At 35.1% G+C, this 144,179-nt stretch overlaps 3 protein-coding genes and 1 long non-coding RNA gene across 4 annotated transcripts; 1 reads left to right on the forward strand and 3 right to left on the reverse strand.

Annotated features, from left to right (window-relative positions):
• Nucleotides 1-6,519: 6,519 nt before the first annotated feature.
• LOC128202791 (putative nuclease HARBI1) lies at nt 6,520-8,667 on the reverse strand. Its single transcript, XM_052903925.1, has 4 exons — nt 8,589-8,667; nt 7,645-7,757; nt 7,032-7,143; nt 6,520-6,644 (listed from the first exon to the last, which is right to left on the reverse strand). The coding sequence occupies exons 1-4, from the start codon at nt 8,665-8,667 to the stop codon at nt 6,520-6,522; spliced, it is 429 nt and encodes a 142-aa protein (XP_052759885.1).
• A 17,346-nt stretch (nt 8,668-26,013) lies between these two features.
• On the reverse strand, nt 26,014-29,395 carry LOC128202793 (inner ear-specific collagen-like). The gene is made up of 4 exons (XM_052903929.1): nt 29,233-29,395; nt 27,674-27,802; nt 26,583-26,671; nt 26,014-26,196 (listed from the first exon to the last, which is right to left on the reverse strand). Exons 1-4 carry the CDS (start codon nt 29,393-29,395, stop codon nt 26,014-26,016), a joined length of 564 nt encoding a protein of 187 aa, XP_052759889.1.
• A 12,468-nt stretch (nt 29,396-41,863) lies between these two features.
• Nucleotides 41,864-102,096, reverse strand: LOC128245468 (guanylate-binding protein 1-like). The gene is made up of 12 exons (XM_052963644.1): nt 102,024-102,096; nt 99,135-99,240; nt 76,763-76,811; nt 76,592-76,643; nt 68,339-68,541; nt 67,864-67,991; nt 65,956-66,065; nt 62,648-63,069; nt 55,440-55,714; nt 53,158-53,385; nt 48,102-48,198; nt 41,864-46,483 (listed from the first exon to the last, which is right to left on the reverse strand). The coding sequence occupies exons 2-12, from the start codon at nt 99,231-99,233 to the stop codon at nt 46,452-46,454; spliced, it is 1,695 nt and encodes a 564-aa protein (XP_052819604.1). The 5' UTR covers nt 99,234-99,240; nt 102,024-102,096; the 3' UTR covers nt 41,864-46,451.
• On the forward strand, nt 78,027-94,595 carry LOC128245469 (uncharacterized). Its single transcript, XR_008263154.1, has 3 exons — nt 78,027-78,148; nt 91,746-92,145; nt 94,344-94,595. It is a non-coding gene; the product is annotated as an uncharacterized LOC128245469 (long non-coding RNA).
• Nucleotides 102,097-144,179: the final 42,083 nt, after the last annotated feature.

Consider the following 144,179-nt stretch of genomic DNA (forward strand, 5'->3'; position numbering starts at 1 on the left):
TTTTCGCGACTTTCGTGCACTTTGCAATTGATAACGTCACAAATATGACGGTCGTATAGCAAAAAAATGCTTTTAAAAACAAAAGAACATTTTCTCACTAGTAACACAGTACATATGAACTGAATAAACTCATCATTTCTGAATTTTTCACTTTTCTACTACGTATATTGAATAATTATGATCATACATGTAATTCGTAATATCATATATATCCAACAAACATATTTTCAATACGACTTACCCTCTGCACAAGGATTTAATCCATGCTTTATACGGCCTATTCAGTAAACACGGACTGCTGCATACCGCCCGGTACGACCTCAAATTTAACAATCAATTGAATCGATGTGAACGGATCGGTTCCCCAAAGCTGAATGCCTTTACATTCATATTCGCACGAATTCCTCGTGCTAATCAATCGCCACCTGGCGGTTATTACACTATAAACAAGGGAAATTAATTTACTTCTAATTCGTTTTACTCAAACGTGGGAAATTATATTTCCAATATAAAGCCTAATAAAATAAATAAATAAAAAAAAGACAAATACCCTACCTATTTTTTAAAAGGATGTAACCCTAATTAAACAATTATTTTTTTTAGGCCTTATTGCCCACCAAAGGAAGCAACACTTTCAAATAATTCAGTTCTTTTCCAAGAACTCATAAAAGCTATTACAGGTCAAGATCGCTTTATTGGGAGGTTTCAATTATGATCAAAATGAAAGGGCTTCTATTGCACACTTATATCATACCATTTTAAATCTACGCCAGTTAATAGATTCAGTTACCACTGATTATGGCTCATATTAATACCATATATACACAAACTTGGATTCAACTTGTTAAAGATCTTACGGCAATCTAGAATCATACTTCTATGATTACATACCATTGTACCTGTACTGAAAGTAGACTAAATTTTAGTTAAATGCTATAATATGATTGACAGTAAGTTACGAACTATGCTTCTTTGACTGAAAAAGTGCTCACAAAAGTAACAATGCACCTGCCTGACTAATATAATAACTAGGTGTTAACACAATACCACATTAAGAAGTCAGGGATGCGATTTGTCCGCGGATTCGCGGAATTCCGCGGATCTTATGGCCCCAGAGACCCCCCCCCCAAAAAAAAAAATGTAAATAAATAAAAAAAAAAATACCCGGAAAAAAAACATTTGATAGCTTTCAGTTGTTTAAGTTAATATTCAAGTTTGCTTCAAATTTAAAGTCAGGAGAGCCCTCAAAAGAGCTTCTAAAAAGCCATTTTTTCTTCTACAGCAGTGCGCTTTTGACCCAAAGAGCGCCCCATAAACCCATGGCCAAAATGTTTCAGCCCTCCGGCTGCCAGGTCAATCACATCCCTGAGAAGTCTGTTTGAATATTTAACACCCCTGACATTAAACGTTCCTCCTTTAAACATGACTAATAAATAGAGTAATATTTTCTTCTTATCAAAACTGATATTGTGCAAAACAATGTTATATGTTCTTGTGTATCAATGACTAGGTAAAGCCCTCACTGGGGGCTGTATTTATTAAGCAACTTTGATTGAAGCCATTGGTCGAAATTAGCACCAGCCCACAAGCCCTGTACTCGTAAAATGACTTCCGGGCTTGCTCAAATTCTGAATTTTATATAGCACGGCTTGTTCAAAAATATGATTCCATGCAATAGCATAAGAATTCGGGCTTGTTCATCCAAAAGTCTAATTTCGATGACAAGGATAAGGCTAAGATCAATACTGAATACTGGCCCTGGTCTCAACATTTATCATTGTATAGTAACACTATTAATTCAACCGTTATTTTATCATTTTGAATTATTGATTGGAGTTGTTTTAATTTTTTCCAGCATCTGTAGAACAGTATTGACGCACTACAAATGAACCTTTTTCTTCAATTTCCATATAAAAAAATCATTAAGCTGATCAATTGATAAAATAGACATCGCTATTTTAAAATGAAACATATGTATTTGCAGATGAATTCCGTCAATGAAGCCTTTGAAAAAAGAGGGCCATACCCTAGTCTTTGCCTGTGGGAATGTGGTGTACCACAGGAGGTCAGATGGCATTCCATGATCGAATAACATTTCTTACCAAATTCAGCAGGTCAAAAGTGCTCTTTACCATCCACAGACAGTATTTTGCAGACTAGGAACAAGAAATTCCACTTCATGTAATAGCGGTTTGGTTGTGCATGAACAGCAAATGCATCCGGTGCTGGTTTGTTAACATGCAGGAGCTGTCACTGTCTTCCTTTAGGATAACAAGGATGTCAGTTTCCAGCAAAATAATCCAGGTATGGAATCTTTCATATATCATACATTTTTTCAATCCATTTTACCTTCAAATATAAATTTAACTACTGAAAAATATCTAACTATCAACTTGCTGATATATCAGTTTCTAAGTTTGCCCTAAACTCTTTCACACAGCCACCACTTACATGTATATAACTTTGCTTTTGTATAGTGCTAGTACATATTTTTTTGTGTTTCTCTGTTAATGTAAATCACTGAGTTTATTAAGCATTTTCTTCTTGTCTTGTAATGCAGGAAAAACCCCAGGTCTTACTGTTCAAGACGCAATGAGGTTGTGACCATCAGGCTCAAAGCTGTGAAGAAAGATGTCTGGCCGGGAGACATACTGATGTTATTCTTTACTGATGTTGTTGCCAACACCTACAAAGCATTCACTACAACTACCACAACGAACAATGTACTGATAATGCAGGTGAATATAATTTTAGAATAACCATCAGATATCTAGAAAATTTAAGCTGAGTGTCATTTATTTGTTCCAAAAGCCTATGATATTTTGTCAGATCAATAATCATACTTAAAACAACAAGCATCAATGCTGTTTGAAAACTTTTTTTTCATTTTTGTTTCATTCAGCTTTAGATTTGTGTTTGTCTAGATGATACATCATACATTTTAAAGAAAAAAACAACACTCGTTGCCAAATACAATACATTCTTTATTTTGTCCTTAATTTCAGCTGTATTTCTTATTGATTGTTTAAAATATGTTAGTTGATAGGTATTTTGAAGTATTCAAGGTTAGAATTTATAATTAGCATATGTGAACATTTGCAGAAAATCTGAGCTACCTTTGTGAAAGAGGCCAATAGAGGATTGGATGGTAGAGTTTCAGATGACACAATGCTGACTGTTTCCACCCAGCTGATTTTGCTTCCTACAGGCAACAGAAGGAAGTCTTCACTTTTATTTTAAACAATTCAGTTTTAATGCCACCAATTTGTCAAGATAACATGTAACTGAACAGATTGAAATTACACCAACTTCCTTCATTAACACAAACTATCTGTGTACCTGGACCATCAGCTTGAACAGTATACTACTTCAACTACCATTTCCTCATATTCAAACATTACTAGAAAGGTCTGAAAGGCAATCATACTAAATGAAGATTGATAAACTCCTGTGTTATAAATTCTGCTGCAACTTTAGATGACCAGTATGTACAGACAGTGCCAAATTTATTGCATTTATTACTTGGGCCGATTTCTCGAAAAAGATGATCCCGGGATTAGCGGCTGATCGCGATCAAAAACGGGATTAAGATGATCTTGTTAATATTCCGGATTATCCGGATCATCTAATGAGCTTAATCCCGTTATTTTTATCCTAATAATTAATAGGATTAAATCTCGGATAAGCGATTTAAAAATGGCCGACTTTCATAGAAGATTGCAGCGTCTGCGTGAGAGAGCGGCCGGAATTACTATTCCGCGCCTGTTTTGGGACAGATTAAATCCGTTGGAGGTGCTATCCCAGAGTAGGTGTTTCAGCGCTACCGATTTAGGCCGGAGAGTATTATTACGCTGGTGACACTGGGGCCGATTTCTTGAAAAGATTAACTGATCGGATTAAAAACGGGATTAAATTCGTTAAACGATTTAGCTGATCCACTTGTTTTAATCCGATTTCACGAAGCTGTGATTAGTTGATCGATATTATCTTTCCGTTGATTCGCTTAAAAGGCATGAATACTCTTCAAAAGGAGAATGACCAGTAGTATATGTCATAACATTGGACCGTCTGCATAGACCGATTATGGCTGCCAAAAAACGCTCGACCAATTGGTCTGAGGAAGAAAAGAGCACAGCTCTTGAGCTGATTTCATCCAAAGGGCAAAAGCTATTTGGATCCTTTAGAGGAGCTTTGCTTGGGGGGAAGGAGAAGAAGGAGTTGTGGGAGTCTATCACACAACAATTGAATGCGTAAGTTTTCAACAGCGCATTTAATGCAGACACTTGTTTTCCTTCGATTTTCTTCTTAAGATCCAGTGTTGTTGTTTTGGGAGAAATTTACTGCCTTCTAAGCTCCCCTTTCTAAAATCAGTTCATTTTCCCAAAACTATTGTTGTATATGTTTTTGGAATTTGAAAGTCGTTCTTTCTGGGTCACTTTCATTATACTGGATATTTAATTATCAAAGCTTGCGGAACTTGTTCATCTTATATTATATTTACATTGTACCTTATCAATGCTGAGCTCACCCATGGTTTTGGTAAAAACATAAATATTGATTGATTTGGGCTGATGTTGATGATTGGACATAAAATTATGTAACTGGGGTGAAGTAATCATGTTATAATATCCAGGCTTTTCCTCCTTGTGATTGAGTATGTAGACTTGGCTCCAACCACAGGTAGTGCTCTTCTTTTTTTGTCTACATCCTAAAATCTATAAGTAAAGAAATTTAACATCTCTGCTATTTCAGATCGAGTGTCTGTTGTCCATATAGGACATTGGAAGAGGTCAAGATAATGTACAAAAACTCGAAGGCAGCTGGTAAGCTTAATTATATCTTTTTTAAAAGTGAAATCTAGTACATGTATGTTAATTTTGATTTAAAACTTCACATTATGATTTCTTTACATTGTTCAGAAGATTTCAGTATGTTCAGAAGATTTCAGTAAACTGTTCAGCCATGCCAATGTTTTGTAGCTTAAATGTCTATATTTAAAAGAAAAATAGTAATAATGATATAAATCTCAAGTAATTCTGCTGCAGATTAAATGGTACATAATTGATTTTTTGAGAATAACAGAAACAACTTTTGTTATTGTAGATACCTTTTTCAGAAAATATGATTAGTTTTATATTTCATAACCGATTGCATAAATATACAGGTTTTGACACAAATAAATAAACAATAGCTGTCACAGAGACAGCGCGCTCGACTATTCCGCCGCATTTCAGTGTAAGGATTGAAAAGTTTTGGCAATACATGCATGGATCACTGTTCGATTAGATTTCAATGCAATACACTATGTGCTGAGATATTAACATAAATGTGGTTACATGCAAAATTTTAACCAGATTTTTTAAGTGTAATAATAAAGGGCCAATATTTGCAAAATACAGTTATCTAACTTAGTTATTCAATTAGGTTGAGTTGTTGAATACCATTGTATAAAGTCTCAATGCAATACATCAAGTTTTTGCTGAGATATTATCCTATGTGTGCTAACATGCAAGGCCATTAACCAGAATTTCTAAGTCGCATAATAAAGGGGTAAAAATTATATAATATGAAAGATAGAGTTATCTTACTTGATTAGATAAGAAGGTGAAATGGTTGGGAGACTGTGTGTAAAGTTTCAATGCAATACATGATGTATACGCTGAGGTATTGACTTAAAAGTGGTTACATGCAAAACCTTAACCAGAATTTCTAATTTTAATAATAAAGGGCAATTATTTTGCATTAAATGCAAACAAGAGTTATCTAAGTTGATTAATTTAGTAGGTTGGATCATTGAGTACCATTGTATAAAGTCTCAATGCAATACCTCAAGTAGTTGCCGAGATATTAACCTATGTGTGCTTGCACGCAAAACCTTAACCAGAATTTCTAAGTCAAATAATAAAGGCCTATTATTTGCATTAAATGCAAAGTATTGTTATCTAACTTGGTTAATAAGGTAGGTTGGACGGTTGAGTAACATTGTATCAAGTCTCAATGCAATACCTCAAGTAGTTGCCGAGATATTAACCTATGTGTGCTTGCACGCAAAACCTTAACCAGAATTTCTAAGTCAAATAATAAAGGCCTATTATTTGCATTAAATGCAAACTATTGTTATCTAACTTGGTAAATAAGGTAGGTTGGCTGGTTGAGTAACATTGTATCAAGTCTCAATGCAATACCTCAAGTAGTTGCTGAGAAATTAATCTATGTATGCTTGCACGCAAAACCTTAACCAGAATTTCTAAGTCAAATAATAAAGGCCTATTATTTGCATTACTAGTAAATGCAAACTAGAGTTATCTAACTTGGTTAATTAAGTAGGTTGGATGGTTGAGTACCATTGTATAAAGTCTCAATGCAATACCTCAAGTAGTTGCTGAGATATTTACCTATGTGTGCTTGCACCAAAAACCTTAACCAAGGGGTGACGCCGACGCAGACGCCGAAGATTGGGTGAGTAGTATAGCTCTCCTTATTCTTTGAATAGTCGAGCTAAACATAAGCATCTATAATCTACATAAAAGTAGTGTATGTGAAGTACCTTTCTTGAGGTCCTGTTCTAGGATTCAGGTATGATGTGAGAAGGTATGGCTTACAGCCATACCCACTGTCTCCCAGTATGTACCCATTATGTTGGCCTACAATACAACATCAAGCAAATTATAACAAATGGTCAGTGTTCTTTTTCCAAGATTGATTTTAAAATATTGCAAATTAATACTGTTATTTCATAATCTATAAATCCACCGTTCGTGTGTGTGTGTATATATGTGTGTGTGTGTCTTTAGACCTTGCGTTATGAGGCAGCCAGGGATCGAACAAATGACCTCCCGCTCCATAGGCGGATGTATAACCACTAGGCCACGGAGACAGTTAATCAAGATTGGATAAAAGAAAATTTTCTTAGACAAAATAAAAAAATATTGACCAGACATTTTAATAAACGGCCTAAGTTTATCATATAACATCATAATACCTCTTGGAAAGGTTAGAAAGTTAAACAAAACAAAAATCACTCCAGGTACCTTGCTCTAATTCTGAAGCAAGGCGTGACTTTTTGAATATTCTGGAGTCGTGGACACTTCCTGGCCACTTGGCAACAACATTCATAAAACGAAGCTTTGCATCACAAACCATCTGAAATAGTGCACATACAACAGTAGTAAAACTTGTCTTCAAAGCTGCACCCTCACAAATTGATCTTTTGGTAAACCGTCTTCAAATCTTATAGAGAAAAAAATATAATTTGAGGTCAAATATGTAATGCTATGGACAGGTGCCTTACCCTAATGGAAGAAATTTATGAATAATACATGAACGACCTTAGTACAATAAAACACACTTCGGTTGTCCGGTTTGTAACTTGCTTCTCATCTGGTCAACCCTGGCTCGATTTCCCAGCTTGGGTGCATGACTGCATCATGCCAGTGCATCAGTGTGAGATAGATTAGTGGATACCAAGTAAGACAATTGTATTCTCCAGGTACTCCGGACTCCCAAACAACATAAGACCACACTCTCTCATAAAATTCTGCCAGCGAGAATGAATAATATAATGCTTATTAATTAGTTTTAAAATCATGTTAAAATGAATAAGTTTAAACTATAACAAACTCATCACAACTTCCTTCCATGTACCTGCACATTGATCGAATGATACCCTTTCCTGTTTACATAATCGGCTTCAAACTCATGAGGCGCTCGTACACGTACTTGAGTACCGTCTATCAAACAAATGATATTTGGAAATCCTGAAATTTTATTAGGTTATTTAGAACAACATTATATTTACATCATTTTTATTAATACTTAATAGTTACTGTACATGGTGTGTTTGCGGGATAAGAACCAGCTACCTGTTACACTCTGCTGATTTAGTAAAGAGTCATACTAATGTTTATTCAGTTGTGGATTTGAGTGCATTTTTCCTCCCATGTTTCTTTATACTAGAAAAAACCAGGGAGTGAGCAGTCTGCAAGGTGTGGAGCTCTGATCATAGCAACAATATCAGCAAACCCGTCAGTTGGTTCTTACCCACATACATGCATCACTTTGATAAATACTAATGTACACATCCTTTAGAATTTTTCAGAGTGCTGTCAAAAATGTGGATGGAATAGTTAACAAGTTATTTACTTACACCAATTCCGGGGATAGAACATTTACAATAGCATATCAATCTCATTTACTTTCATCTTTCATCACAGCAATGTGTTCCAATACAATTAGAAAAGAATAGCATCTAATTGCTAGAAACATGATTGGTTTGTCAGAATAATCGAAATCAAATTGAAAAAAATCATCACTTTTGCAATCATCACTGGCTAAGTTTTTTTTAGATGTATACAGTACACTTCACATGATATTATTGTGTTTTACAGTTAGCTAAATCGACTAATAAATGATGGAAAAATACTTCCTTAGGTATAAAAGGTTAAAAATCGTTCGACAATGTTTGACAGCTGCTTCACTTCCGCCACTTCCGGTCCGGTGGTTACAGGAACTACCGAATTTTATATTCACAGGAAGGAAATACATCGATAATGTTATAATATATAAATAAGTATATAATTCTTACCTACCCGCAAGTGCATAAAATTCCGCCTTGCACACACCGACATCTCTCCGAAATGACACGACCCTCTTGGCAAGCCTAGCCATAATTATGATAACCCTACGCACTGCGCGACACACAGATGAAGTCGAAAGTCCATGAACATCGCCGATTACGGTGTAATGGGAACTACTGGCCACAAAGTGGAGTGTTACTAATACACTCAGAAGAGGGGGTAGGGGACAAGAACGCTGAGTTGCCCTCTCAGTAAATCATACAATGAAGATATGAATTTCATAAACTTATGACATGCGGTTGACCAGTTCAGAAATCGCTATGGCTGAGCGAGATATTGTCACTGAAAAGATGGATGGGGTGTACCGTCTGTGAACCTCAACAATGGATGAGTAAGATGTTTTGACTGAGATCAAAGGATGGGAACACCTTTCAATTACCAACACGCTGGTTGAGAGATTGAAACTAAAATATATATACAGGAATTGTGTGACAGGTGAACTCTTGTGCCATGCAACACCACTTTTTTGTAAATTAAGAAGTTGGGCGGGGAGGGTGCGGGAGGGGTATCCCCTCCTGCCAAGTGAGACCATGGCGGAGCGCAAGATTATGACTGAAAAGATCAATGGACGGTTGTGGTCCGACACCATGTGAATGATAAAGATTGTATGTAACATTAAAATATTTAATATGTAAAAATATACGACCAAAAGTGGATTATTTGTTTATAATATGTATCATAGAGTACACAGTGACAAACACATTTTCTATAATTCTCAGACGAAGAGCTCATCCAAGGGACCGAATCGCCCCAATCAGATAACTCGACTGGCCACAACTGCAGTCCAAATACCAGGTAACTGAAATGCAGCACCACTTTTTTGTGACAGATGTTATTAAATCAGGAAGATGGAAGGGGAGGGTGCGGGAGGGGTTTCCCCTCCTGCCAAAAAAAACCCCATGGCGGAGCGCAAGATTATGACTGAAAAGATAATTGGACGGTTGCGGTCCAACACCATGGCTTTGTGAGCTATTGTGACTGTAAAGATGAATGGTTTTGCTTTGATCCACAGATTGTGTGAAAGATTGCAAATAAATAGTGCCGAGTGAGCCCTCGTGCCAAGCAAAACTATGGGAGATTAGAGATTGTGACTGAATATGTTGAGAGGAAGGCTGACACCATAAGAGTGCAAGATTGTGATTGAAAGACAAATCGGCAAATGCGGGTTGATGGTTTTGCTGTGGGCCACAGATCGTGTGAAATATTGTAACTAAATAGTCAGTCCAGGGTGTGGAGAAGGCGAACCATCCTGCCAATCAACCTCCATGACTGAGTGAGAGTTGCCATACCCTTACAATGAAACAACATGGCTTTGTGAGAGAATCATCAATGTTACTAAAATACACTTACTTTACAGGTGCACCTGTATGTTATCAAGCTGTGCAATTCTTTATTCATACGTTCTATATGTTCTATATATATTTTAAAACTTTAAAAAGGAGGTGCACCTCTTACATAAATACAACTGCACCTCTATATTTAAGATGGAGGTGCACATCTTTAATATACAACTTCACCTCTATATTTAGACCGTCATGCCTTTTCTTAGACCTGCACCTTAAAAAATTAGGTGCAACTCCATTTTTTCAATTTACATCGCCGTTTAGTAATTTTTCCACCCAAATGGTAAGTCAAACTGTACTGGCTTGCTCACACTCAATTTCATGGTCAAGTTTGTTATAAAATTGCCATTGTGTCAAAATTTCTGCTTGTTAATAAGTAAAACAGTCCTAAAGAAGTTTGTGTTGTTGACAGTAAATACTGTAAACACTCTCTGCGATTCACTCAAGTCTGCATGCGATAATGCACCAGTCAAGTGTACCCCCCCCCCCCCCCCCCAGGGCGGGGAATAGTGGGGACTTTGACATTTGGTACAGCCAACCCTGGCTAAAATCCCCGCCCTGTGTGGACGAACAGATGGTAAGATCCCTGCCAAATGCCCCTGCACCCCAGGGACCCTAGGTAAGGCCCATTACCCGTTATACTTAAAGCGAAGACAAAACCACCGCATTCACCCGGCACTGAGGGCCACCTGAAAAGTAAACAGTTTGACTGTTAACACTCTAGAGGTCACAGTTTGGGCAATATCTTAATGAAACTTGGTCAGAATGTTACTCTCAATAAAATCTTGGACGAGTTCGATATTGGGTCAGCTGGGGTTAAAAACTAGGTCACCCGGTCAAATTAAAGGAAAAGCTTGTTAACACTATAGCATTCACATTTATGACTGTATCTTCAGGAAACTTGGTCAGAATGTTAATATTGATAATCTCTAGGTCAAGTTCGAATCTGGGTCAAGTGTGGTCAAAAACTCGGTCACCTGGACACATTGAAGGAAAAGCTTGTTAATACTCTAGGCCCCAATTTCTCGAAACTTCTTAAGATTAATACGCTTAAGTAGCTTTTAATATTTCAATTACTCAAAATACATACTTGAATGGAATTTTGATAAATGAAAAATGGTTTAATGTAACTAACATATAGATAATTCCTATCTTAAGTATAAAAACTCTTAAAGAAGTAAATATTATCCAAATTATTGAAAACCAAAAATAGTGAGTTTAGCTTAATCCGGTTATAAGGGACTTAAGAAGTTTTGAGAAATTGAGGCCTGAGGTCTCATTTTCGACTGTATCTTCCTGAAAGTTGGTCAGAATGTTTATATTGATTAGCTCTAGGCCAAGTTCGATCTTGGTCATGTGCAGTCAAAAACTAGGTCACCAAGTCAAGTAATAGAAAAAGCATGTTAACACTCTAGAGGTCACATTTATGACCATATGTTCATGGAACTTGATCAGATTGTTATTCTTGATGATCTGTATTGGATTAGATGAGCGATACAGGGCCTTCAGGGCCCTCTTGTTTTTTTAACTGTTATAGATGTATAATTCAGTTTAAAGACTCATACTTTAAATAATTAAATATTTTCATACTTTCTGCATACATCGTTATATTCAATGATGGAATGGTGCTAACAACATCAACTACAGGGAATTTATATTCATTTCAAACTGCTGAGGTGGTCACACCATTTTTCCAGGTTATTTGCAGAACCTTAAAAATCTAAAATATACACAATGCTGTTTAATATATTAAAATAGTTTAGTACAGGTTAATTGTCAGATAACCCTAATAATCAGTTTTAAGTAAACTCAATCTGATTCGTTTACCTTCTTATGTTTAAAGTAGGAATTATTTATTTGTACTGTAAATGCTTGTATGATATTCAGTATTAGGTAAATTAATATACTTGTGTTTGTTATTATGAGTTTTTTCAAACAATAAAATATTAAATTTGCTTTGCATTGCCTTAACCTTACTTGTTATGCACCTTAATAATCTAATTGGTGTAGTCAAAGTCATAGTATGTCATATAAAATGAATTTTGCCTTTGACACTTGTTTACCTAAGAAGAAATGTACTGCATTAGCAGTTTCTGCAGTTGATAACATACCTAGAGCCCGTCCAGGGCAGTGCCTTATTTCATATTATATAATAACATTATCGATGTATTTCCTTCCTGTGAATATAAAATTCGGTAGTTCCTGTAACAACCGGACCGGAAGTGGCGGAAGTGAAGCAGCTGTCAAACATTGTCGAACGATTTTTAAAATTTTATACCTAAGGAAGTATTTTTCCATCATTTATTAGTCGATTTAGCTAACTGTAAAACACAATAATATCATGTGAAGTGTACTGTATACATCTAAAAAAAACTTAGCCAGTGATAATTGCAAAATTGATGATTTTTTTCAATTTGATTTCGATTATTCTGACAAACCAATCATGTTTCTAGCATTTAGATGCTATTCTTTTCTAATTGTATTGGAACAAATTGCTCAAGATGAAAGTGAATGAGATTGATATGCCATTGTAAATGTTCGATCCCCGGAATTGGTGTAAGTAAATAACTTGTTAACTATTCCATCCACATTTTTTGACAGTACTCTGAAAAATTCTAAAGGATGTGTACATTAGTATTTATCAAAGTGATGCTTGTATGTGGGTAAGAACCAACTGACGGGTTTGCTTATATTGTTGCTATGATCAGAGCTCCACACCAAGTAGACTGCTCACTCCCTGGTTACTTCTAGTATAAAGAAACATGGGAGGAAAAATGCACTCAAAGTGGGGCTCAAATCCACAACTGAATAAACATTAGCATGACTCTTTATTAAATCAGCAGCGTGTAACAGGTAGCTGGTTCGTATCCCGCAAACACACCATGTACAGTACTTATTAATTATTAATGAAAATGATGTAAATATAATGTTATTCTAAATAACCTACTAAAATTTCAGGATTTCCAAATGTCATTGGTTTGATAGACGGTACTCAAGTACGTGTACGAGCCCCTCATGAGTTTGAAGCCGATTATGTAAACAGGAAAGGGTATCATTCGATCAATGTGCAGGTACATGGAAGGAAGTTGTGATGAGTTTGTTATAGTTTAAACTTATTCATTTTACAATGATTGTAAAACTAATTATTAAGCATTATATTATTCATTCTCGCTGGCAGGATTTTATGAGAGAGTGTGGTCTTATGTTGTTTGGGAGTCCGGAGTACCTGGAGAATACAATTGTCTTACTTGGTATCCACTAATCTATCTCACACTGATGCACTGGCATGATACAGTCATGCACCTAAGCTGGGAAATCGAGCCAGGGTTGACCAGATGAGAAGCAAGTCGCATACCGGACAACCAAAGTGTGTTTTATCGTACTAAGGTCTTTCATGTATTATTCATAAATTTCTTCCATACGGGTAAGGCACCTGTCCATAGCATTACATATTTGACCTCAAATTTGTGAGGGTGCAGCTTTGAAGACAAGTTTTACTACTGTTGTGTGTGCACTATTTCAGATGGTTTGTGATGCAAAGCTTCGTTTTATGAATGTTGTTGCCAAGTGGCCAGGAAGTGTCCACGACTCCAGAATATTCAAAGAGTCACGCCTTGCTTCAAAATTAGAGCAAGGTACCTGGAGTGATTTTTGTTTTGTTTAACTTTCTAACCTTTTCAAGAGGTATTATGATGTTATATGATAAACTTAGGCCGTTCATTAAAATGTCAGGTCAATATTTTTTTTATTTTGTCTAAGAAAATTTTCTTTTATCCAATCTTGATTAACTGTCTCCGTGGCCTTATGGTTATGCATCCGCCTATGGAGCGGGAGGTCATTGGTTCGATCCCTGGCTGCCTCATAACGCAAGGTCTAACGACACACACACACACACATATATACACACACACATGAAAGGTGGATTTATAGATTATGAAATAACAGTATTAATTTGCAATATTTTAAAATCAATCTTGGAAACAGAACACTGACCATTTGTTATAATTTGCTTGATGTTATATTGTAGGCCAACATAATGGGTACATACTGGGAGACAGTGGATATGGCTGTAAGCCATACCTTCTCACACCATATCTGAATCCAAGAACAGGACCTCAAGAAAGGTACTTCACATACACTACTTTTATGTAGATTATAGATGCTTATTTTTAGCTCGACTAATCGAAGAATAAGGAGAGCTATACTACTCACCCAATCTTCTGCGTCGGCGTCACCCCTTGGTTAAGGTTTATGGTGCAAGCACACATAGGTAAATATCTCAGCAACTACTTGAGGTATTGCATTGGGACTTTATACAATGGTACTCAACCATCCAACCTACTTAATTAACCAAGTTAGATAACTCTAGTTTGCATTTAATGCAAAAAATAGGCCTTTATTATTTGACTTAGAAATTCTGGTAAAGGTTTTGCGTGCAAGCACATATATATTAATATCTCAGCAACTACTTGAGGTATTGCGTTGAGACTTGATACAATGTTACTCAACCGTCCAACCTACCTTATTAACCAAGTTAGATAACAATACTTTGCATTTAATGCAAATAATAGGCCTTTATTTATTATTTGACTTAGAAATTCTGGTTAAGGTTTTGCGTGCAAGCACACATAGGTTAATATCTCAGCAACTACTTGAGGTATTGCATTGAGACTTTATACAATGGTACTCAATGATCCAACCTACTAAATTAATCAACTTAGATAACTCTAGTTTGCATTTAATGCAAAATAATTGCCCTTTATTATTAAAATTAGAAATTCTGGTTAAGGTTTTGCATGTAACCACTTTTAAGTCAATACCTCAGCGAATACATCATGTTTTGCCATGAAACTTTACACACAGGCTTCAAACATTTAACATTCTTATTTAATCAAGTAAGATAACTCTATCTTTCATATTATATAATTTTTACCCCTTTATTATGCGACTTAGAAATTCTGGTTAAGGTCTTGCATGTTAGCACACATAGGATAATATCTAAGCAACAACTTGATGTATTGCATTGAGACTTTATACAATGGTATTCAACTACCCAACCTAATTGAATAACCAAGTTAGATAACTGTATTTTGCAAATAATGGTCCTTTATTATTACACTTAAAAAATCTGGTTAAAATTTTGCATGTAACCACATTTATGTTAATATCTCAGCACATAGTGTATTGCATTGAAATCTAATCGAACAGTGATCCATGCATGTTTTGCCAAAACTTTTCAATCCTTACACTGAAAAGCGCCGGAATAGTCGTGCGCGCTGTCTCTGTGACAGCTATTGTTTATTTATTTGTGTCAAAACCTGTATATTTATGCAATCGGTTATGAAATATAAAACTAATCATATTTTCTGAAAAAGGTATCTACAATTACAAAAGTTTTTTTCTGTTTTTCTCAAAAAATCAATTATGTACCATTTAATCTGCAGCAGAATTACTTGAGATTTATATCTTTATTACGAAAAAACATAGAAGTATATGAAAAAATAAATAAGTGTGTTATTTATAGCGGTCAAACTTCCAGTTTAAGGCAGTTTAATGTTTTCAGGTATAATCAAGCACTGGTTAGAACAAGGGTAACAGTGGAGAGGTCTTTTGGAGTGCTGAAAAGACGATTCCCATGCTTGTCGTATGGTCTTCGTTTGGAACCAGAGATGGCATGCCAAGTGATCATAGTGTTTTTCTTCATAACTATGACATTGAACGTAGAGACATCATGGCAAACATGCACGATGCTACAGACATTAACCAGCCTCAGGCAGATGTTATCCCAGCAAACGAAAATGAACTTCGATATAGAGACATTGTGGCCCAATGTTATTTTTAAAAACCTGTATGGTTTTATATTGTTTGCATTAATGCAAACTGGTAAACATCAAGCACCTTCAAAATTATTCTTACTAGTGATTTTATATTATTAGTCGATTTTTATATTTTATGCCCCCCCTTCGAAGAAGAGGAGTATATTGCTTTGCACATGTCAGTCAGTCCGTCAATTACTTGAAGTATGGTCATCAAACTTGACATAAATATATTGGCTGACCAGTAGATGATCCCTATTGATTTAGGGGCCCTTCGGTCAATGTCACAGTGGCAATAATTTTAAGGATTTTAAAGCTTGTCCGAGTGATTTATCAACAATGCCTAGACCTATGGCCATCACACTTGTCATGGAGGCTGGGCCTGACCAGTACAATATTTATATCGATTTGAGGGGTCATCATGACAAAGGTCATAATGTTTGACAAACATCTCTTGTTCAGTTAAAGCTTGTCTCTGTAGATATGGAAATGTTATCATTCTCACGCTGGTGCCAATAGCACTATTTTCTCATCTAATTCTTGATGTATTACATTGAAACTTTAAAGCTGCACTCCCACAGAATGAACAAGCAAATTTGGGGAAAAACAGTTATATAACACTGCTGACAAAGAGTTTGATTGAAGATTTTTATATTTAAGTTAAAAAATAAATCTTTTATGCATTTGTCTTGAACCATTACTTAAATCCTGTCTCTGCCACATATGGAGTGAAAACTGTATTCATTATTAAACATGTGCAAAAATAAAATGATATCATGAATATTTTACCTCTTGAGTATTAAACTCATGTAACATGGTGCAAGTCATAAATGTAGTTGTAATAGCCTTAAAAAAAACTATTTTAGTCTGTGTAAAATTTGACCTATGAATAGAAGGTACAGGTTGATAGATGACACATTCTGTAGTCTTTCAATAAGTTTTAATATGTTAATCCTTTTATAGTTTAAGACAATTTTAAATAGCCATTCTGAAATGAAATGGGACTTAAAAAAACATGGTAACTCTTCATACATTTTTAACTTCTATTTGAGATGGATTTTTATTTATTACTTATTCAAGGAATACGGAATGCATTGCTGAATGGTATATGAGTAGAAATAAAAACAAAACAACATCTGTAAAAAGACTTATGTATATACATATCATATATTTGACAGTATTTAGTATCACAGAATAAGATATCACAAATTTGCATGAAAGTTGTTATATATGCAATTCCTCCCTCTGATATGAATGAAATTGTAAAGAAAGCTTTGAAGTAATATCAACAAACTGTAGAAACATATACATAGATCAGTTTATCATGGCCAACAATTGATATAATTTTTTAAACTGTTTTAAACAATAAACAATTTCACAAAAGCGATTTGAACACAGCATGAATTTCTAGATGAGTTATTTTAAAGAACTGTCATCTGTCAGACTTTGGTAAATGAAGTCAGGTAATTTTTGAAGTAAATGTTAAGTAAGAACAAGTGTAACAACTTGGTATGGCCTATTGCAGCAAATAATTGCACAACCTCAACAACTATTATGAAGTGTGCCTATGTACATGTAAAACTAGTAACAACAATAAAACAAGATCATAGGCAAAATGTATATACTTCATCAAATTTACATCAAAATGAGTAGGCTTCATGATGTATTACATACCCATAAATATTCTCTGTGAAATTTTGTATGCAGCAAATAATTGCACAACCTCAACAACTATTATGAAGTGTGCCTATGTACATGTAAAACTAGTAACAACAATAAAACAAGATCATAGGCAAAATGTATATACTTCATCAAATTTACATCAAAATGAGTAGGCTTCATGATGTATTACATACCCATAAATATTCTCTGTGAAATTTTGATCCAATTATCTTATAGGAGTGACTCACATACTTGAAATTCACGAAAGGTATCTTTACATACTTCAGAGCGAGTAGCAATGGAAATTCTTTGTGCTTATCTAGTTCTTATTTCAAAATATATGTTATGACGACTAACTTGTTTTAAGCAAGAAGTAAAACACAATTATACTTAGTAGATTACTAGATTATAGTAGATTATTAACGTAAGTAGTTGATTTTAGGAATATCATTGTATGACACTGCAAGAAACCTAAATGAACCTTAATGAAAATTGCTCATGAATATAAAATCCCATTCAACATTCAAATTTAACAGAGCTCAGGAAAAAAGAGGATGCAATTAGAGGATGAAATTTTCTTTCCATTTTTTTAAAAAGAAAGCATAGTTATTTAATAAGTATTCAAAACAAGTTACATATTTTGTAAATTATTTAAATACATTGCAGTTATAAAAGTGGTCGAAATTAACACAAGCCCATAAGCCCTGCAGTTGTAAAACAGTTTTTTTTGGCTTGCTCAAATTCAGAAATTTATATAGCAGGGCTTGTTACAAAATTTGATGCCAAACAAAAGTATAAGAATTCGTGCTTGTTTATCCGAAAGTCTAACTTCAATGACTGTTATAAGCAGAGGTAAATAAACAAGTATTACAACAGTACCAACAGACTAACATATCTTTCCAAATAACATGATTGTAACCATGTATCTTATAAATAGCAGAAAGCACTGTTTTAAATGATCGTTGAGTGCTAAAAGATTCACTTAGGACTGCTATTGTATCATAAGGTACAAATACCACTTTCTTATTCTCATTCTTTCAAATACAACCCTATTTCCTTTATAATAACCGTTGGTTTTGATATTTAATTATCCTTTTTGTAATATTAAAGTGACACTCTTATTCAAAATCAGTACATACTTATATTTAACAAACAAAATCTTTGAATGAGAAACCATTAACTATTTACTTTATCATGCATTATGGAAAATATTAAAAACTGATTACAACATTTTAACTATGTATTTGATAGCAGCTCATTATTTTAAAAATGAATAGTGAATGCTTAAATATATATATTGTGATCTACTATAGTCTCATAAGGTAAAAATAGTATGTTTTATGCTCATTTCTTTCAAATTAAACTTGGTATCCTTCTTTAGAACCAATGTTTGACATTTATTCATCCTTTTTGTAATATCTAAACAATATCATTAACCGTGGTTTATCTTTAAAACAATATTAAATGTGGTAAATCTTATTTTGGAGAAAGAGTGCTTTAGTATTTTTAGAATTTGGATGAATTTATACATCTGATTTATTTTAAATTATTGAAATTTCTTAAGTTGATGTTTGCGAAGATTTAGTGTAACAAGATGCAACTCCTCCTCCCGTCTGTTCTTCTCTCTCCAATAGTAATCTTGGGCAGAAAATGCTGCCGTCTCTGCTGTTAACCTCTTTTCTTCAAGCTGAAACAGCTGGTCCCCAGCATCACGTTTTCTCTTTCGTCTCGACATTTTACCTGATCGCGAACAACAAACATTTTACAAGTATACTGGAGGATATCTATTATTTAAATGAAGTCATTGCTAAAGTATGAGTTTAATAAACAGGGTTTCTTGGAAATTATAATTATTTTTGTTGATACAAATGTTGTACAAGATTGTAATATTGACGATGTCAAATTATCATTATTTAACATTAAAGATTAATGTAAAATGCAGACTTGTCCTATTTAACACCGGTTTTAAAGATTTTTATATCAAGTATTCACAAGAAACAACATCTGCACTCAGAGAGAACAAATGGATGCATAGAAGGTAGTAGTGGAAGTAGTAGTCAGTGCATATTTAAAGAACATAATTATAAAGGATCATACACATAAAAGTTACAATTAAGTTACAGTACTCACTTCATAACTCCTTAGGCATTAAGAGTTTAGTTTCTAAGTTATACAAGTACTCGCACAAATTACTTTGTATGAAAAAGTAGATAACACAACTTTCCTTCTTAAATTTTTTGTACTGCAATATAAACCCATACCTTTGGAGGGCACGAAACCAGATGTGCTCGGCACATCGCAATCACCCACTGCATCCTCTAATGGGGCATTTGCTTTGCGGATATCAGCTTCACTTAGATGATAGTCAATGACATTTCGAATGCTGAAAAATATTAATTTCCAAACTTTATTTCAAACATTGTAACATGGTTTATATATAAATATATATATGATACCTAGTGCTTTAAGCATTTGCAACAGCAACATTTCAAAATCACTATTGGATTTAGTTTGTACAAAGGTCAACTAATCCATCTATGAAACTTTCATCACTCACATATCTGTATCCATATTTTCGAGGAGCGAACTCCATCCACTTTCCTCAACCACTCCATGCTCATCTTAAGCAGCTGCTCCACCTGCTCATGGCAAAATAAAATTTAAAAAAAATATATCAGGAAATTGAAAATTACCTAAAGTAGCTAGATTTTTATTTAAATATAACACATTATCTTTGTGCTAACAGTTAAGCAAGACAAAATATGTATTTTTTATACATTTAATTCATTGAACATCTTAGGCTAATAAGCTTACATTCAAACCCTCCTGGGACCCCATTTAGCTGCCGGGCATTGAATATTTCTAAATGGTTGGCCATTACTTCCTCTGACTGGCTTAGGCAAATCATTCCCCCCACCACCAGTCTTTCGAGATAAGTCGATCTTCCCTTTCACTGAAATCATTGTCAATAATTAATATTATCTCTATGTACTTATTTAATAGTTGAACTATTCTGATGTTTATAACTCAATATGTCATTAGTTGCTATTTTTCTTTTAAATATAGACATTTAAGCTACAAAACATTGGCATGGCTGAACAGTTTACTGAAATCTTCTGAACAATGTAAAGAAATCATAATGTGAAGTTTTAAATCAAATTTAACGTACATGTACTAGATTTCACTTTTAAAAAAGACATAATTAAGCTTACCAGCTGCCTTCGAGTTTTTGTACATTATCTTAACCTCTTCCAAGGTCCTATATGGACAACAGACACCCGATCTGAAATAACAGAGATGTTAAATTTCTTTACTTATAGATTTTAGGATGTAAACAAAAAAAGAAGAGCACCACCTGTGGTTGGAGCCAAATGTACATACTCAATCACAAGGAGGAAAAGCCTGGATATTATAACATGATTACTTCACCCCAGTTACATAATTTTATGTCCAATCATCAAAATCAGCCCAAATCAATCAATATTTATGTTTTTACCAAACCCATGGGTGAGCTCGGCATTGATAAGGTACAATGTAAATATGGTATAAGATGAACAAGTTCCGCAAGCTTTGATAATTAAATATCCAGTATAATGAAAGTGACCCAGAAAGAACGACTTTCAAATTCCAAAAACATTTACAACAATATTTTTGGGAAAATGGACTGTTTTTCGAAAGGGAAGCTTAGAAGGCAGTAAATTTTTCCAAAAACAACAACACTGGATCTTAAGAAGAAAATCGAAGGAAAACAGGTGTCTGCATTAAATGCGCTGTTGAAAACTTACGCATTCAATTGTTGTGTGATGGACTCCCACAACTCCTTCTTATCCTTCCCCCCAAGCGAAGCACCTCTAAAGAATCCAAATAGTTTCTGCCCTTTGGATGAAATCAGCTCAAGAGCTGTGCTCTTTTCTTCCTCAGACCAATTGGTCGAGCGCTTTTTGGCAGCCATATCGGTCTATGCAGACGGTCTAATGTTATGACATATACTACTGGTCATTCTCCTTTTGAAGAGTATTCATGCCTTTTAAGCGAAACAACGGAAAGAAAATCTCGATCAACTTATCATAGCTTCGTGAAATCGGATTAAAACAAGTGGATCAGTTAAATCGTTTAACGAATTTAATCCCGTTTTTAATCTGATTAGTTAATCTTTTTCGAGAAATCTTATCTGACAGTGCTCTATGCATAGATATTGTACTTGAAGTTAACTATGATTTTATTAAGATGCGATTTTTCACTCTGCATTGATGTTCACATACTTCAATTTCTGTTGCCATACCAGTGTCACTAACAGATAATCTAGATGAATTCGTTTTTATTTATTTCTACCACTGTTGTCTGTGAACATTTTCATATCATATAGTTAGTACACTTCATTATATACAGGGCAGTCAATGTCTTATTTCCGATAACAACTCAGCAATAAACCTCTTGACATTTCTGCTTTGAATTGTCTATATATTTTTCATTTCTTTCTAAGTTTGAAGTCTAATCACTGTTAAAAAACAGGCTCTACTTATGGCTGCCTAGAAATGTCTTCCAAATTGATAATTAATTGAAATAACAATAACCTAATGCCCTTATGGAAACATATTCCAAACATTCCTTAACAGCTATGAAAGTATTTTTGGACAAACCTTTTTGTAGTTTACAGCCTTGAACAAATCAAGATTTTACCCCCAACCAAATGCACTGCTTAACCTATTAATAAATGATTTTTAGCTCGACTATTCGAAGAATAGGTGGGCTATACTGCTCGCTCCAGCGTCGGCGTCCGGTTAAAGTTTTAGGGCAAGTTGGGATTTTCACTTATAAGTCCAATACCCTACAATCAATTGACTTAATACTTCATGAAGTTGTTCAGGGCCATCACATGATGAGGATAATTAACTCCATATTATTCTTTAAACAGATTATGGCCCCTGATTGACTATGGAACTTAGGTTAAAGTTTTAGGGCAAGTTGGAATATTTATTAATAACTTCTATATCCTTTGTTCAAATGACTTAATACTTCACACAGTTGTTTAGGACCATCACACAATGAGGTAACATAATTTCATATTATCCTAAGTACAACTTATGGCCCCTGATTGACTTAGATAATTTTTTTAGGGCAGGTTAAGTTTTAGGGCAAGTTGGAATTTTCACTGAAAACTCCAATACCATTCATTCAATGGACTTAATACTTCACACAGTTGTTCAGAGCCATCACATAATGAGGTTAGTTAACTCAATATTATTCTTTACACAGATTATGGACCCTGATTGACTATGGAACTAAGGTTAAAGTTTTAGGGCAGGTTGGGATATTGTTTAATAACTTATATACCCTTCATTCAATTGACTTAATACTTCACACAATTGTTCAGGACCATCTCCCAATGAGGTTACATAAATCCATATCCTAAATACAAGTTATGGCCCCTGATTGACTTAGGTTAAAGTTTTAGGCAAGTAAAAGTTAAGGGCAAGTTGGGATTTTAATAAAACAAATTCTATACCGTTCATTAAATGCACTAAATAAAATTCAAAATTATTTACGACCATCTTACAACAAGAAACATAACTCCATTTTAAGCCTTAGTACAAATTATGACCCTTGATTTGTTTTTGGATTTTTTTTTAATTCCCTTCTTAACCACATTTTCATAATGGGAAATCAAGTTATTTAAATGACTTGCGTCATTGTTTGGGCGGGCATTATGACATCGTTATTGTATTCTAAGTCAAAGCGGCGTAGTCGAGCGCGCTGTCTTACGACGGCTCTTGTTGACATATTGTAATCATTTTCACTCATTGCATATTTTTTCTGCTACAATGTTATAGCGTTTTCATGTGTATCATTTAGATTCATTGTTTTCACATTATTACTTCACTCATGATTCAGTGCTTATCTCATTTTATGTAAATTTCTTTTTGTTCAATTGTAAATAATGACAAATGCTGCTCAAAAGAGTGTGATAATGGATATACTCTTCCTGTCATTCATGTTATTTGATAATTGTCAGCTGCGTCATCTTCCATGAATTGCATTACTTTCACTTTGCCTCAGATTTAGTAGTATGTGTGGTGGTTTAATGTTGTTGCTTTTAGAACAGGGGTTATTTTGATAAGCCAAATATCCTGTACATTATCATTTCGCCAAAGTAGTTCATTATAGATTCATATAACACTACAGACTGGTTAATTGTAATGGTAAACAATTTTTCAATTCTTTTAAAAGAAATCCATCCTTTGATATAGCCTTCATATTACACCATTGTTTCCTAGTGCTTTACGTTGCATTTTTGTCATTCAGGAATGGTTAAAATACATTTCAAGGGACTAGACACCAGATGATACCATTGCAAGATGAAAAATAACTGTCCTAAACTTATGTAATTCATATCTTAGTGTACATTTTAATTGAGTTTTTGGACCGAGTAAATTCCATTTATTTAAAAAAAAAGCTTCTGAGTGTGTCTTGTAAAAATCACAGGACCCCTACATGCTATTCTTTAGTGTATACACATAGCTGAGACAGGGATAGAACTATTTATTTTTTCATTTACAATATTGCATTTTTTTACCTCATACTAGCCCTAATTCATAAGTTCAGTCTGTTTTAAGGAAAAATTGAACTTGCTGATTTTGGTACTTTTGGTTCACCCCCAATTGATCTAATAAACCCTGGTATAATATTGATAATTATGGAGAAATAAAGACATACTTTATAAGTAATATTAATTGGACTCAACTACAGACCTGTTCAGATTATGAAATAAAATACTGCATAATAACTTTTATTAAATCATAGACCAACTATAAAAAACGCACAAAAGAGAATGTTTCCTTTTCATATACCTTGTTCTTATTTTCTGAAATTGAACTGCTGGTGTTAAGGCATTGGTCTAAGACAGGTGTTGTTGACTGTTGATATGTAAATTTAACCAGCTACGATAACAACATCATATGCACACACCACTGTCAGCATTTTAATTGCTACAGCTAATGAAGAACTTCCAATAGCTATACTCTTATATTAGCTGCCATTTATAAATCATATTCAACATTTTATTGTTTTAATCTATTTTGGATTACATTTTTCCTTTGAAATTCATTAAAAACATTTAAAGCCTATCATTAAAATTTATATCTGTATGCACTTCAGTGTTCATGTTTTGTGGTTTCCTTTTTACCAAAGCCAAAATAGTTGTTGTCATAGCCTATTAGTTGTTACCCAATTTTTTAACATTGCCGTGCTTAAGCTAGGCCTAAAAAGCAGAAGGCAGTGACCTGCTTCCCTTTCCCGACTCGTTGCTGTATTACTATTTCCCACTGTGCCCTTTTGTTAGACAGAGCTTCCATCAATAATTATGAATTATATTTGATATTCGAAATGTCAATTCAAAAAAGGTTTTAAAATAATACAGACACATAATTGTAATACTTATTTGAGATAAAAGCAACCCTTACCATTTGTATTGGTATTGAGAGTAGTTACAACACATGCACAATATCTTTTGAACATTGACCCTTGCAAATGCCCCATTAGCGCTCTTTCAATGCACATCAGAAGATCACAGTCTGACCTTGCACCCTGCCCTTTTTTTCTGAATTCCCACTTAAGAAACTTTCTTCTACAAAACAATACCTAGGAGTGATGTACTGTCTGATTCAATCTCCTCTTTCCACACATGTGACATTCATACAACCAGTTGTAACTCTCCTGCTGCCAACTTTAAGCAGTACCGTCCCTTAGCACTTTCAGTGCTTTGATTTATAAAACCGCTGTCGTTATCATTGAGTAAGACATTTAGGTCAAGTCATGCTCTGTAATGTTTAGGCATATTTAACTTAAAATAATCCAATCCTTAAAAGTATACAATGACGCAAATAAACCAATTGTGCACTTAGTTCAGATAAGGCCAACAGTGGCGTACGTTAGCTTACGCTATCCATCTGTTCTGTGTATCCTTTGCATCTTAGCGCATATACTGCAAGCTGGGAACTAAATCGCAAACGTTGCCGCAAACACCTTTTATATTGAATGAAAAGCAGGGGTTACAACAAACCCTTATAGAACACCTTAGTGAATGATTTAAGTCCCTCTTATTGTTGGAATAATAAACATATAAATATGTGAAATAGTACAGTATACTGGAAATAACTGACATCGATATACGTTTTTAATAACTACAGTTGTTTAGTACTAACCTTTTTATATTTATAGAAACAGTTAGCATAACCCTTAATATCCTTATATAGTATGACTCAATAAATCTATTTAATCAACATTGACATTGAGAGTGTTAAACTTAATGGTCTCAACAAATTGTAGATTGCATTTTTTTCTGTGTACCAAATTATCTTTCTCCAGATCGCGATATATGTTTATGACCTTTTAAATCCAAACAACTCCAAGGACCAGTTAATTATGTCTTCCTTGAAAATGATATCTGTTACGATTTGTATTCCCTTCTCGATCAATTTAATAAAATACAACTATAGTTCAACTATTAAAAAGAAAAAAAATCGTTTATTTTTTTATTTTTGCATTCAAAATTGTATTTCAGTACAATAATACTCCGGTAAATGATGTGCCGTAAAAGCCGGACTCGCCATATACTGTTCCTTCGGTAGATTCAACCCAGACGGATTGACCTTTGGTCAAATGTAAGACTGCAGTGTTACCGGCTTGGTCACTATGGTGATTAGGAACGATGACAGCGCCAACCTTTTGTACACCATCCACCTAAATGACAATAGTATGTATTGATTTAGGGGCGGTTTATATGTTTAAGGATCGCACCAAAGATATTGTTTATTTAACACACCATTTGAAATATAACAGAGCGAATTTATAAATAGCTCCGTTATCAAATGTATAGCATATATATATATATATATATAAATATATATATATATATATATATATATATATATATATATATATATATATATATATATATATATATATATATATATATATATATGCTATACATTTGATAACGGAGCTATTTATACCATTTTTACCAGTCACGCTTACATACTTATAACAACATTCAAGCATCATGTTTAAAAATGAAAACGGCGTTGCATAAAATATGTAAAAATATTTTCTAATCACTCTAAACTTGCCTTCAAGCGACATGACAACTCAGGTGTTTCCCACTCTTCGATAGAAAATGAGAACAAATAAACACCATTTGTTGGTATGGTAGCTATCCCTGAAAGAAAACTCTCATGTCAACGCACTGAATCATATATATTTAAACAGGTTATAATGGTCTATGAACTACAACACAATCGTTTTAATAATAATGTAGGACGTCCGCTTCGCTTTTTTTGTTTTGTAAAGAACTAAACCTGACCCGACCTTGTCTCCATTTGTCGTATAACTGAACAATTCACATCAAATGTGTCAGAGCAGTCCGACAATGAAATCAATCGCAATAAGTATTTTGAACCTGCACTAAAGACTTACTGCCACCGATTTGGTCGCTCAGAGATTATTTCATTGGCCTCCTATGAGTATCAAAGTATATAACTTTAATCTCAGGTTGGTTTCCACTCTGTGGCGATCGGTTTCGCCTAGACAACAGAGTGGACTCTTTTACAACAAGTGGCGACCTTTATGTGAATGATCAATTATAATGTGATGACCGACCGACTGGTTGCCGATCTTCTGCAAAGTGATGTCCGAGTGTTCGCCGACCGTTGGGTTTGCAAATAAATGTCACGTCTATAAAACAATGATTTTGCATAACAACATCATGGTGTCTAAAGCATTCACATAAACGATGTTTTCACTATGGTGCGAAAAGACAAGAAAGCTAGAGAATTGAAATACTGATGCATAATGTTTATTTTGTGTTTGCTCACGCTGCACCTGAAACTATCTGCAAATAACATATTTAGAATTTTCAACTGTTTTTATATGATATTTGTTTACCATTCAGTCGCTGCCAATCACATACAGTTTACTAGTCACCGATCGAGCTAAACAATTTTAATAAACAGTTAAATGTGATTAGCCGTATCTGCGGTGAACAGTTGCCGATCAATCACTGACATGTTGAAAGTTTTATCGCTGAGATTGGTGAGCTCTTCAGGCAAAAATATTTTCACTGGTCTCAGCAGTCGCCAATCTCTTTAAAATAAAATCAGTCCCGTACAGGCGGCATCGCGGTGACTTAGGCTAAGACTACTAACATTATTATAATCTGTACCTGTTATGGGATTGTACATGTTGCCTGCGTTGTAGAGAATTTTGTTGAATTTCACCATGTTTCCTGTATGAACCGCTTCTTCGTGATCGAGAACCGCTGTGAATCCCACTGACTCTGCCTGTCTTCGACCTGCAAAAAGGTAAAGCAGCTGAGGGAAGTGCTTACATCCATACATTATTTTCAATTATTTTCCTATTTTTTTGTCTCTTTCGAAATATCTATGGTGGGATAAACAGACTAGACAGACATTTTATCAACACAAGAACACAATCTACACACAAACACACATCTATGACTATTACATTGGCAGGTACATCGCGTCAATTTGAGGTCACATTAAAGTCGTGACGTTGTCGATGTCAATCCAAGGCATGGCTGGTGAAGACAATATTGTTTACATTGAGCTGAGAAAATCTCTGCCAACTGGAAAAAGGAATGCATGCTGAATCTCCGCTATGTTGTCATGGATACCGACAAAACTTTATATATATATATATATATATATATATATATATATATATATATATATATATATATATATATATATATATATATATATATATATATATATATATATATAACTTAAAATTCTTAAGTAAATCACAAAACCACTATTTATTTCAACATCTATCTCAGGTGTTTTTTATGGATATAAACCTACGTCGCCCTAAATAACAAATATCGCCACTTCAACTACTAGGAATCTTATATTGTGATCTACAGATTTTGTGTTGAATCCTAAGAGTGTCATTACAATGTCATCTCTTGGAAGTCTCCGTCTACGATTTCGGGTCTTACAGTGTCCATTTTTATCACAAAATATAACTTAACTTTTAAATCGAACAAACCTTTTTTCTTCAAGTAAATCAATGCCGCATGAAAAAGTACGTCCAACCGAATGTGTGTGTAAATGACCTCATTCGCTATATTAAACCTTTTAAATGATACACCATTAACATATCTAGTTATACTAGTTATACATATCTAGTTAATAACCCTATATTAGTTTATTATACAGCAAATGGACTCTAGTAATCAAGGGAAGCAATCGTGGGGCGTTTACTTTATTTGCGTATCATAATAAAAGCAACAACTATCTATCAACTTCATCACAATTTCACTGTTTTGAATTTTAATTTTCTTTCTAAAAATCATCATTGTTCGAACTGTTTTGACGAATAATAAGTGAATATATAGAGAATGTTGAAATTTTGAAAAAAGGAAAAACATATATGAACTATTGCTGTGATCTAGCGTTTAAATGTTTAATTGTTTGTCATCGTCACTTAACTCCCGATGACAAAGCAATGAATACTGTAATATATTTCTGGGTTCCGATACATTTCGTTTTATAACAAAATAGAATAAAATTTATACTTTTAATGTTATATAATTGAAATTGAATGACTTTGAATCTTGATCAACCCCAACTCCACAGGACAGGAATAAAACCATATTCTTAATAAATTCATAAGGAAAAACTTATTAAGCAAAATTTGACGGTTTCATTCCGTCCTTTTTTTCTGAAAGATGAACGTTTAAAATACTTGCTTAATTACCTCTATTTACATGCCCAATGCTTTCTTCCAGATTGGTCAGTTTTAATTCCATTCGTTCGATTGTCTCCCCTTGTGCCTTTATCAACTTTTCCATAGTGTGGATATTTAAATGTCCATTAATTTCCTCAGCCCGCGCTGACTGGACAGTTACCAACATAGTCATTATTAAAGTGAGTAAGATTGTCGAAATCATTTTACAGTTCCAATAAATGTGCCTGGTAATTCTAATATTTTTACTTTATTTATACTTTTCCGTTGAAACAAATGTTGTTGTGGCACTAAAATTTGAATATGCGTGTGTATATAACTCTATTTATCTAAGTGTGTCACACATGTAATTCATTATCTTCTCCATATATAGTATCACTGCTCAAAATGATGCATTTAATTGTCAGCTGGTTTAAAGAGTGTTGGATGACATTATTTTTTGGACATATAGTACGTCAATATGGTTGTTTCAAAAGTCATATGGATAAACATGTCCAGCTGTGAACAATCAAAATGGCACTCGTTATTGTTCGTTTTTCTAATTTAGTTTGAGATTATTTTAATACAAGAATTGTCAAACTTACATTAATCACTTTCGTTGGCACCATGCTACTCGGGATAACGGTCTTATACTGTGGGGGGGGGGGGCTCGATAACCGGAAGAAACCCACTTGTCCGGCTTGGTGACCATAAACCAAACTATTTGTTTCCACTCTGTACATATCTTCATGTGCACAGAGTGCATTTATCATTAGTTTCAAACAGTGTGGTAAAGTTTCGCCCATAAACACGAGAAACGTTTTTGAAAAAAAGATTTTGCCGATAATGGTCAAAATAATTTAGTTGAACGTTTTCAATATATCAAATGTTACAGGGTTTAGGCATGTCATACAAGACCATTGTATTGCGAAAATACAGCCTTTTGTGTGAGACCAATAATCTGACATTCTTGTACCATATATTGTTTCTTGTTTTAATACACAAGCCCCATCGGATCTAATAATGTCGTATTTGTGTCAAAACCCTTTAACTATGTGGTATCGGTGATTTTAAACATGTTTTATTGTTGTTTGTTATAATTCATAAAAACCTTAAGATGTGTTGTAAGCATTCAGCAAACATTCAGGACGGGACAACCTTTTAATCAACATTCAGGACGGGGCAACCCATTAATCAACATTTTGGACGGGGCAACCCATAAATCAACATTCTGGACGGGACAACCTATTAATCAACATTATGGACGGGACGACGGGACAACCAATTGATCAACATTCAGGACGGGACAACCCATTAATCAACATTCAGGACGGGAACCCATTGATCAACATTCAGGACGGGACAACCCATTGATCAACATTCAGGACGGGACAACCCATTGATCAACATTCAGGACGGGACAACCCATTGATCAACATTCAGGACGGGACAACCCATTCATCTTCATTCAAGACGGGACAACCCAATGATCAACACTAAGGACGGGACAACCCAATAATCAACATTCAGGACGGGGCAACCCATTGCTCAACATTCAGATGGGGCAATCCATTGATCAACATTCAGGACGGGACAGCCCATTAATCAACATTCAGGATGGGACAACCCATTCAGCAACATTCAGTTCGGGGTTACCTATCAGCAACATTAAGGACGAATCAACCTATTCAGCAATATTCAAAACGGGGTAACCCATTCAGAAACATTCAGGAAGGGGTAAGCCATTCAGCAACATTCAGTAAGGGGCAACCCATTGATCAACATTCAGGACGGGACAACCCATTGATCAACATTCAGGACGGGACAACCCAATGATCAACACTCAGTACGGGACAACCCATTGATCAATTTGCAGTACGGGAAAACCCATTGATCAAAATTCAGGACGGGACAACCCATTGATCAACATTCAGGACGGGACAACCCATTGATCAACATTCAGGACGGAGCAACCCATTGATCAACATTCAGGACGGGACAACCCATTAATCTACATTCAGGACGGGACAACCCAATGATCAACACTCAGTACTGGACAACCCATTGATCAAAATTCAGTACGGGACAACCCATTGATCAAAATTCAGGACGGGACAACCCATTGATCAACATTCAGTACGGGACAACCCATTGATCAAAATTCAGGACGGAGCAACCCATTGATCAACATTCAGGACGGGACAACCCATTAATCTACATTTAGGACGGGACAACCCAATGATCAACACTCAGGACGGGACAACCCAATAATCAACATCCAGGACGGGGCAACCCGTTGCTCAACATTCAGATGGGGCAACCCATTGATCAACATTCAGGACGGAGCAACCCATTGATCATCATTCAGGACGGGACAACCCATTAATCTACATTCAGGACGGGACAACCCAATGATCAACACTCAGGACGGGACAACCCAATAATCAACATCCAGGACGGGGCAACCCATTGCTCAACAATCAGATGGGGTAACCCATTGATCAACATTCAGGACGGGACAGCTCATTAATCGACATTCAGGATGGGACAACCCATTCAGCAACATTCAGTTCGGGGTTACCCATCAGCAACATTAAGGACGAATCAACCTATTCAGCAATATTCAAAACGGGGTAACCAATTCAGAAACATTCAGGAAGGGGTAAGCCATTCAGCAACATTCAGTAAGGGGCAACCCATTCAGCAGCATTAAGAGCGGGGTAACCCAATGACAAAAATCAGGACGTGGCATGCCATTCAGCAACATTTAGGACGGAATAATCTATTCAGCAACATTCAAACCGGGTAACCCATTCAACAATTTTCAGGATAATATATATATATATATTTATTCATTTCCTCCAATTATGAAGAGCAAAACGTATTTACAATTGATAAACATATACACTGATATTACATAATATATATGTAAAGTACATGTTTGATCCGTTCAATATTTACATAATGTGGTTGATAATCATGCAATTCATAACAATGAATAATACAAAATACAGTAATGCATAATTAATATCGGATATGGTACATCACATACTAGTAGACATGTACACGAGAAGTACATTCAGATAAGGCACTATAGTTTAAGCATAACACCTGGCACATGCAACCATTACATCATAATTAGTTAAGCAATCGTTACTACTTGCCGAAGCAACACTTAACAAATACTGACACTGGCCAGCATAGGGCTTTGACATAAATGAGCTAAACTTGCGAATACCATACGCTTTAATGATAGAGTTCCATACTTCTTTCTGTCATTTGTCTCTCATATGACAAAAACCAAGAACATGTTCAGTCATATTTTCAGTCAATAAACTGCACAAGTTACATCGCTGTGGATATGGGCGTGAAACAACGTTTCACGATAGCATTCAGGATTTTTACACATAGTGGACGAACTTTTGGACTGTTTCTGGCGAATCCCCAAAGAGGGGAGCATTTATTTTTTTGCACAACATTTTCAAGTGCTAGGTTACCCCCTAAGCTCGTTATATCCACAAACATGTTATTTTTTTCCGGTCGAGTAACGTTAATGTCATGTAACTTCTTCCATGCAAACTTCGATGGAAAATGGCATCATTTACATATGTATATAAATAATACAACAGGTTATATTTTGTTAATAGTCTGTAAACGTCAGGTATAAATCCAAACTGTTTATCAAATTTCAGATATCGCACAAGCCTATTCACAAATAACTCCTTGGCTAAAAACTTGCATGGGAGCCGACCTAACTGGCCAAATAGTTGAAGATTCCGATAGTCTATCATTGTTTCGATATCTGTCATATTCAATGTACACAGTGAAAAGTTTGATGACATACTTTTGCGGAAGCCTTGCATGTGCTTAATACAATGACTATTGGCAACTTCTAACTTCTCATGTCATTTGCCGAGTGCTGATTCCACATTTCACATCCATATAACGCCTTTGGAAGGATTTCACACTGGTATATTGTCCTCAATGTTATAGCACTGATCTTTTCAGGACAAATGCCACTACTACAAATGCTAAAGTAAGCCCCTCTTAGTTTAATACACGCTTCGCGCATTTATTCTGTGGCAGATAGATGTTCATCACATACAACACCCAGGTGCATGTATTTACCAACGGTGGAAACTAAATTATGACCAAGTGAAAATGTTTGCTGTGGTCTGGTAATGCTACTTGAGAAATTACACACAACGACTGAGCATTTAACCGGGTTGTTAAAATACCGCCACCGTCTAGAATAGTCCCAACAGATGTCTAGCATGTTATCCAGTCCCGTTTTAGAAAAGGACACCAAGCAACCAATTGATCAACAATCAAGAAGGGGCAACCCATTAAGCAACATCTAGGACGGGAAAATCCATTCAGCAACATCTAGGACGGAACAACCTATTCAGCAACATTCGAAACGGGGTAACCCATTCAACAAATTTCAGGATAGGGCAACCCATTGATCGACATTCAAGACGGGGAAACACATTCAGCATCATCTAAGACGGGACAACCGATTCAGCAACATCTAGGACGGGGTAACCCATTGATCATCATTCAGGTCGGGTCAACCCATTGATCAACATCTACGACAATGCAACCTATTGATCAACATCTAGGACAGGGCAACCCATTGAACAACATTCAGGACAGAGCAACCCATTGATCAACATTCAGGACGGGGCAACCCATTTAGCAACATCTAGGACAGGGCAACCCATTGATCAACATCCAAGACAGGGGAACCCACTGATCAAAATTCAGGACAGGGCAACCCATTCTGCAACATCTAAGACAGGGCAACCCATTCAGCAACATCTAGGACAGGGCAACCCTTTGATCAACAATCAGTAGAGAGCAACCCATTCAGCAACATCTAGGACGAGACAACCCATTCAGCAAGATACAAAACGAGGTAACCTATTCAGCAACTTTCAGGACTGGGCACCCCATTGCTAAAAAATCCGGACGGGGATACCCATTCAGCAACATCTAGGACGGGACCACCCATTTAGCATGATACAAAACGGGGTAACCTATTCAGCAACTTTCAGGACAGGGCACCCAATTACTAAATAATCAGGACGGGGAAACCCATTCAGCAACATCTTGGCCGGGACCACCCATTTAGCAACATTCAAAACGGGGTAACCCATTCTGCACTTTTCAAGACGGGACAACCTATTCAGCAACATCTAGGACGGGACAACCCATTCAACAACATTCAAAACGGGGTAACCCGTTCTGCACTTTTCAAGACGGGACAACCTATTCAGCAGCATCTAGGACGGGACAACCCATTCAACAACATTCAAAACGGGGTAACCGATTGAGCAACATCTAGGACGGGACAACCCATTTGGTAACTTTCAAAACGGGGTAATCTATTCATAAACTTTCAGGACAGGGCACCCCATTGATCAAAAATCAGGACGGGGCAACCCATTCAGCAACATCTAGGACGGGACAACCCATTCAGCAACATTTAAAACGGGTAACCCATTCTGCACTTTTCAAGAACGGTTTACCCATTGAGTGACATTTAGGACAGGGCCACCCATTCAGCAACATACATGACTGGACAAACCATTCGGCGCAATTCAGGGCGGGACAGCCCTTGAGCAACATTCATGACGGAACAAACCAATCAGCAACATCCAGGACAGGACGAAGAATTTAGCAACATTCAAAACGGAACAACCAATTTAGCAACATAGCACTATTCAGGACAGAACAGCCCATACAGCATCATCCAGGAAAGAAGAAACAATTCAGCAATTTTCAGGATGGGACAACCCATTCAGGAGCATTCTGGGCGGTGCAACCCATTCAGCAACTTCCAAGACAGGACAAATCATACAGCACTATTCTGGACGGGATAACCGATACAGCAACATCCAAGACAGGAAAAACAATTCAGAAACATCCAGAAAGGGACAATCCATTTAGCAACATTCAGGACGGGGCAACCCATTCAGCAACATTCAGGACGGGACAACTCAATCAGCAACATTCAGGACAGGGCAACCTATTCAGCAACATTTAGAACGGGACAAACAATTCAGCAACATTCAGGACGGGACAACTCAATAAGCAACATTCAGAAGGGAGAACCCTTTCAGCAATGTTCAGGACGGGGCAACTTCTCTTTTGTTCGATTGTGTTCCTTTTTTTAAATCGACTAACTGTCGTCTTTGTTGACCTAATTGTTGAACATCATGCTACACAACGTGTTTTACCTGAAGGGAATATCACTTCCGTCACGTACATCACGATATAATAATCATCTTCACAACTTCATGTGATGGTGTTCAGAGCCTTTTTTAATTTAAAAAAAAAAAACGTTTAATTATTTTAAAGATTTAAACCGAATAATTCAAGAATTAAATAAAATATATAAATTTAAAATTAAATGCTGAAATCCCTCTATTGTTCGCATGTGTGTCTTTAGGGAGACAACTGCGTAGGCGATTACACTTAAACAGGCAATCCCAAACAACCATTTATTGCAAAATATCACAATAAAATTTTACGTTATTGTTATTAACTATTGCAAGAAGCCATCTGATAACAATTCGTGGTGATCTTCTTATGAACGTTAGACACTTAAAATTCGCTTAGAATAATTTCACATGCCTGTGATTGTGCATAACATTAGTTAAAATGTATTTTGTAATGAATAAATAAATCTTTAGATACATATAACAATATGAGGTACCTGAGCCTAAAGCTAAATGGTCATATCAACATATTTAAACTCCCTTTGCGCGTCCTTCGATGAACGTATATTCTTCCAATTGAATTGATATTCCGATGAACGTTTACCTTTAAGTTAAATAAAAACGGCGTTTATTATAGTTTAAATGATCCTTTACTGCGTTAAATATAGTCGTCGAAACAGGTGACGTCATTTACAAGCCCACTGTTCAAAAAGCTCGATTCATACAATGTTCAAAAAATAGGAAGCGTTTATTTTTTAACGATGTAGTTTGAATTGCACACATAGATTTTATAACTAATGAGTGTTAATATAAACATCGAATATTTTATAATTTCAGTTCATACACCGATGAACCTGAATTCTTAAACATCTTATTATTAATATTTACCCCTCAACTTCCATTCCTTAAATGAACAGCCTTTCGGCAATTACGATTATCACCCGATGAACGCATCATCTTCTGATATGCCCTTATCGCGTATAAATATACATTAACCTTAAATATTGTATATGTTGTTATTGTTTTCATTTAGTAAGCAGGCCACGGAAATCTTTATTCAACATTATGAAAAGTTTAATTTATGATTTGTTAATTTTGTTGTCCTGTTTCCGGTCGGGTCGTTCTGTATACAGAACGGGTGAGAAAGAATTACTGATTTTTTTAAATGAAATTTAGTAATATTGTAGCAATTCTGAAAATAAATAATTTGCTAACGGTGATAAATAAAAGTAATGAATTGCGTTCATACACCGATAATGACATAAATCCCAAAGTTCATTTTTTACATTAAGTTCGGTTTGTTTTACAATTACAGAACTACACTCGTGACCAAAGTTGTTTGAACACGAGCCTGTCTCACTCCCTGGTCAATGAATTCTTCTCATGCAGTGATATCATGAAATCGGGACAATCCTGTTATTGCAACACAAACAAGTAACGGTACGAGTGATCTCTCATGTTGACCTTCACCTGGCTCGGTGCCGCCATTTTTGTTTGTTAAAATATTGCAGTTTAAGATTATCTTTTACTGATCCAGTTTTACTAATTCATAATCTACATCAATTTTATGTTTAAGGGTTGTTGATATATATGTACATGACTTGGTGACAGTACTTGTACAAAGCTAGTATATCTAAATTGTGTTACATTTAGTATTGTTATAGAGTAGATACAATTTCTATATATTCTGATCAGTACCGACTTTGTTCATGGTAGACATTGTTTCATTCGTAAAGATAAAGCATCTCTTCAGCTAGGTTGTTAGCTTGTTTACTAAACAGAACATTGTTACAACCGTGTCCATCATCCAAGTTTTACCCATTGCTGCTTTATTTTCTGTACGTAAAAATGTTTATGAAAATGAAACTGGAGTAGATTTTACTTAATCAGCCTGACTCTGCATGACGTTATAAGCTGCCAAGGGGCCCGCTTCCTTCCGTATGAAAGTGTACATTGTGCAATCAATGTAGGACTATGATATTTGTGTGCATATTTGCTACACTTTCATCAACAGATAGACGTTTGAAATGATTATACATTATATATTCCTATCTCTTATTCAGTCGGCAAATGATTACATATGTACACGCACTTTTGGTGGAACAGGTGAATATGATGTCCGCGATAATACTCTTCTTCAGACACACGTAAATAGGTTATTTAGGTAAAGTCACACTAGTAGACCCAATTCATTTTGCCAGATTTAAAGTCGTTTATTCGAGTTCCTTGGGTATGGTTTGCACGTCCTAATCTGCGCTCATACAGTGTGCCACCTAACATCAACTTCTCGATGCGCCTCTGAACTATGTACTATCCTATGCCGAATGGTTTGATCACAGTTACGACTGAAAACGTATATAGATAAATGGAATAGTCATATCAATAACTTTGAAAAAAAGGAGAAGGCGCCATCACTCATAAGCATATATAATATAGTGAACATTGGATTTTCATTGAACATATCTAGGAGGCTATTTGAGCATGTATCAATGACGATATGTTGATAATGTGTGTCGAATTAAGACTCGGGTTCCAGTGATCACGTGTTTTACAGACTGTTCCAAGGCGGTTATCCAATCATTTATCGGTAAAACTATTTTCAAAATTGATGAATGTGTGGTCCGCTTGTGGCAATTGTATTTGAATTTGATGTGTTTATACGTTTGTGTCTCTAAATAAGTTTTTTTTTTATTAATTTTCACTTACTTGGCTTCTCCGTGTAGTCTTTATATAATTATTGAAGCGTTTTCTCCTTGTTTGTTGGTTTGTTTGGCCAACATCCTTATGGCTTTATACATGAGTTTGGTTGCTACATTTTATTCCTGTGGGCTTGAAATAAAGTTCCATTTTATACGAACCATTTGGTTATAGGTTAGTGGTATGGGAAACTTAAACAACTTGGTTTATTTTATAGTTCAATTTTGGCGTTCCATAGAAATATGAGCAGCGCGACATGGCTGCAGATCAAGAAAGGTTGCTCCCAACCGTTTGAAATCTAACTCTAAATTGTTTGGCGTAACTCAATTTGTACCAAGATATCTGTTCCACAAACCTTGTTTGTTTGCTCTAAAACATATTTACTGATCAACGAGCCACGGTAAATTGGAATAATCTTGTATTGACACTGGACCACGAATAATTGCGGCATCAAATGCCCACAGAGTTAACTCACCTGTAATTAAAAAATACAGTCGAAACTCGATGGCTCGATCTTCTAGGGACCGGCCAAAGTACTTCGAGCCTCGAGAATATCGAGCCAAGCGGGATTGCTTACAGAATGTTATTTTTTCATTTGTTACATAAAGTCTTATTTACCTCGTTTGTTATTGGCTACGCTATCTCCGCAAGAGAAGGAAGAGTATTTATTGGGCATAGTTAGGCACCCTAAATTTCGTAATATGACTTATTCGATTATCAAAAAATATCATTTTATTTTTAATTTATAATAAAAATACATTTATGCAAAAACAAGCAATTGTAAACAGTGGGTTACACAAACATAGCTTAAAAGTTATTTCAAAATGCATAGTAATTTGGGGATGGATAACAATTAGAGACAGAACTTACAGTGATGGCATGTTTATTCAAACTGTTAAACCATTTAAATTCGCAATTTTAATCGATTAGCGCCTTGCGCTAAAAGAAGCCAATCAAACAAATCAAGGTGTGAGATTCTTAACTGAACCCGCGAAAATGACTTCGACCCAAGCAAACAAATCAATGTGTGAAATTCTTGTTTGGGACCGCGAAAACGACTTCGAGCGTGGAGAAATATCGACCCTCAAGATATCGAGCCATCCGATCGAAATTTATATAAACAAAGAGTAAATAAAAATCGGTCCTTTTAATTTGGTTCGAGCCAACGAGGATATTGAGCCATGAGATATCGAGCCAACGAGTTTCGACTGTATTGTACTTCAAGTTGTCTGGAATCGTTTTCATTCGTCGAGAATTCTTGCATGTCGGCATTATTTAAAACATCCTAATAACTGCTTCTTACAACGTGGAAAAACTAAAATGAACCCTGCTATTTTCTATAGTGTCACATGACCTGAATACTATAGTGAATGTGACCTCAAATGATTCATTATTTCTTATTTCTAATTTTCAGAGGTCGCTTTAAACAACAAAGAATCATTTACTGACTAATATGAGTTATACCATTTTAAGAATGTCAGAACAAACAAGTAGTACTACGTTAAACCGATCCAAAATTAAACTGACATCCCTTCATGCCCTTGGTTTGTTTAAACATGTTGTGCTGAGATGGACTTGGTCGAAAAAACTTTTCCAAATTATGTCAAATAATTAAATTAACTCCGTTTGCCATGCTAACTGGAACACATGTTTTTAACGAAACTATATGATATAGTTATGTATCCATATTCGGTCTCCCAATGTCTCCTTTGTTTACAATACGTAATGGTTTATGTATTGGTTGCTGTCATGTGAAGTCGTGAACATGCATCGTTCTTTGAATCTCTGTTAGGCGTTGAGTCTCTGTAAGGCGTTGAGTTTCTGTTTTGCCTTGAGTTTTAATTAAGCCTCTGTAATGCCTTTTGTTAGACGCTGAGTCTCTGTTAGGCGTTGAAATTCTGTTAGCCGTCGATTCTCTGTTAAGCGTTGAGTCACTCTTATGAGTTGAGTTTCTGATAGACGTCGAGTTTATGTTTAGCGTTGATTGAGTCTCTGTTATGTGTTGAATCTCTGTTAAGCGTTGATTGTCTGTTATGCGTTGAGTCTATGTTATGCGTTGCGTTTCTGTTAGGCGTCGGGTCTCTGTTAAGCGTTGAGTCTGTTTTATGCGTTGAGTTTCTAAATGTCCCTGTTAAGCGTTGAGTCTCTGTTAAGCGTTGAGTATCTTTTATGTGTTGAGTTTCTGATAGGCGTCGATTCTCTGTTAAGCGTCGAGTCTATGCTGTGCGCTGAGTCTTTGTTATGCGCTGAGTCTCTGTTAAGCGTTGGGCATCTGCTATGCGTTGAGTCTCTGTTATGCAATGAGTTTCTGTAAGGCATTGAGTCTCTGTTTGGCGCTGAGTCTCTGTTATGAGTTGAGTTTCTGTAGAGCGTTGAGTCTCATGTATGCGTTGAGTTCCTGATAGGCGTCTATTCTCTGTTAAGCTTTGAGTTATGCGTTATGATTCTGCTAGGCTACCTCTATGTTTAGCGAGGAGTTCTTAGCCTATGTTGAGCGAGGAATCTCTGTTAAGAGACTCTTTTTTTGCGTTGAATCTCAAATAGGATTTGAGTCTCTGATAATCGAAATGTAATTTTAAAGATAATCATTGTTAAATATTCGGTTGCCGAGATCGTCATGTACAAATCTAACATACGCATTTTCATGAGACTTGAACAACTAACAAACGACCAGGGATCGCTCCTTCATTGGTTTCCATTTTAAATTCTTAAAAATCGTAATTATTAAAATATAAAGATTTACATCAAATTTAATAATGTTTTAGGAAATTCGGCCATATCTAACATCAATTTCGACAATTACCGATGGTTTATATTTAAATCATCTTATAAAGGTGAGAATATTATGTTTGTGGTTCTATTCGCAAAGTCGTATAACTCAATTTCTATCGCTTATAATGATAGGAAAAATTATAATTTTTGATACTTAAATAAATTAACAGAAGATGGTTCTACCCTGTGACAGACCGCAGTTTATTTTGACGTACCGTTTCGATCAAAGGTCACCTTCTACAAGTTGTACTGAATGAACCTCTCAATGTATAGGTGTTTTTTCTTTATAAAGATGTGCGACACTATAGTTATACCTTAATATTAAGGTTTTTTTATTTAATGCGAAATCTATACCTAGGTTGATGCAATTTGTTTTTCAACAGGAGCCTCGTTGTTCAACTTTAGCAAATTATTTTCATGTGCAAATGCTAAGCAAAAGGTAACTAAACATGACATCAATGAAGTTTTCTACTTTTTTTTTTTAAAATAGCGGCCATTTCCCTGACTTCTCTTTTCAACGCCTTGACATGTCAGACGACGTGTACAACTGAGTATTAAAAATAAATGCAATTACTATTTTAGCGTATTGTCTATTAAAAGATCTTAAATTATTTTTCAAAAGCATTTATTGCATACCTATTTCGGTCGAAGAAAATTTGACTCGCCGAATGGGAAAGGCCCAAGTGCGAGTAGAAATAAGCTTACACAACACCTGTACCGAAGTAGCACAAGTTCCTCAATCTTTAGGATCTTTCTAATTCAAAAAATAGCTGCCATCCCCGAATACCTTTGATAACGGTGAAAAGCTTCTGGGAAGAGTTACTTTGTTTCGAAGAACGCATATAGAAGGAATTGTAAACCATAATATAATACATGGACCCGTATATAAATTCCCGGATATATAAATATAATACAAATCATTCACTCCTTTTATTTCATACTTACAACAAGAACTACACAAAAGCTTCAAAATAGAAATACATAGACGGTACAAACTCGCAAAATAATTATGTACCTCTAGCAAACAAATATTTGCTTCTAAATGTATATCGTAATTAACACGGCTTGCTATAACAAAAAGTAATAAAAGTACATATTTAGAAAATCAATGTTTTTTATCCGTAACATTCATTCATTCATTTGTTAGCATGACTGGTCTGGTAAAAAATAACGTTATTTTTGGAACTTTTGACAAAAAGTGAAAACATTTTGCTTACAATGTTACAGTATGTATACTTGTTGATTTTGGCAGTATCGTCTGTTAGCTTTGACGTGATCACAAGAACATAATGACTTTTATTTCGATATGACGTGTTTTTCTGTTGTTTTTTTTAACTAATTCGATTGTTGTGCTGCGAGCGACAGTATTGCGAGAAAACAACATGCAAACAAAACAAACGACAGTTTGAAATTTAAATAAGAAAATATTTGAAAATATAAAAAAGCTAGATAGCTGCCACCATGAAACGGAAGCATTCAACAACTTATTATCCTGATGTCACTTAGAAATTGTCATAAAAAGCAAAAATATCATTGCAAAATGAATGCTATTAAATGGTCGAACTTAACAGAGCCAAAGTACTTCATATATATACTTGTCAATTATATACACACACACATATAATATCGTGTTTTCCTTTTTGTAATCGAATTCGATACAGCATAGCCCAAAACTGCACGCATTAAACATTTAAGAAAATCCCTTTATGGTAATAGTAATAGATAGCTTAAGCAATTTATAAGAATCAATTTTGTTCGGGTCCTAAACAGAAAATATTTTAACATGAGAGTTCGTATCGGCGTCATGTCAATTATTTGATCTATTAACTTGTACAAAAAATACAACGAACAACATATATCATAACACGTATAACGATTCATTCAATTACAAACACTTGACATTGTATAATTCAAGCAACATACAATGCTTCTGTCTTTATTTGTTCACAAACAAAATCATCCCACATACGTTATTGACCATACACGCAATGTCTACAGAGAGCTATTCCGGCATATAAAACACATCAGCATCAAGTTCACTTTCTTTGTAACCTGATGTCCGGCTATTTGTTTTGGTGTGTCGGTGATGATTTGATTGCGACACGCCCAGAACATTAACCGGACAAAGATGAACAAAAGTGACTCCTGAAATTAGTGTACAAATATTTATGTCAAACTAAGCAATAACGTTCCGGTAAATGTTTCAGTACAACCTAACTACCGGATTTAAGGCGAGAAATATTTGCTCGTTCTTCAAAACGGCCCCATGTGTTAACGTTTATCCGCCATTGTTAAATATGTATATACACGAAGGTGTTGCGGCGTATGGTTAATTGAAACCAATGGCAAAATAATCCAGATATTAATACTATAAAAAGTTACACAATATTGTCGCAAGATATCATATTTAAATATCCGTTATATAAAATATATACTTATACAAAAGCGCACAAGGTTAATTGAATTAAAAAACTACAACAAAAGATATAACAATCAATATAAACTAAAATACACATCCATATAACTAATCACTAAACAAGTACATTGTATCAAGGTTATATATAGAAATATCCCAGTATTTAAATAACTTGCAAGCAAATTTGAATGCATTCATAATATTTTGAAGCTTCTCAACTAAATGAAATTAAAGACCATGGTCTAGTTAAAACTTCCGTTTGTCCGACATTGTTAATTTAGTGTATATATCAAGGCGATGATTGTAAACAAGAACAATTTCATATAATATTCAATTTAACAAATAAAGAGTATCATGATTACATATTCAAATATTCAACTCCTTAAATATATATTAATTATACGCATACATTTCCTTTTCCATATCGAACATTGAAAATACAGCACACCGCATTGAAACTACCGTATCACCATAAAATTGTTCTCTGATTCCGTATCATGCTAGTACGTTGTGTAGTCGCTACTTTCGGGTCGCTAAAATTGCGTGACAAAATATCTGGTAAAACCTGTCAAATCATCGATGCATAACATTACCTTATTTCACTCACCCCACCAGTAACATGTAAATATTCAGGAACATGGTATTCAAAACACACCAGAATAAGCACGAACCAAGAAACACTTTCGGTCTATCTAGACATAAAGTTGTTTGCCAATTCAAAGATAAAAAATGCAACATTATTATAAACATGAGCAGCTCGCAAAATAAAAAAGAAGGCATCGAGAGTAATAACGATTGTCTTACGAACTTCCTTCATTTCCTGATAAAATTATCGTCAATAATTCCTACGACAATTAGTTTTAATTAATTGGCCGCGTCTTTAGGAAATGACGATTTGTAAAAAGTGACTCGTAAAAACGTACCGTTTAAGTTCTTTATTTTTGTGATGTTGCATTCAATAATTGTTTTCGTAATAGTTTTCGTAATTCGTTTAATTTGCTGAGACATAAAGCATTTTCTTCTTCTATTTGCTCAATAAAATGACTTCTGTCTTGTTTTGCTGGAGTAGCCTACATCGACTTCAATACACAAAAGTACGTAACAGATTCATACACGCAAGCCATTCTATACTTTGACATTTGACTGATAGCGGTATAATAAAATAAAATTGAAAACAAAAAATAAAAAATCAATTAATAGTTAGGTATATTATTAATGGAAAATTACAAAAGGACGCTTTTCTGATGACCTGCAATACGTCTCGGTCGTTGAGTAAATACGTATCCGTCTCGATCTGCGGCCCCTCCGGATACGTGTTTCGACACCGACCTCGACGTAATACAGTTCACAAGGAAAGCTCAAATCGTACTACCCCCTATTCATACAAAACACATAAAATCAAACTAAAAACAATTTCAATGTGCCCAGGTTACATATTCAAATATATGATTACATAGATATACATAATTTACATAAACATGCAAAGTGTGCCAGGTTAAATATTTAATTATCTACTTATATAATTATACCTAATATGCATAAACATGCAAAGTGTGCACAATATTTATAAACGCAATGCAAAGCCTTTTGATAGCAGAGTTTATACGTCTATAATTCAACCCATTATTTTTGTTAAAGAAGTCCGATTGATCACAACATTAATTTAATTTGTAATTTTTATCTTTTTTTAACAAGACAGTCTGAAACAACGGAGCAATCAAGCACCCAACGGAGTTCAATTGATGAAAAGTGATCCCATAACACTTATTAAAACATACAGATGTAATATCGTTTCGAAATGTTAACTGTGGGTAATGTCAATTCCCTTTAATTTAAAGTTTAAATATATTTTTAACTCCTTACTTAAATATTTGATTCCTTTTGGTTTTCATCTGATCCAATTTTCAAGTTTTGAAAACTGCTAAATAATTGTGCTTTTGAAATAAGAAAATAGAGGAAGACACATTGGTGTGTGCCTTTGCCCGATAATTTCACTGTATTCAATTTCTTTACCGTTAAAAAGGCCCCATTAACAATTGTTGTGCTTATTTATTTTAGAATTTGTTTGAGAATATAGATGTTAAGTTGTTGAAACGAAAATGAAATATACCTAAACTTCGAAAATTTTCTGAATAAAAAAACAATTAAACATTATACATTGAACGACCCTCGTAAAAATGACAAATCAAAGTTTAAGTTGACGCACATTTCATAAAAACACTCATTTAAATACCACAAAATCTCCTTTACGATGGTTTAGCATAGTCATGAACTACATCAGCATTAATTAATAAATCTATTTAAAATGTACTTTACCTATTCTCTTAAAAATTGAAAAATAACACCAATAGTGCTGACTACCATGAACATATATCCAACAACATCGTTTGAGAATTAAGGTTTGGTACAAGCAGTTTAAACAAATGATCCGGACAGACATTTTTAACTTTTGAGGAAATAACGAATTCATGTTTTTGACTTGATACTTTTACGATAGCATCTACGATCTGAAAATATAAAGGTTCAATAATTTAATGGGTGCTATGTTCTATTCAGATAAGGCTTTAAAAGCATGCCAATAAACTAGTATATTAGAGTTCGGTTATACAGAAATACTACCTTAGGCATGGTATTTTCAAGTGTAAATGTTTGAAAGGAATTTTAAACGTATTTGACTTGCAAGAGTAACATACTTGATTTAAAAAGCCTGTTTTTAAACTCAATTGTCAATTGAAAAATATTTGAACATTTATTAGAGTAAATTCAGATTGTTCTTAGATGATGTCCCAAATACCGTGTATACAAATATTTGCATCTTAAATATCAAGTATAGCACAGAAAACTCTTTCAAAAATATTGCCGCCTCTACGACGCTGCATCTCGTCGATTCTTCTATTAGCTTCTTCCCTTGCTCGCCCTACTTCCGCTTTCTGATTTCTTATTTGATCAAGCATCTTCTTCTGCTCTTCCTTATTTGCTTCAAGAGACGCAGCAAGTTTGGCCTGTAGGTCATCTATTTTGGCTTGATGTTCTTTGTCTCGCCTTTCGCGTTCTGCATCTAGCTTCTTCTGCTGCTCACCCAGCTCCTTCCTTTGTTTATCTAAAGCCTCTTGATTTGCTTCCGCCATTTCGACCTTCATTCGTTAAATTGATTTTGCATTTTCTTCTTTCTCCTCTTAAAACAAAAATAATAATCATTGATCGTGAAATGAGTGTAACTAGTTTCAAATCAACTCTATGACAACTATTGAGGTATAATTTTCTTACGAAGATTTTATTATGGTCATCGATTACAAATAAATGTAGCTTTTTGGTCAATGACTTGTGTCAAAGTGATAAATTTCATTTTTATCGTGATAAAAATGTCCTGCATCTTGCATTTTATCCACAAAATACTTGCTTACCTCGTTACTAAATGGAAAAGCCGTTTTAGCAAACGTGTTAAAGAAATTTGCCATTGAGTTTGAAAGCAAACGCAAATGCTTGTTTACTTAAATTCAACATGTAAGAAAGGCTTTATTTATAATGTTTGCTAAAATTGTAGAATAAAATACACAATTTGAATTTAATTTACCAATTTTTTGTATTAAGGCAAACCGTCTTATCTGAAACGCTATTTCAGTCTGATCACATTGCTGTTTTTCTGATAATATCATTTCAGAAACCCTCATGGTCAGCTACCTCAAGAGTCTACTGACTAAGGGATATTCTTTTTAGTTCTAGTGACACTTTTTTTCCCTGACTTCAGGTTCCAAAACGGACAGTCTAACCCTAACCTATCTCGGCTGAACTGATCTTTGACATGAGCAATCTGTCTTTTGAAGTTATCGTCTTGGCCAGATAGTGAGTGCGACTTTAAAATCTATGTCGAATTTGGCTCTTGCTTGGTAAACCATTAAACACACCTTATTAACACACGTTTTAGTTTGATCATTATTTGTTTCAGTTAAAAGTCAATTGAACAAATTCAATACACCAATTCTGCAACATCTTCATACAACCTGTTTCAAATGTTTGTCTCAATTTAATATAAATATGATATGATTGACTAGTTCAAATGTTCGAACAAAAATTTTAATGGAGGCCAAATGTTCGACCAATACGTAAGGAACTTACAGTGTACGTCTCGGTATAAGGAGGTCAAATTCATCATTTTCAGTCAAATCAGAGAAAAGAAATCACAAGGGCAACTATTTTAATACATACATGTAATGTCTTATTAAATTTATTTAGGCCGCACATTAACCAACTTTACACAAATACTGTTAGAATATTCTATGTATGTAATTCTAATCAAATTTGGAAGAATTTACGAGGTAGATTATATAAAGGAAACAGGATGAGGCATGACTTCAAAATCTAACCTTATAGAGACCAAACTACAACACACAGCTTTACCGCTAGCAATGATAATTCCATGTTCGTAGCTTTTCGAACAGATAAACATGAATGTTATTTTAAGACATTTAAACGTGTATCATAATTATGTAATGAAATATTTTATGGAATTATCATTACGTTGAAGTCAAAACAAGATTACGAACCATTTTGTTCTTGAAATATTGCAAAGTAGCTCATTTCACTTCCGATTTCAGTCACATAAAGAATACAAAATATAAAACTGCAATAACTTAATTTCTAGCCAGTTATTTGCCTTTTTTAACAAAGTAGTTATCAGCAAGGAATACTCGAATGAAACCACCATTATTTGAAGTTACCCAACAATAACCAGACGAGTGTCTATAAGCATAAGATTCATTTATTATAGCAGAAACATATTTTAAAATACATACTCGCTTTTTCTTCCTCGGAAAGTTCATTATCTTTTTCAAGGATTTTATTTTCTTCTGGACGAAGGTCGCTTGCGAAATTGCTCCAAACCAATCCAATCTGAAATATATAATACAATTTGATGTAGGCAATGCACTGTTCTTGATAACAATTTTGTGGACTTTTGTTCAATCTTCCTGCTTTTCATGACTGAAGCAATATCACAGCAGATTTCCGTAAACCATTTTGAAAAATAATACAATGCCAACACAAATATGGCAACACGAGAGCCAATATTAACACATTTCGCTCTCCGGAGTTAAGGTTTGATAACAAATTGCTTGAGATCCTCAAAATGTTGCTATAAAATAGTTTGAGGGACACGCGATGCCTGTAATGTTAATTTCTTTAGTTGACATTGTTTATATTTTGATTGCCAATCAACGAAAGCAAGGCAGTTTTAAAAGCAATGCAGCAAAAATTTATGTGGCATAAATTTTATACTTTCGTTTTTATAAATTATGTAACATTTTTCATGTTGTTGTATCGATCAGTGCAATTTTCTGTTAGATCTTACAAGCTCAGCTCACAAATACCCTAAACGAATTGCACTTCTTCAGCTTTCGGGTGCAATTATCCACCACATTTATAAGGAATGGAAAATGACCCCTGTAATATAAATTGAAATATTCAAAAGTGAGTTCAAATGGTATTGGACAAGATCAAAGTTCAATGAATGCATTAAAATTCTTTAGCTGCATTCAAAGTCGAAATGGTACCACGAGGGCTGAGTATCAAATGAAATGCTCGATTCGATTTCAACCCCTTCCATCTTCTAGACATCTGAAAGAATCTACAATATTTATGAGAAAAGCTACAGAAACATGCTCAGCAGCAAAACATTTACACATAAACCAGGTTTAATGGCACTGGGTAAACGCCAAAGACATAGAACATAAAAACAAAAAATCACAAACAAGAAACATGGAAGAACAGCACAAAACTCCACAAACAGCACAGTGCATGCATACATAATATATATAAAAAAACTAGGTACAATACTACATCTATCATCCCAACTAACGACAACAAGTGGGTGGATGGTTCGTACCTCAAACAGAAGAATGTGGTGACATTTTGATTTTGTGAATCCTCCTTAGAAGTGCATACAAATTTGATGTATTGTCATCCTTGTTGATCACAATTTTCGAACATAATTTGCATTCGGCATCTTTGACTATTTTGATAAATTTGCAGACGATTATTGCTGTGACTCTATTTGAAGAGAATTTGATCGAGATGCCGATAAGTACATTAAATTTATTTTAACTGGACGCAGTGAGCTCCCCTGTCATTGCAACTTTATGTGAGCTATATGATCTATTAATAGTACATGCTGAAAGTCAAGCGATACATATGCAACATCTTGTCCCACTTAATTGATATTTAACTCAAGAGCTATCGCAAAATGATTGTATTAACTTGTATATTGTTTGTCACATCTTTAAACACAACAGTTTAGGTAAAGTTCGACACATTTTTATGAATTAATCTTAACCGATGAATAGGAATTACAAATTGAAATACAATTGCTTTTGAGTTTCAAATGCAATAGTGTTGTATTTTCAAGAATGTTTGTATAAAGTTCTGAAATTGACGATTATAATCTTTCATTTATATTCACGAACCTGTTTGGTGACGAAACCACCAGCAGTACCGTACTACTAGACGCCATCGGTATTACACAATATTTTTGGAAACCAATATTGCAAGCGCAATAAATAAATAAATAAAACAAATGTTTTCCAAGCTTTTATATTGATATTTTGACCGTTGCGCGAGCTTTCGAAGCGATAAATCAACCGAATGTCTAATACCGGTATTCGATTTGATACGAGAACCGGTACTCAACCCTAGGTACTACCATAGGTTCAAAAATACCAAGGAAAGCTAAAATAGCTTAGTGGAGGTCACCCAAGCCAATCAACGACAGCAAAGAACACAAATTCAACGCCGTATATTCATAAAATTAAGAATCAGGTAAAATGTACGTATTGTCAATCTTCGATGCCATGGTTACATTAAATTAATTAATACATCAGGAAATATATCAAGATTAATATCATTCATTAAAAAATTCTAACTTTGTTTGCCAAACTAATTTAACGGTTCCAAATCCATTGCAGTAAATTTATTTGAAAAAGCAAGACTGCCAATGTACTGGGACAATATGTTGGTGATTGTGAACATTGCCAAACAAACGGTTTTGCTTAAATTATTTCTGAACTTAAGAGTAACAAACTTTTAACTATTGTCAAAAACAGCTAATTAGACCAAGTGTGCAGAGCTGATTTATCTTATATGACCATACGTTGACATCCATGGCTGCTTAACAAACGTGCATAGTTTGAACTTTCGTTCCTTTTGTCTATTAACAAGGTGTAAATTGATATTTGTGTTGGCTACTGGGCTTGACCCTTTAGTTTTCATTAGATTATTGTAAAGGTCAGACAAAGTGTTTATAAGGTGCTTTAACATTTAATTGCCTTTTAAGACTATGAACGTTTGATGTAAAATGTTGATTTTTTTGTACACGGCCGTTTTTGTTATTTTGTTAAACGACAAGCTACCATAGGCATCGTGGTGAAATGTCCGTCGCAAGTATGAAATATCCGGCGTAGACACAATGCTTGCTGTTTTCGATCGAAATTTACTGTATCTGGCGGTCATAAATAAAGTATTCTTCCCATAAAAATGTCCAGGTGAAGGGGCACTACTCAAGCCCAAGTCGTAACCTATTTAAATGGTATAACATTGATTACAGCGAATACGTCAATTCCAATTGTCTCCAATGTATTAAATTGAGGCAGAACTGTCCACACACTTTCGCCAGTGTTGTTTTTGTCAATCCGATAAGCCTTTTCCACCCATCTCGATACCGGGAAAATTTCTTAGGTAAATATTATCTCTTGGTCAAAAGGGAGTTCAGTGCATCACGTAGAGAATGGGTTTGAAACATTCGTCTTAGGCTTGTGGAAGCAGCAGCATAGGTAGTACAGTTTACTGAGAACGTCAGGCGTGTTGGTTATATTTGGCGAAATGATTCTTATTATATGGAAGAAGCAATATCTTTTGAGGCACAAGTATAAATGTGTATGTAGGTTTCTCTTCGCTGCAAGCGGACAATCAAACAGTGGCTGAAAATGGCAGCAATAATTCAACCCGTTTTAAGCAGTAGAGGCGGTTCCAGTGTTGCATATGGGTATCCTTTCTTGCAGAGGAAAAACATCCCGGTCACGGTCTGTTTGCTTCGTCCAATATTTCTGGCGAAGGACAACCTAGGCTCCATTTATGCCGGTATGTTTATTTCTCTGATGAGCTTCTCGTACCGTGCATTTAATACAAAGAGGCCTCAAAAAGGGGTTGACGTCCGTGTCAAGACCAACACGTACAAATGCCGGCAAAAGCATGTTATTATACATATTTTAAATCTCCTCTATCTAGTTTGATGTTCATTTCTTATATGCATCTAAAAAGTAATGTACTTTTAAGTATTGCATTCTTCTTTAGGATTCCAGTGTTCAGCTGTACTCAACGAAACGGTGTAGGTAGTCTGAGATGCGAATTCTATGATATCAATGGTGTACGGTATGCTGCACAAAATTTTGTTTTTTTCATCAATATTTCTCTTCCTCCTCTACCCCAGTCACTGTAAGGACGGTAGTAGTTTCCGGCTCCCAGGTCAGCCATGTCCTCGATGCTATGTTAATTGAGCACATTACGCACAAAGTGGTTTGATAAGATTGACTTTTTACGTTTTTAATTTTAAAATAATATTCAGGATTGTTGAAATAAGAGTGAGGTTTATGCACGTAAACTGGTTTAAACCCCAGTATATATTTTCTGACCGGTCCAAGGCGGTACATTACAATCCTTGATAAACATACCTATAGTTTTATATAGTATATATGCACTGTGTTGTTTGTGGAGTTTTGTGCTGTTGTTCCATGTTTCTTGTGATTTGTTTTATGTTTGTGTTATATGTCTTTGGCGTTTACCCAGTGCCATTAAACAGCGTTTATGTTTAAACATTTGGGTATTGAGCTTGGTTTGGTTTTAAACACTCATCTTAGGTTTCTGGTATTACTTGCTTAGCGAGTGATTGATGATAGTACAATTTTCTGATGTATGGAATGTTTAAGTTATATTTGGGTGCTAAATCTACCGCCAACCACAACAAATGCACAGTTCATTATACATGTGTAGGTATTATGTTGAGCATAGCAAACACGCACATACAAAGCACAAGTTAATTCCACGCAAGTGGCTGATGGCGGCGAACCTTCAACATTGGTCACATAATCAATATCTAAGAGTGTCTACAACAGTTATTGATGGTTCAATGTCTTTTAGCTTTAAAAACATAACATGTGATTTCAACGCTAATACAAATGTTGGAAATAAGTGACGTTGACGTCGTAGACGTAAACCTTCTTAGAACGGCAATCCTAAGCGTTAATATGTTGTATTTACATCCCGTAAGCTACACATATGCATATGGTTTAATTAAAATATATCAGGACCAAAAAAGTGCTTCTACTATAGCCATTCAAGGAAATAACTTTCTGCCACTGACGGTCATATTTGTTTTGATCGAACATGGCTTGAATGAATTGGGCAGGAAGACACTCAGAAAACAGTTCTGTAAAATTATATAAACAATCTGGCAAACTCTTTTCGGGACCATTTTTATTTAATTTTATTTTATTTATGTACTAACGAAAAATTCTAAAAGCCAACTACCACAAGGCATTCCAGTAAATTTGATTAAAATTGACCGAGTGGTAAAGGAAGACAATCGGTTCAGACCTTAAATAGAGGGCGTTCGACGGAATATGGTTACAATAATGGCTCATCACGAAGACGTTGTGCTAGTGAGAGCTAACAAAATCATTTGGATATCGATACGTTTAGTCAGAATCTTAATTAAATAAATAAGCAGAGTCTTTGTAAACAGCCCTGTTCCTATGTAAAACACAACACATCCGCCATTTGGTATATATAAAGTATGTAGTGTACCTCTCTTGGCTGCTCATACTCCCGAAGAGCTTGTTCGTATTGTTGCTTAACCATGTCGACGTCTCGTTTGAATTTTCTATGTCCTCCGAGCACTTCATAATCTGCCTTTTGTAGCCTCGCTTGCAAGTTGCAGAAGGATGCCAAACCTGAAAGTACGTTTTTGCAATGCTTCACTATTTCCTCTTCATTTTGATTTTGAAACTGTTGCCATAACAAGTCCATTTCCATCTGTAAATAAAATAAGGCTATATGTTAATACCTATATAAAAAATCATAGATATACAAAACTGGCTAAGACTGTTGTCAAGTTTTATTTATAAGAGCTGTTAAACAAGAGGCCCATGAGAGCATGTGCTTAACTGGCCTGCCTAATTTGGTCAGTTTCGGTATCAAGAACATTATACATTTGAAAGCAATTGAAGTTTGTAGAACATAAAAAAGTCCGTCTCGCGCAGCCGGGAATCTTATCCAGGTCTCTGGATTGATGGTATTCGCTGTGCTTCCAGGACATAAGATCTTCCTTCTTTGTGCAAATTTAACTTTTAAACCTACTTTAATATCAACTATTTCCCCTCAACAGCAATTACTAAACTATAACATATTGAACTGGCCATCGGTTTGAATCTTTTAAGAATATTAGATTTTAGTAGAAATTTGAGATAGCAAGGCATTTATTAAAGGCAATTCTGATAATTTCAATCCAGTAAAGTACGGGCATATCTTGGGGCCAAGCTCCAACAGATATAAAACTAAAGTAAACGTTTGGCGGAGTTCGTACAATAAATGAAGACGCTATTGTGTTCACAAGCTCAATTATTTCAATTTTGTAATTTGCAAGGGACATGGAACCGATCATTCATGGATATCTAGACACTATACAAGTTTGGTAAACATCGACAAATAAATGTAGTTTTCATCGAGTTTACAAGGTCAATTATACTTTATTTTGCCAAATGTAAAAGGCTATTATCCAGTCATGCATGGACGGGTCTGACTGGTGTTTTTAAAGGAACTGAGCTGTTATTAATAAATAGTAGGATTGCAAACGAATATTCGAAAATTTGAATATTCGATCAAACTTTTGGTATTCGAATGTCAAAATCGGTATTCGAATATTCGATGTTTGGTTGTTGAATACATATGTTGCCTTCAACTCTGTTGTTGTGTTAAAAATCGTTTGTCTTGTTTTTACAACGATTGTCCCATAACACCAGAGGTGTGAATGTGATGACAATACACTATACACGCGTCATATGTCGTTTAGGGACACATCGTAGGGTACTATAAAAAGTCCCCGTATTTTTACAATAACTTGCTGTACGACAAGTGACACAAAAATCTATTTATTTTCGGTAAATTTAAATGCCTCTTCCAATTAAGGAATAAACTAGTTCCCGAGTCGGTTTGGTTTTCCATTGTTTTTTTTCGTAGAGGTCAATCCCCGAACGATGCTGCTCGTCCTACGGAAAGACTATTGGCGTATAAAGCCATTTGACCAGAACTCCATCCAAGTTTACGTTGTTTACAAATATGAAAGCCGCGGAATATCAATTAAAAGTTGTTTTTTTGTCTTTGTTCATAATGTTTTACGTTTTGTCTTTCGGAAAAGAGGAATTTTAAAGGCTCATATGGTAAAATTCAGGGTCTGGTGGCGTAGTGGTTACGACAAAGTAGAACTGAAATGCCCCGGCTATTACTTTAGCGAACATTATAATAGTTTACTACAACTTTTATAAGATGTAGTTCGAAAGAATTACCGAATATTCGAATATCAGTTTTGCCATTCGTTTGCACCCGTAATATATAGCTATATAGCTACTGCACAAGTTCGGCAAACATCTGATTATAAATGGAGATTTTATCGAGTTCACAAGGTCAATTATTGCACTTTTGACTAATTCAAGGGTCAGATTCCCGTCGTGCATGTACGGATCTGGCTGGTTTTAAAAAGAACCATATGTTTATCTAGCGACTATATAAGTTTGGTAAACAACATATTATAAATAATGACTTTATGCAATGTTAAATTTGGGAAACAGAAGAGGTAGCTTTCGTACACATTGACACATTAAGGGCTATAATTTTGGAAAATGATTCGATATGGCTGCTAGTCAACTTGGTCGTCAAATTATTCACGAAAACACTGTTATGAAACTATCCATGAGCACTGTTCAAATTCGAAGCGGGCATGGGTTAAGCACGCCTAATAGCAGAATCCCTTTATGATTGCCAGGTTGTGAATGTGGCATAAAATGAATGTTTTTTTCGAAAGGAATACAAACCTGGGCCTCCCTTTCAACAACATTGGCGACATCCTGAACAGCATTTGTACGCATGTATTCAAGCGCTGCCCATCGGGCTTCCTTGAAATGCTTATCCAGCGATTTTGATGGAAGAGGCAACTGTATATCTTTTGTTCTGGATCGAAACATGTTCATGCATTCGTCTTTCACTCTCCCATTTTCGATTTTAGCAACCGTTGAAAATGCATCGTCAACATCAGGCACAGCCCCCTTTGCAAAAGCGTCCACATACTTTCTGGTAAGTGTTGCAAACACTGCAAAAACGAACTTATTGTATGTCTATGGTTTTCGAGAAAAGTACAGTGCCATGCATAAGCTTATGCTAGAAACAATTAATTAGGAATTAAGGGTTTGCATCAATGTACAATTGACTGACAGTATTAAAAAAATCCTCGAGTGCCTTATTCATATAAGTTGACATCCGAAAGTTATTTCACTAAAGTCGTAAAGTTTTAACGCAAAGTTATGCAATCATTTATACCGCGACACACCATCTGTCAGGGAAAATGACAAAAATCTGACAGCATCACACCGTCTTACCTCACACAACACAACAAATAATAAGTAAAACGACGGCTATACTTTAACTAAATTCGGATAATGATGCGTTCATATGATTAAAGATTAGTTTTGAATAATTTAGTACACGTTTCCGATCAGCCCTTCACTTAAGGTTAACATTCGCTCAGATATGATTAGAACTGTTTCGTATCTGTGTTATATCTTTGCGATTACAAAGCAAGCGTAGTTCAGTCATAATATGACATGAACTCACACTAATTGCAACATAATTTCTTTCAACTGGTTTATTCACCTAAATATGTCCTGTATATTATACAAAAAGTCCTAAGGAATCCAAGTGGTGGAAAGTATTGAAACATACGAAAAGCGGTGATAGCATTTTTCCCGTTAGCAACCATGTTGAAAAAGGTGAATTTTGCCATATGCTTGTATGATGCTCACATTTATGATTCAATTATATCCACAATCTACCAGACACTTTGGTTTATATAAGACATGAAGCTGGGTGCCGCGCATTGCATGTTTCGGTTTTATTTTCCGGTCAGCTCCTTCTTTTACACTTCGCTGATAAATAAAAGTATTAGCACGAAAAACAAGATTTAAAAGATTTTCAAGACACATTTTAAAGGCAGCCATGTACGTTCATACCTTCTGTACTTTATAGACTGTTTTAAACTGTTGTTACAATATATTTCTAGCTTCCTGTCATTGCATTACGTTTGAAAACTTATATAAGTCCTTACAACACTTTGTATTTTGTGTGTCTATTGTGCCAGATAGTCAAACTGTTCGGATACATACGATCTAAGTCTCATTTTTTGGAACATTTGATTAAAATGTATGCTCAATTGTGTTATAATAATCCACTGATAATTGTATGGTAACTACTTCGTGACTTTTCAAGATTTTGATACATTTGTTTACTTTATAAATGATTTAGATAACCTTTTTTGGAATTTCTGAAAGAAACTTTACATGGTCTTCTATTTATAAGTTTATAGTTTTATTGCAGCATTCACATTATTTTCATTTTGGATGAGGCCAGTAATTTGCAACTCATCTTAGACAGGTCTAATGAAAGTTTTGTGAACTGACACAAAACAGTATGAATAGTCATGATGTTTTTTATTGCAGTGGCATCACATCCTGAACAATGAGTGACTCTCAAAGGTGTGCCATTTGTAATGACCATACAAAGAGAGGTGAACAGCTAGCATCTACCCTGACTGTGAAGGGGAGTGACATGATATTGACATCTTGTAATGAAAGAGGAGATGCCTGGGCAGACATAGTGAAAGGTATTGTGTTTCATGTGCATGACCTGCATGCTGCAGACGCAGTGTATCACCAAGTGTGTAGCGTCAATATCCGTACTAAAAAGCAAATGCCAGCAGATCATCGCCGGACTAGCGAAACTGAGGTCAAAAATCAAAACATGGTCGGCCACAAGAACAGGAAAAAGTTGATACCTTTCTTGAAGTTGCGAACTTCTTTGAAGAAAATGACGACTAACAGATCACGATCAATGATCGTGTTACCCGGATGGGAAACAATCTCAAAGGCTCAGAACTTTAAGCATATGGCTACAGTCATATCAAGTCCAAATTAAAGGAACATTTTGGTAACAGAATCATCCAAACTGACATTAATAGGAAGGCGAATGTGCTTACCTTCAGAAGCACAGCCAAAGCGATCCTGAATGACTTTTATGCTTACATGAAAGCTGATCCCGAAACAGAGAAGAAGCAGATCATCGAAACTGCTGCCAAACTCATCAAAGATGACATCTAATCAGTGGAAACATCTCTTGATGTATATCCTGACTGTGACACACTGAAGTCTGAAAAGGATGCCATCAATTTTCTTCCAGAAAGCCTCAGACTTCTACTAAAAGGGTTGCTTGTGGGCAAAAACATCGGCATGAAAACTGCCTCTATTGGACAAGCAATCATGTATGCGACCCGACCAAGAGGTATTCTGGCACCACTGCAAATTGGGTTAGGAATCCAGGTTCACCACCACTTTTAATCACGCTTCTTGGTCGATACTTTTCACCAGCTTGGATTCTGCTGCTCCTACAAAGAGGTGCAGACTTTTTTGAGCAATGCTGTAGTGTCACATAACACTGACACTCCTGGCTTCTCTGGTGAGTTCATCCAGTACGTCGCTGACAATGTGGACCACAAAATTCGAACTCTCGATGGCAACAACACCTTCCATGGCATGGAGATGATTGCTGCTGTAACATCAGCCACCAAATCCACTAATCCAATCCTCCGAGCAAATGCCACCCCTCATGACATATCCATGGCGAGTAGAGTTCCGATCCTGTTCCACAAGGAAGAAGGTCAGGGAACAGACACAGTGACGTATCAAAAGCTTGCCATTATGGAAGCACAAGACCCAACAGCAGACATGGAAGACACCCATCCTGTTTGCCTCACCAAGGTCGGCATGGTCTGTGATGATGCAGTTTGTAATGCATGGCAACCATCCAGGGAAATCATCCTTCGTCTTTCTCCCAATCTCCCAATGATTGACATGAATCCCAGTGACGCCACATGCATCTTCTCCACACTTAAGTTTGTAAGTGAGCATGCCCGCCGCCATCATGTCAAACCGATCATAACTTTAGATCCACCACTTTGGTGGAAAGCCCTGATGATCATTTCTGCTGAGCCAGAAGGAAACGACTTGAACAACATAGTCCTGAGACTTGGAGGCTTCCATACTGAGATGAGCTTCTTGGGGGCCATTGGACATTTAATGGCTGAATCTGGGTTACAATAAGTTATGGAGCTTATCTATGCAACCAATGCTGTGGGGCATATGGTGGCTGGGAACGAAATTTCACGGGCTGTGCGTGCACACCTCCTTGTCGACGGAGTTCTCAATGCAATGATTGCATCTGATGCACTTGATGTAGCTCTCCCTCAGCAGCACGGAGAGCCAGAATATACAAATGTCCTACCTCAGCCTCGAGAGCCAGAAGATGTGGCACCCCTCAGCACCCTGAAGAGACTGACGATGTGGATCTCCCTAAGCAGCCTGAAGAGCCAGAAGATTCAGATTCACAGGAAATCATTGATGTTCACATGACATCAGATGAAGATACTCTAGCTGGAGATGTAATGGGAAACCATGATATCGATGAAGTTGCTTCTCTCTATGCATATGTGATGGAGGGATCATTGCCTGCCGAGGAGGCTTGTTGATGTTTTACTCAGAATAAAGCAACTGCCCAGAAACAACACCGATTTCCTGAAATCCTCTTGTAGGACTGCTGCCCAGTGGTTGTAGTACATGGATATGGTAGACATACTACGCAAGTTTCTGAGCAGAACGTACCGGAAACTGGGCACTGCATATTGCGGCAATATCAGAAATGCTTCCTTTCATGGCAGCATCTGGGCACAATCTGTATACGAAATCTGCTCGGATCTATGTGCAGCAGATGTGCAAGCTACAGGTGGAACATCCATATGTCTACCAGAGATTTGAAGAGGGATACCATGTTGTCAGAAGAAGTGATCGACTATGAACTGGCCTCTCAGTAGATCTTATCATCGAGCAGGTGCTGATGAGGAGTATGAAGACCAGTGGTGGCTTCACAAGAGGACGAGGTATGACCGAGCGGAAGCGTGTAACATGGCTTCTGGCTATGCCAGCTTGTGCTAAAGTCAACAATGCCATGTAAGAGCTAACAGGAGTCAACTGCAACACTGGTGAGCAGAACAAGGACATGACAGATGCAAGACAAGCACGTGACATCGAGGACACACAAATAGTTCTAAACTATCTCCTTGAAATAAACCCCTTCTGCTTAGATGCAAGCTTGCGAAGTGTCTCGACTGGGGTCCATGCACACATTACTGTAAATGTTGACAAAGCAAAGACCATCGGGAACACCATCTTGGCCAGGATGGATGGGCAAACCATTGCTGAGTTCTCATTCAAGAAGAAGGATCAGGCAATCATCTTGAACCCTCAATCATCAGTGAAAATTGGTGGCGAGGTAGTACAGGTGGATCCTCAACTTCTTTTCCAGCGACTCACAGTCATCCATAAGCACTGTTTGACATTACACTGTTGCTTCGACAGCCACATAAACCAGTGCTAGCTGATGCCATATGGGACCTCCTCACACCTGACCTTCCAGGGATCACAGGCCAAGTTCAGTATGTGTTGGATGGTCGAGCACTTGTTCAACGCATCCCATAGACACGTGCATCTACATACAATTGCATATGCAGGTTGTACACTGAGTACGTCACGAGGAAGTATGGAGAGGCAAGTGTTGTGTTTGATGGTTATGAGGGCACATCTACGAAGAACATGGCGCATCAGAGACGAGGAGGTGGAAGGACTGGAGCAACCGTGACTTTTGATGAGGAAATGCCTGTTACCATGAAGAAAGAAGAGTTCCTCGCGAACAGCACAAATTAGCAACAGTTCATCAACATGCTCAGTGGTCATCTGCAGAAGAATACCTGTCAGACTTTTCATGCCCCAGGTGATGCTGATCTCCTCATAGTACGGAAAGCAGTGGAGTCTGGCACCACAACAAACACTGAGCTTATTGGTGATGATACAGATCTGCGCATACTCCTCATCTTCCACACCAACCTCGATACGCATGATATCTTCTTCCAACCTGGGCCAAAGAAGAGCACGAAGAATCCACCTGTCTTGAACATAAAGGTTCTCAAGCAGCAGCTTGGTCCCAGTTTCTTCACTCACATGCTCTTCATGCATGCGATCATGAGGTGTGTCATGACATCCCGCCTCTATGGCATTGGTAAAGGAGCTGCCCTAAAAAAATCATAACCAGTAATGACTTCCGTCTGTAAGCTACAGTGTTTGGCACATCGTCAGCATCCACAGCAGATGTCGTGGCAGCATGTGAGGATGCTTTGGTGTGTTTGTGCAGTGGGAAGCCTGGGGAGGGACTAAACTCACTAAGGTACAATCGTGAGAATCGTTTTTGTGAGAAGGTGGCAACTAGCTCTTCTTATGTACAACCACAGAGCCGACCACCTACCTCAGCAGCAGCAAAATATCATAGTCTCCGAGTGTAATACCAAGTGCAGCAGAGAAAAGGAACCGTTAATAATCTTCTGCCACAAGACTAGGGATGGAAAGAATGTGATGGTTTGCTTTATCCTGTCCAAACCGACTTTCCACCAGCACCACAGGAACTCCTGCAGGTCATCTGATGCAGCTGCAAGACAGATTGCAGCAACCTGAGGTGCACATGCAAGAAGCATAACAGTAAGTGCTTTGTTGTATGTAGCAACTGCAAAGGATCAGGGTGTGGTAATTAATTTCAGGAAACTGAATGTGAGAACGGTGAATTTGACGATCATGAAAACAGTGACTGAGCAACCAGACAATGTTTGACATCTTAACAATTTATGTTTTCCTACTATAAAGTAAAACTGAATTGTCTTGAAATGTTGTTTTCAAAACAAACAACTTTTTATATTTATAAATTAGTATTGTGTTGAACATCAAAGAACATATATCAGGTCTTTATAAGTGGAAGGTCTTATCTGATGGCAATGGTCCTCTCACTAATAAACCCATACCACTTTCCTATGCTAATACGTGTTTAGCTATCAATATATCGTTAGAAAGTCGTTAAATAACCTATTATAAAGTAGCAAAAAGTGGTACCAGAGTAGGACTTATTTTTTAATACTTTCTAACACGTGGATTCCTTAGGTGTTTTTTGGTTATATATGACACTTTTATGTACTAAACTCTTGTCAGATATTTTGTTGCAATGTGTGTTGGTTCGGGCCTTATTTGTCACAAATGACTGTTCCAGCGGGGATCAATTCGAAATTAGCTATTGTGAGCAGGTGGGATGCAAGGGGATGCAACAATATCTTAAATCCATGAACACTTTTCAAAATGACACATATTCTTATATTGGTTAATAAACCAGATAACCGAGTAAAGGTCATTAAGATTTATCCAAATATTAAATACTTGCTCTACAAACCCAATAGAACGCAAAGAAGCTAACTGTAAGTGTTAGTGTAAGATCGTAATATATTTCACTGAGTGAGTAACAAAAGTTATATTGGTGAATGGCATAACCACGAATGAAATATTTACTTTTGGTGTTCACGAGGTGAAATATATTGCGATCCTACACCAAAACAAAACAAAACCTTTTGATGTTATGCCTAAAAAGGATTTCAAATGACCGTTTGTAAATTTATAGAACTGATGTCGTTAAATTTATGTCCAAGTTCTGTACGCGCTGATGTCTAATTTGGAATTCAGAGCGGGCTACATGTTCTAAACAGTGGAAAAATATCAAAATGTTATTTCAATGTTTGAAACAGTGAATACTAATTTTTATTTCACTTTTATCCTTTTCCATATGCAACAGTTAAAAAATACAGCACGCCGTATTGACAAACCTGTATCACCATTCTGTCGTTTTCTGATTCAGTATTATGCTAGTACGGTGTGTAGTCTATAGGAACTACCTGCGTGTCTTTAAAAAAAGCATGACAAAAATAACTGTTAAAACCTGTCAAATTTTAGACACACAACATAACCCAATTTTATTCACGCCACCAGTAGCATGTAAATATTCTAAAATTCATATGTGTTCGTATTATTATATTTAAATTTCTGAAATTACTTACTAGGTCCGTTGACTGGTTTGCTAACTTGGAGTTGCTTTGGTTCCTGCCTGTAGATATATGACACAAAAAGTGTTGCAACGGTCTGAAATCTTGGCGAAAGGTTTTGAAATTTAAGGCTATCTAGGTTGTCCAAAGTATCAGCATCTCCAGGGACAGGCAACGCAAAACATTTCCGTTTTTCCTGTGGAAAGAATTTTCGGATGCACTCCCGGGGTTTGTTAAAAGAAGCATTTTTTTCCGGTTTATTTTCCAGGCCTTCTTCAAGGTATTCGTCTGGTGTTAGCTGCCTTTTTCCTTTAATAAATTTTAGCGAAAAATCTCTCAAAGCGAGCACAAACCCAGGAAGGATGCTTTGCAAAAGAAGGTTATTTTCATCACATCTTCTGCCAAATCTGATGCTTTTGGCCATTTCAGTCACAAATCTGTTCCGTTGAGGTTAAAGTATATTGAAATACATGTGTATATGTATTTGTTTCAGTTAGACTAAGAAGACATAAACTAGCCAATATAACTAAATATTGTGCCAGTTTTCTTGATCTTATTTTGGAGAGGCTAATAATAAAACCAAAGTTATGAAAATGTATTTTGAAATAAAAAAGGGTACCATTTGCGATATACAGCTTCACAAGTCCATGGCCAAAGTGAATAACGATGGTGTACAATGATTCAATACAAACTACAGGGACAAGCCTGGTAGTCAAACATTCAAAAAATAAACCAAGTCACGAACTCAAATGGTAAAAAACCTAGTGCACTAGTGTATAAACAACACATACACAAATATACACACAACATGAAGTTGTACGCATTAACAATCATCTGTGTGTTGATATGTTAACTAGGCAACAAAGAGAGTTTGTAAAGAAAACATGAAACAATGTTAAGACATAGAGGTTATTTATTTAGTCCGATGTAAGATCGTATTTCATTTCACAAGTTGCCATACTGTTTTTCATTTCACGAAAAACGCAGCATATTTTATTTTTCTATGATCACGAGTGAAATGGAACTCGACCTTGCTCTGGGATCAGAAAAATCTCTATATATTTAATGCCTTTCTCGTGCCATCAAAACCTTTTAACAAGTGCAATAAAATTTAATGCTTTAAAAAAACGTTTTATTCTAAATTGTATCAATACAATCAAAAGTAACTGAATCATTCCTTTTTTCTGGCTGTTAAAACAATTATATTTGCAATTTTAAACTTATATATATATCGTATTTCTGCATCATTTGTGGTTGAAAGAAAATAAGGCGAGTTGAATAATGGTTGCTGTATTTTATCATACGAAAAGTTCCTTCCCTTGCTATAAAATTTGAAACTGAAAAACTAGTTTTTGATTTATAAGGTATTGTTTTTATTTAAAAAGAACGAGGCTTATTCTAATAAACATTGATTAATGATTAAGTAATTCAGCCAAGTCTTAAATCCGAGGTTAAGGAAAATAATAGATAGTGGCTTTTATTCCTTTTAACGCCAAGTTTTACCGCGAAGGGATAATCCTCGAATAAGATAAAAGTTAAAATACGCTTAAAGTTAGTGAAATAATATCCTTCCCAAACAGTTTCAAGGTATTCAAGCATATGCTTGAATTAAACAATTATACGTGTGCTACTTGTTGGAAACATATTTTATCTGACATATTTGTATAATTCAGTATGTATTAACCGTTTATATTTGCGCTTAGCCTTTTAATATCAAAACCTTTGTGATAATTGCATTGGTGGGCATTTTATACTTACTGAACATATAATACACATGTTACTATAAATAGTAACATTTTACTATAGAAATTCGTTCCCGCAATAATGATTATCGTCTCTACTTGTGAGATTATCACGGTACGTCAGGGCGATTATGGCATACCTACCTGACGAAGACGAGAACGTGCACACTCAGACGTCATTTTCAGGAAAATAAAATGGCCGCCGTATACTTGGTAGGCAAATATTATTAAAAGCTTTAAAGGGATTAAAATGGAAAAATCGGTGCAATAATAGTGAAATTAGTTATTACCAATAATGAAACCTTCCGTGTCTCAGTAACGAGTACTACCCGAAACCGTACCGGATGTTTACATTTGGTAAATGTCATTAAGCAGTGAGACAAGGAAATGTTTTGTTGAAACGTTTTGTTTTACTTTATTCGCTGAGAAATGTCAATTATTCCAGCGAAATGGCTAAGGTCATTCAAGCCGAGATTCTTATGAAACTGCTCCTAAGCTTGATCGACCCTAGCTGTGCTCACCTCTTGAAATGAACATCTCAATCAGCCGATGTAAAACAGGAAATATTTGAAAAAAAATGCAGGCTTATTTTGAAAACACGTACGAAAAGGTTTGCTATTTTGATTTCCAGTCACTCGTTTTTTTCGCAGCTAATGCCATTCAAAAACATTTTGTTATATCTCATTTTTAAAACTTTCAGACTAGATCTACATGCTAATTATATGACATATTCTTCATTATTCCACCAGATCATGTTTTTAGATCCATTTAAATCATTGACAAAGGACAAAACATATGTATTATACAGGATAATACATGGTTGGCCATGGCTTTTGGTTGATAATTGCCCCAGTGAAAATAATTGCCCGAGGGCTTTAGCCTTTTTATTCATTCCACTTATCTTAAAGATTTGCTATTATTATATGAGACAGACGTTCTACAATGTTAGTTTATAGTTACAAATTGTAGAACATTAGACCAGAATATTCTCAACATGCAAACTATCTGGTGATAAAATTATTTTTTTGCGGTGAGCCCCTCTATATTTATTAACTGCGAGAGCAATGCAATTATAAATGTGCTGGAAAATGTTGACTTGTAACAGGTAAAGTTTAGAATGACATTCTGACAACTGAGTATTGCTCGTCTTGCGGCATGACAAGATCATATAAGGTGTGTATTTTGTGGCATTCAAGGGATAATTTGTCTAGGAACTAAGGTTTTTCAAACTAGTATTACAGATGTAGTCATACTAGTTTTTACCCTCGAAGAATTCGTTTTTCTGTATTTACGTCTAATAAAGATGGATTCTCATAATGTGTGTTTCTTAGAGTCTGCTAAAAATAAAGGGATGCATTCGTATAATATGAAACTTTGTCCACTTTTCAAAAACATGTTAAAATGCTCGAATCGAATGTTTTCACACATTTAATACGTTTTCGCAACTTTACTTTAAAATATAAACTTGAATACTTTTCCAATGATTATCATGGAATATCTTTATCAAATTTAAAAAGTAAGCAGAAAAAAAAAGTTGTTAAATCGAATTAGTATATATCCAATATGTTAGCGAAAGGATACGTGAGTTTGTTAACAGCATCCTGGTCAAACGCTCCCTTCATGTTGTACACAAGGGTGCTGCACAGCAGTGTAGCAAGGGTGAAAATGCGGTTGTCGTGGTTTGAATCCCCCTGAACAAAAGAATGTAATGTAAAATGCATTCATTTTTGACATCAGAATAGAATAAGTCATCCTTCTCAGTCATATTAGCTCTGCGTTTCTTACTGTCCCTTTCTTACGGTTAAGTGGTATATCATAGATTGTGGTAGATTATTGTGCAGTTTTCAGATGCAAAATTATTTTTATTTTTGCACCGGAAGCGTAGTTTATTTATTTCTCATCTAGTATACATATGTATAATATGTTGAACACAAGGTTTATAGATTGTTTACTATATGCAACTCACATATCTCTAACTGTTATACCCATAGTAACGTAAAAAGATGCCTCATTATGATACACATACTATTATTCACAAAGCATGCTTACAAAACATCCAAACAAACAAAAGTTAACAAAAAGGATATTTATGTTTGAGATTTAAATAAAGGCTCATATCGGCCAGTCTCCATTCTTTAAGGTGCAACGCCATATCGAAACGTTGCCAAAGCTAATCTATTTAAGCGTCGCCGTGGTAAAAATAGGTTCAGACTCATAACGTTTGCTTGTAAGACCTATGTTAAAACTTATGTAGCAAAATGCCCCGTCGCTAACACCTTTAATTAATTTCATATTCTCCTCTTGAAGGGCGATCTGCCTGCAAACTCCCTGATATATAACGTTATGATGCCGAAACGCATCGATAATTGACATATACATAACGGCTAACGGCCACAAGCTGTGGATTGCTGCAGTCGATCAAGGGTTGCTAAAACGGGGTTACAGGGAGGTGCAACCACACGACGTTCAGGTGTGCGTTTTTAAATTGTATATATTGCTTTAACCTCAATCAATTGTGTGAAATACTACAATTTAACTCGTATAACACCAAGGCATAGGGCTTCGCAGCTTCAAGGCATAGTCCTAGCCACAAAATCTTGACACCAATAAATATCCATCTTAAATTAAGTATAATTAAGCATAATAAAGATAAACCGACTTATCTTGAAATTTAGCTCTACGTTGTGATTCAAGATCCCGTTTTTTTGTGTGTATGTATTCTTAAATAGCTTTATCACGTGGTCTTCATATCGGCAAATCGTGAATATTTGACACCCGAGTGGTATTTGTTAGATTATTTTACACTGTTCATGTAAAATTGTACTTTACTTCCTAAATCAGCAAAGAGGGTTAAAGTGTTTGCGGCAAATTCTTAACAATTTAACATAATTATTTGGTAATGAATAGTTGTATCGTTTTTGTCTTTAACCAACGCAGATGTTAACCAAAATGCGATTCTCATTGTAGATCATGTACTAAATTTCAAAGGCCTTTAGAAATAGCCTACTGTCGACTGCCTTGTGTTGTCAAACTAATAATGTCAATGTTTAGTTATACATAATTAAATTTCGATATACACTAATGTTTATAGTGGGCATTCTCTTTCTCTGTCACCCCCCCCCCCCTCATTCATTCTTTCTCTCTCTCTCTCTCTCTCTCTCTCTCTCTCTCGCTCTCTCTCTCTCTCTCTCTCTCTCTCTCTCTCTCTCTCTCTCAGATCCCATTTTCGTAAAACGGTCAGTTTCTCATCTTTAAACTGAAAGTTTCAAGAGGGAACACCCATCATTTAATGCTTAAGCAATTTGCGGGTGCGTTTTTTTTTTGGGGGGGGGGCTTGTATTTGTGTATGTTATGTTAATATGTTTGTGTGTCTAATTAATTGTCGTTTCGACCATTCACTTGTTCCCCTAAACATGGAATACCTTTTTGTTTAACTACTGGGGTTGAACCTGTATTTTTATTGTATTATTGTGAATTCCCTATGCTTACCTTTTCAATGTCTTCCAATCCTTCCGTGTCCAGAAGTATAAGAACAGTGTCCTTCTGTTCAGGGTGGACACTGCACCAAACCCAGATGCCTTTCGTTGTTGACTCTATCGTGTCACCGAGTGCAAAACCTGCATTATATAGATGCTATATTATTTGTTGATTAAATATTATATACAATTACCTTTAAAAAAGGAATCTACAGGGACGTTCTCGTGAGTCAGAATAAGTAAACGCTTGCTGAAAGACAACATGATAAAAGCCCAACGAACACTAAATGAGACACACAATGAGTATCCGTTAATTATCTTGCAGTTGTGTTTGAAAATTACTGTCTTCCACAACCACAAACTTCTAGAAATGACCATTGGTCTAACACAGAAAACGTGTTTTAATCATTGTTGTTTACACAAAATATTTTTTTATTTAATACTCCTTCTTTCGTAGATCACCGCATACACTGAGATACAATAAATACCTTCGTGTGCGCCAGCAAGCCGATTCATCAAATATGATTTTCCTGTTCTATATAACCCTGCAATTGCCACGATGACACAAGGTTTGTCAATGCGGGAAATCTCGTCAAGGACATCATCACATACTTCAAGTATATTTTCATCTCTCGCGCTGATCAGACATTGAGGCTTTTTGAAGACGCTGGAATCGTGCGGCGACAGATATCTGAATAAGACAATGTTTTCAGATAAAGCTTGACTGATGTTTTTTTTTTTTTCAAATCGATGTATTATATTTCACCTTTTCGCAAATGAATGATTCAAGAAATTTTATTACTGATCTATCTGAAAAGCGAATGATAATTCTGCCACAAATCTTATATTTTTTAATCAGCATTTTTGTTTGTTTTGTATTTTGTTTAATCATTAGGGAACCATTTATTTTATTATGAACAAGAGTAAATTTAAAGCACTAGCTTTTATTATTTATGTGGGAAGTTTATCTATCGATTTCATGATTTGCTTGACTGACCACTAAACTTGAATATCACTGCACTATCAACAGGACCGGACTGTTTGATCGGTCAGTTAGATCACTACACAGTAGACCATATCAAGTTAACGGAGAACAGGGTTTAGAGGGAGAACTACACTTTCAGTTGAACGGGCGACCTGCAAAAGCCATGTCTTTGTAAAGTAAGATGAGCTGTGAAGTAATAATCTAAAATGTTATAAAACACCTGACACAATTTTCATTACATTCTTATTTTGTTGAATTATCATTGCTGAGTGAGATAAATATGTTTAAAACAATATATTTTCAAAAGTTATCAATACTTCATTCCATTAGTAATTAAAGATATATAGTTATATTTTCGGGAATTTGTTATGCATTGACATATATTTCAATGTTTGTGTTGTTTCTTCTAGACTTTTATGTGATATTTATAATTTCGATATGAATTGTACTCTTGTACATACTATCATAAATTTTACGTTGAATCAATTATCTAGGTCATTATAGCTCGCAATATTCTTAAGTTATTGTCAAGTATAAATGTCTTTGATAGTTAGGAATTACATTATTATAGCTTCCTATAAATCATCAGGTTACTTCGGAGTACTGTTGGTATACGGCGGGCAGCGACATAACAAACACTAGTGGGAATTCGTACTTCCGGTCAGTGTAGGCGGAACGTCAGCGTAGAGCATGACGTTGATGTTGGAAGTTTCTTTGTCACGGTGGACTCAATGGCAGATGACGCTTTGTGGTCGTCGGCTAGGCAAGTTTCGATTGACTTCATCATCAATTGACGTCGATGGACGTGAAAAGCGGAGCCCGTGACGCTTTGTGATCGTCAGTGTCTCCGTCGGTTGGGTTTATGTGAGTTTCGACATTCGTATGACATCAGAGTATTGGGATAGGGGACGCTGTGTGATCGTCATTGGTTTGTTTCTTGACGTCGGAGTGTTAAGAATCTCGTAGATTTTTCATGCCTGTGTCGGCATATTATGCCGCTTGTTAAGTGTATCAGGATTGACCACATTTAGTACTAAAGAAGTGACTAGAATTACACAGATGGACAGTTTATTTAACAAAAGGAAGCATAATTATTGTTTTGATGTTTCATTTTTCTTTGATATTTTTATTACGCATAGGAACTGATTAACCGGCTCGAGCGATTGGAAGGTCACGTTAACGCTGATATAAAGAAATTAGACATCAAACAGAAGGTTGAGTGTTATAACTGTCATAGGCAAGGTCATTACTCACGAGTGTCCGGACCGGAAGAAGCGGAGGGTTAACACAAGCAGACCGGTATCAAACCAGAATAAAAACCATTTAAAAGGGCTAGGGACCGCCCCGAATGGCCTAGGGTAGGTCAAATTCAGCATTAAAACAGGCTTTAATTTTACAGCCATACCGCATCAAGAATACGTTGAGACTACAACGGTAGGGAGTGAATGGGCCGTGAGGAGAAACTCTATTGCAGATGGTGTATATGTACGAGGATCTGTTGACGTAGTGCCGGTCACGTTCACGGTGGACAGTGGCGCTTCACGGACGATACAATCTACACGTACATACGAAGTTATACCGAAGGACAAGTGGCAACCATTAGATAGGACGTACTGCTTAGAGGGTGCGGGGGTTAACCCGATTAGGAAGACAGTTAAAGCCAAATTCGGCCGGTGTGGAAGACGACGCTCTACTGGGGTATGACATATTAAGTGGAGGGAAGAGGGTCCCGCAGAAATTCTGCATAGCCAAAACAAAATACTTTTAGAGGGAGCTGAGGTGGCGGTTTTTCAGAAGAGGCCTGACAGGAAAACCAGACGGGTAACTGTGACTGATGACAGCAGCGTCCCTTGACTCGCAGAGTCGTTGATAAGTGTATATGTGGAAAGGTACGAAGAAGATGATACCGTAAAGGCTGATTTTATTGTAGAGCCAGTAGATAACTTTAGGGATAACTATCCATTATAATGGCCACTTCTCTAGTGAATGTAAAGTAGGCACAAGTTGTAAAGTCAGAATTATGAACCCGTACCCAAATGAGTTCTTGTTGCAGCAGAATGCGGAAATTGCGAGAGTCGAAAGGGTTGAACGATTGGTCAGTGTGGTAGCAGCAGCTGAGGACGACAAAAGTAAAGAAAACATGACGTCGGTTGGAGGGATTAAGCTAGAAGAGAAGTCATCACCGGCCAAAACCAATTTACCAGGGCAACGGAAGCGGAAAACCGAAACATCTCGTCGATTTGTACAGGAAGTACACGACTAGGAAGTCTGACTATGAAAAGAGCGTTCCGGTCTCACCCAGAAGCACCAACATAGCTTTTCCAAAGTCGAATGGGACCTGGGACTAACGCGTTTGACCGAGCACGTGATTTAGACGGACAACGCCCCGCCAATGAGGCAGTGGCCGAGGCGCGTCCCTTTTGCATATGCAGCGGAAGAGAAAAAGGCCATAGACAAACTGCTTCATAAGGGGGTTATTTGGAAATGCACTTCACCATAGGCGTCGCATATTGTTTAGTGCGAAAGAAGAACGGTTCTGTAAGGTAATGCGTAGACTACCGCCAGGTTAAGGCGCTGGTAAAACCGGACGGTTTCCCGCTCCCTAGAGTTCAAGACTGTTTAGACGCAGTCGCAGGAGCAACATGTTTTAGCAAATTTCGATCTGACAAGTGGATACTCAAAGAAGATGCCCCAAAGAGCGCTTTCTGTTGCAAATACGGGCACTTCAAAATGACACGTGTGCCATTTGTTTGAAACACTTTAGCTCGTACCTACCAGCGCAAGATGGAGATTGCGCTGCAGGATTCCCAGTGGGAAACATGCCTGGTGTACATCGACGATATTATCGTCTATGATACCATATTTGAAAAGCACATTCACCGGAAGGAACAAGTCCTAGATTACATGCAACAGGCGGGGTTGAAGCTGAAAATGTAACATGTTGCAGCACAAGGTACCTCAAAGCACCAAACATGTGAAACGGTGTGTAGCCACAGCCTCTTATTATCGAAGATTCGTAAGGGACGTTGCCACCATGGCCCGACCCCTAACGGAACTTAACAAGAAGGACCGGAAGTTTGAGTGGAGAGATGCTTTTTAGACCGCCTTTGATATTTTAAAAAGAGCATTGACTGGACTAGAAGTAATAACGTATCCCTTGAATGAAGGGGATATCTCTCCCTAGATACGGACGCCTATGCGGTTGGGATAGGCGTGGTCTCCTTCCTTTATGGAGTCCTTCCGCCAGTATCTTCTATGCCGCCATTTTGTGGTACGCACAGATAACCAAGCTCTAGTCTGGCTGTTTAAGCTCAATAAGACTACGGGAAAATAGAAAGGTGGTTGGGAATTCTGTCCCCCTATGACTTCGCTGTTGAATATCGTAAAGGCCAATACCACGTCAACGCGTACGGTATGAGCAGTTGTGAATATCCGAGGGAGTGCCAGTGCCACCACGAGTGAGCCGCTCAAATACAGGCCCTGTGCGAAGTGCCGCCGGCGGGCGGAAATTATGTGCAACTCGGTGTTTCAATGCGGAGAACCGGAAGTAAGTGTGTCAGATGGTTTAGGAGATATCCGAGTATGCATGGACACTGACGTTGCGCCAGAAACTCCGATAAGAGCGAAAGTCACTGCTACGCAGACACTATACTCGGGTTTCGAAGGAGACGTTACGAACGGCGCAGCTGAAGGGACTGGAGCCCCGTCAAACCATATTGTATTATAAACTGAGACCCAGGTACCAGCTGTAGCCCGAGCACTGACGGGCGTTGACGAAGATGGGGCTAGCCGATTTGATCTAATTGAAAGGATATCACGAATGGCGTGGAAAAACTCGTGTAGTCTTACTGAGCTGGGAAAGCTGCAGAAAAAAGGACGTGAGCATTGGGCCGGTTTCATTATCTGGGACAGTTTAAGGACCGTTGAGTCCGTGGTCTACCGTAGCTTTTGCGAACTAGACCAGACAGATTACTACACGCAGCCAATCGTGCAACGCCTATTTAGGGAGGAGAATATTAGAGGAGCCAATGAACCAGTCACTGCCGGATATATGGGGGTTAAACGAACCAAGGGTAAACTCGCACGGAATTATGATTGGTTCGTGCGCATATCCTGAAGGAGCACATACCTATAAACCAGGTCCCGTTCCACTGTCTGCTGTTCCAGTTCAGATGCAAGGACATTAACACGCTTACAGATCACGTGAGCAGGTATTCACGACATGTGAGGCATGTACAAACATGAGAAAACCAACAAACTACGCACAATTCCTAATTAAAGGAAAGCGACCCATTCACATTACAAGTAACGACATGTTTCAGATTGCAGATTGCTTGACAAAAGATCTGTTGAAGGACGACTCCGATATTGAAAACGGAAAAATAGGTATATAACCCTCCTGGATGAAGCCTGGGGCACAGGCAAACACGCGCGGACCAGTAGGCGCCAAGGGGTATGGAGCAGGCATAACCAGCTTATACAGGTGTTGGAATTCGGAGTAAATGTTGGTCGGACATTCCAAGAGCTACGCCCAGCCAATAGGACAAATAATGTCTCCTACGTCGGAAGACCCCGGCCGATAAACCCAGTTAGAACTGCCCCGGACAACGTCGTTTCCGAGGAATGGAAGCTCCTTTACCATCCATTGCAAAGCTGGAAACTTCTACTGTATATATCTGATGTTGACATTTGCTGCTTATATTTATTGCCTTTACTCCAAAACAACATAAAACATTCATTGGCGTCATTATCTTGTGGAAGCGGGTACAACTTTACTCCCGAAACAACTGAGTTGCCTCATCCACAAGGGGAGAGGTAAATACGGTGACAAAGTAAACCTGTACTCCGTAACCGGAGTGACGGAACACCCTGGCCAGAGCGAAGTGTAACTTGGACACGCCCAATTATAAAGCATCGTCTAACCACTGGAGCTAGGTCTGTTTAAGGGATAATGGGCTATTTGATGGAATAAATGAAAATTGATGCAACGACGAAACATTGGGAAGCACAAAAAAACAATGCACTCAAGTTTAGAAAATAAGTCACTTATTCCGTTTTGCAATCTTTCTCATTTGATATTATTTTATGATGAAGTAATAGACAAAACACTTTATAAAACTTTGTCTGATTTGTATTATATAACATAAATTGGCATGTGATACGTGTTTAATATGATAATTTGTTTTTCTATGAGTACGATAAAAACTAGGGATTATTTAAACATGTGGGAATATAAAACAAGCGCAAAATTATGCTAAAAACAATACAATTCAATAAAATAAAATATGTTTATTTCGGCTTTAAATTAAAAAAGTTTTTATTCGTATATAAATATTATATGGCAGCATGTGTGACATTGATATTGTCAACCCGTGAGCAGAATGTCACCCGAGGCGTAAGCCGAAGTTGACATTCTGTTTCGAGGGTTGACAATATCAATGTCACACATGCTGCCATATGATATTTATTTTATTATACCAAACAAAATTAAGTACATAAAAAGTTTTAAAATGTTTTTAATTCATTTAATTAAACAAGTTTAACAAGGTAAACAAAATATAACTTAAAAAAATACTATGTCTAGAACAAAATTCCACCATTAATTATGTTTATTAAAATTCCTTAAAAAACTGACAGTTCCTGTCGTCTGATGTGTTTGTGTACACATTGAATAAGGACGTCACTGCTGTATGTGTATAAAGGAGGCAAGTACGTCATGATTTAGCGAAAATATTGAGGCAGTTATTTGCCCTTATATGACATTCAAAATATCACTGCGGTCACATGACCTGACAGTGAATTTTCGCTTGGTCACGTGTCAAAAAGATTGAAAATGTTTCTGATAGTCAAAATATCTCTTTTTCGGGTAATGGGATTTTACCATTGTAGACAAAAGTGAGGTATAATAATGATAAATAACATATGAAAAGTGGTGAACATAACTTAACAAAGGGATGTTTTGTATAAAAACATATGCATGAGATGTTATTACATACATGTATATTATTTCAATAAAACAGTACAAAAAGGCAGACGAAGGTATACCTTCAGGTTAAATATTTAACTGAATATATTAAGTTGTTGGCAAAATTTCACTTCTCAATTTCGTTTCAAAAAATATGTATTTCGCAATATTCATTTGACTTTTTCATTTGGAGGAGATGTTTTTCAAAATCATTTAATGTAGGCCATCTACAAAAGTAAGGTTGAAACTTGTTTTTTCTTAGGTCCCTGTTTACAGGGCATTAAAGCAGAAAGTGAAATTCTGTTTCTTCAGCTGTCATTCAACAGACTTTACAAAGACGTTCGTTTCTTGGTGTACTATCATACCTCCCAGTCTCTATTGCTATTGTATGTGCAGACACTCTAAAAAAATTAAAACGACTCTATATTTTAAGACAGAAACATTGTCTATATAATTTTCTAACACGAAGGTTTGTTTAAACATACAATATGACTCTAATTTACGAGATTTATTTATATCGGCATACTATGATAAATAATACATATCAATTAATCGCTGTTTTATTTTCGATATTGGAAAATTTATCTCGTTTTGGTTAGTCCAAATTACTCTAAACCATGATCTTGTAGGATATTTTTAAGTTAGTGAGCCCAGTTGTTGCTACCATATGTAATAATATCATCCGAGTCACATTTAAGCATTGTATAAGATCGGCGAATAAGTTAATTTTTGTCAGATTTAAGTGTTTTAGGTCAATATTAAAGCATTCGGAGTTTACAGATAATTATCAACGGTTCACCATATAATGCGGACCTGTTAGTTGATTTTTTTAACATTTAATAACTTTCTTAGCATTTTGGTATGAATTAATTCCAAATCCGGGCACGGGTGCGAGCCAATAACTTCATTCCCAAAATGAAGAATCGATGAAACTAGGAAGTAAAATAACTTCAGCTTTTGATTTATAAGTAAATCAACTCAAAAATAGTCTATTTAGTGCATTTCATGCATGCTGAGCAACTGATTTTTGGTTTCGGTACAACTGTCCATTTTGGTATATATTAAAACCAAGATATTTAAACGTTTTAACTAGTTCCAGCGTTTCCCCATATAATTATTTTTGGTAAGTCGCCCTTTTCAAATATCATTACTTTTGTTTAATTTGTGTTTATTTTGAGCCCCCAAGTGTTGCAATAGTTTTCTATGTCTGTTAACATTGAATGAAACGACTGGGATGACTTTGCAAATCCGACTTGGTCGTCGGCGTAAAAATAAAAGGAAAAGATATCATCGGAAAACTGCTGTTTTACCCTTATTCTTAGTTCGAAGAAGGGTTTCTTAAGACGTACACACGATTTTACTGAGTTACAGTAAAGCAGTCACCATGCGGCTGTGGATATTTTCAGACACCAAATTATGCCACAACAAATTTCTTTCAATGGAATCAAAACAACATTCATAGTCGACGAACGCAGCATACAATTTGTCACCTGAATTAAGAACTTTATAAATTATTGATTGTAATATAAAAACAGTCTATAATTGACTTTCCTTTTTGAGACCCAAATTGGTTTTTACATATGTTTTGGTAAATCATGTAAATTTATTATTCGATTAAGCAACAATTGTGAATATTTTGTTATAAGTATTATTCCCCTTCTGCAAGATCTGGGTCACCCTTCTCATAGTCTTGTGTAATAATGCTCTTTCCCCAAGAAAAAATAACAATAAGGGAATGCAAGCCTTTAAACATAATTATGGATATAAATGGATTTGTCTGAATGTACATACGTTTTTGAAGACGGTGATTCTCTTTCAAAGGTTACTGGTTTTTGGCGTTGACCTAAAATGGAATAATCAAAACTTGAAAAGAAAAATCAGTACACAATACACTAAGGTGCTGATAATGTATGAAATATATTTCCAGATAGTATTACTTTTTTCACAAAAAAATGTACTCACCAGGTCTTTTCATAGATGGGGATTTACTTGGACCGTCGGTCAGTATGGTCTGAAATAGTATCGGACAATTTCATCATAAAAACTCAAAACACGATGGAATGGAATTGAGACAACACAAATACGTAATGTAGCTATACTTCTGTAAGCACGATGCAACGACTAAATGTAACAAAATCGTCTAATTATAACATACAGTGTTTTAAATATTCATAGAATTATTCTTTTAGTTGTTTTTTAATATAAGAGACGTTTGTTTGCATGATACATAATTTAACGACCTCCAATTTGTGTTTGCAAATCCTAGATTTCGCAAACTCAAGTAGCCTTTAAATACGCTGTAATCGAATACTGGCCTATAATTTAGTTAGAAGGCTTCATTAAGGTATGATTTTGGTGTTTTTTGTTTGCGAAATGTTTTTGGAAGTTTGTCTAATTGACCCGCCAACTTCGGGCCCCAGCGGGGTTTTCGCAGAAAAACACGGGGTTTTTCACTATCCCGCGGGATTTTTCTCCCGTTTTTCAAGAGCTGGGGAAAAATCCCGCGGGGTTTCAATAATACACGATTCAAGTTATCTTAGCTCAAAACAACATCTTATATCAAAAGGAGCATTATGCTTCGACACCGGAAGTGAAATAACGCGAAACAAAAAAAACCCGCTTTTCAGTACGGGGTTTTTCTCCTGCGGGATAAAACTCCAAGATTTTACCGATAATGCAAAATCCGTAAAAAACCCACTTCTAAGCTATTATATTATTGTTATGATGTTAATTATCACTTGTTTAAGGATTTTGAAATACTTGCTTTTTATTTAAAGAACAACAGAAATTTTATAAATGTTTTTTACGGGAGAAAAACCCAGCAAAACCTGTTTTGACTATTTATGATTTTAAACGCGATTATTGCACTTCATTTATAGCAAAAACAAATGTTACTACATATGTATCTTATATGTTTACTATAACAACCATATTAGTTATGTAAATGATATCATTATAGGTAACTAACTAATTTCGAAACTTATGAAATAGTGTAATGTTACCTTTTTTTTTTTTTTAAATCTTCCTTTTTTAACCGTCTTTAAAAATACTGCAGGAATGAAAATTATACGTGACGTTAAAGAGTTGTAACGTTAAAAAGATGATATTGCTTAAAATTGTTTAATTATTGGTACTTGAATCTGACTTTAAACCGGTTTAACACAAACATACAATTACAATAATCAATACCAGGGTACATGTATCATGCTGGAAAATTACGAATGTATCAGACGAATTATTTTGTTTTTCATAGAAGATAAACAAAATCATCGAGCTTTGCAGAACGATGAATCAGAATGACTGAATGACACTAAGTTTTGCAAAATGGATATATCCCTAACTTCCATGGTAAGTCATATATATTTTATTCTATTGCATTTTTGTGTGGCTTGTTGAATATGTATCAGCCACAGGTACTTGACACAAACTTTTTTTAATGTTCTATATGGGCTATATACTATAATAAGATATCTTTATAAACATATATAGGCCGATTTTTTTATTATGTGACTTGCGCCTGTGGTATCAGCTAAGAACACAGGTAGATCTACTTGACACAAACAATTTTAATAAGAATATCTTAATACACTTATCCCATATATAAGGCGATTATTGATTATGTGACTTGCACCTGTGGCTAAGAAGTAGGACAACTCTTGGTTATGCACCAGTCAGTTGTAACCGCCCCCCCCCGGGTCCCTTTCGGTCCAGGTAAACCCGGGCAAAGGCCCATTTTCCCCAGCTATCCCCGGTATACACCCAGTCTCGGGTAATCACGGCCTCCCCAGTTCCGGAGAATAGAGGGGACTTTGACTTTCTGTCCAGCCAAGCCCGGGTAAAATCCTTGTCCTGCAGGGACGAATTGCCGGTAAAATCCCTGCCAAATGATCCCCTACCCCAAAGACCCTAGGTAAGGCCTCCGGTAATCACAGCCTTCCCAGGTCCGGAGAAAAGCGGGGACTTTGGCTTTCTGTCAAGCCAAGCCCGGGTAAAATCCTTGTCCTGCGGGGACAAACTGCCGATCAAATCCCTGCCAAATGATCCCGTACCCCAAGTAGTCCAAATAATTGTACGTTGACAGATTTTTTTATGATTTTTGATATGGCAAATCCTTAATGTACAAATTGTTTTGTACCAAAAGTGGGTAGTTGTTCCGGGTTAAAGCATATTGCGTCCATTAGATATCATAAAAACAAGTAATATTACCAGATTATGTTATTTTATATTAGTTCCGTACACAAAAAATAAGTATCCAACGAATAATTATGAGTTTGACGGTCTATCTCGAAGCTTGTTGGAGGTGGCCGACTTATTACGATTGTGTCGAGTTGTTCCGTTTGGCATAATTGTTGTCTGTGTCAGTCAACTTTCATTTTATTAGAAAGGTAAATGTGTTTAATGCATTAAATGCTTGTTTTGTGCAAAATAACTTCTTTTACATGTATGGTAAATTATATATATAAACCTTTATGATCAATTTCAACCATAAAATACTGCACTTAATACAATTTCAATATTTTTCAAACACCTCCGTTTTTTACACAAACCCGTTTAGACATTAGGGATTGGAAGAAACCCGTATAACACGTCTATAATTTTAGACTTGTACCCCAAGAACCCTAGGTAAGGCCTCCGGTATTCATGGCCTCCCCACCCTCCTAAAAAAACGGTGAGAAAAAACAACATTATTATTAAAAGTATTTATTCTTTTCATGAAAGTCTTTTGCCTGTAATTGCGCATTCAACATCCTAATGCAATATAAACTGTCATGATCTGCCCCCAGATTTCAGATTTAGTAAGGTTCTTATGACACAGACAACAGTTTTGCCTATATATGATCTGTGGGTTGGCGCATGATTATTATATATTAATGGCATATTTAGCTGACTGCAATGGTCAAAATTGACACCAGCCCAAATTTTATTTAGTAGGGCTTGATAAAAAAAATTAATGCCAAGCATTAGTGTTAGAAGTCGGGCTTGTACCTTCAAAAGTCTAATTGGATGACTGACTCCGTATGTGCATGTTTTGACATATTTTTATTACTGTTTGGACTTTCTGGTAGCATAGTTGTGCTTGTTAGATGTAAAATTCTTCCCTCAGAAAAATGTATCCATGGTGTGTGTTTTTCCATGTAAATGTCATTAATTATAACTATAACTATAGTATATGTCACTGTTATATTGGTCTAAATAACTGTTTCAAAGATGTGATTACTTTCAATGTACCTGTCCTCAGAATCATTAATTTGTAAGTTGTATACATGAATGTAATATCTGTTCGTGAATAGCCATGGGGTGTATCTCTTCATTGTACTAAATGTCCTTATAACTCTTACTATAGTATATGTCAGTGTAATGTTTGTACTTGAATAACTGACCCCATGGCACGTGTCTTTGTAATGAACCATACATTTTAGAATGACTATTATGATTATTACTATATATTGAAAGTCAAATGTAATGTCCGTCCCTGAATAAATGTCACTATAGTGTCATTTTTTGTTATAAAGTACATTTTAGAATAACTATTTATACTATATTGTATGTAATTGTAATGCTTGTCCCTGAATAACTGTCCCCATGGTGAGATTCTTTGTAGGTACATTTGAGAATACCAATTTCTGGAGTGTGTGTCAATGTTATGTCCGTCCCTGAATAACTGTCACCATTGGGTGTGTCATCACAATGTACATGTCAGAATTACTATTACTATAGTATAATGTCATTTAGTCAATGTATGTTTGTCCCTGAATAACTGTCCCAATGGTTCAATTCTATGTAAAGTAAATGTCAGGATAATTATTAGTATATGGTTATTGTCAAGTGTGATGTCTGTCCATAAATAAGTCTTCTCATGGTGTGTGTCTTTGCAATGTTCATGTAAGAATAACTATAACTATAGTGTATGTCAATTAAGTCTAGTCAATGTAACATCTGTCCCTGAATAACTCAGTCCTCATGGCGCTTGTCTTAAAATGTTAATATGTCAAAATAACTAGTACTTATAAAAGTGTATACATCAATGTAATGTCCGTCCCTGAATAACTGTCCCCATGGCATTTGTTGTTACAATGATAATGGCAGAATAACTATTCCTATAATGTATGTCAATGAAATGTCTATCCCTGAAATCCCTGTCCCCATGGTGTGTGTCTTTACAATTTTCATATCAGAATAACTATTTTTATAGTGTATGTCAATGTAATGTCCGTCCCTTATTAACTGTCCCCATGGGGTATGTCTTTGCAATGTTCATAAATTTCAGAATAACTATTCCATATATAGTGTATGTCAATTTAGTGTGGCAGGCCCTGATTAACTTTCCCCATAGTGTGTGTCTTTGCAATGTTCATTTCAGAATTACTATTTCTATAGTGGTGTTAATGTAATGTCCGTCCCTGATTAACTGTCCCCGTGTAGGGATTCTATGTAAAGTACACATCAGGATAATCAATTACTGTATTGTATATCAGTGTTATGTCTGTCCCTAATTAAGTCACCCTAAGGGTGTCTGGTGTGTGTCTTTGCAATGTTCATGTCAGAAATACTATTAGTATAGTGTATGTAAATGTAATGTCCGTCCCAGAGTAACTGTCACCATGTAGCGATTCTGTGTAAAGTACATGTCAGGATAACTAATTACTATATAATTGTATGCCAATGTTATATCCCTAAATAAGTCTCCCCATGGATGCACCAGTCAATTGTATCCACGCCCCCCCCCCACTCAGGTCCGGGGGTATACCGGGGATAGCCAGAGAAAAGGGCCGTGTTTTTACTTTCCAGGTGGTCCCGCAGAACCGGGTGACCGCGGTGGTTTTGTCATAGGGCCAAATTAAGCCAAGATTGGACCTTATAGAGTCTCTGGGGTGCGGGGGCATTTGGCCGGAGTTTAACCATCAGTTCGTCCCCGCAGGGCGGGGATTTAACCCGGGGTCGGCTGGACCAAAAGTCAAAGTCCCGGCTACTCCCCGGACCTGGGGGGGGGGGGCTGTGGTTACAATTGACTGGTGAATTATAATGTCAGTCCCATTGGCATGACTGTCATGGTAATGTACATGTACCGGTAATTATTACTTTAGTATATTATTTTAAAACTAACAGTAGGATGTCAAAATGACTTAATTAATTACACCATGATGAATGATAATATATCATGAGTGGATGGTACTCTGAAATTGCAGATACTAATATTATTTTTTTTAGTTGAAAGATTTTACTATTATTAAAGTGACTGGTCAATAAACAGAATTTATGATGAAATGGGTTTCATTTTCCTACATGCTTTGGCGAAACAAAATAATCCGCTGAGTTCTCTCCATTCCTTGAAGCTGTCAAATAAGTTCACATTTGGATTATATATTTCTTAAATATATATGTCTAATGTCTACACTCATGCACAATATTTTGCTAAGAATTGGGCGCAAGTCCGCTAACGCGTTCACAGGGGGTACTTTGAATGACTGGGGAATAGCACAGTAGCGCCCCTAGTGTGCCTCCATGTTTTCAGTTCCTACTGAAAGATTACTGTTGGTCAGCCTTAGAGTATTTGAGGTTGGCTGATGTAGTTTTTTCAACAGTCAGAGACTTCTGTTCAGGATTTCCACTCCTTTATTCTAAGAATAGTGTTCCTTTCAAATCAGCGATAACAAATAACACAATTACAATTGCAAATCCAGTATGATTTAAGTCTATTTCATGTATAGTTATATGAATTTTTCATATGTGGCAGGTCTATTTTAGAAGTCTTTTGTTTATAATTGTCTCTGTGGCTGCATTTATGCCACTCTGATCCTGTTGTTGTTGAGATAATGAAGATAAAATTCTCTATTAACAAAAAGTCCACAATTAGAAAATAGTAGGAGAGAACATAATTAAACTTTTCCAAAAAAAAAATCTTAATCAAGATATGGAAAGGGCCCTTATAATAACCTAATTAAACTTAAAATTAAAAACAAAAAGTAAGACTTGTTAATAACTCTAAAATCTAGGTGTTAGATGACATTAAAGCTGCACTCTCACAGATATATATACCATTTTGACAACTTTTTTTTTGTTTGTCTTGGAAAGAGCAAATTTCTGCCTAGTTATCTGCAAATAAATTTATGATTGATGACAAAATCAGATCGTAGATTTTCACATTTTTCTATTTGAAAAATTGATGTTTTTTAAGGAAAATGCATATTATATCATTTTTGGATTTTTTGTTAGTACCCCGGCGAAATAATGACCATGGTCGACCATGGTCCCCACGGTTTTTGACAGTTTTTGACGGTCAACCATGTTTTATCATGGTTAACCATCAAGTACCGTGGGAAAATCATTGCCTGGACCACGGTCGACCATGGTCGACCGTGGTCGACCATGGTCTACCATGGTACAAAAAAAGATCACCATGGTATACCATGGTTTGACCATGGTCGACCATGGTACAAAAAAAGATCACCATGGTATACCATGGTTTTTGAAGGTCAACCATCAAGTACCGTGAAAAAAAACCACAGTAGACCATGGTACAAAAGTTTTACTCCGAGAGTCACCATTTCAACCATGGTCTACCATGGTACACCAAGGTTGACCATGGTCAGCCACTGTGACAGCTTACCATAGTCTACCATCATCCTTTTTTATCTGATTCTTTACTTTGGATAAGTCTAAAAATGATTTGTTGATTTTGTTAAATAACAGAAATAGCAACTTAATAAATGTGGTCTTATTCTTTACTGATATTTAGTAAACACACAACTTGTCAACAACAGACGTTGTGTTTCAGTATTAACCCTTTACCAGCTGTTCTGCTAATTTTAGACTCATCCACAACGAAAGCATCTGATGGAAAGGAAGAATATCTATTGGAAAGGAAGAATGCCAAATTTGAAAACCTTTGAAAACATTGTGGGAAATAGAGCATTTGCTCATTACCGAGCATCTATGCTCCATTCCTCTGTGAAATGATGTTCTTGTGTTTAATTACTGTTCAAGAACTATGCAAAACTGTACTAGAACAGTAACTGATCACTTTTAAGAACAGTTGTACTTGAACAGTTCAAGAATACTTTTTAAGAACAGTTCTTGAATTTTTTAAAGACTATTGTTGTTCTAATACTGTTCTATATTAAAGTCTAGTACAATATAAGAACAGTTCATGAATAGTGTTTGCACTTAAAATGTTCTTGAACTGTTCATAAAGACAAGTTGGCACATTTAAAGAATAGTTTATGAACTTTTATGTTCTTAATATGTTCTTGAAATGTTCTTTTTAAACAATTTGGCACATCATAGGAACAGCTTATGAACATGGCAAGTTCTTAAAATGTGTCTTTGAAAGAAAACTTGTACAAAAACAAGTAGTTGCATCAGCAACAGGCAGGAAGTTGAGGTAGCTGTGGTTACAACTGGCTGGTGCATTTAGTGTAACACATTTGGCCCAGTTATAACCCAAAGATTATAAATAAAAAAATAACAAACGTAAAGAAAATTCCATATCAAAATAACATGAACATTAAAATTAAATTTATTTTAATTAAAGCACCACATATATCATATGTATCATGTAAGGTGCCATGGATTGCTGGTCACATTGCCTGGATACAGTAATTTATATTTTTTATATATTTTTTTTTAATAGATTTTTTTATTTATTTTTTGTCAAGATTTTGTCAAGTTATTAGTAACTTTTTTTCATGAAAAATGTGGAATATTTTTTAAAATGACATATATTCACTATCTTGTCAAAAAAAAAAATTAAAAATAAAAAAAATATAAAATAAATATTTTATTTTATATAAAATTACTGTATCCAGGCAATGTGACAAGCACCTGTGGTCAACACTGGTTAATTAGTTGTTAAACCGGTTAAATATAATATTTACAAAATACTATAGCCATATTCTAACGTAGCTATATAACTATATTCTAACGGTTACGCATTTCATTCGGAACTCCTCGGCCATTTTATCGAAAACAACCTCGGATGTATGCCGGTACATCTGTTGAAGTAGTTCGTAAAATTTTGAATTATATCATTAGTTAAATGTAGTGTTTTAGAGCTGTATTTATTGATCTAAGTTTAAATTTATTGTCATTGAATTGTATTAAAGCAAACATAATGAAGAATCCCAAGAGTTAAGTCACAAAGTTTAACTGCTAAATAAAATTACTACGCGATCTACTTGCAGCGGACTTAAACGTACCACTTTTTGAGTGTGTAAACCATCCAAATACATCCGAGGTTGTTTTCGATAAAATGGCCGAGGAGCTCCGAATGTTACGCATTTAAGACGAAACGCTCTTCACTGGCGGAGATAGTTTCGAACACCCGCCATTTTTGTCGAAATAATGCGCCAAATAAACTGATGTCTTGTTTCGTTTATTTAAGGTAAGTTCAAGCGATGTAAGGAGTATAATTCAGTAACGTTTATAACGATCTTTTACGCTAATATTATTGTTTAAAATAACATAGCAACATTTTGAAGTAATGAGCAAATATGTTTTGTTGTAATACATTTTCGCGACAAACATACGAAATACGTTTGTGTAGAAACACAGTTAAATTCTTGTTTTTGACTAGCGTTCAGCTAATACTTAATTTATATATATATATTAAAGCAGCTTTTAAATTTGTTTCTTAACGTTGGTAAGCTATTTTTGTCGAGAAAAAGGATCAATTGTAATGGGCCGGCAGCGATGCAAAAGTGGGTGGGGAAGGTCAAAAACTAAAACCTTTAAAAAAGTTTTTATTGTTTTGAGGAACGATCTTTTAGGGGAGTGAAACATATATTTTTGGCGACATGTTAGTAGGGAGTTAACAAATTTTACAATAGAATATTAATATTTTTTATAAAAAAAACTTTCACATTTATTCTAAAATGTCTGTTGCCATTATCACTTTGTTTTCATGTCAAAATGCTCCAGACTACCTATTTAACAATGTTGTGAGTTCGTTATTATATCTTGTCAAATAAAATAAAAAGTTCTTCAGGTTAATAATGAAAAGTAGTGGATGAGAGATCATTTCCGGGTTACAAATATGTTAATATCTTTTTAAATATAGCTGCAATCAAAACAAAGACATTTTTGATTGGACAGTTTCAATAACTTCGACTCAGTCACAAATATACTCTTTTTGTTTAAAGACAATATAGCTTTTTGATTTGAAATCTGATAAAATCTTATATCATAAAATATGCTCAAATCCTAATTACAGCTCCTCATGTTGCAATGGATAAATGGGTATGAATCATGCTTGTTAAATATTGAACCTCAAAACTAAGAAGAAATTGATTTTTTTAACATTTTTAAATTTTGGTCCTTCAATGGACTTTTGCATCGCTGCCAACCCTTGACCTTTTAAATAACCACTATGCAAGCAAATTATGGTTAAGTGTCTGAAATGTTGTTTCGTCTATTTTAGCCAACCCAAAGGAGCTAACAAATAAATCATCAGTCCTCAAAAGAATCAACCAGTGAAGGAGAAAAACATTCAAAGCCGTAAATTGTCAAATCCATCAGTGAGTAGACTATTTTTTAAAGCAAATGGTAAGATTTTCATTCTGGTTTTGGAAACAATATGGTTGGATGTGTGGAGTGGATTTTATATGTAACAGACAAACACTAATGAGAATCTTTAAAAAAAAATCAGACTCAATAAATTTGAGCTCTTTGGTTCGAAAGAATTAAATAAGCTATCATTAATTTATATACCTGCAACATTGAAATCTTAATTCGCACTGATTTGATAACCAACTGGCCGTTAGTTATTTGAAAATGTTGGCAGTACAAATAAATAAAAGAAATATTTTTCAGGTTGGAAGATGGATGTCAAAGTCTCAGACAACGAAAGGCTTCCAGATTTTAGAAAAGACCACTTCAACAAAAACAATCATGCAAAGAATGACTGCAAAAAATCTTTTCGCAGATGCGTTTCATCATCGTATAAGGAAAAGGGACCTGGGTACAGAGACTAGATGTAAATGTCAAGGACTGAAATGAGCAATTCAATGGTTTCTTACTAATTGTGTTTATATGCGTCATAAGAAATTAAAACTGTTATAAATGGATGGGTAGTAATGATGAAATTATCACCCTGTGTCGAATGACATTAACTATTCATGAATTTAGTTCATGAATGACATTTTGAAAAAATAATGTTCATGAACTGTCAAGTTCATTTACTAAGCAGGAGTTCATGAACTTAGTGGGAGTTCATGAACATGATTTGTCCAAATTGTCATTCATGAATAGTTCATCTTATTCTCATCAAACGCTTGACGTCACTGACATGGATAAGTAATTTGCTGGACTAAAGAAGCTCGATACATGGAAAATGATAAATGCGAATCAATTAATACGCTGTCGTTCTAGAATCAAAATAACAACTGTATGACTAACTTTTATCAGTAAATACAAAACTGAGTTTGGCGCGCTGATGCAAAAAATTAAGTCATTAATAACTATGCATTTAAACTCCAGAATTACCTTTAAGAACCATTAATGTACAGGTGCATACTTTTTTTTCTTAAATACAATAACTTTATCAACTGTGTTAGTTTGAATTTTTTATCCATGTTTTTATGCACATTGGTTAAAAGTACATGTTTGAAAAATATAATGATATAATTTAGGAGAGATAACAGTTTTACTTGCGTCTATGCTGTAAGAGCGCAGTAGGGCATGTGAGCAAATTTCATAAAGCATGTTAGAGCATCTTGGGTCATTTGCTTTTTTTACCCTACTGCGTTCATACAGCATAAGCGCAGTAAAATGTGAGCAATACTTGTAACTTTAATACATAATCATAAATGAAAAAAATGTTCATTGTGGTAAAACAGAAGCAGTTAAGAAAAGTAATCTACTTTTCATGAAGAATTGAAATTGGTTACCTAAAACTGGAGCTTATAAGAAAGTGTTTTCAATTTTCTTGTTGACTATTTCTTTCATAATAGTGGTTGACATTTAAAACAAGAAAGTTATAATGTAACAATTGTTCAAGATTTGTTCCTAAAACGTTATCGTTTAACAATTGTTATCACAATTGTTAGTCAGGAATGTACTGGGTAGATTTCAAGATTTTAATCCATGCAAGAACATTTCTAGATCCGTACTTGATCTATTCTTAACGTGTACAAGAACCACTAGAAAATGATAAGAACATTTTAAGAAATGTGCATGAATTGTTCTTGAACTGTTCAAGAACTGTACTTTTACTACTATTTAAGAAATGTGCATGAATTGTTCTTGAACTGTTCAAGAACTGTACTTTTACTACTCTTTAAGTGTGCAGGAACAATTCAAGTTCCTGAAATGTAACAGTTTCAGTTTAAGAACTATATTGTAGGAACAATTGTTCAAGATCTGTTCCTAAAATGCATTTCGGGTTTGATCTTTTTGTTAAAAATGTTTTATTCTGTAATAGATAATTAATAAGCCTCAACTGTCCATTATGCAAAATATTGGAGGGTCTTCGGCGCTATGTGCCGCCGCCGAAGACGCTCCAATATTTTACATAATGGACAGTTTGAGGCCTATATCATACTAAATATATATATATATATATATATATATATATATATATATATATATATATATATATATATATATATATATATATATATATATATATATATATATATATACTATAATTTTGTTCTAGTCAAAGTTTGGCACAAGTTGTTAGCTATTGCAGAGAAATAAGACATTTTTTTTCCTTCTCATATACATGTAAATGGGATATCAACAGAATACAGTACTCGGCATGCTAAACTAGATGACGCCATAAACATATTTTAATCAATACAATTCCATTTCACTGATTTTGATCTTTGTTAAGTTTGTTGTCAATCCTATTTATGTGACCATGGTCTACCATGGTATGTGACCATGGTCTACCATGGTATGTGACCATGGTCTACCATGGTAGTTCATGGTTTACCATGGTAGTTCATGGTCATATACCATGGTAGTTCATGATATATCATGGTAGTTCATGATATATCATCGTATACCATGTAACGTCAAATGGCCGCCCCATGGTTTATGACCATGGTCTACCATGGTGTGCTACCATGGTCTACCATGGTCTACCATGGTATCAAACCATGGTCTACCATGGTATAATACCATGGTCTACCATGGTGTGATACCGTGGGGCGGCCATTTGACGTAACATGGTAGTCCATGGTAGTCCATGGTCATATGACCATGAACTACCATGGTAGTCCATGGTAGTCCATGGTTATTGGCCATCATTTTCGCAGGGGAAGTTTTATTTATATAACTGGTTCCATGGATTTTTGCAAAAATTGGCTGGTTCCAAGGCAAACAATAAAAAGTTGTCAAAACGTTCAATCTGTGAGAGTGCAGCTTTAAGTGCACTGTACAAAGACAGCTGGTAAAAATTAATGAATAAACACTTAAAGCAAAATTATGTTTAAACTGGGACCAATAATATGTTATCTTACTCCCAGGTTTAAACAATTGCATATAATAACAATAATTATAGTTTTGTCTGGCTTTTCTTACACAAAAAGAAACTAATTTTTTAATCAAACAAAATACATTAAAATTGCATATCCAGAATATCCTTGAAATAATATCAAAATGCCAAAATAAAATGTACAAAAAAAAACAAAAAAACATCTGAATTAAATAACAATTAGCCACTTTAGCAAAATGGAGAATTATACATTTAAGATATTCACATAAAATTCACCTCAATTTTTCCTTTCCATATGATTATATATATTTCTTATTTTTTTCCCTCTTTGCTATTAGCCTATAAATCAACATGACCATAAGCAATTATTTTAATCAATTCTGTGAAATGCTATGAAATTGAAGTTCAATTCTAAATTGACAGTCATGTATCTCTTCCAATATTATAAGGATTTATATTTTAAGCATAATTAAGGAACATGTATTTTGATCAATTAAAGTGCATAACTGCAGATTATGTTTATTATCTTAAATAAATTATAAGCCTATTATAATCATATTTATAGCACCATTTTCAGAATAATGATTGTCACATTAACCAGGCTTTCCCTGTATAAAACTGTCATTCATAAAGAACATTAAAAGGCAATTTTAACTCAGCCAATCAGATGTCAAAAACAATGAAAGGGGCAATGTCAAGTCCAGTGAAAGGGGCGGAGCTGAAATGTAGATGGATCTTACCAACTGAGGAACTATTTTGATTTTCCTCATTTGCTTGTAATAAAAATTAAACTTTTACATTGATACAAATTTATCAATATATTATTGAATATAAAAGTGAATTATAAGCAAAATAATGACACAAAACATGACACATCTTGCATAAAGATTAGCATTTTGATAAACTTCCTGGAATTGTTATACTGTGAAATCATTAATGTTCGTGGGGCATTAATGTTCGTGGTTTTCGTGGGTTGGGTGATCCACGAATTCAAGATCCCACGAAATATAAATCCTTCATTCACTTTTTCAATTGCCTTGTTACGTACATACACTAGTATATTATTTACAGAGGTCGCAGTATACAGTGTTAAAACCTGTCTCACTGTATAACTTACGATCATTATTCTGTTAATATATTATAACTGCCTTTAACAAATAATGAACCAAATCAATTAAATGTGTTTTATGCAGCAAATGACAGTTATAAGCACGTGTTAAAACGTGTGCTGTTAATGAAAATATCCAAGTTTACAAGATGTGCGTGATGAGTGGCTGTACTCGATTTTTTTATTTAATGAAATAATTAATCGATTACTAATACATTGAAGGTTACTAAGCACCGAACGTGACAATAAACGCACCTTTTCGGTGTTTTCACAATTTGCAAAATTCTTAATTGGCATTCAATGGCTTCCCCTATCTGTATTTATGATCAGGGTACATCTTCTTTTATTACCTTTATTCCCAATTAAATCGATAACTGACATGGGTATATGCACTAATTGGCATGTCGTACCACATTAGCGAATGTCATAAACCGAGTGACGTAGAAGACGGAAATCACGGGCCAGCGCGTGGATATTATGCAGACGATCTAGGACGATCGCATCTTCGATTTATTTTTTTTTTCAAAAATGAAAATCCACGAATTCAAGTACCCACGAAATTGTTTTTTTTCGGCAAACCACGAAATTTCATGCCCACGAACATTAATGATTTCAAAGTAATCAAAATACCTTGCACCAATATATCAAATCCTACTCCCACACAATGCAATGTAATAAAGTAAAAAATATATACAGTATGCAGCAAAACTGTCTTCAAATTAAATCCTTGATTAGGCGAAACAAATATTCTTAGTTTCTACTAACATCCCCCCAAAAAAGGGTAGATAGGTAGGCATTACTTTTTTTTGGACGACCATAATTCTTTAGCAAACTGACCTGTATCAGGGTATTATTTTTGGTCTCTGAAAAAACCCATTTTGATCAAAACGCAAAAAAAAAAAAATAGGAAGAAAAAAATTAATTCAGATGGGTGTAAACAAAGATTTGTATAGGCCTTATTATGTCCATGTTATCATATCAGTGATCAAAATAATCACAAGCCCTGCAAATGTAAAGTTCTTTCTTGGCTGTCAGGGGCCCAGGGCCCACTTCAACTCTTGATTTATGGTAGGTTCTGTTGAAAGTGTTTGAAGCAAAATACTAGTTTAAAAATATTGGCTTTAAAGGTCTCCATAGTAACACTTCTAAACCTAACAAATGGAGTGAATTAGGGGGTTAATTGGGGGTAATAAAACACATCTTGATAGTGACAATTTTAGTTTTAATCTTTCAAGTGGTGGTTCAACTAAGGAGGGATATATATATATATATTCTGTAACATTCTAAACTTTAGCATAAAATGTTAACTTAAATTTAATAAGAAAAAATATAATTAAAATGTGAAACTTTTTTGTCATTTAAAAAAACTTGTCACAGCTTCACATTCTCTTATTTTTAAGGCCTTCGACATATTTGAGTGGGATCCTGAAACAACCCCTGACACAACAACTTAATTTACAAGAACAACCCTGCGTATAAGAACTACAATACTTCTGACAAAAACAAACAAAAGCAACTCCAGATTTATGAACAACTCTGATTACTAGAACATGAACACCAACCCCATCTTCAAGAACAACAACTTCAACCCCAGAACATCAACACTTCCTGCAGGGACAACTACAAAAACATCGGCTTCAAGAACAAATTCATCCTAAACACAAACATCAGCAACAACAGCTACCCGAATAAAACTACTCGAACTACAAGAACACCAGCAACACACTCTTTAAGAACACCAGCATCATCATCTTCTTCTAGACTTGCAAATGCAACAAACACCAAAGACAAAGTTGAATGGTATGTATATATGAATGCAAAGTTTTGACATACACATGTATAAGATATAGTTATTTGTCTTATTCCATAAATATGACCTACTCATTAGAACGTCATTGATTAAATTATGTAATTGAATAAAACTAAACAATCAATTTGCTATCATGGATTCTTTAAGTCAATGAGCATATGACTTTTTTTTATTGTCTTTTTATTTTGTTAATGTCTCAAAAAAGAATGACTACCTCAAGTTGGCTGATTTCCATTAGATTTGAAACATTATTGAAGTATTCAACAATATATTTTGAATAGGCTTTTTTATTGAAGATTATGTTCATGCAACATACCTACTTTATTTGTGTACAATGTAGCCATAAACTTAAAGGGACTAGACACCAGGTTGGCAAGTACAGTATTTCTTTAAAATAAGCCTTAGAACTGTCGATGTGATCATTTAGAAGGCTGATAATACTAAAGGGTTATTAGTACTGTGTTTTGATCCGGGAGGTTGTATTTAACTTGAGTGGATTTTTGCAGATTCGGATTTCACAAGGCACAAGCCTCCCGGATCAAAACGCCATACTAATAACCCTTTTATTATATATACATTACTAATTTACTTGTTACATCACTTAAAAGCCACATGTTTTCATAATAAATGTCATTTTAAAGGGTCTGTCTCACAGATGATGAAATAGCGAAAAAAAACAAATTGTCGAAAAATGACATAAACTAGGCATCGATGTGTACAATGCATTTAAACGTACTAATTGAAGTACCACATAGTTTACAATTTATTTAAGTTTAGCAGTTACTTAGTATTTTTCCATTAAAAAAGATTACTGGGTATGTGTTCAAGGTAGAATTCATTCAATCATGCGTGATTGGCTAGAAGGTGTTATCACGTGAAGTTGGACTTTAATTTTTGCGACGTGGGTTTGACCCGTTCTCCGACACAATTTTTTTTTTTATATTTTGGTACGTTTTTTTACAATTATGACATCAAAGTGTAACACATTCTATTAGATAATTGTCCTGAGATTCGTTACAGAAAAAACTTTTTTTGGTGCAAATCTGTGACTCAGTCCCTTTAAGGACACATTATTTTGTTTTATGACATCATTTTAACATCACGCAATGACACTTGTAAAGTTGTTATGACGTGACGTCACAAGAGTTGAAAACGGCTGTAGTGCACTAGAGTGGAATACAGACTACTGTATTTTGCGATATGTATTACGTGTGGATAAATGATGGGTATATAATAAATAATTTTACATGATTAAAATAAACAGAGCAATCATTTGACTATCTCATTTGGGTTTCATTGTGTAAAAATAGTGAATTAAGTTTTCCAAGTTTATATTATATCCATTTATGAATACAGGTAAATATACTGATGCTTTTTTAAACTTACTGGGATATTATATGTGGTAAACACACCCCAGAAAGTTTCATATCGGCAATATGTGCAAAAGCTGTGTCTTAAGCAATGTTATATAGCTATTAAAGTAAGATTACAAGTTATACACTAGTATATCAATTGTATGTAAGTTTTTGACAGTTATCTATTTTTTTGCAATTGTATCATCTGGTGTCTAGTCCCTTTAATAAACACTGTTAAATTCATACATTATTGAAAAAAATGACAAGCAGCAATTGTCATCACTTGATTGTTATCCTTGCCTTGGGGTTTAGTTTTGCGTTCAGGTCAGTTACATGAAAACTATCAAAGTTGTCACTTTGAAACTTGGGGAACTTGTACATCTTATACCCTTCTTCACATTATACCCTAAAGATATTGAGTCTCACCTGTTTTTAGGGTAAAAAACGTGAATTTTGGTTGATTTCGAGAAATGGACACTAAGCTTCTTCATAGAAAATGAAAGGATTATGCCTTCAATATATCAAACTCATTTGGAAGGGAATGGGGAGGATGGGGGATATTTTAGTATTTATGGACTATAGTCTTATTATTTTAAGTTTAATAAAATAATGTGCTTAGAAGGCGGCTTACAAGCAAACTATCAGAGCTATCACTTTTAAACATTGGAATATTCACTTTCAAATGTACAATATGAAATAAATTTACAATAAAAGGATATAATCAGACGAGCGTTTAGAACCCGCAGGTGGTGCTCTTGTCATATGCCAAATGTGCTGGTATAAACAAGTGCCATTTTTGTGTGAAATTAAAATTTTCCTTTCTTAAATTGCAGGCTAACTTCAATGGAGAGGACAGAGTAATGGCAAAAAGAGGATCATTTTAAAGAGAGGAGGAAGAGGGATATGTAAAGAGTGTTCTGAGGCCAGGATATCAGCAGTGCGTTCAGTCAGGCGAGCGTTTACAAAACGCTCGCAAACGTTTTGTTTTGTATCTCTGTTGCAACGCAGCGCATATACGTTAAGCGGGAAACCAAACAGCAAACGTTCGCCGCAAACATCTTTACTGAACGCGTTGCAGATTCATGATGGGGGAGGGGGGGGGGGCGGTGGAACAATTTTCGAGAATTATTGACATACATGTGTATAAATATATATATATATATATCATGGTAGGAACTGTTTGCCTTGTCAACTGTGACTTAAATATTTAGTTCTTGTGTCAGCCTGTGCTTATCTCAAATATTTAATGACATTTTTTTGGTTTGTTTGATAGACATGATAATTATATAACTATTAAATATAAATGGCAACAATTATAGATAAAACATTGTAACTCAGGTTAACTAAAAAGTATAATAGATAATCAATTGTTTATATGCAATATATATTTAAGGATGCATATTTCTTTTATTCTTGAATCTATTTTTTGTGTTTTTTTTTTCATATATCGAGAATAATATGTACAGCTAACTGACCAATAGAGTGAATTTAGTCAATGATGTATGACCCTAAGATTAAGATTGACTTAAAGCTGCACTTTCACAGATTGAAGTGAACTTCTTTATTTTTTGGCTTGGAAAGAGCCAATTTATGCGAAAATGCATGAAAAATAGTGTCATAAGACTGCATACTTTCTTATTTAAGTTCAAGAACTGATGTTGAATGCCATTACATTAATTTTCGAACAGAAATCTACAAATCTGCGATCTAATCTTTTGTCAGCAGTCTGATTTGCAAAAAAGAATGTAGAAATTTGCTCATTTAAGACAAAAAAAATAGAACAGCTGTCAAAACCGTAAATCTGTGAGTGTGCAGCTTATTTGCATATTTTGAACTTATGTTTCTTCATTCGTTTTTTTCATTTTTAAAGTTATTATCAATTTAGATCTTAGAATATTGTTTTTATATTGATTTATAAATATATAACAGTATTATACTAATATCAAAGTAAATTTGTACTGGCCAATTTTAAATGGACAGTTAAAGCTGTACACTCACAGATATACAATTTTTACAACTCTTATATTTTTTGTCTTGGAAAGAGCACATTTTTGCGTAAATATCTGTAAACCAGTGATAAAAGATTGCTGCCAAAATATCAAATTGCGGACTTTCATATTTATGTTTGAAATTAATGTTTTATTGCATAAGACATCAATTTTTGAACTGAAATATAAAGATCTACAATCTAATTTTTCAGCAGTCTTATTTAACTGTTTTCTATGGAATTTCGAAAACTATGGCTCCAAGACAAAAAATAAAAAAAATTGTCAAACGTTCAATTTGTGAGAGTGCAGCTTTAATAAATGGTTAAATGTTGTTGTTTTTTAATTCTGATTTTTATAATAAGTTGATGATCGCCATGTATCATTGATAAAACATGTAAAAAAAAAATAATCTTGTTTATTTTCCAACGCTGTTTTGCATTTAAATTTGCTGACATAATGCTCTCCAAAAACTTCTGATATGTGGTTTTAAAATGTGTGTTCATCCTTTATTCAGCTAGTGGATGGAATTCATTAAACTACTGTATTCAGTACACCATGCAGCTCTTCCAATTGTTTGAAAGCAATTATTTCACAGAATCTGATAATAGAGGGACCGGACTCAAGATTCTACATTGCAAGAAAAAGTGAATATTGTCAAAATTTATCATCAAACTGTTATGTTTCAACAGTGTACAGTCACTGAATCTTACTTATGTAATCATATAAGTCGAAATAAACTCACTTTGTCTACCATGTAAATCGAAGTAAATCTAGAAATAGCAATCATGTATTTATCTGTATATATGTTTATGTGACCTTTACATGCTTAAAGTAGATAATACTAATAAACGGGAAAATCATTATGTGCTATTTTTTTAAAGATTACTTGTCTCAGAGAGAGAGACAGTGATGAAATCTTTTAAACACATTAAATGATGAAATATCAGTCTCATAATAATTGGTATTGATTCGGCTAGGCTTGTTTTGAGGTAATATTGAATATCTTGTTTTTGGATCATCTGGTGTCCAAGTCCCTTTAATGTATGTCTGGGTGGGAATCAGCCACCGGGGTCAGCCACCGGGGCTGAGTAGGCGACAATGCTAGTGCATTGTCTATCATGGGTTCAATCCCCATATTGAACACCCTTATCCATACTGTTTTACCAACCCTTTAACATTCAGTATAAAACATTGTGGACACAGGGTATAGATTACAAAAGTATTACATTAGTATTAAATGGGTTGTGTCTCTTGTGTGTGTGTCTATGGGGGGGAGATTTTTGTTAAGCAAAAAAAAAAATTGTAGTTATTAATGGTATTTTTCCTAGACAATAAAATAATTATAGATAATTATTAAAGCTGCACTCTCACACATTGAATGTTTTGACAACTTCTTTAATTTTTGTCATGGAACCTGAAAGTGCATTCAAACCATTCATATAAGACTGCTGACAATAAAATAGTCACAGACTTTTTCTTTATAAGTTAAAATTTTATGTTTCATGCATTTTTCTTGAACCGTAAGAAACGGTTTATAGAGATAAAAGATAAGTTTTCTGACTGAAATTTAAAAATCTGCTATCATATATTTTGACAGCAGTCTTTAACCACTGGTTTTAAGATACCAATAATGGGTAATTCGAAGACAAACAATAAAAAATCTGTTAAAACGGCAAAATTTGAGAGTGCAGCTTTATAATGTTAAGTGGCAGTGAAGGGGAGTGGGGTTTGGGGTTAGTTATCCATTATTTAAACGAAATTATATATCACTTGGTAGTTCTTAAATGAAATTTTAAAGTCTTAAATGAAAGTGATCATGTAGACAATAAATAAACTGGAAGATCACTGATGGCTATAACGGCTGTATATCGACGATGCCGACGGTTACAAACAACTAATTATTAAAATCTGATTTTTTTTATATTAAAAACACATGTTAACTTAATATTATTGACTCAATATAAATATGTAAAACAACTTCACTTCCTTAACAACATCCAACCGCTGGAAATTGAAATGGCTTATGTCGGTGGTTTTTTTCGTTAAATAGCATTCCTGATTTTTGCTGGGTTTTTCTCCCGTAAAATATGCATTAAATTAATAGATTTCTCAAATGAAAGAAATGACTCTAGAATAGTCATTCAAATTAGTATTTACATTAAAGTAATGTATAAAATCTCAAAAACATAAAGCTTGAATTGATTTCTTTTTTTGCTAAAATGTAGGAATTTTATCCCGCAGGAGAAAAACCCCGTACTAAAAAGCGGGGTTTTTTTTTGTTTCGCGTTATTTCACTTCCGGTGTCGAAGCATAATGTTTCTTTTGATATAAGATGTTGTTTTGAGCTAAAATAATTTGGATCGTGTTTTATTGAAACCCCGCGGGATTTTTCCCCAGCTCTTGAAAAACGGGAGAAAAATCCCGCGGGAGTGTGAAAAACTCCGTGTTTTTCTGCAAAAACCCCGCTGGGGCCCGAAGTTGGTGGGTCAATTAGACAAACTTCCAAAAACATTTCGCAAACAAAAAACACCAAAATCACACCTTAATGAAGCATTCTATCTAAATTATAGGTCAGTATTCGATTACAGCGTATTTAAAGGGTACTTGAGTTTGCGAAATCTAGGATTTGCAAACACAAATTGGAGGTAGTTAATATACATTTTTCATTAACTTTTATTGAATAAAAATGACCGTTAAGAAGCATTTGAATTAAAAAGTTTGAGCAAAAGCTAAATTGTGAAGATTAAAGTGACAATCCTGTTTAGAATTAGAAATTAGTCGAACATTAATAATTTCATTTTAAAACGATCAAAACGAGTCTCTGCCAAAATGATGTGTCAATATAAATGTTAAGGTTTTGTGAGTACACATTCCTGTGTCTTACTGTGAACAGTATGCTTTGTGTTATAAGACAAATTTATCCGGTAGGAAAGAACAAGTCTCACACTAGAAGCATAAATCATGTAAATTTATTATTCGAATTTTAAAGGCTGAGCTCAAAAACATTAACAAAAATTACAAATTCGACTTATTTTTAATAACGTTTTAAAAAATATAAACAGTTTCAGACAACGTGACGTCATCATCTAATATGCGAGTGTATGCATAACAATATCCGCTTGAAGTGCGTGAAGACAGTTAGTCAACGACACGATGCGAACTCGCTTTCCTTCTGGGCGATTACCACATGGATATTTGTCGTTTTGTTAGATGAGAACTAAAAGTCACCTTCATGAAAAGGAGAAACTGTTGAAAATCGCCTAATTAAACTGGAAATCATGCCTTTCAGAAAATAAACAATGTGCTTGTCAATTCTTAGTATCCGCGACATAACAGAATGTACATCTCTAGAATCAGGAGTTCATGGTCTTCCCGAAATATCTCAGGCTGGTCAAAGAGGGTTTAATAAAATGTGATCGTGCCCAATTTTCACACGAGTATATCTGTATTGTTTTATTTAATTCGTCAGCATATTTATATTTATTTGCGTCAAAAGCAACGGGAACTCTGGTTTTAGAATGGTTAAATATATATAATAACTATCAAACAAAGTATCGATGCTGCAAATCGACCTGTAAAATAGTTTGTATTTTTATATGCGTTATTTTTTTAAAGCAGAAATATATAAAAACTTACCCCTGTTGGTTCCCCTTTGCTAGTTTGCTCAAATAGTTTGAGTTTCGTGCCAAAGTCCTTGCTGGCTGACGAATCAGTTGGATTTTCATTCGAAGACATAACTGATCTGAGGAAGAACATTAAAGAAATAAAAGTTAGTTAGTTAGTACTGTATGCTTTTCTCACCTGTAGCTGCTTAACTTTATTGACTAGATTTTGATGACGGGTGTGGAGTTAAATTTATCAACCAGACGACTGATAACGCATCTATTGTCTCTCCCTTTTCTGCAACCTTATCTCATATCTCAGTGGTAGATCTTGGTATATTTTTAATACCATTTAATGTGTTGAGATATCCATTGACCTTACTGATAAAATAGTATTATCTTATTAACCGAGTACATTATACTGACGGAAATAACATTCATTTTTGTCGTAATGCCAGTTTTATTGCACTCTTATATAAAATGACCGAAACTAAAGGTTTACTGTCAATTTTAATTATAACAGCCAGAAGGATTGGCCTTACTTTGCATGTCCACATTATCGATGGCAGCATATATCTGCTAATTGTTACATTGGCTATCTTAAATGGGGTTGATTAATTACCAAGGTAAAACATTTGCACGAGGCTGACCCCGACGACACCGACAAGAATTACATGTTATAACAATACCTCGACTTGTTTTTGTCGAAAAACTGACATGTTTAAATTATAAAACACCTAACTGTACATTTTGTTTTCCCTTTCTTACACTTTTAATTGTTTTTGCAAAACAAAATCGGTATAACCCTGACCCTTACTTATTTAATAGATTAAAATAATGTTTGTTTCAATTGTATGTAGCGAAATTTTTCAAGGAATTTTACGGAAAATTCAGTTGTATCCGTGTAAAAAAAACAACAAAAATACTTGTACCATGTTGGAAGGTATGACCCTTCCTCCTTTGGGTTCGGAATATCGCTTATCGTTATATACCTAACTTATTCGCCCATGGTATTCACTTATTTTCAACACGTGACCGTAAAATATATTTCTGTGTCGGGATGCACGCCCGTACAAAACATCCTGTATATTTCTCCATAATGTACGATTAAAAAGTCCCATGTTAAACCTATGATAAAGACCGATCTCGCGAATAGGTTCCGAATGAAAATCGAATCAAAATCGGGATCGACAAACGCTCTGAAGTTAGATTGACATAAATCCTCTTTATTCTCTATGATCAATTATTGTTTGTTTACAAATAATAACGTCAAAACGTTGTTTAAAATCTGATATCAACGCCTTTATAATGAAAACATTTGGTTTAAATAAATTTCATTTTTTCTTACAGAAGTAAACTGTAGATTAATAATAATTCCGCGATTTTCATTTTTTTCAGTTGAATAAAGTCACATATTCATTTTATTTTTTTAACATACAGAAATTCATCCTTAATATATTTTGAAAATTGCTATATAATGTCCAAACAAAATTTAGGTAAACTGTCCTTTCTCATTTATGTGCTCAAGGGATCACCAAATCACCCCGCTTTTGTAAGTTACATAGGCGAAACAATGCAAACCTCGTGACAAGGTCTTTCCATGCATGATGGCAAAAAAGCTAGACCTGTCCACGTGGGAAGCATGTCCGGCTCGTTGGATTTTTATTGTCTAACCTAGTCATTCCAACAAAAGAAGACATCTGGCAGACAAAGGAGAAGGTGGTATGTAAGATGCCAATATGTAACAAAGATGATGTTGTTCATAGCTGCATACATTGCTATGTGAGTTAATGGGGATTGGACTCTCGCATCACAGACTCACCCTTGCCTCGACAAAAGTAAGCTTTATAGCGCGACCGAGTTGCTTTGTTTCCGCTATACATATGCGTTATTCAATTGCATACAATTTTCAGCCTGGCCCTGACCAATGAATTCAGTTCTAAATAATTTACTTAATAAAACCAAAGAAAGATTAAATGTAAATTTGGCAGTTGAGTAAAATATTTATGGACATGTGGCGTTTGTAATCTGCTTAGTGGATTTTTAGTTGTCAGCGTTCAAAGTATGGAGATGGGAATCTGTTCGGCAATCCCATTAGCAAGAGCATTTACCGGAACTCATAACGCCCTTCTATATAGTAGATAGCTAACGCGAAATTAATTGTGGAATTTCTGGATGTTTTTTTTTAATATATGATGTGTATCTTTTATATTAGAAAAATAGTTTTTTGATTTAAACGATCAATGCCGTGCGCAGCCCGACGCGGTAATACTTGCATATATATCTAGTGTTCAGAACTAAATGCCTATCGCTGTCCTCTATTTTAGCCAGTGCGCATGCGCGAGCTTCCCTATAACTTAATACAACCAATTAATGAGTAAATGGAAATTTGGCAAATTAGTTTGACAAACGTATAGTCGGAAGTACATTATTAAATAAGAATAAGATGTCTTAGTATTAACACAAAATACATAAATAGGTAAAATATAAAAATAAAATTTTAACTAAAAGTTTCTAACAAAGGATTGTGTGTTTATAAAGATAAGATTCCACAAAGCTAAATGTGTTTAGTACATAATTATTTTCTGCGAGTGAATATGAGTGAATTATGGACACATGCTGGTCTTGAAGGACAAATGTACCGTCTGATCATCGCCCGCTAATTGTTGTTTGAACAATTTGAAACATAATTATACAAGTAGTTTTTACTTTATAAAACATCCACATTGTAGGCGGTGAGTGTTTTGTACACAATAATTATTTTTCAATTGAATCTCTTTCCAAATATGCAAAGATTATTAAAATGTAAAATGAAAATTGAGAGTACTATGATTCTTATTCTGTTTCAAAATATTTTTTCTTTTCAAAAGGTATTATTTGTAAAAATAAAAATTGATCTATTGTGTATATAATAATTGCAAACCTTTATTTGCAGCTCTTTTTTTTCTTCTTCTGATACTCCTTTAAATCTCCAATTTCAACAATGCAGAATAAAGGGCAGGTTTAAAACATATGAACATTGATGTAAATGAAATGTTTGAGTAGTCACGTCATTATTACCATAAAAGGATATGCTGATCATGACCGTTCCGATTATTACCATGGTACTGGTTAGTGATTTTACGTAAAAAGAGGCTATAATTAAATCTGCTTGAACACCTGCATGCGTTATTCGTGACTATGTTTTAATTTCGAATTTAAATGAGCATCGAATGTCTATAATGTTGAAATTCAGACAAACAATTTACCAACGGTGCATATGAAATGAGCTTTCTTTGTTCACATGCTACTATGTATAGATGCATGGACACATTTTGCCACTTGAGGTGTTAATTGTTGAATTTATTATTTTTTTCATAATCACGAAACCATTGTGAGAAAGGTTTTAATTGTATTTTGTGTGAATATATATATTTTCCAGGTAAAGACCACACCAATACAGTCGTTTTTTCATAATAAATAAGGTTAATAATTAACTAATTACACATCATAATTGGTTGAATTACCAAACAAAAATGCTATTTAGGTGGAAATGAATTGAGACCGAAAATTTCAAAACGTGGAATGTGCTGCAAAATGTATCATTTATTTACTCACCGATGCATTATATACCATGAGTGTTGTTTTATTTGCGAATGAAGATGGCCTTCTAGTCATTTGGTTTTACCTGTGTATCTGATTGTAAAGAAATTCGCTATGTAAAAAATGACGAACAAATGAATTTTCCATTTTTAAAGAAACGGAACAGAAGTAATACATAAAACATTTGCTTTTTGTTGTCAGAACAAACCTGAAAATTCGCATAAAGAGTAGGTGGCTGGATGACCAAAACGGTATGTTGGCTGTGTGAGCTGAAGGGATCATGGACTGTGTGGGTCTTGGAGTAGGGTATTGCGTGAGCGTCAGTGTAGGGGGGGAGGGGTGGGCTTGGTGAGTCAAATGGTAAAGGTCTTGTCTAAGTTGCATGGTAGGTGGATGGATGATTGATTTGCAGGGTATCTGGCTCTGTGGGTTTGCAGGAAATATGGCTCTGTGAGCTGCATCGTAGGTGGTTGTGTGAGCTGTATGACAAATGGATGTGTTAGCTGCATTGAAGTTGGATTTTTGAGCAGCTGTGTTGATGGCTATAGCATGAGAAGTTGAGCTTCAATGAATGTGGTTGTATGGACTGAAGATTAGTTGCTTTGGGAACAGCTGTAGGGTGGGTTGCCTTGTGAAATATAGGGTAGTGGGATGAGACCGCTATTTAGACGGCTGCTGTGTGACTTAAAGCGTAGGGGACAAGTGAGCTGTATGACAGATGGCTATATGTTCAGCAGGAAAGGTGGCAACGTGACAAGGCAGGTGGTTTAATACGGGCTCTTAACCGAGCGAAGCTCGGCAGAGCCCTATTTCGGTCACACATAGCACTACTTTTGTTCAAAAGTTGCACATACTATCAGCCTGAAGAAAAGACGTAATGGTGATGGAACCAGTATTTTTCTGTTCATAAACTATATTGAGCGCGTGCATGCGGGACACCAAAATCATCAGAGCGTGACGACACGAAAGAAAACAGGCTCATAATTCTAAACTATGAGATGCGAAAAAGCGCCCCACTAGTTATTAAAATAATTCAAAATATACTTATAAACGCTTACTATGAATACTATTGGTAAACTCACAAAGACAAATAAAACATATTTCTATAGATTGTCTGAGATATATACTTTGTTTTCACTTGTTTATTAAAGATATTCATACGCATTGTTTACCATTCTATACAAAGGTTACACTTGACAGTTAGTAGTTGTCATTTTAGGCTTTACAATATCGATACTAATTAGATGTTTGACAGTTGTTGATCGGATAGAAAATGCGAAGAATTAATTCCTGTTGGATTACCGATTTAATTACGACCATGGATTATACCGGTACATATAGCAGAGCTTGTCACGTCAGCCAGTTACAGTATGATTATTTTGTATAAAACACTTTTCAGTAAATCATAGGCTACAATGAAGATATCAATTTCATAAACTTATGGCATGCGGTTGACCAGTTCAGAAATTCTTATGGCTGAGCGAAAATTGTCACAAGATGGATGGGGTGTACCGTCTGTGAGTCTCAACAATGGATGAGTGAGATGTTTTGACTGAGATCAAAGGATGGGAACACCTTTCAATTACCAACACGCTGGCTAAGAGATTGAAACTAAAGAGATATACAGGAATTGTGTGACAGGTGAACTATTGTGCCATGCAACACCACTTTTGTGTAAATTAAGAAGTTGGGCGGGGAGGGTGCGGGAGGGGTATCCCCTCCTGTCAAGTGAAACCATGGCGGTGCGCAAGATGATGACTGAAAAGATCAATGGACGGTTGCGGTCCGACACCATGTGAATGATAAAGTTTGTATGTAATATTAAAATATTTAATATGTAAAAATATACGACAAAAAGTGGATTATTTGTTTATTATATGTATCATAGAGTACACAAAAACCTTTTTTTTATAATTCTCAGACCAAGAGATCACCCAAGGGACCGAATCGCCCCAATCAGATAGCTCGATTGGCCACAACTGCAGTCCAAATACCAGGTAACTGAAATGCAACACCACTTTTTTGTGACAGATGTTATTAAATTAAGAGGTTGGAAGGGGAGGGTGCGGGAGGGGTTTCCCCTCCTGCCAAAAAAAAACCCATGGCGGAGCGCAAGATTAAGACTGAAAAGATAAATGAACGGTTGCGGTCCAACCTCATGGCTTTGTGAGCTATTGTGACTGTAAAGATGAATGGTTTTGCTTTGATCCACAGATTGTGTGAAAGATTGTTAATAAATAGTGCCGAGTGACTTTTCGTGTCAAGCAACACTATGGGAGATGAGCGATTGTGACTGAATATGTTGAGAGGAAGGCTGACACCATAAGAGTGCAAGATTGTGATTGAAAGACAAATCGGCAAATGCGGGTTGATGGTTTTGCTGTGGGCCACAGATCGTGTGAAATATTGTAACTAAATAGTCAGTCTAGGGTGTGGAGAAGGCGAACCATCCTGCCAAACAACCCCCATGACTGAGTGAGAGTTGCCGTACCCTTTCCATGAAACAATATGGCTTTGTGAGAGAATCATCAATGTTGCTAAAATACACTTACTTTACAGGTGCACCTGTATGTTATTAAGCTGTGCAATTCTTTATTCATACGTTCTGTTCTATATATATTTTAAAACTTTAAAATGGAGGTGCACTTCTTACATATATTCAACTGCACCTCTATATTTAAGATGGAGGTGCACATCTTTAATATACAACTGCACCTCTATATTTAGACCGGCATGCCTTTTCTTAGACCTGCACCTTAAAAAATTAGGTGCAACTCCATTTTTTCAATTTACATCCCGTTTAGTAATTTTTCACCCAAATGGTAAGTCAAACTGTACTGGCTTGCTCGTGAACACTCAATCTCATGGTCAAGTTTGTTATAAATTTGCCATTTTGTCATAATTTCTGCTTGTTAATTGGTAAAAAAGTCTAAATGAGATGCCTAAAGAAGTTTGTGTTATTGACAGTAAATACTGTAAACACTCTCTACGATTCACTCAAATCTGCATGCGATAATGCACCAGTAAATTGTTACGTCGCCCCCCAGGTCCGGGGAAAAATGGGGACTTTGACATTTGGTCCAGCCAACCCCGGCTAAAATCCCCGCCCTGTGGGGACGAACAGATGGTGAAATCCCCGCCAAATGCCCCTGCATCCCAGGGACCCTAGGTAAGGCCCATTCCCCGCTATATTTAAAGCGAAGACAAAACCACCGCATTCACCAGGCACTGCGGGCCACCTGAAAAGTAAACACATGGCCCATTTCCCCGTCTATCCCCTGCATACCCCCGGACCTGAGGGGGGGGCGGGGGGGGGCGTGGTTACAATTGACTGGTGCATAAGACCCCAGCTTCTCAATAAATCTTAAGCGTAACGGATTTAAAAGCTTGAACCTGTTATAAAATATTTCCATAAATTGGGGCAAAGAAACATGACATACAAAATAAAAAGTAATGTACATACAGTGTACTAATGCTCAATAGCAATATGTTTGGTCATAAAGAAGTTGTGTTACTATAGTTTGGAACAATAAGATTTCAGTGTAAATCACTTGTAAATGGGATATGTAAGATGAGCACAAATGACATACTTTTTTTGTAGTTCAGAATGCATCCATGCCACCTGGTTTTGACATAACTGCTGTGGACTGATTTTCAGCAATGCAGGTATTGCCATATTATGTATTACAGAAGGCAAATAAGTTTGGAAATAAACCAGACTTTTGTCAAGGTTTCCCTAAAATAAATTGCCAGTATGTTTCTTGCTCTTTGATATTAACATTCGCTTGTTATGACATCATCATCAGTGTTTATTTCAATAGCTCAGTGATGAGCTGTTTCTTTCCGAATTGAATTTCTTTCATGCCGTTTTTGTTGCGGCTTTGAGATCATATCATTTTCTAATAAAACTGCTGACCTTCATTGGTCTTTGGACTGTATTGTGCATCTATTCGCCCATTTTGTTTGCTCTTTTAAGCAAACATTGCATTAATTGCAAACATGTATCACAACTTACTACACATGATGCAGAATTATGTTTCATTTAGAGTGCATATGATTTTTAGCTTATGAACATGAAAAACATCTACTTAAACAATCACAGCAACACAATGAGATCCCTATCTAAAGAAATATTGCTACTTTTCATTCATTCATACTGTCAATCATTCATGAATATATTCATTTACTTGAATTTAGTAAATTGGAAAAAATACATCTCTGATGGCAAAAGCAATAAAAAGTGAGCAGAGGGATTGAGATAAGAACCTTTTCCCTTTATGCATTAAAGAAAATACACTCAAAATACCTTAAAGGGTACACCAGATTGGCACCTAAAAGATTTTTTTCTGTAACGAATCTCGGGACAATTATTTCATAAAATTTGATCAAAACATTCAAATCTGTGAGAGTGCAGCTTTAATAAATTAAAAACTCTAATTTATTGTTTATTTAATATAGCCAGCCTGGTTGCTGAAGCCACAGAGGTATTTTCAAGGACAAGAACCAATTCTGATCAAAACATGGTCTAGTCATGGAATTCCATACCCGTTCTTGGCAAGGATTTTTTAGAAAGGAATATTGTCTGCAAGTAAGAAAGATTTCTAAGAAAGTCTTGTTTAAAAGCTTTCAAAATGCATCTGGGTACTCAATTAGTAAAGATTAACCTTTGAGTTGTTAAAAAAATTATTGCAAATCGTTCAAAAGACTATATATTTAATATTTTTTGTCATAATTACTTTGGAATTAATGAACTTTTCTGCACATTTATCGCATTAATGCACCAGTCAATTGTAACCTTGGACCCTCCAGGTCCAGTGGTAAACCGGGGATAGCCGGGAAAATGACTGCGTTTTTACCATTTAGGTCTCCCTGCAGTGCCGGGTGAATACGGTGGTTTTGTCCTGGCGCAAAATATAGCAGTGCGGGGGCATTTGGCGGGTATTTTAACATCATTTCTTCCCTGCAGGGAGGGGATTTTACCCTGGGTTGGCTGGACTGAAAGTCAAAGTCCCCGCTATTCCCCGGGTTTGGGGGGGGGGGGCTTGTTTACAATTGACTGGAGCATAATTCCTATATAAAAGGTTATATATGTCTCAAATGGCAGTGGTCCTGTAATTTAGATCCAGGAGTTGCAGCTCTAAATCTAATATTTCAGAATGATGATGTAAGTTCACTTTGTAGTACTTGTTTGTGTGTAAATGATTCCAAAGAGTGAGATTTATACTAATCAGGTGTAAATTAGCAACTTATAGAAGCGAAGGTCTATGTGCAACAGTATTTTAAGCTTTTGGGGTGAAATTTGATCCGTTCACCCAAATAGAGATATGGGCAGGCTCCCCAACAAAATGTATCAAATACGCTAGGCCATTAAGCGTGTAAGATGAAACTAATATTCTCAAATAAAGAGTCACGAAACCGTACAGGTTTTTGAATAACCCTTTTGGGGCGAGTGTAACCTCCATCATTGTCCACTTTAGGCACTTCCATTTGTTCTGATTTTTCAACCACTGTTTGAGTGGCTGATGTCCTAAATATAGCTTCAGGAACCTTCGTAGTAGCCTTAAAATAGTTCAAAGGAACAGGCTGACGAATATAAGCTAGTTTAAGTCTATCAATATGTACAGATTTCTTAAATGTCACAGTTGAGTTAAGGTCAGCCAGTACAACCATGTGTTCACTCTAAACACTTTTGACTATGAAAGGGCCCTGATAAATTATTGTAGTTTTAATTTCTTAGCTGGTCCGACAGATTTATCAGTAATATATACATAGTCACCTTTGGACAACACACGATTTTCGGCAATGTCATATCCACCGATGTCGAAGCATTTTCTTCGAAGCGGCAACGGCATTGTCCTTTACATTTTGACGGATAGTGTCGTGATATTGTCGCTTTTGAAGCATGTAGGTATGCCAATCATTTGACAAAGTATACAAATATGTAACCACTGGTGTCAGTGGAGACCTTGGTCTTTATGCCAACACTATTTCAAATGGTGAATAACCAGTACTTGAATTCACTGCATTATTCATACTGAACATAATTGCATTGACCATGACATCCCAATTGTTAAGATTACCATTCATGTACGGTGCTAGTGTTGCTGCCAAGGTGCGGTGTATACGTTCGCAAGCACCAAGGCATTGGTGTTCAATACTAGGCGTAAATTGTTGAGGAACACAAAGAAGACTACATAATTCACTTGTAACTTTCGCTGTTAATTCATATCCTTGGTCACTAATTAAGGTATCACATACACCAAAATGTGTGAACATAACCATCAGAACTTCTGACACTGACATGGCATCTTTGTTGACAAATGGTTTAATATATATAAATTTTGAGAACATGCTGTCAACAAAAATGAGTGTCCTCGAGGTGTACATGATACATGACCATACAATTCTCCCAAACTGAAAATGGTGCTTCGGGAGAGGGAAAAGATGTTATGCGATTCTTCAGATGGATGGTTGTTTCCTTCCTAGCTTGACCAACATAACAAGAACGCACATATTTGCAAACAACATCAGCAAGCTTTGCAAAGTATTAGTATTCCTTGATACGATCAATAGTGTCTTGTATTCCACCATGACCAGATAATGGTAAATCATGGTATAACTGAATAATAGTTTGAATCTTTGTCATTGAAAGCCCCAGTTGATAACCTCGCTGAAAATTTGTTCTTGCGTTCTTCGACACACACTAATGAAACAACATACCGTCTAAAAGTACAAAAAGGTCAGCTTTTCCTAGTAACAATTTCTTAGCAATCTGGAGTAATTTTCCGTTTTCAAGATAGTTTATAAGAGGCTTTAAAGAAGTATCAGCAAGTTGACACTTACGAATACTTGCACTTGTCATATTGAGTTCCTGAAACGCAACATTTTGAGCGACAGCCTGATGTTCAGACACACTGGACGTTGTTGGACTTTCTAAATATGGTATATCACTGCTGACGGGAGAGGACAGACATGTTAACTCATGCAATTCAGTAACCGCTTTCTGACTTGTCTGATTATAAACCTCAGTACTGTAATCTCCATCAATAGATTTATCAATCTCATGTAAAGAGCTGCGCTTTTGAGGGAATGCCTACATCTTTTACCTTTAAGTTTGGATACTAAATGTACATTGTCTTCTGTACCCCCTCATAGACATAATTATTCCTATAAAGAATGTCAGCTTTGTTTACTAGCAATGGGTCATGTCCCTCATCATATAACGCACATTTGTCGGTTTCTCCGGCACATCAGAAAAACAAGTATCATTTTCAACTGGACTACACAACAATTGTTCATGAAAATGTGATGTGCGAGACAAACTGTCGGCAACAACCATATTACGAGCTGATTTCCATTCAATGTCAGAATGAAACTGTTGCAAAATGGCTAACCATCTTCTATATATAGCTTACTGCATTTGCTTCTGAAACAATGGTTTAACGCTTGATGGTCACACTCAATTACAAAATGTCTCCCTCGTAGGTAAGAAACACAGTCAAGTACACTGGTGACAACTGCAAGTAATTCCAACTTTTTACGGCCATACGATTGATGCCATTTAGACAGTCCTTTGGAACCAAACCGAACCACACGCTTTATTTCACTTTCGTGAATTTGATACAAGATATATCCAATGCCCTTTGAACTGGTATCCATAGCAAGGCGAAACTCCAAACTAAACTGTGGACAGCTTATGCAAAAAATGGATTTAAGCACTAAACTTTGCAATGTATTGACGAAACCAGTCGAACAAACCCAATGCACGTTCAAACTCCTTGCGAGTGGTTGGTGTCAGATAGTGACGAATAACTTTTATCTTATCCAACGGTGGGTGGAGACCCTTACTACTAGTTTCATGACCCAAAAATACTTCCTTTTCAACTGCAAATTTGCATTTAGCTGGTTTCAACCCTGTTTGCTCAAATCCTCTTAAAACTTCATCAATGTCATGCAAATGTTTCTCAAAGGTAATAGAAACATACACGCATCATCTAAATAACGTAACACTGAGCTAAACCTCAACCCATGTAAAATCAATTAATAACTGGTGAACAGTAGGACTTTGTTTAAGGACCATAGGTAAACGCAAAAAACTTGAATGTTCCAAACGCACAATTGAAAGCTGTGTATTTTGTATTATTTTGATATTTGAGACACCAGTTTGAAAGAAACCACTGCTCATATCAAGAAATGACATGTATTTCGGAGCATGTTCCGCTAATGACTCAGTCAGTTCTTGCAAACCTGGAATTGTGTATCTTAAATCTTGAGTCTGTGAATGTAGAAACCTAAAGTCTACACAAAATCTACAGCTTGACGGACTCTGTTCGCGATTTACGTTGTCTGGGCTCATTTTTGGTTTGCTGCGCTTTTCAACAAGAACAATAAAACTGGTCATAGGAACGTCCTGGGTGCGCTGCGGTCCCATGCCTGTCTAGTTTAACTGCGTACAGCCTTCGCACCATGGCTTCCCTGGCATAATTTAAACGTATGTTGGCCGGATAATGGACAAAAGAGGGAGCGGCGTACCCCCGGTGATCAATTGTTAAATGATCAGAAGAACACAGTGTACACCTGGTATTATTTAACAGTGACCCTTTTTAAGAATATGATTTCATGAACAGCATTTGCATTAACACGTTTTATTTCAGCGTACTTCTACTGACCTCATGTATGCACCCAACCTGCAAAAAACATCGATTCCAGATGTGTGTTATAATTTAGCTACGCAAAGAACGTTTCATCAGGGATGTCTGTGTTTTGTAGCCTGTGTGTCTGCTTATTAAGGGTTGGTAACTTCGCCCTTTTCTACCGGTAAGTCTTTTAACCGGGTGATATAGAAAAATAAGACCAAAATGAATAAGTAATGCACATGTTAATTACTTATCACAATGCACTTTTGCATAGAAGAGAAAAATATTACGGCACCTGAATTGTAATGATTCTTTTGTTTATATGTGTATTCATCTTATTCTCCTCGGTTGTGGTATGCCTTAGAATATGTTTTCAAACACATCCTACTACAAAACAGCACATTGACTATAGTAGTTATTATGCGTCGTATTATTTTGCACATCTTGTTTAGTTTAAGGAATTACTTATAGAATAATACACGGTTGATCATGGCTATCGGTTGATAATAACACAAGCTGGAAAAATAATTGCCCGAGCGTTTAGCCCGAGGGTAATTATTTTTCACAAGGGTAATTATCAACCGAAAGCAATGCCAACCATGTCTCATCCTGTTTCATATATATGGTTTGTCATTTGTCAATCAGTTTAACTTGTTTTGAAAATGAAATTGCGGAAGAACAGGATTTGATAAGCAGAAAGTCTGAAATGTAAAGAAACGGGACATAACATATTAGTTTTGAATGGCATTAGCTATTAAAATAACGCGTTGCTTGAAATTAAAATAGCAAACCTTTTATCGCGCGTTCTTGGAATAAGACGGCAATATTTCCATTCTTCAAATATTGTTTTTCTAGATCGGCTAATTTTGACGTTCATTTCAATATCTGCACAGTAAGGGTCGATTAAGGCTGAAAGAATTTTCTAAAGAAACTCGGCTTAAATGACCCTAGCCATTTTGCTGGAATAATAAACCTTTTACAGCGGATTAAGTAAAATGAAACGTTTTAACGAAACAGATTCTTGTCTCACTGCTGTTTGACCTTGTAAGCATGCGGTATGGTTTCAGGTAGTTCTCATTACTGAATCACAGAAGGTGTCTTTAACTAATTTCACTTTCCTTGTACTGATAATTCCGTTTAAATCCATTAAAAGCTTTGCGTATATAAATGTTTGCCTACCAGGTATCTGTCGGCTATTTTCGTGAAAATTACGTCATGCAGCACATACTCGTCTTCCTTGGGAAACTATGCCATACTCGCTCTCACGTGCCGTGATAATCTCACGGGTGAAAACGATTCATTTTTACGAAAACGAATTTCTATAGTAAATTGCCTCTATATATAGTAAAAGGTGAATTATCTTAACATAAGCTGCTGTCACATTGTCTTATCAATTATTAAAGAGGTCACATACGTTTTCCATCTTCAAAAATGTATTGTTTATTAATGTCCTTCTTTACTTAACTATAAACATCGTTATACCTGACACGCTTTACAACAAATGCATTCAATGAACTGTGTAGTCTTGTTTATAAAAATGCACAAGCACTTCATGTTATGATATAAATCTTCTGTATCTTTCTATAAACATGCATAGTACTTATGGATCAATACATTTTAGTCAATTAAAGAGAGTTGACGGAACGTCAAATAAAGAATTAAACATAGAAACATAAGGATTCAAACATCAGATTAGTATTTCAATCTCGTATTCAAGTCTAACGGGCTGCAAGGGCCAAGTTTCTTTTATTAAATCCGTTTTGTTTATAGCTTTGCTTTTAAGTATAACTGGTTATCAAACAAAACATAAGAATGGTTTTATATCACATTTAATGATATACACATTAGCCTTATCATTTTAAGAGTATTCATATGTTAGTTTCTTTAAACTAAGCTTATACTGTTTGTGGCTATCATCGTGATTTGTATAGCCTCTGTGAACTTGACCATTGACCGTACAACCTCAAACAGCATATAGATTGTCAATTACTATCAATTAGGACATTAAACAGTAGGTAGAGAACACCTACTCTGAATTGAATCCTCGGTAACATCTTGTGTTTTTCCCTTTTAGTACAAAAACCAGGAATTAATTGTAACTATTTGTTTGGTTTTTGAACAGGTTGTTCCTAAAATAAAGGGCTTTTAAGCTTTGAATGAATATATGACCTTGACTTTTGACTCAGTAACCTTCAACTGTACAGAGGGTCATCAAAAACTTAAATGTTTTCATACCAATGTTGAAAGAAACCTTCATCTTTGACACAAGCTTTAGAGTGAACAAAACGCAAAGCAAACGACATATAACGCTATAAACCAATACACATTAAACAACTCATCATATCGTAATCAGTAAAGGTTGGAGTAATTTGTAACTGATATTTACAAGAGTCGTTTGCTTTTGCAACCATTGGGCTTATTACGTTTGCGAATAATATCTCTAATGGTGAGTCGTGTTCATTTGCACTGCACTAAAATAATATATCTAAAAATGTGAACTCTGTTATGGGATTCAAATAAAAATGATGAACCTCGTCCTCGGTTGATTATAAATCTATTTTTAAATTGACTACAAATCCTTACATGCATTAAGGAGATTCAGGAACCAAACCGAACTGACGGATGGATTGGCGGACAACCAAAATACATGTCCCATCTGCGCGACAGCAAAATATGTGCCATGCAGGGTCATCAGTTAGTTGTTTAAGTAACTGATTTAAAAACAGATGAGTTTTTTTCCAATACATTTAATAAAAATAACACACTATATGTACGATTAAATAGTGTAGTAAAACAGCACAAGAAACCAAATGATGCATATAACTTATATAAAAGATATAATGATAATAGAAAAGATGACAAATATTGATATATACTAAACGGTAATAAATCTTACAATCAAAAGAAGTCCAATTTTCAATTGTAATTACTGAACATTTTAATTTTGAAAGTTCTTTGAAAGGTATGCCAAACGAATACTAGCTAGTCATCATACGCCCTAATAAGTGATATATATGTTGATATTGAATAATTGGCAGGAAATGCCTTATTATGTCGAAAAGGTTTTTGATTTTTCTTATTTAATATCCTATTAACATGAATCAATTTGAGTCTCTTTAAGTCAATAGCAGTTTATAGGAAATATTAACAAATATGAGCAAAAACAGGTATACAATTAAACAGATATATATCAGATACGTATTGGTAGTAGTGATCAACATAAAATACAAATTAATCCCCAAAAAGCAATACATAACATCAAATATTTCTAACAAATCAAATGTACAAAAAACAAATATTTGTATTTCTTTCATGCTTTACGATGAAATATGGGATTTTAACAGTGAAATAACAACAGTGAAAATATCAATTTGATATTTTCACTTCAAAATAAGGAGTGAAAATATCAACTTTCAAAACTACTTTTAAATTCCTTTGTTGTTACATGTACTTGCCTTGATCAAAACAGAACACTGGACTTCAGTAAATTATGTCAAAAAATGTTAAATAAAAATAAAGAAATATTTTATAAATTTAAATGAATATATAATTGGAAATTAACAACTTACCGTTTATTATCGCTTATCCCGTTTATCAAACATTTTACTGATCTTTGAACTGAATGTTCGAACATTTGCTTTCATACCAAACAAATTACAGACAAAAACAACTGTTCGAACATAAATAAAATTTTATATCATCGTTCAAATGTATTTTGAACTGTTAACCGTTGTAGTACGTAAAATGAGCTTCCTGGAGAATTAACACAACAATTTACAGATGGATCCGATATTTTTACCCCACCCACACCTCAAAATGTGTCAACAAACTAGCGTGGCATTTTCTCTTTATCTGGAAAACAAACATTTTAAAGCGAAACAGACTGGTCACTGACAGTAGGATGACTGAATATTAACTTACTATAAAAACACGCGTACATGCAGTCTTAAACTAAGAAGAATGGTTAAAATCCACATTTGTTTTGCTAACACATTTGACCTTCCAAATTTTCATTCTTTAAATAGCGGCGTAGTAATTTAGTTATGTATTCATGCCCATCTTAAAATAAAAATTGTTTTCATTATTTTTTGAAACATATGTGCACCAATAATACTTCATTGTTTACTGTTCATAAAGCTTTGCAATAAAAAACGAGCGAATATTGGGCTATAAGAATGAATAGCAGATAACTATTTCACAGCAAACCGAAAGTAGAAAAGTTGACAGCTATAATTATCCATGAGGGGCGCCCCACGGGTAGCGGCGTAAAGCCCACCCTTTTCAAAAAAGGGGGTAATTCAGAAATAAATAAAAAACAAATAAAACACCGAAAATAAGCAAAAAAAGAACAGACAATTTGTTTAATTCAGTTTAGGATCGTATTTAATTTCACTCGCGATCATAAAAAACGTACATTTTTACTCGAGGCTTCGACACTCGTAAAAATATGTGTTTTCTATGACACTCGTGAAATAAAATACGATCTTACACTGAAATAAACAAATATCCTCTATATATTCCTCCACCAAACGTCACACAGTAGGTTCCTACAGAAACAAGCTCAGTAGCCAAACGTTTAATATATATGCAAAAAGCTACAGAAACATGCTCAGTAGCAAAAAGGTTAAACATAAACTCGGTTTACAGGCAATGGGCAAACGCCAAAGACATATAACACAAAATCACAAACAAGAAACACAGAACAGCACAAAACTCTACAAACAGCACAGTGCATAAATACTATATATATATATATATATATATATATATATATATATATATATATATATATATATATATATATATATATAAATAATTGGTATGTTTACCAAGAATTGTTAGGTACCGCCTTGGAACGGTCAGTAAAATGTAAATTTACTGGCGTTTAAACCAATTTATTTGCACAAACCTTACTCTTATCCCAACAATTCTTAATAAAGATAAAACGCAAAAGAAAAATCTTATCAAAGTATGCATTAACTTGAGGAAACTTACCAATAAAACAAATAATAATAAAAAACGAAAAGGTCCCAATCTATCTGCAGACGGAGGGAAACAATTCAGAGCACCTAATGCAAATACTTTTCAAAGATACGATGCAGTCATCGTTAGAAACCAAAAACATCACACACAGTCTGCCTTATAAAATAAAAGGTTTGAAACTGTGTGATCATAGAGTTTTATAATAAAGAGCATCAATGTACTTAAACTGGGAACAAATAAAGAAAAACATTATTAAAAATAACAGCGTCTTGTATATGCTATTCTCTCCTTCCAAATGATTTGAAAACGTAAAATATTTGAAGAAAAATAAGTCACAGCCAAAACACTCGGAGTCAGTCAACACGTGTCCGCCAATAAAGGTTTTAAAGATAACATGAATTAGCAAATTCTTCATAAAAATCAAAGCACTGAAAGTTTAGTTATGAAAGGATGCTATATTCAACTCAACATTTTGTTTCAAGTATTCATCTTCAAACCCGTTTTGAGCTTTTATAGCAATTTCATTATATTACTTTTCACAGTATGATAGTCATGTATTTGCTGATCAACTTTAAAAAAAAATAAACGTTTGATTTGTAACTGCCGACTGCACGTGTTGTTATTTTCCTGTCTTCTTGTTATTTTTTCTCATTTTGAAGTAATTGATCAAGTTTATTGTTGATCGTTGCAACCATCTGGTTGTTTTTGTATTGCTCATTGTTGATCGTTGCAACCATCTGGCTGGTTCGGTATTGCTCAGAATGCAGGCCTTCCATAGTCGTAGTTAGCTCTGATCGAAGTCTGTTGATGTCTTCACTAACAATTCCTTTTACGAAAAGCTTTAAATGTTGGATCCCCAGTTCACGAATGATCTTCCCAATAGGTTCGACAATAGTGATATTGGGAGGGCAACCCCCAACGACCATTCCTACACACACTGATTCCCCATTAGGCAAGTCACGGAACACAAGAGCCCCAGAATCTCCGTGATATGCAAATTGCAAACTCCTTGCAGATGAATGTACTCGAATTTGATTTAGTAATGTGAGACTGTGGTTGTTATGAATGTAATTAAATTCGCGGTTTTTTACCGAGCAATTAAATTCCTCGATGCGACCTTCTGTGACCTCAGTCGTCTTCCCGAATTTCCAAACCTCTTTTCCTTGCAGTAGAGATCCGCTACATGTAGCGCCAGAATTATAAGCTGTTGCTTGTCTTGGAACTTGACCTGCGATAAAAAGCCAATGATGGTTTTAACCTTGAAATAATTGAGATATGACCATATTGAAAACATTGGAATTATTTGAAATAATATACAATCATGTAGTTCTTTGATTAAGGATACAATTTAATGTTAAAAACTGTAATGTAGATGAAGGGTATTTCACAGTGTCAAAGCCAAAACTATAAATAAAATAAAGAATGAGGAACAATCTTGCTCGTGAGTACACATCCTTCGCACATTTTGGGGTAAAAGGGAATTGATCAAGTTTTACAAAAGAAAAAAATTAACTGATTTTAGTGATCAAAAAGCATTTGCATAATTGAATTTGGATTTTTGTGTCCGGTGATTAAAACAGCCTGAACGTTATTCTGGAGATGTTTCTGGCACAAAACGCTTTTTTTCAAAATTGCGACGAAACTAGGTTTTCAATTTGTGTTTCAGTAAAGGTTTGCAAATCAATAGTTTGAGTATTTACAATACAAAATTTACTTTGACCCTAAACGTGTTCGTACCGACCAAATAGTGTGTGCACATTTTGTATATTGCATGTTATATCCATTCATATTTGAGCAAACATGTCTCGCTTGGCGGTAAACTATTGAAGTAAGTAGTTAGATGCAATATTTTTTGTTGTACATCTAAAAAAAACATGTGATATCTTCATAACGTGATATTTTAAAGCATATACATCAGTATTGAACCAGAAGTTTTTATAGTTTAATTGTACAATCTTACTTGTTGTGGCTGGGAAATCGCCTGATGAGGGTTTTCGGTCTGTTATATGAAATATTGCTAATTCTAAACCTGGTTCTTGGCCACTTCCTTCTTTGTAAATCGCTTGAACAAGGTGTCCAACTTCATTACTGCCTTGATTGTTTGGTTGGTATACCGGTGCCTTCAGCATTGGAAAATTCAGTGTCCCATTAAGTTCTGTACACTTTTGAATGTCTGTATTGCTGAGGAGAACATGGGCACAAGTTAACCCACAAAGCCCGTATTCAGGATGGTCTATAAAACCACCAAGAGTTCCAGTAGTTCCATCTGATCCCATGATTTGACAACCAATTTTAAGCTCATCGTGTCTAGCCGTTGCTGAGTTGTTTGTGTAAAGTTGGAACGTTCCTTGCAAAACTTCAACAGGAATATTGTTGTAACATTTCTCGAACGGCTCCTCTTTAAGTGGTATCTTACCTTTGACATCAACATATAATTGGAGACGGAGTGAGCTGTTTTCCCCTTGCATCGAATCGACACGTTTCCTTCCTCCAGTAACGATTGTTAAATTTGAATGGTCATTGAAGAGAATTTTAGACATATCTGATACACATTTGTTAAGTTCATCTGTTTTGGACGTACATGACCTGAAGGCATCTAACTTACCTAGCTCATCTGTGCCTAAGGCACTGTGTTGTGGTGATTCAATAGTCTTTATGACACATGAATATTGAACAAGAGGTTCTATCAGCTCCTTTGCAACTGTTTTCGAAAGGGTAATGACAAAACTTATATCATGCTCATTATCTTTTGTGTACGCGGCATAAATATCCATAACCTTTGTTTCCGCATTGGTTGAAAATAAACAAATTATCTAGCACAGATTTTATATGGTCGCATATGACATCGGTGAGTCTGTTGACCTCGTCAGATTTTCTACCCTTTTTCTTGCACAATTCATTCAATTGGTCCTTGTTTGGTAAATCCTGCAGTTTTTGTCTGGGCTCTGTAAGGAACTTCTAATTAAATTCGATGCGAGTCTTTGCTAGTGTGGATCGCAAATAAATACCAAACATTAATAGCAAATAAGGTAGAAAATGATTTATATGCAAAAGATTGCATTATTAACACTTAAAGGTACTATAAAGCATATACTAACTGACACAACAAAAATGTTTTCGTAGAAGTGTTTATTATATTTTAGAACAAATTAAAAAAACTAAATCTTTGTTGAGCAGGTAGAGCCATATTCGTTTTACAACCCATTTGATTTTTGTAAATCATTTGCAAAGCATTTGTTTTTTTCTTACCATGTTTCAAAAATTTTTTGACCTTTTTTTCAAAATGCACATGGAATACTATAATTATTCTATAATTAGGAAATTCATTGTTCTTCAAATGACTCTATCCGCAAAGGTAAATATCAACTCTTCCTGAAATATATTGAAGCTGTATAGTAAAAAAAAACTAAAATCAATAATTACCATAGGGATAAGTTAAAATGGCTCTGGGCGCAGGGCCTAAACCTTTCAGTGGTAAGTCCGTATGGATTCCTGGCGGAGATGAGGGCAGCGGTGAGGGCAGCGGAGGGGACCCTAGCGAACGAGCCTGAAAAAAATCGTTAATAAGAAGGTGCCAAAATAATTCCTTTTCAATGAATTAAATTTCTTCCACACTTCATTCTTTAAATAATCGTCATATGCACATCATTGTCTTAACATAATTTGACACTTGCATTATTCATTTTACCACGGAATGAGTCTCGACTTGTTTTTTCTGCATGTATTGAGTGTGTTCAAAAGGGCATGAGTGTTTAATAAATTAACAATGAATCATCCAGCTTGTTATTCATGTTTCATACAGATATCATGTAAGTATACCATTATAAGACAGTTAGAATATTGATACATTGGTACTACGTATCATTTCATTTGTATTCTTTGTACATTCGTAATGCCACCATGTATTACACATGCGCAATATATGTTCTAAATTCTATCCATGTATCTTTTTGAGATATCATAATCACATTTTTAGTATTTCTTCCTGAAATGTCATTTAATAGAATTATCTAATAACACATGGAAAACACATGTTTGACGAAAGTCCACATTCTCGGGATGAGGCTTATGCCGTTCAAGTTTGACGATATAGTAAAGTGCATTTTGATTAATAACTTAGTTCCTCTTTTGTTTTAAGTATTTATATGACAAACTACAGAGACAAGCTCAGTAGTTGAAAGTTTAAACATAAAACCCGCTTTAACGCCAAAGACATACAACACAAAAACAAATAATCCCAAAACAGAACCATGGACAAACAGCACAAACCTCAAACAACTCACTGTCAAATCATAATACTATATAACAAAATAAGGTGTGTTCGATTCTTAGGTACCGCTACGGAATGGTCAGTAAAATGTAAATTTACTTGGGGTTTAAACTACTTTGTGAGCACAACTGCACTTTTATCCCAAAAATCCCGAATGAAGAAGAAACGTAAATGGTAAATCTTATCACAGTATGCGAATGAGTACACCTCATTACACTCCCTTATTAAGATAAAATTAGGATCCGCAAGTTACTGTGTGCTTTAAATACTAACAAAAGACTGAATTTTGGAATGTTTCATAAATCATCAATCTTGTATCTATAATAAAATTCTCAAATATTCAGTTTAAGTACAAAATGACCAGAAGTTTGATTTATTAAGTTATTTTAACAAATATGTTAGGTAAAAATTAGCAAAGTAGTAACTGTTATTTGAAAATCCGATAGCCTTTTGGGGTTTATAAGTTTGGACGCCATGGGATTTGTTTATTTATTTCGAAAACCAGATGTATGGGATTAATAAAGATTCAAAAACAGTTGTCACTATCAATATTTTAAATAACCTTATGGTAAGTAAAAATCATATACATCGGACATATGTGGTGGGGTAATGGTGCATTTCAAATAATGCAGCGCAACCCATGGAAATGTATTGAATAACAATCATGCGGTTCCTGTGTTTAAGTGTAGAAGTACCAATAGTCCTCAACCCTCAAGCAGTGTATGCTGTATCACACTATTATGTTAATAGCTCTTAGACCCAAGGACAATGGCATAAAATGCTTCCACTGTTTCAATGGAAAATAATGGCTGCTTACAACGGCATTTGTGGATATGGAAGTAGGTAGTTACTAAGAAAGAATGCTGTTGATAAGTAAAGAAAGTCATTAGTTGCTATTATGTAGGAAGTTGTTAAGAAGCAAGTAGTTGCTAATTAATCCATTGGCTGCTTATAAAGCCAATGCTTATTGAAAGGTCGTTGATCGCTAAGGAAGTCAACGGTTGAGGTAGTTGATACGGTCGATAAATATAACTTAGACGCCATTGGTTGCAAAGAAAGTTATTTGTTGCTCCAAAAATTAATGGTTGCTCAGGAAGTTTTCGGCTGCTAATCTAGTCAATGGTTGCCTATGATATAATGGGTTAAAGAGAAAGTCATTGGCTATAACGGAACAAGGTATTTGGTCAGGAAGTCTTTGGTTGCTCAGATTGTCATTGGTTGTTATAGATGTAGATTCTTGCTGTACAGTAAGTGTTTGCTGAATAAATCATTGTTTGTTTTAGAAAATAGTTGATGGATAAGAAAGTCATTGGTTATTTATGAAGCAGATGACGCTTGGGACGTATCCGGTTGCTTAGAACGTCGAATGCCATTTATTGCTATGAAAGACATTTGTTGCTATGAATGTAGGTAGTTGCTTAGGTTTTTGTTTCTTTTTCGCTACGAAATTCAATGGTTGATGAGAAAGTCATATTTTCGTACAATCGCCATTGGTTGCTATTGATGTAGGGAGTTTTTTAGGAAGTGAGTTGATGCAAATAAAGCCATTGATTGCAAAGGAGGTCATTGGATGTTAATATAGTAAGTGGTTGCGCAGTAAGCATTTTTTAAAATAGAGTCATTCGTTGCAATTGACGGCATTGGATTCTAAGAGGGCCTTAGGGTTGCTCCGTTAAAAAGTGGCTACTAAAAATAAAGTGGTTATAAAAGGAATTCATTAGAATAGATGCTAAGGAAGACATTTGTTGTTATGGATGCAGGTAGTTGCTTAGAAGTAAGTTTTTGCTGATGAAATGATCAAACAAATAGTTGGTAGTTAAGGAAGTCATTGGAAGTTGATGCTCGGGAATTACCTGATTGATACGATAGGTAGTAGCTAACCAGTACTTAAGGTTTTAACCCCATTTTCAATGGTCTATGACTTAATTTTTTAAAGAGGATTCTAAATAGTTAAATATGTAAGTATCTGAAAAAACTTGGTCCACGCGGCATGGACAGCAGTTATGTTAAAGCCCTCAAAACATACATTTTGAGTAGTATGACCTATCCCTAATATATTGCGAAAATACTTAATCAAAAATTCATTTTTGATGCATGACAAACATGTATTTTGATATGAGAGAGCGGAACTCATCAGTTATTTATGTGCTGTTTTGTTATGAAATGTAATCAAAAAGCAACGCTTTTCAAACTTTTTACAGCGAACACGGTTGACATTCTAAAAATGCGAACATTTCCATGAATGTCACAAATAAGTAACGCTTATTTACACTATTATAAACTATTATCAGAAACCTTTAGTTGTTCATCTATCCCTTACTCTAAAACATATCATAACTCTAAATATTGAATAATACACGGTTGAGCAAATGATCAATTAACACAAAGATTTGTTTAATATTCAGCCTATCAATTATCTTCTTTGTTAGATATATGGAGAAGGGTCTGAAGTTGCGTTAAGATTCAAAATCTTAGCAACCTTTAAAATAAGTTACACTAAATATTATCCTGTTCATGATGTTATGCCATGCACAGTTGGGCCTTGGATAAAAGGTAATAATTATTTATTTGTATTTTGCAATATGATCAAAAACCATGTAACCACAAATTTAATTATATGTGCATCGGATAGTAAAAGAAAACAATGAATAAATAAACCATGAATGCAAATAGCTTGATCCTTTGTCTAAACCATCTTTAGAGCCACTCCAATTTAATAATGGCATGTAAACAAACATAAGTAGCTTATACTCAAAATAATGTGTTGTCTACTGGTCTCGATTCATATCCACAATCATAAAAAGGGAAAGTCCATGAAAAAAAAGACTTTTATTGAAATGCATTGTTAAGGTATTCACATTCTTAGGATAATTTAATGAGCACATTTTTCAATTTCCCTCAACTCACCCCTAAAGACGGCGATTGCGATTTAAATTCAAATAAAACCCCAAATTTACTGCATTGAACCATAATACAGAAAAGTAAAACATATTTTCCCTTAAATAATTTCAGTATCTATAAACGATCACCTTATGTAATAATCACAATATATGGACTTACTTCTTGTTTTGCGTTAGTAGTGCCATTTGATTCCTCTAAATGGACTTTTTCTATAAAATAAAGAAGCGCCTTTAAACATTGAATGATAAGCTATTACAAGCACTCATTGTGGTTATGCATATCGCTGCTAATCATATCATTACATAAGATAAGTTGAAAGCCTAGCAAAAGAAAAGGATTGCAAAAGGATTTTTCACAATTGATAAAAAAATGAATATTTTAGTCTTTTTGTAAGTTTACATTTATCCTACATACTTCTTAACATACGACATAATACCTATTGTTGTCTCTCTTTTAACCGTGTTAGGATATGGCCAAACGCCGTTTTCTTCCATCTCTGAAATATTAATTGTCCATAATAATTTACTATCAAAATATCCATTTCCAAATCAAAATAAAAGTACTCTGATAACAACGCTTGTTTATTATGTTAAATAAATATGTTTTCGAACATATAAAAGATAATATATCAGAAATAAATATTATTTCGAAAGGTGATATCATTTTCGCCCACCTCAGATAAGTAAATCCAAATATTTGACCATGCTAGAAAATCTTATCTTGCCCAAGGGCAAATATAGAACAAGTACCCGTATGGAACTCCTTTTTTATTGTCATCACACAACCACCTCTCTTGTTGAAGATCATCGTCTGTAGCATCAAGAGAACCTTGTCTTGTGGCAATATCAAGAATCCTAATTAATTATTTCTCGCTTCAAATGGCACTATAAAAATGTTTTCATGCTCCATTCAAGAAATAATGCTGCACTCTCCTCAGAACTATTTAAAGAACGAGTTGACTTTGAACATAATCTGAATCTTTGCGCGCATATCGATGGCAACCACGAACTATCACATAGCCATACGCATTTACTTTCACTACGCCCTAAAGAGTCCAGCGAAACAATACATTTTTTTTTTAATTTTGATTAGGTGGGAGAAAAAGCATCTACCATAGCCTCTCGTGTGAGATAGTTTCATCCCAACCCCCGCGTAGTGTGTTCTGTGGAAACTCGGCAAACCTCGTTTCCGCAAAACACCCTCGGTTTGGGATAAACCCTCTCGGACATGAGATAAACTTATAATCTTCGGTTTGATAACTTTGTGTAATATAATTTTGTGAACATTCGAAATTTATTTCGAGGGAAATTATTACGACACTTTTTGTTGTATTGTTATATTAGCTTTATTTGACAGTAATATTCGTTCATAAGATCTATTTTAACTGAAAGTGCCTTTCATACTGATTCTTAATTAGTGAAAATGAAATATTTTGATTTGAAATAAACATACACAAAATAAACATAATTCAAAATACGAAGTAGGAGCCTTGTTTTTAAAAAAAACAACCAATTATTATGTGCATATCAGTAGATAACGTGGAACGTGGCGAAGTTAAGTGCACATTGACTGTGCACTCGTGTTTTAATTTCATTCGGCAGCCTGCTTATAACATTTTTCACACACCATTGATAGTGGTTCGGTTTCAACATGAAAACATAAAATTAAAAATATATCTCATATATGACTCATTTAAGCCTTTTCTATTCAGAAAAAAAAATGTATTAACATAATACTATATGTCTTGATTCCTTAAATGCAATCTGTAATAGGCATTGCATATTCCATAAGCGTAAATAAATAAAAATATTTCATAAGAATATATACTTGAAATCGTTCCATCAATATATGGATCATTTAGAATTCACACCACCCTAACTATTTGCTTATGTAAGGTTTATAGCTCCACTGTATCTTACCTCTACCTCAAATAGTAATTGTAGTATCCAACTTCACATAGTGATAAGGATTTATGTTAATATCTACTACTGTATTCACTACAAAGATTCACACGACAAAGAAGGCAAACCTATTAATTTTATTATAAAGTAAGCAAATGCTTATAACACTGAAATTCACCCCAGGATCAGGACATACCACATAACAATTCCTGTTTTCTAATATGGCTGTATCATAGATGCTTTTCAACTAAGCTTGCTCTATTGACTACACTTGATTAGCCAATTTTCAAAAATCAAGACTGACTTGGTGCACACACACACACGCGCGCACACGCACGCACACACACACACACACACACACACATTAATAAACCAAGGTATATCACGTCCCATTTTGCTAAACATTCATGTAAAGTTGTTAGATTTTGGCTAATACGTATTTGGAGGTAAGTGTAGCATAATATTTTGTGACTTAGTATTTCTGCACTAATAGGGCAAACCACCGTACACGTACACGCTTACCATTCCCGTATATATACGCTCATGTGACATGTGTATTTGAAAGACACGGATTACATGCCTTGCTCTACATGCAATTTTTGTTACAAAGTCAAGGTAAATAACTCTGCACTTCTAAGATGCAACCAAGTGTATTACTTCCCATACTACATAGCAATTTTCTTGAGTTTTTTAGGTCTCCCGCTTATATACAAATTTTGTAAAACTCGCGGCTTTATTATTTCTCCTTTATTTTTACTATTTACAATGGTCATAACTCTCGAATTGTTAGACAAAAGAACACACAAAACCCCAGGTGCACAATTATACATGCTGCTTAATATTCCTATAAATTTCATCACTTTTGCGAATATACCTTTGGCGATACGCGCGACAAAAATGTGTGCCATACAGAGAGACTGATAAACTGACAGACAGACTACAATGCAATTTACATTATGTCACCCTTCAAACGAAGGGTTCGTTATTTCATTACGTTATTCAACGTATCATATGCAACTAGGCTTTTTTGAATATGTGTCCTTGCCTCGGTTGAAGTTTTGATACCATGTTAAGAAATCAATGACCCTAGAACGCCGTTCAATACTACATATCTAAATGTTTACTTGTCTACATTATACTCATTCTGAATACCTCACATTGACCGCAATTATCAGACGAAAAATTTGTGAAACAGATAATAACCAAATGTTTACTAAGTTGTATTGCATTGACGAGAGTGATTGGTCTTAGGTAGCGGACAAACTTACCCCATTCTTTTGCTGATACAAATTGGAAATAGTGGTCAAAAATAAATAAAAAACTATGTTCTCCCAGAATGTTTTAAAACAATTGTGGGCAAAAGTAAATATATGTTACCCCATACACAAATGTTATACACAATACTCTAAATAAAAGTTTTAATCAATAAAAGTACCCTTATTAATAACTCACTGCAATATCGCTACGCAAGAAAGCATGTTTAAACACGTATTTTATCCGCATTAAGTTTTTTCGGACTTTTATGTGACTGATAGGAGTGGTAATTTTTGTTTTCAACTTTCAAACAATGGCTCTCCGCACAAAAAGCTCAATAAAGTTTGCCATCCCTAGCTCATTTACGTTGTCTTAACAACATCAATGAACGAATATAAATAAACGAATAAAATGTACACGCTCACCTCATCAGAATAATAATGATGAAATCGATCTGCTCTAGTTGAGTCAGTTATCTGTAAATAGGCTGGACCAGGTAAAGGATAAACTTCACCTTCCATTGGTGTTTGCGTTGAGTCTATAACAAAATAAAGAGAGACGGATGATTTCAATAGTTTTAACGGAAACAAGCATGTTCTTTTAGGATAAAATATACACTTCTATTCAACTCGTATAGGAAATATGGTAATAAGAACTCGTGACCGATCCTTTAAAACATGTTGCATGCCAGCAGCAAACACTAAGCAACGACTTATAAAACAGAATACATCAAAACACTACGGTTAAGGTCATTTCTCTTAAGTGTTCGACCGTTCAACAGAAGCAGCGTTAGTGCTTAAAATAGTCAATACTTGTACAAAAGCAACCACAAGCCTAATATTTCTTCAAACAAGGTGGGGAATTGTGTTCAAGGCATTTAAATTTACTGCAATCTATAAATAATTTCTGGACTTGTGAAAATGTTTGCTTTCTTCGAAGGTAATCGAACTGACGTGGAAACCTATTGATATAAATGTGTCGGACCTGATAATTCTATTCCTCGATAGAGACTCCCGAATATAGCAAATACATAATCGTCAAAACAATTATCCAGCAATTCAACGCTGACGCTTCCGATATAGATCAGGGAAGCAAATATACCTATTTCAAAGCAAAACTTGCAGGAGGCAAATAAATATACTAACTCGCTTAGGTTAGCCTCGTTCATATAACGACTCGTTAAACATATATGTGGCATTGTTTATGCGTTTGTTTACACAAACTTAACTTAACCCCAGTGTCATTTTTAACATTTTACTGACCGTTCAAAGGCGTTACCTAACAATCCTTGACAGACGCCCCTAGATTTAACTTTGAAGTACGTTGTTTTCGGAGTGTGGTGTTGTTATTTTGTGTGTCACGTTTTTGTATGTTTTAATGACGTTCTTTGTTATTAGCGTTGACCTTGTGCCGGGTTTATAGGTAAACTTTCGATATCTATACTTGTTTCTGTAGTAGTTCATATAAATATTGATAATGTGTATTAAATAGTTTTATTGAGAATTAATTAATGTTTCGCAAAGACGCCATTTACAAGTAATGTTACACATGAGTGTTTGTGATTTCGGTTTCGTTTATTAGAAATCATTTCAAGGAACAGTGTTATGTATAAAACTGAGTAAGAAGGCATTTAAACATCCCCATATGTCAAATTGGCATAGTAGGCTTTTTAAGAAGCAGAACCCAATACACTTTAACACAGCTATGTGTCGCATTCGTACCTATAAAAATTAATCCCGGAAAAAAAAACACCTGTATCTCAAAATAGGAAGTTGAAGCTTTATTGAGTCCGGCCGTTTTAGCTAGGCGAGAACATGTTTCAAAACGTTTTCAAACTCAGTTATTTGTACATTAGCAGTAGTTGTCAGTTTCTTATTTAAATGATGTTTCTGCAGTTATAATAATTCAAACAAAAATTGTTCAAAGCATCAGTAAACATACGATTCGAGTTAATGTCAAACGTTTAAACCTCTGTAATTAAACGTTTCGGAATATCTGTCCGTTAGTAACCTAAAGGTAAAATGAATTTGCTAATTGTTAAAGAAATTTGCCATTGAGTTTGAAAGCAAACGCAAATGCTTGTTTACATAAAGAGCATGTAAGAAAGGCTTTATTTATAATGTTTGCTAAAATTGTACAATAAAATACACAATTTGAATTTAATGTACCAACTGTTGTATAAAGGCAAACCGTCTTATCTGAAACGCTATTTGAAAAAAGAACCAGTCTGATCACATTGCTGTTTTTCTGATGATATCATTTTGGAAATCCTCATGGTCATCATGGTCAACTACCTCAAGAGTCTACTGACTAAGGGATATGCTTTCTAGTTCTAGTGACACCTTTTTTCCCTGACTTCAGGTTCCAAAACGGACAGTCTAACCCTATCATATCTCGGCTGAACTGAACTTTGACATGAGCAATCTGTCTTTTGAAGTTATCCTCTTGGTCAGATAGTGAGTGCGACTTTAAAATCTATGTCGAATTTGCCTTTTACTTGGTAAAACATTGACTACACCTTATTAACACACGTTTTAGTTTGATCATTATTTGTTTCATTTCAAAGTCAATTGACCAAATTCAATACACCAATGCTGCAACATCTTCATACAACCTGTTTCAACTGTTTGTCTAAATTTAATATAAATATGATATGATTGACTTGATCAAATGTTCGAAAAAAAAATTAAATGGAGGCCAAATGTTCGACCAATACGTAAGGAACTTACTGTGTACATCTCGGTATAAGGAGGTCAAAATGATCATTTTCAGTCAAATCAGAGTAAAGAAATCACAAGGGCAACTATTTAATACATACATGTAATGTCTTATTATATTATTTTAGGCCGCACATTAACCAACTGTACACAAATTATGTTAGAATATTCTATATGTGTAATTCTGATCAAATTTGGAAGAATTACGAGGTAGATCATATAAACGAAACAGGATGAGGCATGCCTTCAAAATCTAACCTGATAGAGACCAAACCACAACCCACAGTTTTACCGCTAGCAATGATAATTCCATGTTCGTAGCTTTTCGAACAGATAAACATGAATGTTATTTTAAGACATTTAAACGTGTATCATATGTAATGAAATATTTTATGGAATTATCATAATGTTTAAGTCAAAACAAGATTACGAACCATTTTGTTCTTGAAATATTGCAAAGTAGCTCATTTCACTTCCGATTTCAGTCACATATAGAATACAAAAAAAAACTGCAATAACTTAATTTCCAGCCAGTTATTCGCCTTTTTTAACATAGTAGTAATCAGCAAGGAATACTCGAATGAAACCACCATTATTTGAGGTTACCCAACAATAACCAGACGGGTGTCTATAAGCATGAGATGCATTTCTTATAGCAGAAACATATTTTAAAATACATACTCGCTTTTTCTTCCTCAGAAAGTTCATTGTCTTTTTCAAGGATTTTTATTTCTTCTGGACAAAGGTCGCTTGCGAAATTGCTCCAAACCAATCCAATCTGAAATATATAATACAATTTCATGTAGACAATGCACTGTTCTTGTTAACAATTTTGTGGACATTTGTTTAATATTCCTGCTTTTTATGACTGAAGCAATATCACAGTAGATTTCCGTAAACCATTTTGAAAAAAAATACAATGCCAACACATATATGGCAACACGAGAGCCAAGAATGACACATTTCGCTCACCGTAGTTAAGGTTTGATTACAAATTGCTCGAGATCCTCAAAATGTTGCTATAAAATAGTTTGAGGGACAAGCGATGCCTGTTATATTAATTTCTTTAGTTGACATTGTTTATAATTTGATTACCAATCAACGAAAGCAAGGCAGTTTCAAAAGCAATGCAGCATAAATTTTATAAATTCGTTTTTATAAATTATGTAACATTTTTCATGTTGTTGTATCGATCAGTGCAATTTTCTGTTAGATCTTACAAGCTCAACAAACAAATACCCTAAACGAATTGCACACCTTCAGCCTTCGGGTGCAATTATCCACCACATTTATGAGGAATGGAAGATGCCCCCCTGTAATACGAATTGAAATATGCAACCTTTCTAAATTTAGAAGTGAGTTCAAATGGTATTGGGCAAGATCAAAGTTACAATGAATGCATTAAAATTCTTTAGCTGCATTCAGAGTCGAAATGGTACTACTTGGGCTGAGTATCAAATGAAATGATCGATTCAATTTCAACCCCTTCCATCTTCTAGACATCTGAAAGAATCTACAATATTTATGAGAAAAGCTACAGAAACAAGCTCAGCAGCAAAACATTTAAACATAAACCAGGTTTAATGGCACTGGGTAAACGCCAAAGACATAGAACATAAAAACAAAAAATCACAAACAAGAAACATAGAAGAACAGCACAAAACTCCAGAAACAGCACAGTGCATACATACTATATATAAAAAACTAGGTACAATACTACATCTATCATCCCAACTAACGACAACAAGTGGGTGAATGATTATTTCCCTAAAACAGAAGAATGTGGTGACATTTTGATTTTGTGAATCCTCCTTTGAAGTGCATACACAATTAATGTATTGCCACCCTTGTTGATCACAATTTTCGAACATAATTTGCATTCGGCATCTTTGACTATTTTGATTAATTTGCAGACGATGGTTGCTGTGACTTTATTTGAAGAGAATTTGATCGAGATGCCGAAAAGTACATTAAATTTATTTAAACTGGACGCAGTGAGCTCCCCTGTCATTGCAACTTTATGCGAGCTATAGGATCTATTAATAGTACATGCTGAAAGTCAAGCGATACATTTTCAACATTCTTACTTAATATTTAACTCAAGAGCTATCGCAAAATGATTGTATTAACTTTGTATATTGTTTGTCACATCTTTAAACACAACAGTTTAGGTAAAGTTCGACATATTTTTATGAATGAATCATAACCGATGAATAGGAATTACAAATTGAAATACAATTGCTTTTGAGTTTCAAATGCAATAGTGTTGTATTTTCAAGAATGTTTGTATAAAGTTCTGAAATTGACGATTATAATATTTCATTTATATTCACGAACCTGTTTGGTGACAAAACCACCAGCAGTACCGTACTACTAGACGCCATCGGTATAACACAATATTTTGGAAACCAATATGGCAGCACACATGGATGAAAATGATAAAAAATAAATAAATCAAACAAATGTTTTCCAAGCTTTTTTATTGATATTTTGACCGGTGCGCGAGCTTTCGAAACGATAAATCAAGCGAATGTCTAATACCGGTATTCGATTTGATACGAGAACCGGTACTCAGCCCTAGGTACTACCATAGGTTCAAACATACCAAGGAAGGCCAAAATAGCTTAGTGGAGGTCATCAAAGCCAAAAAAACGACAGCAAAGAGCACAAATTCAACGCCGTATCTTCATAAAGTTAAGAATCAGGTAAAAGGGCCAGGTTTAAGGTCATTGAAGGACAGCAGTAATTGTACGTATTGTCAATCTTCGATGCCATGGTTACATTAAATTAATTAATACATCAGGAAATATATAAAGATTAATATCATTCATTGAAAAAGTCTACCTTTGTTTGCCAAACTGATTTAACGGTTCAAAATCCATGGCAGTAAATTTATTTGAAAAAGCAAGACTGCCAATGTACTGAGACAATATGTAGTTGATTGTGAACATTTCCAAACAAACGGTTTTGCTTAAATTATATCTGAACTTAAGAGTAACAAACTTCCAACTATTGTCAAAAACGGCTAATTAGACCAAGTGACCAAGTGTGCAGAGCTGATTTATCTTTTATGACCATACGTTGATAGCCCTGGCTTCTTAACAGACGTGCATAGCTTGAACTTTCGTTCCTTTTGTCTATTGACAAGGTTTAAATTGATATTTGTGTTGGCTACTAGGCTTGACCCTGTAGTTTTCATTAGATTATTGCAAAGGTCAGACAAAGTGTTTATAAGGTGCTTTAACATTTAATTGCATCTTAAGAATATGAGCGTTTGATGTTAAATGTTGAATTTTTGTACACGGCCGTGTTCGTTATTTTGTTAAACGACAAGCTTCCATATGCATCGTGGTGAGATGTCCGTTGCGAGTACGAAGTATCCGGCATAGACACAATGCTTGTTGTTTCCAATCGAAATTGACTGTATCTGGCTGTCATAAATGAAGCATTCTTCCCATAAAAATGTGCAGGTGCTCTACTCCGGCCCAAGAAGTAATCTAAATGGTATAACACTGATTACAGCGAACATTTCAATTCAAATTGTCTCCAATGTATTGAATTGACGCAGAACTGTCCACTTCTTTCTCCAGTGTTGTTTTTTGTTAATCCGATAAGCCTTTTCCACCAATCTCGATACCGGGGAAATTTCTTATTAAAAGATTATCTCACGGTCCAAAGGGAGTTCAGTGCATCGCGCAGAGAATGGGTTTGAAACATTCGTCTTAGGCTTGTGGAAGCAGCAGCATAGGTAGTACAGTTTACTGAGAACGTCAGTCGGGTTGGTTGTATTTGGCGAAATGAGTCATTGTATAAGCAAGAAGCAATTTCTTGTTGAGGCACAAATATAAATGGGTATCTAGGTTTCTCTTTGCTGCAAGCAGACAGTCAAACAGTGGCTGAAAATGGCAGCAATTATTCAACCCGTTGTAAGCAGTAGAGGCGGTTCCTGTGTTGTATAAAGGTATCCTTTCTTGCAGAGGAAACACATCCCGGTCACGGTCTGTTTGCTTCGTCCAATATTTCTGGCGAAAGGCAACCTAGGCTCCGTTTATGCCGGAATGTTTATTTCTCTGATCAGCTTCTCGTATAGTGCATTTAAAAGAAAGAGGCCTCAAAAAGGGTGTGTCGTCCGTGTGAAGACCAACGCGGAGTTGACACGTACAAATGCCGGCTAAAGCATATAATTCTACAGATTTTAAATATTCTTCTCGCAGAAATGTTTTTGAGAGTTTGATGTTCATTTCTAATCTGCATCTAAGAGTTCCTGTATTTTTAAGTATTGCATTCTTCATTAGGATTTCAGTGTTCAGCTGTACACAACGAAACGGTGTAGGTAGTCTGAGATGCGAATTCGTTGATTTCAATGGTGTACGGTATGTTGCATCGAATTTAGGTTTCCATGTTTTTGTCATCAATATTTCTCTTCCTCCTCTACCCCAGTCATCGTAAGGACAGAAGTAGCTTCCGGCTCCCAGGTCAGTCATGTCCTCGATGCCATATAATTTCAGCACATTACGTATAAAGTGATTTACCTTTTACGTTTTGTCTTTAGTCAGGAGTGAGGTTTATGGACGTAAACTGGTTTAAGCCCCAGTACATTTTACTGACCGTTCCAAGGCGGTACATTACAATCCTTGATAAACATACTTATATTTTACATAGTATATATGCACTGTGTTGTTTGTGGAGTTTCTGCTGTTGTCCCATGTTTTTGTTTGTGATTTTGTTTTGTTTTTGTGTTCTATGTCTTTGGTCGTTACCCTTTGCAATTAAACAGGGTTTATGTTTAAACCTTTGGGTACTGAGCTTGTTTCTGTAGTTTTTCATGTAAATATTTAAACACTCATCTTAGGTTTCTGGTGTTGCTTGCTTAGCGAGTGATTGATGATAGTACACTTTTATGATGTAATAAATGTTCAGGTTATATTTTGCTGCTAAATCTACCGCAAACCGAAGAAATACGCACGTATTTATACATCTGTAGGTATTATATTGATCATAGCAAACACGCACATACAAAGCACAAGTTAATTCTACTCAAGTGGCTGAAATGGCGGCTAATCTTCAACATTGGTCACAGAATCAATATCTTACAGTGTCTACAATAGTTATTGATGTAATTTCAACGCTACTATAATATGTTGGAAATAAGTGACGTTGACGTCATAGACGTAAACCACCTTAGAGCGGCAATCCTAAGCTTTATCACGTAGTGTTTCCATCCTGTAAGCTACACACATACATATCGTTTTATTAAAAGTATATCAGGACCAAAAGTGTTTTCACTATAGCCATACAAAGAAACAGCTTTCTGCCACTGGTGGCCATATTAGTATTGATCGAACATGGCTTGAATAAATTGGGCAGGATGACACTCGGAAAACAGTTCTGTAAAATTATTTAAACAATCTAGCAAACTCTTTTCGGGACCATTTTCATTTTATTTTATTTTATTTATGTACTAATGAAAATTCTAAAAGCCAACTACCACAAGGCATTCCAGTAAAGTTGATTAAAATTGACCGAGTAGTAAAGGAAGAGAATTTGTTCAGACCTTAAATAGAGGACGTTCAACGGAAAATGGTTGCAATAATGGCTCATCACGAGGACGTCGTGTTAATGTGAGCTAACAAAAGCATTTGAAAATCAATACGTTTGGTCAGAATCTGAATTAAACTAAATAACAGAGTCTTTGTAACACAGCACACCCGCCAATACCATATATATAAAGTATGCAGTTTACCTCTCTTGGCTGCTCATACTCCCGAAGAGCTTGTTCGTATTGTTGCCTAACCATGTCGACGTCTCGTTTGAATTTTCTATGTCCTCCAAGTACTTCATAATCTGCGTTCTGTAGCCTCGCTTGCAAGTTGCTGAAGGATGACAAACCTGAAAGTACTTTTGTGCAATGCTTCTCTATTTCTTCTTTATTTTGACTTTGAAACTGTTGCCATAACAAGTCCATTTCCATCTGTAAATAAAATAAGGCTATATGTTAATATAAAATGTCATAGATATACAAAACTTGCTCAGACTGTTGTCAAGTTTAATTTATAAGAACTGTTAAACAAGAGGCCCATGAGAGCATGAGCTTTACTGGCCTGCCTAACTTGGTCATTTTCTGTATCAAGATCATTGGACATTTGAAAAAAAATTGAAGTTTGTGAAACATAATACAGGTCCGTCTCTTGCAGCCGGGAATCTTATGCAGGTCTCTGGATTAATGGTATCCGCTATTATTCCAAGAAATAAGACTACCTTCTTTGTGCCAATTTAACTGTTAAACCTACTTTTATATAAACTATTGCACTTCAACAGAAGAATAACTAAACTATAACATATTGAACTGGCTATCGGTCAGAATCTTTTAAGAATACTAGGATTCAGTAGAAATTTGAGATAGCAAGCTTTATTAAGGAAATTCTGATAATTTCAATCCAGTAATGTACGGGCAAATCTTGGGGCCAAGCTCCAACAGATATATAACTGATGTAAAAGTTCGTACAATAAACGAAGACGCTATTGTGTTCAAAAGCTCAAATAATAAAATTTTGCAAATTTCAAGGGACATGGAACCGATCCTTCATGGATGTCTAGATACTTTATAAGTTTGGTAAACATCGCTAAATAAATGTAGTTTTCATCGAGTTAACAAGGTCAATTATACTATACTTTGCTAAATGCAAAGACTATTATCCAGTCGTGCATGGACTGGTCTGACTGGTGTTTTTAAAAGGAACTGAGCTGTTATTATTATTAATATAAAGCTACATGTATATAGCAACTGCACAAGTTTGGCAAACATCGGATTATAAATGGAGACTTTATTGAGTTCGCAAGGTAAATTATTGCATTTTTGACCGGTTCAAGGGTCAGATTATCGTCATGCATGTACGGATCTGGCTGGTCTATTACTTTGAAAAATGATTCGATGTGGCTGCTACTCAACTTGGTCGTCAAACTGTTTACGAGATCACTGTTATGCAATTATCTATGACCACTGTTAAAATTCGAAGCGGGCATGGGTTAAGCACGCCTAATAGTAGAATCCCTTTATGATTGCCAGGTTGTGAATGTGGCATAAAATGAATGTTTTTTTAAAGGAATACAAACCTGGGCCTCCCTTTCAACAACATTGGCGACATCCTGTACAGCATTAGTACGCATGTATTCAAGTGCTGACCATCGGGCTTCCTTGAAATGCTTATCCAGCGATTTTGATGGAAGAGGCAACTGTATATCGTTTATTCTGGATCGAAACATGATCATGCATTCGTCTTTGACTCTCCCATTTTCGATTTTAGCAACCGTTGAAAATGCATCGTCAACATCAGACACAACCCCCTTTGCAAAAGCGTCCACATACCTTCTGATAAGTGTGGCAAACACTGCAAAAACGATATTATAGTATGTCTATGGTTTTCGAGAAAATTACAATGCCATGCTCAAGGTTACGTTCGAAAGAAATGTGTGTCTTATTCATATAGGTTGACATCCGAATGTTATTTCACTAATATCGTACAGTTTTAAAGCAAAGTTATGCAATCATTTATGCCGCGACACAACATCTTTCAGGTAAAATGACAAAAATCTGACAGCATCATACCTGCTTAACTTATATATTAACAAATAATAAGTAAAACAACAGCTTAACTTAAATTAAATTCGGATAATGATGCGGGCAAAATTAACTGGTAAAACATGACATATTTTTTATACGTAACCTTATTTTACTCACGCCACCAGTAGCATGAAAAATTCGAACTGACATGTGTTCGAATTATTATACTTAAATATTAGAAATTACTTACTAGGTCCGTTGACTAGTTTGCTAACTTGGAGTTGCTTTGGTTCCTGCCTGTAGATATATGACACAAAAAGTGTTGCAACGGTCTGAAATCTCTGCCAAAGGTCTTGAGATTGAAGGCTATCTAGGTTGTCCAAAGTATCAGCATCTTCAGGCACAGGGAACGCAAAACATTTCCGTTTTTCCTGCGGAAAGAATTTTCGGATGCACTCCCGGGGTTTGTTGAAAGAAGCACTTTTTCCCAGTTTATTTTCCAGGCCTTCTTCCAGGTATTCGTCTGGTTTAAGCTGCCCTTTTCCTTTTAGAAATTTTGGCGAAAAATCTCTCAAAGCGAGCACAAACCCAGGAAGAATGCTTTGCAAAAGAAGGTTATTCTCATCACATCTTCTGCCAAATCTGATGCTTTTGGACATTTCAGACACAAATCTGTTCCGTTAAGGTTAAATTAACTTGAAAGACAAGTGTATACTTATTTGTTTCAGATACACTATAAAGGCATAAACTAGCCAATATAACTAACTGTCGAGCCAGTTTTCCGGGTATTGTTTTGGAGTAGCTAATAAAGGAACAAAACCTACAGCTTGTATAGTATTATTGGTGATCAGTTATGAAAACGTATTTTAAAATAGAAACGAAGAGTATAATGTATTATATTAAATGAACACGTTTTTCCGACAGTTTGAGAGACACAAGCTAGACTAGTTCAAGTGAATAACGATGGTGTACAATAATACAATAACAACTACACATTAACAATCATCTGGGTTTAGAGAGAGTTTATAAAATAAAACATGAAACAATGCAAAGATATAGAGGTTATGATTTGATTTCAATGTAAGATCGTATTTTATTTAACAAGTTGCCATACTGTTTTTCATTATCACGAGAGACGCAGCAAATTTTGTTTTTCTATGATCACGAGTAAAATGAAACTCGACCTTGCTCTGGGATAAAAAAATCTCTATTTAATGCATTTCACGTACGATCAAAACCTTTTCACAAGTACAATGAAAGTTATCGCTTCAAAAAATGTTTTGTTCTAAATTGTTTTAATAAAATCAAAAGTAACTGAATCATTCCTTTTTTGGACTGTTAAAACAATTATATTTGCAAATTTAAACTTTTATATGATATCGCTGCTGACGAAGTAATACACTTTACAAACATTGAATGTTTAATGACAGTCGCTAGCTTTGATTTAGTAATACACCGTATGTCTGCATCATTTGTGGTTGAAAGAGAATAAGGCGAGTTGAATTATTGTTGCTGTATCATACGAAATATTTCGTCCCTTGTTGTACAATTTGAGACTGACAAACTAATTTTTAATTTTTGACTTAATAAGAGATGGTTTCAAGGTATTGTTTTCATTAAAAAAACGAGTTTTATTCTAATAAACATGGATTAATGATTGAGTAATTCAGTCTTAAATCTGGCGTTTAGGAATAAATAGATAGTGGCTTATATACCTTTTAAAGCCAAGTTCTACCGTTGCGGGATAATCATCGACTAAGATTATGAAAAAAAATGCCAAAATACGCTTAAATTTAGTGAAATAATATCCTTCCGAAACAGTTTCAAGTTATTAAACCATATGCATGAAATAAACAAAAATACGTGTGTTAATTGTTGGAAACATTTTTTTTCTTTTATATTATATCTTACATATATGTTTAATTGATTAATTAAGTATTAAACGTTTATAGTTTGCGCTTAGGCTTTTATTAAAAAAAACCTTTGTGATAATTGCATTGGTGAGCATTAAATTTTAAAGATTTGCTATTATAATATGAGATAGACGTTCTTCAATGTTAGTTCATAGTTACAAAAGGTAGAACATTATACAAAAATATTCACCACATGCAAAGTATCCGATGATATCAAGAGCAATGTGATTATAACTGTGCTGGAAAGTGTTGACTTGTAACAGCTTAAGTTTAGTACGACATTTTGACAACTGAGTGTTGCTCTTTTTGCATAATAAGATCATATTCGGTGTTTTTTGTGGCATTCAATGGATGATTTTGCTAGTGAGTAAGGGTTTTAAATCTAGTATTACAGATGTAGTCACACTTGTTTTTAAAATCTTCGAGGAATTTGTTTTTCAGTATTTAAGTCAAATTAAGAGATGCATTCGTATATAGGAAACTTTGTCCAGTTTAAGATTACATTTTGTAAAGCTTGAATCGTATGTCCTCACACATTTAATACTTTTTTGCAACTTTACACTATAATATAAACTTGATACCTTTCCAATGATTATCAAGGAATATCTTTATCAAATCTAACAAGTAAGCAAAATATAAGCTTAAATCGAGTTTGTCTCCATCCATTTTGTTAGCGAAAGGATACGTGAGTTTGTTAACAGCCTCCTGATCAAACGCTCCCTTCACGTTGTACACGAGGGTGCTGCACAGCAGTGTAGCGAGGGTGAAAATACGGTTGTCGTGGTTTGAATCCCCCTGAATCAAACCAAAAGCATGTAATATAAAATGCATTCATTTTTGACATCTAAATAAAAAAAAGTCATCCTTTTCAGTCAAACTAGCCCTGCGTTTCTTACTGTCCCTTTCTTACGGTAAAGTGTAATATTATAGATTGTGGAATATTATTGTGCAGCATTATTTTTATTTTTGCACCAGAATAATAGTTTATTTCTGTCTCATCTAGGTACAGTATTATACATATATATAACATGTTGAACACACGGTTTATATATTGTTTACTATATACAACACACATATCTCTAACTGGTATGTCAAAAGTAACGTAAAAGATGCGTCATTATGGTACACATACTATTATTCTAGGGTAAACATACTAATTGCAATACAACTCATAACATTGTATTTTCTAAATATAACACTGCTCCTCGTATTTAGATTTCACATCAGGCTTTTGCTAGTTTGCGGGGAATACGAAAGGAAACCTTGCCATAATTGTTAACACGCTTTTGGCAAGATTACACAACGTTAAACTTATACCTTTATCGTACACAAAGCATGCTAACCAAACATCCAAAAAAAGTTAACAACATGAGTATCAATGTTATTTGAGATTCCAATAAAGGCTCATATCGGCCAGTCTCCATTCTTGAAGGTGCAACGCCATATTGAAACGTTGCCTAAGCTGATCAATTTAAGGGTCGCCGTGGTAGAACTATCTTAAAATAGGTTCAGACTCATAACGTTTGCTATGTTAAAACTTATGTAGCAAAATGCCCGATCGCTAAGAAAACACCTTTAATTAATTCCATATTCTCCTCTTAGAGAGCGATCTGCCTGCAAATTTTCTGATATTCAAGTACAACGGAACGTTAGGATGCCAAGTCGCTCCGATACTTGATACATACAGAACGGCGAGGCTTTGCCGTTGGTACGCAAACTGTGGATTGCTGCAGTCGATCAAGGGTTGCTAAAACGGCGTTACAGTGAGGTGCCACCACAACGACGGGCAGGTGTGCTTTTTTAAATTGTATATATTGCTATAACCTCAATCAAGTGTGTAAAATACTACAATTTAAGTCACATACACCTTAGGTCCAACTTGTATAACACCAAAGGCATAGGGCTTCGCAACTTCAAGGCATGGGCACAGCCACAAACTCTTGACACCAATAAATATTCATGTTAAATTAAGCATAATTAAGCATAATAATCTTTAACCGACTTATCTTGGAATATCCCTCGACGTTGTTATTCAAGATCCCGTTAATCTGTGTGTATGTTTTCTTTAATAGCTTTATCACGTGCTCTTCGTACCGGCAAATCGTTAATATTTGAAACACATAGTTTTTAAATTATTTTATACTGTTTATGTAAAATTGTTCTTTTCCTTTTAGATCAGCAAAGATGGTTAAAGCCGCATATTCTTAACAATTTAGCATAATTATTTGTTAAGGAATAAGTGTATCGTCTCTGTCTTTAACCAACGCAGAGGTTAACCAAAGTGCGATTCTTATTGTAGATCAAGGACTAAATTTCAAATGTCTTAAGGAATACCCTATAGCCGACAGTTTTGTGTTGTCAAACTAGTGATGTCAATGTTTAGTTATAAATATCTAAATTTCGATAAACACTTATATTTATACTGAACTTTTTCTTTCTCTGCAAACCCACCCCTCATTCTCTCTCTTGAAACTGATCCAAGAGGGAAAACCCATCATTTAATGTTAAAGCTATTTGCAGTTTGCGGTTGCGGTTTGTTTTTGAGGCTTGCATTTGTGTATGTGTTGTTAATGTGTGTGTGTGTGTGTGTGTGTGTGTGTGTGTGTGTGTGTGTGTGTGATTAATTGGCGTTTCGGCCATCGACCTGTGCCTGTAAACATGGAATAATTATGTATGTTTAACTTTTGGGCTTGACCCTGTAGTTTTCATTGTATTATTGGGGATGCCCTATGCTTACCTTTTCAATGTCTTCCCACCCTTCCGTGTCCAGAAGTATTAGCACAGTGTCCTTCTGTTCAGGGTGGACCCTACACCAAACCCAGATGCCTTTCGTCATTGACTCTATCGTGTCACCGAGTGCAAAACCTGCATCATATTGATACTTATTATTGGTTGATTAAATATTATATACAAATACCTTTAAAAGAGGAAACTACAGGGACTTTCTCATAAGTAAGAATATTAAGCAAAACCTTGTTTAAAGTCAACCTAGTTAAAGCCCAACGGACAGTAAACGAGACACACAATGAGAAACTGTAAATTATCTTGCAGTCTTGTTTGGAAATTACTGTCTCCCACAACCACCAGAAATGACCATTGGTCTTAAACAGAAATCGTGTATTAATCATTGCTGTATCCTGCACCTCAACTTCCATTCCCTAAATGAATGGCCTTTCGGCAACTTTGTTTATCAATCATTGAACGCAACATCTTCGGATATGTTCGGATCGCAATTCATCGCATAACAATATATTACATGAACATTTTTATCTTGTTATTGTTTGTATTGTATTAGCATGTGCCGCTAAATATAAATAAACAATTAAGAAAGTGTTAAATTATGATATGTTAAATGTATCGTTGCCATAAGTGTTTCATCGTTGCCATAAGTGTTTCAATTTTACGTTTAAATTTGATTTTAAATCTTTTCCCGCGTTATCGTGACGTCATTTGATAAAATGTTTCCGGTTACAGTCGGGTCGTTCTATTTACAGAAATGTATGAAAGGATTACTAAAAGGTTTTCTTGAATGAAATATTGTATTTTTAAAAAAAATTCTTGAATGAAATAATGCACTATTGGTGTTAATACAAGTAATGAATTGCGGGATTGATGTCATTATCGGGGATATGAACGCAATTGGGTTGGTCAAAGTACGCTCGGAGTGCTTCGAACTCTAAACAAACTTGGACCAGCCCAATTGCGTTTATACCCCGATAATGACATCAATCCATACTAAATACCTTCTTGTGTGCCAGCTAGTCGATTCATCAAATAAGATTTTCCTGTTCTGTATAACCCCGCAATTGACACGATGACACATGGCTTGTCTATGCGGGAAATCTCGTCAAGGACATCATCACATACTTTAAGTGTATTTGCTTCTATCGCGCTGATCAGACATTGAGGCTTTTTGAAGACGCTAGAATCATGCGTCGTCAGATACCTGAAAATGACAATGTTTTCAGGACTGATGTTTTTTTATAAAAGAATCGAATTTATTTTATACTTCACCTTTTCTATCTGAAATGCGAGTGGTAATTCTGTCACAAATCTTATTTTTGTATTCAGCACATTTTTGTTTAAATATAAGGGTTCCATTTATTTAATCATGATTTTAAGAGTAATTAAATCACTGGCTATTATTGTTTAGGTAGCGAGGTTTATCTACCGATTTAAGGATTTTCTTGGCTGAAATTTAATGTAAAACCAGTTCTCCAGATTTAATATGAGTGGTTTTCAAAAGAAACAAGACTTTTTAATGTATTTAAGCAAATAAGGATGCTCTGTATAAAGCAATGAAGAACCTCTCATTGTGGCTGACACAAGTTGTGAGATTTACCATATAACGCAGCTTTTTGATCGACCCTCGTTTATACTTAATGTTTCATTAACGGAAATACTAATTAACTTCTCATTATCTCGGATAAATTTCGGATAAATGCACTCAAGTTTAGACAACAAGTGTGTTATTCCGTTTTGCAATCTTTATCATTAGATATTGTTAAACGATGATCGAAGTAATGGGCTACATATGTCAAGATAATTGTTTTTATTTGTTTTGTATCATATTACATGAATTGGCATATGATACGTTTTCGAACAATTATTTTGTTTCTTGGAGTATAATAGAATATTGGTATAAGTGAACGTTTTGGGAACTTGAATCTAGAATCACAAAAGCTCACGCGAGACAAGCGTCCGCACATGCTTAAAATTGTCTAGGATATAAATGGCACGACCGAACGGCTATATATGGAAAACTTAGCCTTTAAAAAAAATTATGGATATGCATGGACATACGTTCTCGGAGACGGTGACTCTCTTTCGGTTGTTACTTGATTTTGGAATGGACCTAAAAAGAATAATAAAAAATCAGTACACATTTTGTTACTGTGGTAATAATGTATGAAAAATATTTCTTGATAGTTTTTTTCACAAAACAAGTACTCACCAGATCTTTTCATATGCGGAGTGTCTGGGTTTCTTGTCTGAAATAGAATTGGACAATTTTATCATAAAAAATGAAAACACGGAATGGAATTGAGACTACACGAACACCTTATGAGGCTATACTTATTAAAGCAACGAATTATTGCAACAAGACCGTCTAATTATAACATACAGTTTGTTTTAAATATTCAAAACATATCCTTTCATTTGGTATTTATCATAAGAGAGGTTCTTATTGCATGATCTATATACATTCTTCTGTAACTTTTACTGAATACCAATGACCGTTTTAAAGCATTTCGATCAGAGGGTATATGCAATAACCTAAATTGTGATAGATTTAAGTGACAATCCTGTTCAGAAAAAAAAAATTTTATCGTAAATAAATTATTTGTTTGAAAAATAATT

The sequence above is a fragment of the Mya arenaria genome, chromosome 9 (genome assembly GCF_026914265.1).
Source record: "Mya arenaria isolate MELC-2E11 chromosome 9, ASM2691426v1".
NCBI lineage: Eukaryota > Metazoa > Mollusca > Bivalvia > Myida > Myidae > Mya > Mya arenaria.

Coding starts and splice junctions, on each gene's coding strand:
- LOC128202793 (XM_052903929.1), bottom strand. CDS start 29,395: ATGACTATGTTGGTAACTGTCCAGTCAGCGCGGGCTGAGGAAATTAAT. Junction 26,672..27,673: donor CATGTACAATCCCATAACAG/GTACAGATTATA, acceptor GTTTTCTTTCAG/GGATAGCTACCATACCAACA. Junction 26,197..26,582: donor AGTTGTCATGTCGCTTGAAG/GCAAGTTTAGAG, acceptor ATTGTCATTTAG/GTGGATGGTGTACAAAAGGT.
- LOC128202791 (XM_052903925.1), bottom strand. CDS start 8,667: ATGGCTAGGCTTGCCAAGAGGGTCGTGTCATTTCGGAGAGATGTCGGT. Junction 7,758..8,588: donor GGAATTTTATGCACTTGCGG/GTAGGTAAGAAT, acceptor ATAAAATTTCAG/GATTTCCAAATATCATTTGT. Junction 6,645..7,031: donor TGCTTCAGAATTAGAGCAAG/GTACCTGGAGTG, acceptor GTTGTATTGTAG/GCCAACATAATGGGTACATA.
- LOC128245468 (XM_052963644.1), bottom strand. CDS start 99,233: ATGTCTTCGAATGAAAATCCAACTGATTCGTCAGCCAGCAAGGACTTT. Junction 76,812..99,134: donor GCAAAGGGGAACCAACAGGG/GTAAGTTTTTAT, acceptor ATACTATTTCAG/ACCATACTGACCGACGGTCC. Junction 48,199..53,157: donor AGTATGAGCAGCCAAGAGAG/GTACACTACATA, acceptor TATATATTTCAG/ATTGGATTGGTTTGGAGCAA.